This window comes from Carcharhinus amblyrhynchos, chromosome 1 (genome assembly GCF_965287045.1).
Source record: "Carcharhinus amblyrhynchos chromosome 1, sCarAmb.v2.hapA, whole genome shotgun sequence".
In the NCBI taxonomy this organism is placed as follows: Eukaryota; Metazoa; Chordata; class Chondrichthyes; order Carcharhiniformes; family Carcharhinidae; genus Carcharhinus; species Carcharhinus amblyrhynchos.
The window spans coordinates 62,123,009-62,267,187 of record NC_137324.1 but is presented as its reverse complement, the minus strand read 5'-3'; the positions used below and the strand labels follow the sequence as shown (position 1 = coordinate 62,267,187).

The 144,179-nt window shown below is 42.6% G+C and overlaps 1 protein-coding gene across 1 annotated transcript; it reads left to right on the top strand.

Annotated features, from left to right (window-relative positions):
- The first annotated feature begins 28,648 nt into the window (after positions 1–28,648).
- Positions 28,649–139,743, top strand: LOC145341010 (chondroitin sulfate proteoglycan 4-like). Its single transcript, XM_080185694.1, has 10 exons — positions 28,649–28,779; positions 50,414–50,577; positions 50,661–54,206; positions 63,195–63,668; positions 63,790–63,966; positions 69,707–69,905; positions 93,410–93,541; positions 118,805–118,974; positions 129,825–130,002; positions 134,367–139,743. The coding sequence occupies exons 1-10, from the start codon at positions 28,701–28,703 to the stop codon at positions 136,403–136,405; spliced, it is 7,158 nt and encodes a 2,385-aa protein (XP_080041820.1). The 5' UTR covers positions 28,649–28,700; the 3' UTR covers positions 136,406–139,743.
- Positions 139,744–144,179: the final 4,436 nt, after the last annotated feature.

Here is a 144,179-nt window from a genome sequence, read left to right as displayed (position 1 = left end):
ATTAATAATAATTAAAGAATCTTAGAGAAACATAAAATGATGAATGGAATAGATAATGTCGAAGCAAGAAAGTTGTTTCCACCAGTGGTGAAATAAGAACTAGGGGGCATAGCCTCAAAATAAGGGGGAGCAGATGTAGGACTGAGTTGAGGAGGAACTTCTTTACCTAAAATGTTGTGAACATAAGAACATAACAAATAGGAGCAGGAGTAGGCCATCTAGCCCTTCGAGCCTGCCCCGCCATTCAATAAGATCATGGCTGATCTGTCGCTGCTCAGTTCCACTTTTCCGCCCTCTCCCCATAACCCTTAATCCCCTCTCTCACCAAAAACCCATCAACCCGCGTCTTAAAAATATTTAGCGAGGCAGCCTCCACCACTTCAACGGGCAGAGAATTCCAGAGATTCACCACCCTTAGAGTGAAGAAGTTCCTCCTCAACTCTGTTCTAAACCGCCCCCCTTTTATCTTGAGGCTGTGCCCCCTAGTCCTACTGTCTTTTTTGAGCGGGAAGAGTCTCTCCACCTCTATCCTATCCATCCCATTCACCATCTTATACGTCTCAATGAGATCTCCCCTCATTCTTCTAAACTCTAACGAGTACAAGCCCAGTTTATTCAGCCTCTCCTCATAGGGAATTCCCTGCCCAGTGAAACAGGTGAGGTTACCTCATTGTTTTTAAGGCAACAATAGATAGATTTTTGAACAGTAAAGGAATTAAGGGTTATAGTGAGCAGGCAGGTAATTGGAGCTGAGATCATGAAAAGATAGCCATGATCTTATTGAATGGCAGAGCAGGCTTGAGGGGCCAGATGGCCTACTCCTGCTCTGAGGTCTTATGTTCTTATAATGAGTCTAATGGGAAGATAAATAGGTGAATTCTCAGGGTAATTGCAGGATCTTATCCCAGAAATGTCTCTTAAATATCTGTTTACATAAATGAAATAGGCCGTAAACTGCCACCTGCTTTCTTCCTCCCACATTGGGACTGAGAATGCTTTGTGAACTGGAAACCCAGAAATTCAGCTTCCACTCCAAATTTCTCATCGGATTGAGAGTTAGACAGTTGGGAGGAAAGTCGATCAGCCTGATTTGCATCCTTTCCGTGAATTCTGGTTCCGAAGCAAATTATCAATGTAGTAAGTAATACATTTCCCGTGATAGAACAAGTTGTGTAACTTGTTCTTTCACAGGAAATATATTATTCACTACATCCCAGATGCCTTAAAAAGAACTGCTGATCACTATTTAATTAACTTTGTTTATGATTTCCAGGTAGTGGTAATTGGAAGGATTGGTGACTACCAATTAGTATAACGAACGATATGGTTATTTAAAAACAGATAACATTATTGAGCATTTTCATGATGTTAACACTTCCAGATCTAGGGTCTACTCTGGCTGCAAAAGCCCACACTTGGCACTGAGATCCATCTGTTTGTTCCCCATTAGACAATCAAGTCATATGACCCTCCCAATGTACACCCCTTAAAAGACAATATTTGCATTGGTTGTAGTTTTCCAAAATTACCTAGATTCTGGAAAGGTCCCATCAGATGAAAGAGTACCAAATGCAACTCTATTCAAGAAAGTGGGGACACAGGAAGCTAAAAACTATAAGTCAGTTGGCTTAACATCTGTCATAGGGAACATTCTAGAATCCATTATTGAGGAGGTTACAGCAGGACGTTTAGAAATCTGTAATAAAATCAGACAGAGTTAACATAGTTTTCTGAAAGCAAAATTGTGTTTTACTAATTTATTAGAGCTCATTGATGAAGAAACAAGCTAATAAATAAAGGGGAACCTGTGGTTGTGGTGTTCCTGGATTTTCAAAGGCATTTATAGTTACGAAAGTTTATTGCACAAAATGAGTATAGGGGCAACATATTAGCATGGACAGAGGATTGGTCAGCTAACAGGCAGAAGAACACTGGGGTCATTTTTGCACCTAGTGGAATGCCACAGTAATCCGTGCTGGATCCTCAAGTATTTACAGCCTATATCAATGACTTGGATGAAGAAACTGGATAAATGGTTGTGAAGAGTAAGTTAGGCATTTGTAAAGATGGAATATAATTTGGGAAAATGGGAAATTGTCAACAATAACAGGAAAAATTGAAAAGCAATATATTATTTAAATACAGAAAGATTGCAGAATTCTGTGGTACCGAGTGATCTGGGTATAGTGGTACATGAACCACAAAAATTGGTATATATATAAAGCAAGTAATTAGGAACACAAATGTAATGTTGGCATCTATTGCAAGGAGAATCAAGTATAAAAGTAGGAAAGTTTTATTAAAGTTATACAGAATGTTGGTGAGGCCACATTTGGTGTATAGTGTACAGTTTGGTCTTCTTAGTTAAGGACGGCTATAGTTGCATTTTAAGCAGTTTGGAGAAGATTCACTCATCTGATTCCTGGGATTCAAGGGTTATATTATGAAGAACGTTCATAATATTATGAAGAAGGACAGTTGATCTTTTATCCATTGGAGTTGAGAAGAATGAGACATGATTTTTTTTTAATATTTAAGATCCTGAGGGGCCTTGACAGGATGGTTTCTGAAATGAAGTCTCTCCTTCTGGGAGATACTATAACCCAAGGACACAGTTATTTAAAAAAGGAATCTCCCATTTAAGATGGAGTTAGGGGAAATGATTTTCACTAAGAGGGTTGTTAGTCTGTGGAATTCTCTTCCACAGAGAACAAAGAACAACACAGCATGGGAAACAGGCCCTTCGGCCCAAGGTGCCCGTGCCGCCATCTTAACAATGTGTTTTTCCTCCTCCACCCTTGACCCATGTCAATGCTTATGGTACCCCCATTGGAAACCAGATTAAGGGGAGAATAATTTAGGGACAATTTGTTACACCAATCAGCCTAAGAGCACATCTTTGGGGTGTGGGCAGAACTATTGAATAGATTTAAGGCTGAGTTAGGTAGATCTTGATTGACAAAGGAGTCAAGGATTAGCCCGGTAGACAAGAAAGTAGAGTTGAGGTCACAGTCAGATCAGCCATGACCTTATCAAATGCCAAGGCAGAATTCAGAGACCAAATGGCCTACTTCTGCTCTTAACCTGTATGTATGCTCATTTATCTATTTATCCATGATACCCATGAGCATCTCATGTGTTTTCTTAATTGTTTCATGCTTTATGATTCTCCCCCTTCATTGTTTGGCTCATGTTTCTGTTAGTTATCAGATGTGCTCATGTTATCCAAGTATTCTCTGTTCTTTTAACCATCTTTTGATCTATTCTTAAATGTTGACACAATTTCTGCTGTACTGAGTACAGTGCTATATTCCATGGCCACATAAATATCTGTATACAAAGGTTTCTCCTGATCTTTTAGATTTATTTTATATCCATGTGCCTTCATCCTAAATTTCTTAACCACCCCTACACTGACTACATCAATTCCCAGAAGCAGGCAGCAGTGTGGGATGGTGCTTGCACAGCATTCAACAATATCAATGAAGTAAGTTGCATTGATAATGGCCTGCACTGCTGCTTGCCCCTGATGAACCAATGTTAATTTCTGTAGCACCATGAGATGCGGTGCTATACAAACAAATTCTCCCATTGAGTGCCTATTTATTTTGTCCCATCCCTTCATAATTTTAAATATCGCTTTCAAATGCACTCAACTTCCTCTGTTAAGATGAAAATAAGTCAGTTTTTCAAAGCTTTCTTTCTCTGATAAGTAAGTTTATTTATTAGTCACAAATAGGCTTACATTCACACCAATGAAGTTACAGTGAAAATCCATTTCCTTGTACCAGGTAGCACTCATGTCTCAACATCCCCTCTATAATGTGGAACTCAAAAAGGCACACAGTTCTTCAGCTGATGTCCAACTGAAGTTTTTTGGAGGTTCATCTACATAAATTGACTTATTAATTTAATTATCTTTCCCATTACATATCAAATTGTATTTGTTGAAATGCAGATGAGAACCCCATCACTTCTGAAGTTTTATATTTTGGAGAAAAAAGTCATTGTCTTCTCGATTTATTATACTATATTTGACAAAGTTTCATAATTCAAATCTTTCATAAAAGCGAACTCTCATTTGTTCATTGAGGTGAGTATTTCTAATTTTAATGTATTTGGGATTTCAGTGTTCATTCTTAAGTAAACTGTGGAAGTTTCTTCTTCTTTGATAGTTTATGTTGTATACTTAATTGGTTAGATTATGAAAAAAGATAGTTCACAAATGGTCCATATTATTGCGTTGTTGACATTTCTCTAGAGAACCTAGATGTCAGGAGTTTACGTCTAAACAATAGCAAATCAAAAACAGGAAACTGTTGGTGAGAAATACCCTTTATCTTCCTGCAAACCCGCGTCACCATCGTCCTCGGAGACTAAGATGTGGGAACACCAGGGTAAATAATCAGGATTTCTTCGGAGAACATGCGATGATGTTTACAGCAACATAACAAAAAGGAATTGTTAACTTCACACATCCACATAACAGGAAATTATGCTACGTCTGGCTCTTTCGCAGAAAACAAATGTTTAGTGCTAAATAAAGTCATTACTTCTCGTAAGCAACTATTTACAGTTCACAAAGGGATATTGGAAAAAATGGCAATTGTTTTGTCAACTGATGAAGAATGAGCCAGGATTGACCTAACTGCTTATATATAAACAAAATAATAATCTAAAAATAATGAATTGAATTTACAACATTTGGAACTATTTTTTAAAAAAACATTAGAGGTGTTTTAAGGCAACACTGGAACTACAAGTCTAACAGTGGTGTCTGTTAGTTACTATATGCAGTCAGCAGACATTTGTTGCATGCAGCACTCAGCATTTCTAGATCTCTTCATGCTAATTTTGGGAGAGCAACTTCCGTAGTTCACTTAAGAGTGAGCACTAAAATCCCGAATACATTGAAATTAGAAATGCTCACCTCAATGAGCAAATGAGAGTTCGGTTTTATGAAAGACTTGGATTACGAAACTTTGTGAAATATAATATAATAGAATAAGGGAGAAATGACTTTTTTCTCTAAAATATAATCCAGTGTAAAAACTTTCAGAAATGTTAATTTTGTCATCCATATTTCAATATATACAATTTGAATGTAATAGGAAAATGGTTAAATTAACAGATCAATTACATAGATGAATCTCCCTAAAACTTTAATAAGAGCACAAGTGAAGAACTGTATGTCTTTTTGAGTTCTACATTAGAGACGGATGTTGAGACTACTTGGTACAAGGAAAAACCAATAGAAAGAAAGTTTTGAAAAACTGCCCGATTTTCATTTTAATAGAGGAGATTGAGGGGATTTGAAAGCGATATTTAAAATTATGAAGGGATGGGTCAGAGCAAGTAGGAATAATTGTTTTCTAATATGAGAAACACATAATATCTTAAAGTTCTCAAAAGGCTTGAAAAGGTTTTAAAGCAGAGGGCAACAGTAGAGGGGTGCTTTTCTGAATGGAAGGCTGTAACTAGTTCCACAGGGGTCAATTCTGGGACCTTTGTTGTTTGTAGCGTATGTAAATGATTTGGAGAAAAATGTAGCTGGTCTGATTAGTAAGTTCGCAGATGACGCAAAAAGTGGTGGAGTTGCGAATAGTGAAGAGGATTGTCAGAACATACAGCGAGATATAGACCAGTTGGAGACTTGGGCGGAGAAATGGCAGATGAAGTTTAATCCGGACATTTGGATGAGAATATAGGAGTCATGGTTAGTAAGTTTGTAGATGACACTAAGATTGGTGGCATAGTGAACAGTGAAGAAAGTTATCTCCAAGTGCAACTTGATCTTGATGAAGTGGGCTGATGAATGGCAGATGGAGTTTAATTTAGACAAATGCGAGGTGATGCATTTTGGTTGACTGAACGAGAGCAGGGCCTACTCAGTTAACGGTAGGGCATTGTGGAGAGTTACAGAACACAGAGATCGAGGGATACATGCTCCTAGCTTTTTGAAAGTGGAATCACAGGTGGACAGAGTGGTGAAGAAGGGATTCGGCATGCTCGGTTTCATCGGTCAGAACATCAAATAGAGGAGTTGGAATATTTTGTTGAAGTTGTACAAGACATTGTTAAAGCCACACTTGGAATACTGTATGCAATTCTGGTCACCCTATTATAGAAAGGATATTATTAAACTAGAAAGAGTGCAGAAAAGATTTACTAGGATGCCACCGGAACTTAATGGATTGAATTATAAGGAGAGGCTGGATAGACTGGGACATTTTTCTTTGGCGCGTAGGAGGCTAAGGGGTGATCTTATAGAAGTCTATAAAATAATGAGGAAAACAGATCAGCTAGATAGTCAATATCTTTTCCCAAAGGTACGGGAGTCTAAAACTAGAGGGCATAGGTGAGAGGGGAGAGACACAAAAGTGTCCAGAGAAGCAACCTTTTCACACAGGGGGTGGTGAGTGTCTGGAACAAGCTGCCAGAGGTAGTAGTGGAGGCAGGTACAATTTATCTTTTAAAAAACATTGAGATAGTTACATGCATACAATGGGTACAGAGGGATATGCAGGCAATTGGGATTAGTTTAGGAGTTTTAAAAACAAAAGGTGACATGGACAAGTTGGGCCAAAGGACCTGTTTCCAAGCTGTGAACCTCTATGACTTTATAAGTGTGAAATAATGCATTTTGGAAGGTCCAATGCATGTAGGAATTATATTGTAAAAGGTAAAACCCTTAGGAGAATTGACAGACAGAGAGATCCGGGCATACATGTCCACCAATTACTGAAAGTGGCAACGCAGGTGGATAAGGTAGTCAAGAAGGCATACAGCATGCTTGTTTTCATCAGTCAGGGCATTGAGTATAAAAATTGACAGGTCATGCTGTAGCTGTACAGAACCTTAGTTAGGCCTCATTTAGAATATTGTGTACAATTCTGGTCGCCACACTACCAGGAGGATGTGGATGCTTCGGAGAGGGTACAGAAAAGATTTACCAGGATGTTGCCTGGTCTGAAAAGTATTACTTATGAGAAGAGATTGGGTAAACTCAGTTCGTTTTCACTGGAGGTTGAGGGATGACCTGATAGAGGTTTACAAGATTATGAGCGGCATGGACAGAGTGGATAGTCAGGTGCTTGTTCCTAGAAAAATCAAGTACTAGGGGACAAAGGTTTAAGGTGCGTGGGGAAAAATTTAGAGGAGATGTGTGAGGCAAGTTTTTTACACTGAGGGTGGTGAATGGCTGGAACATGCTCCCATCACTGGAGATGGGAGCAGGTATGATTGCAGCATTTAAGGGGCAACTAGACAAATACATGAATAGGTTGGAAATGGAAGAATATGAATTCCATAGATATATACAGTTTCAGTTTAGGCAGATATCATGATCAGCATAGTTTTGAAGGGCCGAAGGGCCTGCTCCTGTGCTGTACTTTTCTATGTTCGGATTCAATGACAACTACTAAAAGGAAATTAGATAAATACAAAGGAAAATATTTACCAAGTTATGAGTAGAGCAGAGGATTTGATTTGATCTGATTTGATCTATTATTGTCACATGTATGGATAAGGAGTGAAAAGTATTGTTTCTTGTGTGCCATGCAGACAAAGCATATCGTTCATAGGATATATAGGGAGAAGGAAAGGAGAGCGTACGGAATATAGTACTACAGTCTACTATAGTACTAGGGTGAAGAGAAAGATCAACTTAATATATGTTAGGTCCACTCAAAAGTCTGATGGCAACAGGGAAGAAGCCATTCTTGAGTCTATTGGTAAGTAATCTCAGACTTTTGTATCTTTTTCCTGATGGGAGAAAGTGGATAAGTGAGTGGGGTCCTTGATTATGCTGGCTGCTTTTCTGAGGCAGCGGCAAGTATAGACAGAGTCAATGGATGGGTAGCTGGTTTGTATGATGGACTGGGCTATGATCACAACTCTTTGTAATTTCTTGTGATCTTGTTTAGAGCAGGAGCCATACCAATCTGTGATACATCTGGGAAGGGTGCTTTCTATGGTGCACCTGTAAAAGTTGGTGACAGTCATAGCAGACATGTCAAATTTCCTTAGCACCTGATAAAGTAGAGGTGTTGGTGGAATTTTTTTAAATTTAGCATCAGAATAATTGGTTAACTATATAAAAGAGGTCCCCTATACTGTATCATTCTATGATTTTATTCTATAAAGTGTTCTCTGAGGAGTTTCAGCTTGGGATTGAGGAGGTTGCTGGGAAGATAATGAGGGAACATGAGCTAGCTGACAACCTGAAAATGTCCAGATTCATATTGTAGAATGAGGAATTGCACTAGACAAGAGGGTGGCAGGGCAGCAAATATGTTGTCCTGGGAGGACATAGCACACACCTCACTCATGGTGCCACTGCAACTTGCATAGAATAGAGCCCACCAGCTGTCAGAGAGCAGGTTTTAGGACTATTTTGACATTTGGAAGGTGCTTTCCTTTCACCTAAGTGACCTATAGGAAATGGCAGAACCCTGATAGCTTCAGTACGTAAATCCCTGAGAGATTCCACAACTGGTGCCAAATCTAGGATAGCAGGCCCAACTGCAGTTTGCATTGGGATATGTGTGCTCACAGTAGACTGATGTGCATCAATGCCAAGTGTGAACACTACAAACAAGTTGGCTGTAGATGTCTGTTCTATATTACATAGCTTCACCAAAAGGCAATACCGCAGCATCTGCCACTTCCTGATAATAGTTATTTTAAAAACTGATCCACGGAAACCGTCATCCCTGCATTCTCTAGCAGTGCAAGAATATGAACTTGTATTGTGCCAGCTGTGACCTGAGCCATGCCTTCCATTTGAAACACCTATGTTTGCTGAATAACTCAGTATCGATCCATTATGTGATTGGTACCCAAACCATTCAATTACTGTACAGATGCTTGTGAGTGCATGAATGACAAAGCACCTTGAGTTTCAATGGCCCCCCACCTTGCAAGCATCAATGGGCCTTGGATATCATCAGGTCATGAAAACAGACAAGAGCAAATTGTATACAAAATAGTGATTTCCCAGTGAAGGCATCCCTCCTCTAATGTGGACACTCTCTCTCTTCCTCTTTCACAGCTCTTTTTTAAGAGCTGGTTTGACCCATAAGAGGATTGGGAGGGTTTTAGTAAATGGTTGGCTGATATATTCCAAAGATCTATAAAGAAATGTTGAGTAAGTTGAAGGGAGGGAATTATTGTAAGAGTACTTTGGATCATTAACTAGTATCAGGAAGGGGACAACTTAAGTGTGTTGCAATGATTAGATGAGAGGTAAGTGGGAAGATTGTTGGAACAAAATGAAATACTATGGATACTGGAAATCTAAAATAAAAACAGGAAATTCTGGAAAATGTGGGTCAGGCAGCATCTTTAGAGAGACAAAAAGAGTTATATTGTTAGAATTCACCAGTGTTGTTACAGTAAAGTGACGCAGGACCGTGCTGACAATGACAACAAAACCTTGATTGACTGACTTACCTTAGCAGCTTAGGTAGGGTGATTGAACTTTTTGCTTTGCACCCGAGTGTTGGACATTTACAGACTCAGCAGTCTCAGATTGTTCTTCTCCCATCTGATGTAAATTAAGAAACCCTTTCCTCTCCTCATTTACTCACCAAAGTCTCCAAGCATCAGTCAAACAATTTTGCTCCTTTCCCAGTTGGCTGGTTTGGCCCCCTGGTACACAATCAGCCAGAAGGCGAGCTCCACAGCAAGGGCTGCACTCTGCTTTATGGAAGATGCAAGTGACTAGTAACTGGTGTTGAAACTGGCCAAAACGCACACCCCATCCCTCCCCCAACCCCCAGAAGCGCCTCTCTGAGGTTTAGCAGAATTCTATGTCACAACAAAAATGAAATATTTGTGTAAAGTTCTGAATTTAGATGGCTGTGGCATAAATTATAATTATGTTTAACTGTATATATCTTATAGAAATATTTTTCCTTGTTGTTAAAGGTAGAAAGAGGATTAATTTTCTTATTGAAAAGCAATTACTGCACTGTTTTAATGGTTCTGGGTTATTCCATAAATGCTGTGGCTATAAGGGCAGATCAGAGTCTGGGAATTCTGCAGCAGATAAGTCAACATCTGACTCTCAGAGCCTCTCCAGTACCTACAATGCACAAGGCAGCGCTGTCCAGGTATTGTCACTGCACCATTAATCCAGAGACTCAAGGTAATACTCTGGGGACCAGGGTTCAAATCCCACCATGGTGTACCTTCCAAACTTGCAAGTTCCATCAGCACTGAACAAGGGCAGTGCCAACCTGTGCCGGGGGCAGTGGGAGCCTCATGGGAAGGAATCACTTACTTATGGTGGTGGAGGGGGAAATGGATGTAGGAGCTGGGAATACAGGCGAGGGCTGTTCGCGGGAGGGGTTGGGGGAATGGGGCAGATGGCAGCGATCTTTTTATGATCAGCAAACTCTTTTATTAGTTACACTGGCATATACAGAAAACATTTACTAATGTGACCTCTACGACCTCCCTTTCTGTGAGTGCTGTCTGATGCAATGTGAGTAACTGCCAATTGTCATCCTAGATTGAACCAGGGCTCTCAGAGCTGACTAAGCCCCGAGTCCAGGGATTTCTACTGCCTCCACTAGCACGCAGTTTGGTGTGTAGTGTGATGGTGTCCAGCTCCTTGCATTTCTGAGACATGTCCTGAGTGGAACATATGTTCTTATGTTCTTATGAAACCATCTGCCACATCACTCGGGGGATGAAGGTGAAGGTGGACAGAGATGAGTCCTTCCATGTTGGCCACTCAATATTGCCAGATAGGGCATGTTACGTGGACAAAAGTATCATTGAAGGAAGCAAAGATATGGCAAACTCTGAAAATATTCCATGGAGGGCACAGAGGTCACCAGGTCAATATAGGTGCATAGGTTGGCATGCAGGGTGTGAGTGGTCAATGGGGGTGGGCATGAGGTGGCAGGGGTTGGCATAGATGGAACATTGAGAGCGTGTGGAGGGGTGAGGGAGGGTGAGGATTTTTTTTAGCTTTATTCCTTTTTCTCATATCTTCACACAGTGTGGGAGCATTAAGAATGGCCTTTCAGCCTGACCCACCTCCACAGCCAGCACTCTTTCCATGGGCAGCTGTCAGGACTTCCATTTTCACCACCCACCCGTCGCTCCCACCCCCACCGCTGCCCCCCCTCCCCCCCGGAACAAAAATACAAACTTCCGGGGCACTTTCTCCTGGGTTGTGTTTGTGGAGCCAGAAACTGTTCCAATGAAAATTCAGGCCATAGTGTCAGAATGTAAAGGTTTTCTTTTGCAAGCTCTGTTTGACAGTAAATATTATGTCTCCCTCTGCTGGTGATACATCAGTACTGTTCTGAATTTTTGAACCTATTATTCTGTGGGGCAACATGTTGCAAATTCAATTCAAAATAGAGAAAACTTTGTGTTTGACTATCAAAAGAATGGAGCATTACAAATGCAGTTCTTTTGTTCATTGTAAATAAGAAAGTTGATTTAGTATAGAGAAGAGGTTTAAGGTCATGAATAAGACCCATAACATTAAAGACTCAAGCATTAAAACCTGGCAAAAACTGAAAACGAAAAACTAATGGGTGGAAAATGTTCTAAGGCTGAAAATACAAACACATCCGATCATACTTCTTTCCAACTGAGAAACCATGATGAGCTCCATTTATGACACTTAATGAGTTGGATAATCAGCCATGATCGTAATAAATGGCGGAGCAGGCTCGAAGGGCCAAATGTCCTCCTCATACTCCTATCTTCTATGAATCATAGAATCATGTTTCTATGTTAATCATGTATCCGATTTCAAGGCTATGTTTTTCAGTGCAAAAATACGTAATGAGCTTTATTCTGCTATTGAAAACACATTTGATTTTTTAAAAACTTGGTATAGACTTCAATACTTATTGAAGAAATTCTCCCACAGAGCAAAATGAGATTTAAATGGAAGAAACGATGGATAAGGATGAGCATTTGTGTGACAATATCTATTTATTCTTTCGTGATACATGGGCTGCACTGACCAAATCAACACTTAATGCCCTTCTCTAATTGGGTTTGAGAAGGTGATGGTGAGCTGCCTTCTTGAACCACTGCAATCCATTTGGTGTAGGTACGTGCACAGTGCTGTTTCCAGGATTTTAATCCAGCAACAGTGAAAGAGTGGTGATATATTTCCAAGTCAGGATGGTAAGTGACATGAAGACAGACTTCCTTGTTCTGGTGTTCCTACATGTCAGCTATCCTTGTCCTTCTAGATGGTAGCAGTCATGGTTTTGGAAGGGGCTATCTAAGGAGCCTTGATGAGTTCCTGACATGCATCTTGTAAATGATACACACTACTGTCACTATTTGCTGGTGGTGGAAGCAGTGAGTGTTTGAGTGAGTGGTGTTAAACAGGCAGGCTTTGGCCTGGATGGTGTTGTGAGCTGCACTCATCCAGGAAAATGAAGAACATTGTGGACAGGCTTTAGGAACCAAGAGTTGAGTGACTTGCCAGAGGATTCTTAGTGGTTTTTGTAGCCAAGTATTTATATGGCTCATCTAGTTAAGTTTCTAGTCAATGCTAACACTCTATGATGTTGATAATGGGGGATTCAGCAATGGTAATGCCATTGAATTTTGGGGGAGGCAGTGGCAATCAGTTGTAGGAGATGGATATTGTCCAGATCTTTTTGCATTCGGACATGGGCTGTTCAGTGTCAGAAGATGCTGACCATTATTGTTGTAAAAACCCATTTGATTCACTAATGCCCTTTAGGGAAGGAAATTTGTCATCCACACCTCGTCTGGCCTTTGTATGACAACAATGTGGTTTACTCTTAAGTGCCCTCAGGGATAGTCCAGCCAATGATGCCCACATCCCATGAACAAAGAAAAAGAAACAATCTTCAGATAGAAGTGTCAGTGGATGATCCATCTCAGCCTCCTCCTGAGTATCCATCAGCCTATGTGCCTGTTACACTGCTCTGAGGAACTCCTGCAATGATGTCCTGGGAGTGAGCTGATTCATCTCCAATAAGAATCATCCTTTGTGCAAGATCTGACTCTGACCAGAGGAGAGTTATCCCCATTATTCCTATTGATTCCAGTTTTGCTTGGTCTCCTTGATGCCATTTTGGGTCAAATGCTGCCTTAATGTTAAGGACAGTCAATCTCATCTCATGTTTTGATTTCAGCTCTTTTGTTCATGTTTGGATCACGGCTGTAATGAGGTTGGGGATTGAGTGGTCCTGGCAGAACCCAAACGGAGTATCAGTGAACAGGATAATGATAAGCAAATGCCACATAATAGCACTGAAGAATGAAAGTGTTAATGAACTTTGTGACACTCAGAGATTTGTAAAGAGTATTGTAAGACTTGTTTTTGTGTATCCAAGACAGATAAGAGAAGCAGCTGTCCCTGCTGTTGTACACAAGTTTATGATTTTTCCTAGCTAATTCTGTTCAGGAATGTGGCTAACCCAGCTAGTTTCTATTTTGTGTCTTTCAAAGACGCGGGTTGATGGGTTTTTGATAAGAGAGGGGATTAAGGGTTATGGGGAGAGGGCGGGAAAGTGGAACTGAGCAGCGACAGTTCAGCCATGATCTTATTGAATGGAGGGGCAGGCTCGAGGGGCTAGATGGCCTACTCCTGCTCCTATTTCTTATGTTCCTATGTTCTTATGTTCTTCATATATATTTATTATGTACTATTTACTGATATATTATATGCTATACAGGTACCTACAAACATAAAATTGTTATACAGGCCTCTGTAACTTTGTATGCCAGTTAACTTGTTCGTGCTGGCTTGTATGTCAGCTAATCACACCACAGGTGTTGAGATGTGGGACAATCGCGGCCTTGAGACAACCATGAAGCAGCAATGTTCACAAGTTGGAAGACAAGCCACAGCCTGGGAACCTGCGGGGCTTGGGAAAGTGCGGACATGACTTTGCAGGTATAAATATCTACTCTTAACTTGTATTCGGGGAGAAGCCTGGAGAACTGCTGTTAGGTACCAGGTCTCTCCCAAAAGCTTTTGAAATAAACCTGCTGTATTTTGACTCACAACTAGTCTCAGAGGTATCTTTTTACCTACAATAAGCACAGTAAATGACACCTTCCATCATTTTGCTAATGATCAAGAGTACATTGAATTGGCGATAGTTGGCTAGGTTGGATCTGTCCTGCTTTTTGTGAACAGTACACATCTGAAGAATTCTCGATATCATTGGTTAGATACCTGTACTGTATCTGTACCAAAACAGTTTAACTAGGGGTATAGTTAGTGGCACAAGTCTTCGGTATCATTACCAGAATGTTGACAGGGCCCAAATCTAATGTCCTTATTTAACCTGGAATGAACTAAATTGGCTAAGTATCTGTGCTAATGGATACTCAGGATGAGGCTGAGGTGGATAATCCACTGACACTTCTGTCTGAAGATTGTTTTTTTCCTTTGTTCATGGGATGTGGGCATTGCTGGCTAGACCATCCCTGAGGGCATTTAAGAATCAGCCACATTGTTGTCATACAGAGACCAGGCCAGGTAAGGATGACAGATTTCCTTCCCTAAAGGACATTAGTGGACTAGATTGGGTTTTTAACAACAATCGACAATGGTTTCATGGTCATCATTAGACTTTTAATTCCAGACTTTTTTAAATTCAAATTTCACCATCTGTCATACTGGGATTTGAATCCGGGTCCCCTGGATCTCTGGATTACTAGTCCAGTGACAATACCACTACATCACTGCCTCCCCTGTTGTGAATGCTTCAGCCCTATCTTTTGCACTTACGTGCTGAGCTCTCCCATCATTGAGGAGGGGTGTTGTATCTTCCAAAGATGGATGACCACTAAGTAGATTAACGAATAAATGTTTTATTATGGTAAGTCACTGTTTACAGAGATTGATATGAAGGCTTCTGCACTCCATGACTCTATATTCCTGACTGGCAAGGAAAACTCACACTCAGCCCCAAGATTCATGCACTCAAGTCCCATTTGCCCTCTAAGAACTCAACCCTTAAAGGGGCATGCTACCACATCCCTTCCCTTTAAGTTCCTGTTTAACAATTCAATAACAATTAAACTATTAACAATATTCTACAACAAATGGATCTCAAACATAATACTTTATAAGGTCAATTGATCTGGAAACTTTTTGATCCTTTACGAGTGTCATAATTCATAAGCAGGTGCTCAAGCAGTAGAAGTAACTTCGCTTTGAATTTCAATAGGTTGACTCTCAACTTGTGGAAGTATGTCAGTGCAGACAATTCCTCCAGTTCCCACTGGAACATTACTTGGCTCTTCCTTGGGGTAGCTTGCTGTTGCATTACTTTCAACTATAGCAATATCAGTGACAGGCATAGTAAAGGTGGATTGGCTGTCCTGTTGGTTCTGTGTGTGATTCTCTTCCTCTCAAGTGATCCAGTTGTTTCTTCATACTTTTTCCTTGGATATCTATTTCGTACAATACTGGACCTGTTTTGGCCATTACCGTTCCAGGGATTTAATTTGAACTGGCACCAAAATTCTTTATGTATACCAATGTGTCCACCTCAGATGCCCTCTCCATTTTTGTTGAGTCGTGATACTTCTTCTGTGCACTTTGTTTTGCCTCGACCTTCCCCATCAAATACGGAAATACAAGATCCAAACTTGGTCTAATACATCTGCCTATGAGTAACTCAGCAGGTGTAATGTCTGTGGTGACATGAGGTGTTGTTGTATATGTGATCAGCAAGCAGACCAGTTTGATTTGTAGAGAGGCTGATGACTGTTTCTTCATGGCCATTTTGAGTGCTTGGACATTTCTTTCTGCCAACCCATCTGAGGTAGGGTAGTAGAGTGCAGTTTGAATATGTTGAACTCTGTTGATTTTCATGAAGTGTTGGAACACTTCATTACTGAAAACAATGACATTATTGGATACTAGCACCTTGGGCAACCTCTGTGTCATAATTTCTTCACTGTTGCTGACGGGGTCATGGATTAAATTTCATGTATGTCTAGCTATTTGGAGAGTGCATCTATAATGAGCAAGAACATGGAATCCATGAATGGGCCTGCAAAATTGACATGTAGTTACATCCATGGTGGACAGACCTTCTCCCAAGGGTGCATCAGAGCTGCAGATGGTAACTTTTTGCTACATTTGACATTGGTCACATTGCTTGACCAGATTCTCCATGTCGCTATCTATTTCAGGACACCACATATAATGTGCGAGTGTTTTCATCTTTTATCCCAGAACTCCCTCCCTAACAGCACTGTGGATTACCTGCACACCATAGACTGCAGGAATTCAAGAAGGCAACTCACTACCACCCTGTGAAGGGCAATTAGGAATGGGCGATAAATGCTGCCTACCTAGTGTTGTCCACATCCCATAAATGAAGAAAAAAAATTCCCTATCATTTCTGTTTACCATTTATTGACATAATGGACCAGGATCCTCCAGCTCTGCCATTGCCAGGATTTGATTTGATTTGATTTATTACTGTCACATGTATTAGTATGCAGTGAAAAGTATTGTTTCTTGCACGCTATAGAACCATACAAAGAGAAGGAAATGAGAGAGTGCAGAATGGGTGTTACAGTCATAGCTAGTTGTTGAGAAAGATCAACTTAATGCAAGCTAGGTCCATTCAAAAGTCTGACAGCAGCAAGGAAGAAGCTGTTCTTGAGTCAGTTGGTACGTGACCTCAGACTTTTGTATCTTTTTCCCAATGGAAGACGGTGGAAGAGAGAATGTCCGGGGTACTTGGGGTCCTTAATTATGCTGGCTGCTTTTCTGAGGCAGCAGGAAGTGTAGACAGAGTCAATGGATGGGAGATTGGTTTGCGTGATGGGTTGGGCTACATTCACGACCTTTTGTAGTTCCTTGCGGTCTTGGGCAGAGCAGGAGCCATACCAAGCTGTGATACAATCAGAAAGAATGCTTTGTATGGTGCATCTGTAAAAGTTGGTGAGAATGTTGGTGAGAAGTTGGTGAGAATCCTCCAGCCCTACCATTGCCAGGATCTTCCAGTTCAGGTAAGAATCAATAGATTTTTGACTGGCCTGTTACAACCACCAGGCCACCACGACAGGGCTGGAAAATCCTGGCATTATCGTCCATTCTTACATCATGCAGTGTAACCAGTGGAATACCTGCAACTAAAAGATCAATGGATTTTGTACACTCATAAAGCACAAGGATGAATATATCGTAGCTAACTCTCTCCCTTCTACTGCATAGTATTTACACACAATTAACAATCTTTATTAGAGCTGTACTTAGTTTTAATAGGTTTTACTACTTCAAAGCTGATTGATCAACACACTTTTTGACATTTTGTTATGGTCTTCATAGAGATGGATAACTTTTAAGAAAAGATTCCAGCTTGCAATTACTGACTCAAAGAATAACATGGCAAGATATCACATTTTAAAACTTTTGCTCTGAAAATGACTAAAGAACACAAGTAACTAAATATTTTTCTTTTCACAGAATCATAGAATCCCTACAGTGCAGAAGGAGGCCATACGGCCCATCAAGCCTACACCAACAACAATCCCACCCAGACCCTATCCTGTAACCTCACACATCTACCCTATGAGTTCCCATGACATTAATGGGCAATTTAGCACAGCCAATCAACCTAACCCACACATCTTTGGACTGTGGGAGGAAAGTAGAGCACTCAGAGGAAACCCATGCAGACACGAAAAAAACGTGCAAACTCCACACAGACAGCGACCCGAGGCCGGAATTAAACCTGAGTCTCTGGTGTTGTAAGGCAGTAGTGCTAACCACTGTGCTACCGTGCCACTCAAGATGTAGCTTATACTTTAAACAGCAGAGAAGAGTTTCCCCATCTAACTTTTAGCATGACTACAAATCCCCTGCTGTAGTGATATTTCACTATCGCTCAAGTGAACGCTTCATCCTTCAGGAACCAGTCTAAATTTTTCTTAGCTCCCAATGCCTTGTTTTTTTTTAAACTTTCCCACCTGGGTAACTTTTGATGCTAGAACTGATTTTCTCTGTGAGCGTTATACTGGAAGTGCCTTCCCTCTAGCTAGAGTTAGGTGAATCCTGCAGTCTCCTTTAAATCTTCACAACTCAGTCCTTTCAATCTGAGCAAGAGCTCATATCCACATCCAGCAAGATAAAAACTAGAGTCAACATTTTCTTTGTTTCAGGACTTATATTCCCTGCTCTTTGCTTCTCAGATGGCTGTAGACCACTCCAGAACAGTTGCTGCCTGTCTGTGATACATCCATTGATTTGATTTGATTCATTGTTGTCACATATATTAACATACAGTGAAAAGTATTGTTCCTTGCGTGCTATGCAGACAAAGCATACCATTCATAGAGAAGGAAACGAGCAAATGCAGAATGTAGTGTTGCAGTCATAGCTAGGATGCAGAAAAAGATCAACTTAATGCAACGTAAGTTCATTCAAAAGTCTGACAGCAGTAGGGAAGAAGCTGTTCTTGAGTCCGTTGGTACGTAACCTCAGACTTTTGTATCCTTTTCTTGATGGAAGAAGGTGGAAGAGAGTATGTCCGGGGTGTGTGGGGTCCTTAATTAAACTGGCTGCTTTGCCGAGGCAGCGGTAAGTGTAGACAGAGTCAATGGATTGGTGGCTGGTTTGCATGATGGATTGGACTACATTTATGACCTTTTGTTGTTCCTTGCGGTATTGGACAGAGCAGGAGCCATACCAAGCTGTGATGCAACCAGAAAGAATGCTTTCTATTGTGCATCTGTAAAAGTTGGTGAGAGTCATAGCTGACATGCCAAATCTTCTTAGTCTTCTGAGGAAGTAGAGGCATTGGTGGGCTTTCTTAACTATAGTGTCAGCATGGGGTCCAGGACAGGGTTTTTTGATCTGAATACCTAAAAACTTGAAGCTCTTGACCCTTTCTACTTGGTCCCCGTTGATGTAGATTTGTAGGAAAGCCTGTAATCTGCTCTCAAAAATGGCCTCCTCTGCCCTCTTCAGTACCTACAATCCCCTTCTGGCATTTGGGAAACTCAAGATCTACTCAAAGCAAAATCAGAGACTGTTTCCAAGTCTGAATATCTTGCATTTTGTTTTGAATAAAACAACCTAAACTTTCTTTTGATCTCTAGCAATCAAAACATCAGGTGCACTGTCTGGCAGACTGCACAACAGGTCACATGACCCATTTTATTTATCTTAAATGTAAAGCTGCAGTCCCAAATGTAATAATCTTATAAACCTCATAATTGCACCAATGCAAACAACTGGAGCTCACTGTCTCAGTGTGTCAACTAGGAAACAGCTGGGTGGTGCATCAATGTCAGATTTACAAGGCAAGGCAATTTACAATGACCGTGTTGTCTTTTTACATAACTGTACATGTTATTCTCTGCAAGAAAGACTATTTACATTAAGAGAATTGCATTCTTAACCTAGTGGCAAGAGCGGCTCTCAGCCATTGCCATGTAGTGGTTATGTTACAGAACTAATAAACAAGAACCCTACATAAATAATAAACAGATGTACAAGATCAAACAACGCCATGAAACTCTGTCAATGAAAACATTCAATAGATCTGGAATGAAAATCTGGGGGAAACAGATACATTTGGATCTTCAGTCTTTGAAGGACTAAGTGCTTACTGTTAATCTGCTGAAGTATAAGATTGTTTTTTGTGGAGTTTTATTATCTTCCATTTTAATTAAATGCTCTTTATTTGTTGTTTATGAAAGAGAGGCCTGAGTTCTTATTGTTACTGCAAACATTTCTTGCTCATATCCAAAATAAGAACAATACAGCACACAAAACCAGAGTTTCCAGTTGGAATATTCTCACACATAACTTCAGCAAGGTTTTGTAACAGGATATAGAAGTGTACAGATCACAATGGTATGGAGTCCTCAGGTGTGGTTTTGGATCCCATGCGGTCTTGTGGCTGACACCATGTCAAACCAATGAGAACATAATAAAGGGAGGCAATGTGTACTGATACTTCTGCTGGACTAGTAATCCAGAGATCCAGGATCATGCTTTGCACACCCAGGTTTGAATCCCACCATGGCAGATGGTGAAATTTGAATTCAATAAAAATTGGCAATGACCATGAAACATTATTGATCAATGTAAAAACCCATCTGACAGCTTCCCCAGAATGGAATCTGCCATCCTTACCTGTTCTGGCCTTCATGTGACTTCAGATCCACAGCAATGTGGTTGACTTTTAAATGCCCTCTGAAATGCCTAGAAACTATCCAATTCAAGAGCAACTAGGGTTGGACAATAAATGCTGGCCCAGTCAGCGATGCCCACATCCAATGAATGAATAATAGAAAATGCCAACATTGGAATCAAAGATGGTCTTTTCATGGTGCTTGCTGCACCTTGAATCACAATAAAAAAGAACACTCACCAAATAATTCCAATCTATCCATTAATTCATTACATAGTGGACTATTACTTCTGCAATTATACTATTAATTGAAAAATAGGCTACGTAGGAGGAAGTCATTCAGCTCTTTTACCTGCTCTGAATTTAGGTCTGGCTTGAGTTGATTGTAAAATCCCAGGTTTCTGGTCTCTCCCCACACCCTTCATACATTTATTTATCCTTTATGCAATTTAACTAATCATCACTTATGGCACACATTCCACACTTCAGTAACAATCAAATCTTCACCCCTTTTTTTAAACATAAAAATAATGTGCATTTATATAGCACTTAAATTACGAATCTAAAAAAAAATGCCAAAGCATTTTACAAAGACGTAAGCAGTAAATAGAACTCAGGCCAAAGAAAGAAGCTATGCTGGAGGAAGGCAATGAAGACTAGCACTACAGGCACAGTAAAACAGGGGATGCACAAAAGGCCAGGTTCAGAATAATAGATGGATTATAGGTTGGAAGAAGTTGCAGATGTGGGATGGGATGAAGTCATGAAAGGATTGAATCACCAGGTTCACATGGATTAAATTAGAGGTGAATTTGAGTCATGGGACCAAGTGACATGGGCCTTGGTGCAAGAATGAAATTCAAATGAAATTGAATGAAATTTACAGAGGGTCAAAGAAAAGAGCTGGTCCAAGAGAGCATTGGAATGACTGAGTTTGGATGTGACTTAGGTGCTGGTGAGAGCTTCAACAGCAAATGGACATAGATGGGGGCTATATCACAGAGGTAGAAGTCGGTGCTTTGTGATGGAGAGGATAAGATGTCAGAAAATGGGGTTGTGGTCACACTGCTAAGAAAGTTGACAAGAGAGAAACTAAGAAATTATAGACCAATTAGCCTAACGTCTGTGGTCAGCAAATTGCTGGAATCAATAACTAATGATAATGTGATTGAGCACTTTGAGCCAGATTGAGCCAGAAGGACAAATGTAGATTATGCCTAACAAATCTGATTTTTAAGACATTTCCTGAAGTAGTGCTCAAGGAAAGTCTACAGATGTTGTTTATGTGGACTTCTAGAAGGAATTTGGTAAAGTCCCTCATTAGAGACATTATTTGATTTGATTTATTATTGTCACATGTATTAACATATAGTGAAAAGTATTATTTCATTGAGTTCATAGAGAAGAAAATGAGAGAGTGCAAAATGTAGTGTTACTGTCTCAGCTAGGGTGTAGAGAAAGATCAGCTTAATGTGAGGTAAGTCCATTCAAAAGTCTGACAGCAGCAGGGAGGAAGCTGTTCTTGAGTCAGTTGGTATATGATCTCAGAATTTTGTATCTTTTTCCCGACGGAAGAAGGTGGAAGAGAGAATGTCCAGGGTGCATGGGGCACTCAATTATGCTGGCTGCTTTGCCAAGACAGCAGGAAGTGTAGACAGAGTCAATGGATGGAAGCTAGTTTGTATGATGGATTGGGCTACATTCACGACCTTTTGTAGCTCCTTGTCGTCATGGGCAGAGCAGGAGCCATACCAAGCTGTGATACAACCAGAAAGAATGCTTTCTAAGGCGCATCTGTAAAAGTTGATGAGAATCATAGCTGACATGCCAAATTTCCTTAGTCTTCTGAGAAAGTAGAGGCGTTGGTGGGCTTTCTTAATTATAGTGTCAATATGGAACAGGTTGTTGGTGATCTGGACACCTAAAATCTTAAAGCTCTCAACCCTATTTACTTCATTCCTGTTAATGTAGACAGGAGCATGTTCTCCTTTACACTTCCTGAAGTTGATGACAATCTCTTTCATTTTGTTGACATTGAGGGAGAGATTATTGTTGCCACACCGGTTCACCAGATTCTCTATCTCATTCCTGTACTCTGTCTCATCATTAGGTAAAGATGAAACTCGTGAATCAAAGAGAAATTATTGACCTGATTAAGAAACTGGCTGAGCAGAAAGAGATAGAAAGTAGGGATAAGGGGCAGATATTCTAATCAGCAGCTGTGACGAGTGGTGCCCTGCATGGCCTGTGTTGGGGCCTCAACAATTCAATAATAACTTATAATGTGATAAAAAGCCATATATTTAAACTTGTTGCTGACACAAAAATAAGTGGGATTGTAGAAAATGTAGAAGGAAGGATAGAATTATAGAGAGATGTTGATAGATTAAACAAATGGGCAAAACTCTGGCAAATGGATGTCAATGTGGACAAATGTGAATGTCATCAAGTTTCAACCTTGAAAGGATAGAACAGGCTACTTTCTAAATGTCGGAAACAGGAGCGGTCCAAAGAGTCCAGGTACATTTCAGCAATTAAAATGTCATGAATAGGTTCAGAAAATAATCAGAAACCTAATGGAATGCAAACCTATATATATAGAGAGATATAGAATATAAGGGAAAAAAATTATGGTTCAACTGTACAAAGTTCTCATTAGGTGACATTTGGAATACTGTGAGCAGTTCTGGGCCTCACTACTTAGGAAGGATATAAAAGGGATGCAACATAGATTTATTAAAATGATGGATGGGATTTTACAGCCTCGCTCATCCCGAAACGGCAAAATCCCGCCCGAGGTCAACGAACCTTCCTGTTGTCCAGAGTAGGACTTACTCAATTAATGGTAGGGCATTGGGGAGCGTTACAGGACAAAGAGATTTACGGGTACATGTTCATAGCTCCTTGAAAGTGGAGTCACAGTCAACAGAGTGGTGAAGGAGGATTCAGCATTCTTGGTTTCATCAATCAGAACATTGAATACAGGAATTGGGACATCTTGTTGAAGTTGCACAAGGCGTTGGTAAGGCCACACTTGGAATACCACGTGCAGTTCTGGTTACCCTATTACACAAAGGACATTATTAAACTAGAAAGGGTACAGAAAAGATTTACTAGGATGCTACCAGGACTTGATGGTTTGAGTTATAAGGAGAAGTTGGATAGACTGGGACTTTTTTATCTGGAGCGTAGGAAGCTGAGGGGTGATCTTATAAAGGTCAATAAAATAATGAGGGGCACAAATCAGCTAGACAGTCACTATCTTTTCCCAAAGGTAGGGAAGTCTAAAACTAGAGGACACAGTTTAAGGTGAGAGGGGAGAGATACGAAAGTGTCCAGGGGGGCAATTTTTTAACACAGAGGGTGGTGAGTGTCTGGAACAAGCTGTCAGAGATAATAGTAGAGGCGGGTACAATTTTGTCTTTTAAAAAGCATTTCGACATTTACGTGAGTAAGATGGGTATAGAGGAATATGGGCCAAATGCAGGCAATTGGGATTAGTTTAGGGTTTCAAAAAAAGGCAGCATGAACAAGTTGGGCTGAAGGGCCTGTTTCCATGCTGTAAGCTTCTATGCATCTATGACAGCATGCTACGGTGCAGAGGGACCTAGGGGCCCTTGTGCACGAGTCTCAAAAACCCAGTCTGCAGGTGCAGCAGGTGATCAAGAAGGCAAATGGAATGTTGGCCTTTATAGCGAGGGGGATAGAATATAAAAGTAGGGATGTCTTGCTGCAACCGTACAGGGTACTGGTGAGGCCGCAGATGGAGTACTGTGTGCAGTTTTGGTCGCTGCACTTGCGGAAGGATATATTGGCCTTGGAGGGAGTGCAGAGGAGGTTCACTAGGCTGATACCGGAGATGAGGGGATTGGCCCATGAAGAGAGACGAAATAGACTGGGTCTGTACTCATTGGAGTTTAGAAGGATGAGGGGGGATCTTATAGAGACGTATAAGATAATGAAGGGGATAGATAGGGTAGAGGTGGAGAGATTCTTCCCACTTAGAAAGGATATGCAAGACTTCTTGAGAAGGTGAGAGGGCATGGGATCCAAGGGCCTTTGGCCTTGTGGATCAAGAACTGGCTTGCCTGCAGAAGGCAGAGAGTGGTTGTGGATGGGTCTTTTTCGGCATGGAGGTCAGTCACCAGTGGAGTGCCCCAGGGATCTGTTCTAGGACCCTTGTTGTTTGTCATTTTCATAAATGACCTGGATGAGGAAGTGGAGGGATGGGTAAGTAAGTTCGCTGATGACACAAAGGTTGGTCGTGTTGTGGATGGTCTGGAAGGATGGCAAAAGTTGCAGCAGGACATAAATAGGATGCAGGACTGGGCGGAGAAGTGGCAGATGGACTTCAACGTGGATAAATGTGTAGTCGTCCATTTTGGCAGAACCAACGGGATGAACGAATACACTATCAAGGGCAGGAGTCTTAGTAGTGTTGAAGAGCAGAAGGATCTTGGGGTCCGGGTCCACAGGACTCTTAAATCGGCCTCGCAGGTGGAGGATGTGGTCAAGAAGGCATATGGTGTACTGGCCTTCATTGATCGAGGGATTGAGTTTAGGAATCGGGAGGTAATGCTGCAACTTTATAAGACCCTTGTCAGGCCTCATTTGGAGTACTGTGCGCAGTTCTGGTTGCCTCACTATAGGAAGGACATAGAAGCTATTGAAAGGGTACAGAGGAGATGTACAAGGATGTTGCCTGGACTGGGAGGCATGCCTTATGAAGTTAGGTTGAGGGAGCTGGGACTCTTTTCCCTGGAGAGACGAAGGTTGAGAGGCGACCTGATAGAGGTTTATAAAATGTTGAGAGGAATAGATAGGGTGGATTCTCAGAGGCTATTTCCCCGGGTTGAAATGGTCGCTACGAGAGGACACAGATTGAAGGTGCGGGGAGGCAAGTACAGAAGTGATGTTAGGGGTAAGTTTTTCACTCAGAGGGTGGTGAGTGAATGGAATCGGCTGCTGTCAGTGGTGGTGGAGGCGAACTCGTTGGGGTCTTTTAAAAGACTTCTGGATGAGTATATGGGATTTAATGGGATTGGGGGTTATAGATAGGTCTATAGATTGGTAGGTGTTGATGTGATCGGCGCAACTCGTGGGCTGAAGGGCCTGTTTGTGCTGTAGTGTTCTATGTTCTATGTTCTATGATAGCAGGACTAGAGGACACAGCCTCAAGATAAGGGGGGGGGCAGTTTAGGTCAGAGTTGAGGAGGAACTTCTTCACTCAAAGGGTGGTGAATCTCTGGAATTCTCTGCCCGTTGAAGAGGTGGAGGCTACCTCGCTAAATATATTTAAGTCATGGGTAGATAAGTTTCGGATAGACAAGGGAATTAAGGGTTATGGGGAGAAAGCGAGAAAGTGGAACTGATCCACTTCAGATCAGCCAAGATCTTATTGAATGGTGGGGCAGGCTCAAAGGGCTAGATGGCCTACTCCTGCTCCTATTTCTTATGTTCTTATGCTCTTATAACTCTATTGTCCAACCCTCACCCACTCCGATTCCCGTGGTGGACGGGGCTGTAAAATTCTAGCCGATATCTGGTTAAATTACAAAGAGAGATTACACAAACTCGGGTTGCTTTCCCTGGAATGTAGAAGGTTAAGGATGATTTGGTCAAAAATTTTCAAGGTAGTAAGAGAATGGCTGGGGGGCGGGGGATAGATTAGGAAAAAATATTTTTTCTGGATGGGGAGTCTGGGGCAAAGGAGAATGGTCTAAAAATGAGAGTCAGGAGTGAAATTAAGACAACACTTCTTTCTGCAAAGGATGACAGAAATGTGGAACTCTTCTGCGAAAAAGCAAGTGATGTTAGATGAATTCATTATTTTAAAACTGAGATTGATAGGTGTTTACACCAGAGATATTAAAGGTTAAAGGACAAAGTGGGTATATGGAGTTAGCTTGCAAAACAGAATTAAATAGCCTACTCCTGTTACTATGTTGAGTAGGACACCAGTCTGGTTCAGCCTGTAAAAGAGATGCAATCAGGTGGGGTGAATCAAGAACACATAACTTGTGGTAGGAGCCAAAAACAGTGGCACCATCAGTTCAATGTTTCACTGGATGAATTGCAGCTCATCTAAGGCTGAATATCAATAAGTGCAGGTGAACCAGGTAGTAGAGATGCTGTAAGGTTTATCACTCATCAGTTTTTTCGTCAGATCCCATTTCTAATGACATTTGGAAAACCATAGTTGACTCATTGTCTGCTCTAATTTCTTACTAACCTTCTTACTAACCTCCAGGCTGACACAGTGGCACAGTTGATGGCATTGCTGCTTCACAGCAATGGGGACCTGGGTTCAATTCCCAGATTGTGATCAGTATAGACTGAATAGGCTGATTGGCCTCCTTCTGCATTGTCAGATTCTATGATTCTTCGACTATTCTGGGGTGCACAGAATAGTCGAAGAATCATAGAATCCGACAATGCAGAAGGAGATAAGTCATCCTCAATGACACATCAAATTTAAGAATGATTTCCATGTAAGTGAATACATTTGTTGGTTGCCGTTTGATTTACATGGACAGGCACGGTGGCATAGTAGTTAGCATTGCTGCCTCACAGCTCTAGGGACCTAGGTTCAATTCTAGCCTCGGGTCACTGTCTGTATGGAGTTTGCACATTTCCTTGTGTCTGCATGGGTTTCCTCTGAGTGCCCTGGTTTCCTCCCACAGTAAAAAGTCTGACAACACCAGGTTTTAGTCCAACCGATTTATTTGATAATAGACTCACAAGCTTTCGGGGTTAGCCCCTTCGTCAGGTGAATGGAGAGTTCTGGCCTCAGACAGAGCATATAAAGCACAGACAGTTTACAGATTACTGATTAGAATGCGAATCCTTACACCTAACCTGCTGTTCAAGACCTGAAGTGGCTGACAATGTGAGTGGAAGGAGCACTGATCACAGTTTAAAGAGATGTGTATTGTCTCCAGACAGTACAGTAAGTGAGGTTTTGCAAACCCAGGCAAGTCACGGGGGTTACAGATAGTGCGACATGAACCCAAGATCCCTGTTGAGACCGTCCTCATGTGTGCGGAACTTGGCCATCAGTCGCTGTTCAGCGACTCTGCACTGTCGTGTGCTGTGAAGGCCGCCTTGGAGAATGCTTACCCGAAGGTCAGAGGCTGAATGCCCGTGACCACTGAAGTGTTCGCCAACAGGAAGGGAACAGTCTTGCCTGGTGATTGTCGAGCGATGTTCATTCATCCGTTGTCGTAGCGTCTGCATGGTCTCCCACAGTCCAAAGATGCGCAGATTAGGTGGATTGGCCATGATAAAGTGTCCCAAGGTATGCAGGTTAGATGTATTGTAAGTTTTTGGGCTACAGGGATAGGGTGGGAAAAAGGACCTGGGTAAGAAAGTCTGTCAAAGATCTGGTGCAGACTTGATGGGCCAAATGATCTCTTCTGTACTATGAGGATACTATGGGTGGGATTTTCCAGCATTGCTCGTCCAAAAACCATAAAATCCCACCCGAGATCAACGGACCTTCCCATTGTCCATCCCTCACCTGCTCCGATTCCCATAGTGGGTGGCATGGTAAAATTCTGGCTTATGATTCCTCTTTCTTTAAACACTCTGCATACCAAATCAAAAACATTCCATAAGCAATTCCAGTTCCTTAATAATTTATAATGTAGCCATAATTGAGTTGGCACAGTGGCTAGCATGGCTGCCTCACAGCACCAGGGATCCAGGTTCGAATCCAGCCTTGGGTGACTGTGTGAAATTTGCAAGCCCTCCCCATGTCTGTGTGGGTTTCCTTTGGGTACTCTGGTTTGCTCCCACAGTCCAAAAATGTGCAGGTTAAGCTGATTGGCCGTGCCAAATTGCCTCTTAGTGTTAGGAGGACGAGCAGGGTAAATAGATGATGTTGTGGGAATGGTGCCTGGGTGGAATTGTGGTCAGTGCAGACTCGATGGGCCGAATAGCATCCTTCTGCACTGTAGGGATTCTATGATTCTATGAATTGCTACCCTCCAAAATTGCATCCCTGGCTGTAAAGTGCTTTGTGAGAAATATAATGTAAAATTAAAATCGTGTTCTATGTGGTTTTCTGAACTGTGTGCTCCCAATTACCACTTTTTCAAAGAATGTATTTAGAAATACTCCTTTGTGGTTATGACTGTTTCTTTGATGTTTAAGCATCAATTTGCAAAGTGTGCACCAGAGTTCCAAGGAGGGGAGGGGCGGGCAGCCCATCCCTGTCCAAACCCCCTCATTTGTCCCCTTGATTTATCTTTTGCAGCTCCTCACTTCCACTCCTCCCAGATGTAGGTGACCAGGTTAAAGAGTCATCAGCCTGGAGAAGTGACTGCGTGTAGCCCTGTTCCTGGCTGGTGTGGCTATTGGAGCAGGGGGCAGCTCTAAGACAGACAGCCACAGCTGATGAGGGGCGGTGCTGCTGGGCCAGCCAGCCAGGCGGGACGCGCTTTGACGCCGTGCGTCGGTGGAGACGGAGCAGGTACGGGGCGAGCGCAGAGTCAGTGCTGTGATTGACACAAACTTTTGATCAAAAAAATGTAACACAGCAAGTCGGAAGCAACTCAGCGATCAAGCATGGGCTTCTCCGGGAAGTTAGGAAGCGTCCTTTTCTCCTTGGGAATATGTGTGTCTGCGGTTGGACTTGCCTATGGAGGTAAGTACATGCAGCTTTTCTACTGTAAAGTCAAGCAGTAGTTCTCCACAGAGAATAATGCAGGCTTGGTCCCAGACCAGAAAGCAAAGCTTTCCACCAAATGAATTAATGTCTGCTGTGGCACATTTCTGTTCCCTAAACCTGCTTGCTGGCCTTCCAATTGAGTTGTAGTTTCCATATTGTTGACAGATTCTTTTGTCCTGAAGGTTAACAAATCGACCCATCATCATTGTTATCAACCATTACCTTAAAAGGATATGGACAGCATGGGGTTAAAGTATTGACTTAAGTGGCATTTATCTGTACTTAATGTTTTAAAACTCTAGAAAACATAGTGAGGAATGCACAACATGTTCATAAATATATGGCCCATTTCCTGTTTCTTTTAAGTCTAGATCAGTTTAATTAAAAATGAACAAGGATTTTTTAATACTAGATTTTTAATGCAGGTGTGTGTATGTGCTTAGGTGTCTGTGTCAATTGATAAGATATGAGTTCGACTCAAGTAAGTGAGTCATTCAAACTCAGTTTATGGCACTTGCCCTACAGTTAGCTGTAATTTCAGCAGCTGTCAGTCCAGTGTTGTTTTCTGCTGTGATTCCTTCTTTCTTAAACTATTTCTTCATGATATTGAGGATTCTGTAGAGTAATGAAAGAACACAATTCTGTTTTTATAATGTGCATTGTGGTGCATTTCATTGTGATCTACTTCTTCCAAACATACAAGATGACAAATAACATACTTGTCAAATGAAATTTAGCATTCAGAGTAATTTGCCGTCTTTCCAGCCTTCCATGGCTCACTGGATTGGATTGCCATTGCTGATTCTGATCTTGACGGCCTTCTATAACTTGTCACTAATCAAATCTATTGCAAAATGTTGGAATTCCTTAAATGGCATTGAAGGAGGTGCTTGACCCACTAGCTTGAGCTAATCTTTGAAAACGTTGGAGAAGAAATTTTCAATATCTTAGTGACTTAAATTCTTGATATTGGGATTTTTTTGGGACAACATTTTGGAGGGAGGATATTGGCATTTATATATTGTTCCAATGCAGAATACTTTTGCACAAGTGTTTTTTTGATGGGGTGGGGTAGGCGAGGGAGTGAAATGCAGCGAGACAGAAGATGATTAAAATGGTTCGAGCTGGCTTTGAAATAGTTTCCCCAAGGCAAATCAATAAGCAGTACATTCGCTTGTCTGGGTAATTAACAAACCTTCTACCTGTTGCATCAGGCAGTCTATGGCACTTGACAGGGGCCATCTGGGATAGCTGCAAACACTAGGGGTTTTTTAAAAAATAGATGCGTACAAGTCTGGTAATCGGAATTTTAAACAGAAAGCTGTGAGGCCAATCCCACCAGGTTTAAAAAAAGCATACAAGAAGAACATCATTTTTATTTCACCCTATTCACATCTCTGGGTGTCCCCACGTTCTTTATAGCTAATTAAGTACTTCTTGAAGTGTAATCAATATTGCAGCACTGAATCATAGCAGCCAATTTCCACAGTCACGTCCTGCACACACAGTGTGATAATTACCAGATAATCTATTCTTAAGTTGTCGATTGAGGGATAAATATTTGCTAGTACACCAAGGAGAATTCCCCTGCTCTTCTTTCTCATGGGATCTTTTACAACAGATGTGATCTCATTTTAACTCATTGGAAATATGGCACCTTTGACAGTAAACTTGCAGATAATGTTCCAGACACCATCGTCACCATTCTTATATATGTCCTGTCTCACCAGCAGCCTGTACCTACCTGAGATGGTGGTACAGTGGTGTTCAGTTGGGAGGGAATTGCCCTGGAAGGCCTCAACTTCAACTATGGACCCTGTGAAGTCTCATGGCACCCAGGTAAAATATGGGCAAGGAAACCTCCTACAGATTACCATGTACTTTCCCCCTTCAGCTAATAAACCAGAATCCATTTTGAATGCCATTTGGAGGAACCACTAAGGGTGACAATGTACTCTGAGTGGAGGACATCAAGATCCATCAGTAAGATTGGCTCAGTAGTACTACCTCAGACTTAGCTGACAGGATCCTAAAAGACATAAAGGCGGATGCTGGAATTTGAAACAGAAACAGAAAATGCTGGAAAATCTCAACAGGCCTGGCAGCATTTCTGGAGAGAGAATAGAGCCAATGTTCTTCAGAGCTGTCCTAAAAGACATAACTACTAGATTTGGTCTTCAGCAGGTAGTGAAAGGACCAACACAAAGGAAAAACATACTAACCAACCCACCTGCTATAGATGCATCTGTCCATGACAGTGTTAGTAAGACTATGCTATTGGCAGTCATCATCTATCAGTGCATTCTTCTTGGCAACACCTCTACCAAATCAGAGTCCACTTGCCAACCAGTCAGCATTCTCTTCTCATGCAGTACGAATTGTTGTTTTCTTGCATTGTGCCCTGATAAGTGTAAGATGAAAATCTTTGACACTTTTTTTAGTAACAATTAAGTATATTCTGCCTCTTTTGTAAACTATACATGCTACTTCTATTTAGTATGTATGTAGTCCTACATTGTAGCTTCACCGTGTTGGCATCTTGTTTTTTGGTATGCCTGATGCTGCTTCTGTCGTGCTTTTCTATATTTTTCATTGTTCCCTTATTTTAATAATGGCCGTCAGCAATATGCCAGGCCATAAGATTACAGATTATTGTGGAGTGCAATTCTGCTGTAGCTGATGGTCTACAGTGGCTCATGAATGCCTGGTTTTGAGCTACTAGATTTGATATGAATCTAATTTAACATTGTAGTAGAATCACACAACATAGTGGAAAGTGTCCTCAGTGTGAAGATGGGACTTTATCCCCAGAAGGACTGTGTGGTGGTCACTGCTACTAACTGTCATGGACAGAAAGGTCTGAGTGTTAGATGGGCATAGGCATGTTCAGATACATTGTCCACTCTTGGTTCTGTCACCACCTGCTGTCCATTTTGGCTGATATGAGCTTCAAAACTTGGTTGGGGGTTGGGGGGGCGGGGGGGCGGTTGGGGGGGCGGGGGGGGGGCGGTTGGGGGGGCGGGGGGGGGGGTTGGGGGGGGCGGGTTGGGGGGGGCGGGGGGGGGCGGTTGGGGGGGCGGGGGGGGGGTTGGGGGGGGCGGGTTGGGGGGGGCGGGGGGGGCGGTTGGGGGGGCGGGGGGGGTTGGGGGGGCGGGGGGGGTTGGGGGGGGCGGTTGGGGGGGCGGGGGGGGGTTGGGGGGGGCGGGGGGGGCGGTTGGGGGGGGGCGGTTGGGGGGGGGGGGGTGGGGGGGGGGTGCGCGTGGGGAGTGGTTACTTAGCAATTCTTTGTGATGGATAGTGAAGTCCCTATCGAGTAGAGACTGTGCCCCAGCTACCTCAATGCTTGGTATTGAATATGGGAGGGACACTGATTCATCAACCAAGGGGGAGTTTACTGATAATCAGCAGGACCCGTGCCCACAATTGACCTGATGCCATGAAACTTCATAGGGTCTGGAATCAATGATGCAGACCCATTTAGTAATGCCCCCCTGTGTTGTCACCTCGGGTGGGTCTGTCTTGCTGGTGGAACAATATGTGTGCAGGGATTATGTTGGATGAGTTAGGACATTGGCTGTAAGGTATGCTCCAATGAGCATGACTTTGCCAAGCTGTTTGTTGCTTGACTAATCTGTGAGACAGCTCTCCTCATGTTGACCCAAGTTAGTGAGGAGGACTTTGCAGGGTCCACTGAGCAGGGTGTGCCTTTGGCGTTTGCTGGGTTAACGCCAGATGGTTTGTCCAGTTTGAGTCTTACTTAACATTTTTGTAGCAGTTTGTTACAATTGAATGACTTGAACAGTTGAACTTCATGATGTTACTGTAGGTCTGGAGTAACATGTTGGCTGAGTAAGAGCTGCAGATTTTTTGTCTTTCCCATAAAGTGTTTGTGGACAAAATGGGTTTGTACAATAAGCTTGTACTTTCGTAATCATCGTAACTGATACCACTAGCTTCTTATTCCAGACTTTGCATTATATTTAAATTCCCCAGTTCCGGCAGTCGGATTTAATTTATGTCTGGGTTGCTGGATTATTAGTCTAGCAACATCCCCTCTGGAGCCTAGTAGATCAATGCAAAAGATAAGGCTGAAGTATTCACAGCAATCTTCAGCCAGAAGTGTCGAGTAGATGATCCATCTCAGCCTCCTCCAGTGGTCCCCAGCAAGTCTCCAGCCAACTCAATTCACTCTACATGATATCAAGAAACGATTGGAGGCACTGGCTACTGCAAAGGCAATAGGTCCTGATAATACTCTGGCAATAGTACTGAAGACTTGTGCTCCATAACTTGCCGCTCCCCTATCCAAGCTCTTCCAGTACAGTTACAACACTGGCATCTATCCAACAATGTGGAAAATTGCTCAGGTATGTCTGTACACAAAAAGCAAGATAAATCCAACCCAGCCAATTACTGCCCAATCAGTCTACTCTTGATCATCATTAAAGTGATGGAAGGGGTCATCAACATTGCTATCAAGCAGCACCTGCTCAGCAATAACCTGCTCAGTGACGCCCAGTTTGGGATTTGCCAGGGTCACTCAGCTCCTGACCTCATTACAGTCTTGGTTTAAACATGGACAAAAGAGCTCAATTCCAGTGGTGAGGTGGGAGTGACAGCCCTTGACATCAAAGAGCCCTCGCAAAACTGGAATCAATGGGTATTAGGGGAAAACACTCTGCTGGCTGGAGTTGTATCTGGTACATAGGAGGATGGTGGTGGTTGTGGAGGGTCAGTCTTCTCAGCTCCAGGACATCTCTGTTCAGCACCATTCATGACTTTTAGATACTGAAGCAGCCCCTGTTCAAATGCAACAAGATCTGGACAATATCCAGGTTTGGGCTGACAAGTGACAAGTAACGTTCATGCCACACAAATGCCAGGCAATGACCATCACCAATAAGAGACACTCTAGTCACCATCCCTTGACATTCAATGGTGTTACCATCACTGAATCCCCCACTGTCAACATCCTTGGGGTTACCATTGACCAGAAACTCAACTGGGCTCACCACAGAAATACAGTGACTATGAGAGCAGGTCGGAGGCTAGGAATACTGGGGTGAGTAACTCACTTCCTGACTCCCCAAAGTCTATCCACCATCTACAAGGCACAAGACAGGAGTGTGATGGAATACTTCTCACTTGCATGAATGGGTGTAGCTCCAACAACACTCAAGAAGCTTGACACTATCCAGGACAAAGCAGCCTGCTTGATGGGTACCACATCCACAAACATCCACCCTCTCCTCCACTGATGCTTAATAGCAGCAGTGTGCATTACCTACAAGATACAGTGCAGCAATTCACCAAAGATCCTTAGACAGTACCTTCTAAATTCACAACCACTTCCCTCTAGAAGGACAAGAGCAGCAGATATATGGGAACACCATCACCTGCAAGTTTCCCTCCAAGTCATTCACCACCCTGATTTGGAAATAAATCGCCATTCCTTCGCAATCACTGGGTCAAAATCCCGGGGTTCCCTCCCTAATGGCATTGTGGCTGAACCCACAGTACATGGACTGCAGCAATTTCAAGAAGTCAGCTCCCCACCACCTTCTCAAGAGCAACTAAGGATGGGCAATAAATGCTGGCCGGCCAGCGACACCCATGTCCCACGAATGAATTTAAAATAAAGACCACTGTTCTGATCTCTGTTGACATAACGTCTTGAATTATTTGACTGATTAACATTTATAATTTGTTTAAGAAGGGTTGTTTAAGAAGGGTGGCAGGCAAAAGGCGGGGAATTATAGGCCAGTTAGTTTAACGTCTGTTGTAGGAAAAATATTAGAATCCATGATCAAGGAGAAAATAGCGAGGCATCTTGAGGAGAATTGTTTGGTAGAGCAGACGCAGCACGGTTTCGTTAAGGGGAAGTTGTGTCTGACAAATTTATTGGAGTTCTATGAGGATGTGTCTAGGGCGGTGGATAGAGGAGAGCCGGTGGATGTGGTCTTTCTTGATTTTCAGAATGCATTTGACAAGGTGCCTCACAAGAGGTTATTGCAGAAGGTCAGGGGGCATGGAGTTGGGGGTAGGGTGTTAGCGTGGATAGAGGATTGGCTGTCAAATAGGAGGCAGAGAGTGGGGGTCAATGGGTGCTATTCGGATTGGCGGTTGGTGACTAGTGGAGTGCCCCAGGGGTCGGTGCTGGGGCCTCAGCTATTCACCATTTACATAGATGATCTTGAGGAAGGAACCGAGTGTATGGTGTCGAAATTTGCTGATGACACCAAGATTGGTGGAACGGCAAATTGTGCAGAGGGTGTGGAGAGTCTGCAGAAGGATCTAGATAGGCTGGGCAAACGGGCCAGGAACTGGCAAATGGAATTTAATGTTGGCAAATGTGAGGTTGTCCACTTTGGTAGGAATAATGGTAGGAAGGACTATTACGTACGTGGCGAAAAACTGCAGCATGCGACGGTGCAGACGGACCTCGGGGTCCTTGTGCATGAGTCGCAAAAACCCAGCCTGCAGGTGCAGCAGGTGGTCAGGAAGGCAAATGGGATGCTGGCCTTCATAGCGAGGGGGATTGAATATAAAAGTAAGGAGGTCTTGCTGCAGCCGTATAGGGCATTGGTGAGGCCTCAGCTGGAGTACTGTGTGCAGTTTTGGTCGCCGCACTTACGCAAGGATATTTTGGCCTTGGAGGGAGCGCAGAGGAGGTTTACTAGGCTGATTCCGGACTTGAGGGGGTTGAACTATGAGGAGAGGCTGAATAAACTAGGCTTGTACTCGTTAGAGTTTAGAAGAATGAGGGGAGATCTCATTGAGACGTATAAGATGTTGAATGGGATGGATAGGATAGAGGTGGAGAGGCTCTTCCCGCTCAGAAAGGACAGTAGGACTAGGGGGCACAGCCTCAAGATAAAGGGGGGGCGGTTTAGAACAGAGTTGAGGAGGAACTTCTTCACTCAAAGGGTGGTGAATCTCTGGAATTCTCTGCCCGTCGAAGTGGTGGAGGCTGCCTCGCTCAATATTTTTAAGACGCGGGTTGATAGATTTTTGATAGGCAAGGGGATTAAGGGTATGGGGAGAGGGCGGGAATGTGGAACTGAGCCACGACAGATCAGCCATGATCTTATTGAATGGCGGGGCAGGCTCGAAGGGCTAGATGGCCTACTCCTGCTCCTATTTCTTATGTTCTTATGTTTCTTATACAAAAGAGTAGTAGTGGCAGTGTTTGAAGTGAACATCCATTCTTGTTTCAAAATGTGTGTCCTTTTGTAACAAAACCTGGCATTTTTATAGTATCTCCTTTTTGGAGGAAGACACCTAACAGGGTATTAGAAGAAAGAGAATAAATCTATTGGATGCAGTGTCAGAGAAAAAGAGATGATTAGAATAGCTAACAAGTACTTAAACATGAAACAAAAGCAGTTACCAGTTCTTTTTAAATTGGAACTTAGAATCATAGAATCCTTACAATGAAGAAGGAGGCCATTCGGCCCATTGAGCCTGCATCAACAACAGACCCAGTCAGGCCCTATCCTTGTACCCCCATGTGTTTACCCCTAATCCTCCTCTCACTAAGGATCAATTCAGCATGGCCAATCAACCTAGCCTGCACATCTTTGGACTGTGTGAGGAAACCAGAACATCTGGAGGAAACCCACTTCTGTGCCTGTTCTGGTACACTGAGGGAGAATTTAGCATGGTCAGTGCACCTAACCAGCATGTGTTTTAGACTGTGGCAGAAAACCGGAGGAAACCCACGCAGACATGGGGTGAAACTCCACACAGACCGTCAACGAGGCTGGAATTGAGCCTGCATCCCTGACGCTGTGAGGCTATAACAACTGTGCCACCATGCTGCCCACATGGAAAGCTTTTGTTAACATTTTTTCCCAAAAAGCTAAATAAATTAATTCCAAAATTGTTGGTAGGTTACTTGGTGGCAACACAAATACAACTGTCAGGAAGACAACAGTAAACATTGTAATATTCCCCCTGAAGGAGGTGCACTGCCCACAGCAGTGCTGTAATACAAATGTAGCATAAAATTTCAAAGAACATTACTCAACTTAAAATTACCGTTCCTCAGATGCCATTATTCCAATAGTACAAGCATATAGAGTTCTATGGAGTATTTTAATACCTTTGCTAATATTTAATTATAAAGTCAGATAGTATCCTTCAAAAGACTTTCAACCACCCTTCTTTAAGTGTAGATAAGGTAGTTGCAGGTGAAGAAGACAATTCGTTAACCCAAAATGTTCGTAAAGTTCTCCAGTTTTAGCTTCCAAATCTGAAATAATCCAGTGTTTGTCTCCCCAGTTTCTAGAAATCTATTCAATATGTTGATTACTTTTTAAGAACAATTCCTACACATTTCAAACCATAAAAAGCAAATTTTGGATTAATGTTCCCTGAACTGCACTTATTTAATTTAGTGATACCTCGGATTTATATTTAAAGTCATTAATCTAAGATCATTTCCCAGAAGCTTTTTCAGGCTGACGTTCTTCCAATTTTCCTCATCACTCAGACCTCTGGCTTTGAAGATCAGTCTTGCATATCTTGCACAAGAGTGGCACAGTGGTTAGCACTGCTGCCTCACAGTGCCAGGGACCCAGGTTCGATTCCAGCCTTGGGTCACCGTGTGGCGTTTGCAAGCTCTTCCCCGTGTCTGTGTCGGTTTCCTCCCACACTCCAAATATGTGCAGGTTATGTTGATTGGCTATTCAGAATTGCCCCTTTAGTGTCAGGAGGACCTGCAGGGTAAACACGTGAGATTACGGGAATAGTGCCTGAGTGAGATTGTTGTCAGTGCAGGTTTAATGTGCCAAATGGCCTCCTGCTGCACTGTTTGTATGTATCTCCACTGAAATGTGCACCAAGACTTTCACTTCTGTCTCGGCAAGCTCAACAGGACTGGACACAATATGTGAGATGTGATCTGACCAGGATACTTACAGTTTAGTCTCTGTTTTCTCTGACCCAATATTCTACTTATTTGGCTGTTCAAACCTGAAAGATACTACAGATGTAAAAGAGCTGAACAAAAATGCAAGAAAATAGAGCTGTGACTTGTAGCCTATTTTGTAAAATATCTTTAAATCCAGATAACGAAAAAGTAGGTTTATACAGAATAGAGAAGAGATTAGATTAATATGGATGAGTTGAGGTGTTTCTACTTGACCTTTGTTAGTATTGGTCCCAGATTTGTCCTCTTCAGTGTCTTTTAAATTGGTTCTGATTTCCTCAATCTGTACATCACTTCTTTCTAAAAACTACTAGTGACACCAAATACAAATTTTAATTAATTTAAAACTCTGCTTCAGATGTCAACCCGCACCAAGGCCCACACGTTCATCATTTCTAACTTTGCTGAAGTACACTGCCTCTCATCATGGTTTCATCCTTCAACATCTCTGTAAGGTACTTACAGCTTAGTAGTTTAGCTCTTTTTTTTCTTGTATTTTTGTCCAACTCCTAACATGTGTAGTAGCTTTCAATTTTGAACGACTAAATCAGTGGAACATTGGGTCAGAGAAAGCAGAGACTAAACTGTAATTTATAAACTATCATGTATGTGATTGTGATGTTGATCACCTCCATACTAAAGCGCATTATTTTTTCTTGAAATGATTTGGCTTTCATGCAGAAAGGCTGCACGAACAAAAGTTCACCTATTTTTGCTCTCTGGGGGTCATTAGTCTGTGGGATTTGCTTCGCCAGTGTATTGAAGGCAGTGTCATTGAATATATTTAAGGCTGTGTTAGTTAGATTTTTAATCAACAAAAGAGTCAAGGGTTGTGGGGAGGTTGTAAACATGAAAGTGGAATTGAGGCTACCATCAGATTGGGCATGATCTCATCGAATGGCAGTGTAGGCTCAGGGCGTCAAATGGCCTATTCCTGCACTTAGCCCTTGTGTTCTTCTGCTCTTAACAGTCCTGTCTACCTAATTACAGATTTCAAATAAAACTGCGCTTTATTGCTTCTTACTTTATAGTCTACAAACTTGCCTAAACATGTTGCAAGTTGTTTACATTCCAGTAAGAAAAATGGTTTAAGCTGCCGTGTAGTTTTCTCTTTGATTTTTTTCGGTCAAGTAGGTAATTATGTTGGAATATTAAGTATTATGTCTAGACATAATCTAGTAATGTTTAGATTAATCTACCACATACGGGCTATACATTAAGGTACCAATCCTTGTTGATGGTGATAGAAATCTGGCAGACTTGAGGTACATTGGATCCAAATCATTTACAAGATGGAGAAGATAGAGAGCTGTGGATGCATACAATAACAATAGTCACAACAACTTGTATTTGTATAAAGCCTTTTACATCGAAGTTCCTTAGGTGATTTTTCTGAGATATAATTGGGCAAAAATCGACATTGGTCAAAACGAGATATTTGGAGGGGGTGAACAAAAAGTTTGTTAAAGGGTTTTTAAGGAGAAATTTTGGGAAGAGTATGTAACTTCTGTGGTGGTGATAATGCCAGCAAATGATATGCCAAAGGGGAATGCACAAGCGGCTAGAGTCAGGGAAAACAAGAATTTGTGCTTGTAGGGCTGCAAGGCTATAGAGATGATAATGGATGAAGCCTTGATGGGAGGCAGTGTACTTCAGCAAGGTTAGAAATGATGAATGTGTGGGCCTTGGTGCAGGTTGGTATCTGAATAGCTTGACACTATCTAGGACAAAGCAGCCTGCTTGATTGGCACCACATCCACTTCCTCCTCCACTGACACTCAGTAGCAGCAGTGTGCATTATCTACAAGATGTAGTTCAGCAATTCACCAAAGATCCTTAGACAGTACCTTCTAAATTCACAACCACTTCCATCTAAAAGGACAAGAGCAGCAGATACACGGGAACACCATCACCTGCAAGTTCCCTTCCAAGTCATTCACCATCCTGATTTGGAAATAAATCGTCATTCCTTCGCAATCACTGGGTCAAAATCCTGGGGTTCTCTCTCTAATGGCATTGTGGCTCAACCCACAGTACATGGACTGCAGAATGGGAGGAACCCACGTAGGCACGGGAAGAGCTTGCAAACTCCACATGGTGATCCAAGGCTGCAATTGAACTTGGGTCCCTGGCACTGTGAAGCAGCAGTGCTAACCACTGTGCCACCCTTGTGCAAGATATGGAAGACTGATCTCCAGAGCCAGAGGTCCAAGTGATGAGGAAAATTGGAAGAACAGTAGCCTGATATCAGAGTTTTAGATTAATTAAAATTTATAAAGGGCAGAGAATTGGAGGTCATTTGGAAGGGCCAAGACTGGAGGTGACTGTCTTGGATGAGATTTTGTCGTAGATAACAACAACAACCTATTCATAAGATATAGGAGCAGAATTAGGCCATTCAGCCCATTGAGTCCACTCCACCATTCAATCACGGCTGGTATGCTCCTCATCTATATTGCATCTTTAACATAATAAAACATATTGTTTGTTGTGCAGTAGTTATCTTGGACACAGCAAGATCCACATGGCCATGAGATGAATGACTAGATAATCACAGACCTGAAAATTTCTAAGGAGAGAATTAAATAGTCAAGTGGTACTATTGGTCTCCTTGATAGTGCAGCAGGCTGATGCCGGTCTAACAATTCCACTATTCCCTTGGTGTGACCTGCCTTATGACTTCTCAACACCATGAATCTTGACTGTGTGAGCAGAGTAGCTGTCTGGTGTCAGTCTGCCCCCCCAACCATTGTAAAAAGTCTGACAACACCAGGTTTTAGTCCAACCTATTTATTTGATAATATACTCACAAGCTTTCGGGGTTAGTCCCTTCGTCAGGTGAATGGAGAGTTCTGGCCTCAGACAGAGCATATAAAGCACAGACAGTTTAGAGATTACTGATTAGAATGCGAATCCTTACACCTAACCTGCTGTTCAAGACCTGAAGTGGCTGATAATGTGAGTGGAAGGAGCACTGATCACAGTTTAAAGAGATGTGTATTGTCTCCAGACAGTACAGTAAGTGAGGTTTTGCAAACCCAGGCAAGTCACGGGGGTTACAGATAGTGCGACATGAACCCAAGATCCCTGTTGAGACCGTCCTCATGTGTGCGGAACTTGGCTATCAGTCTCTGTTCAGCGACTCTGCACTGTCATGTGTCGTGAAGGCCGCCTTTGACAGACTTTCTTACCCAGGTCCTTTTCCCCACCCTATCCCTGTAGCCCAAAAACTTACAATACATCTAACCTGCATACCTTGGGACACTTTATCATGGCCAATCCACCTAATCTGCGCATCTTTGGACTGTGGGAAACCATGCAGACGCTACGACAACGGATGAATGAACATCGCTCGACAATCACCAGGCAAGACTGTTCCCTTCCTGTTGGCGAACACTTCAGTGGTCACGGGCATTCAGCCTCTGACCTTCGGGTAAGCATTCTCCAAGGTGGCCTTCACGGCACATGACAGTGCAGAGTCGCTGAACAGCGACTGATGGCCAAGTTCCACACACATGAGGACGGTCTCAACAGGGATCTTGGGTTCATGTCGCACTATCTGTAACCCCCGTGACTTGCCTGGGTTTGCAAAACCTCACTCACTGTACTGTCTGGAGACAATACACATCTCTTTAAACTGTGATCAGTGCTCCTTCCACTCACATTATCAGCCACTTCAGGTCTTGAACAGCAGGTTAGGTGTAAGGATTCGCATTTTAATCAGTAATCTCTAAACTGTCTGTGCTTTATATGCTCTGTCTGAGGCCAGAACACTCCATTCACCTGACGAAGGGGCTAACCCCGAAAGCTTGTGAGTATATTATCAAATAAATAAGTTGGACTAAAACCTGGTGTTGTCAGACTTTTTACTGTGTTTACGCCAGTCCAACGCCGGCATACCCACATCATGACCCCCAACCATTGACAGCCATCACTGTCTTAGTTTGTTTAAGATGCACCAGTGATTTTATTGGAGGATTTAAAAAGTTATACTGCCATAGAATTTTTTCTCCTGTAGAACCGTCTAGCCTGATTTTATTACAAACTAAAACCCCTAGGATATTAAAACAAAGAACAACCCAGCACGGGAAACAGGCCCTTCGGCCCAACAAGCCCGCGCCGCCGCATCACCCTACACCTATTCTACCCTGCGTGTCTACGAATAGAACCCCTGACTTAGCCAGATTCAGGGGGGCATAGTGTCAATTTGGTAAAACCAATCAGCCTAAGAGCACATCTTTGGGGTGTGGGAGGAAACCGGAGCGCCCGGAGGAAACCCACGCATCCACAGGGAGAATGCACAAACTCCCACAGACACAGGCCCAAATCCATGTATCTGCACAGCTAGCAGTGCTAGTCACTGAGCTGTTGCGGCGCCCATCTACCGGTCCAGGATCAAGCACACACACCGACACGAAGTACTAGGCCACTCCTGGAATCTCCAAGAGTAGCCCACGCACGACCCACCGTGTGCATGCCCCTTGTTTGACAACGAGGTGGACCTCCACCTGCGGAATAAAAGACAAAAACGTTAATCACAAGCCTGCCTTTCCGGTCTCTCCCGAGGTTCTAACCCTTATTTAATACCCCTACCATAACCCTCCATCCTCGTTTCACTCGTGCCTATCTAACTGAACCTTAAATGAGTCCAATGTTCCCGCCTCCACCACCCTACTCGGTAGCGCGTTCCATACCCCCACAATTCTCTGCGTAAAGAACCTTCCTCTCATATCCAAATTATATCTCTCCCCCCTCACCCTTAAATCATGTCCTCTTGTATTTGTAACCAATCTAGGGAGCAGTCTCTCACTATTGACTCTGTCTATTCCCTTCAGTATCTTATATACCTCTATCATGTCCCCCCTCAATCTCCGTCTTTCCAAGGAGAACAGTCCCAGTTTCTCCAACCTTTCCTCGTACCCCAGCCCCTCCATGCCAGGCAACATCCTGGTAAACCTCCTCTGCACCCTTTCCAGAGCCTCCACGTCCGTCCGGTAGTAAGGTGACCAGAACTGGACGCAGTACTCCAAATGCGGTCTAACCAACGTTCTGTACAACTGAAGCATTAGACAGCAACTCCTGTACTCTATACCCCTTCCTATAAAGGCTAGCATTCCATAAGCCTTCCTGACAACATTCTCCACTTGTGTTGCAACCTTCATGGATTTGTGAACCTGCACTCCCAGGTCCCTCTGTGTTTCTATACTCCTAATTTGTCTACCTTTAATCACATAGCTCCTCTCTGCATTATTCCTTCCAAAATGCATTTGTCAGGATTAAATTCCATCTGCCACCTATCTGCCCACTGCACCAACCTATCTATATCCTGTTGTATCACCTCACAATCCACTTCGGTACCCGCCAACCCTGCCATCTTGGTGTCATCAGCAAACTTGCTGATCACACCACCTACGCTCTCTTCCAAGTCATTTATGTAGACTACAAAGAGGAGAGGTCCCAGTACTGAGCCCTGCGGCACACCACTGGTCACTGGCCTCCAGCCGGACAAAGTCCCCTCCACTACTACCCTCTGTCTCCTATTACCCAGCCAGTTCTCAATCCACCTAGCTACCTGACCTCGTATCCCATGCGCCTTAACCTTTTCTACCAGCCTACCATAAGGGACTTTGTCAAACGCCTTACTGAAATCTATATAGATGACATCAACGGCTCTCCCATCGTCAACCGTTTTTGTCACCTCCTCAAAGAATTCCACCAGATTCGTAAGGCAAGACCTCCCTCTAACAAAGCCATGTTGCGTATCCCCAATCAGACCGCAACGCTCCAAATGCTCATACATCCTACCCCTAAGTACTTTTTCCATTAATTTCCCTACCACCGATGTCAAACTCACCGGCCTATAATTTCCTATAATATTCTTAAAGGAAGGCTCATAATGTTGTTGAAGATGAGAATTAATTCCACCAACAGCAAGAAGCATTTAAACTCCACCTTCAAAGTTGGAAAACATCCCACACGGGGTGTATAATCAGACAAGCATTGACTGAGCCAGAGGACGAGATATCAGAAGAGACAATTAAAAGTTTGGTTACACACGTAGGTTTTTAAGAAAGGTCTTTGAAGGAGGAAAGAGAAATATGGAGAGTCAAGTTTAGGGAGACAAATCAAGAATTTAGGGCTCAGGTAAGTGAAGTCATGTCATAAATGATGTGATGAAAGTAGAGAGAATGTTATTGCACTTTTAGCATAATTTCTGACAGATTTAGAAAGTGTCCAAGATGCTCATGGAGCCGTGTAAGCACTCCATTAAACCCAGGCTGACACCTCTTTGGAGCTGCATTTTACCCCGAAGGAATTTCCACATCATTTACCTCCAGAATCTGGCTGAGTCCTGATTTCTAAATTTTTACAACTATAGTGTTGCAGCAATGCTAAAATAAATGTTAAAATTTGCATTTGTGCCGTGAAGAAGTGTTATATAATGCCATAGACATGAAAGGAGCTAGGGAGGAAGAAAACGCGAAGCCAAACCCAAACTGCCTCTATGTTATTAAAAGTGATAACTGCTATGTGAAGCAAGCAGCTGTGCTATGTTATACTTAATCATTCAAAGACTCCCCCGTAGTTAACGGAAGAAATTACGCCTTTTGTTCATGCCCGTTTAATCTAAGGATCATTTAAGAGGCATTCTTGGAGTAGATTATCTGTGGAAACCAACAATTAGTTGGTGTTGTGTACTTCTGTAGCGATAAATCAAAGCCAGATTTTAAACCTGCCAAACAGCTGCTAAACACATTGGTGGTAATTTTAATCTAACTCGCTGGGTGGGAAACCAGTGGATTAGATGGAATTCTGATTTCACATCTACTCTTGAAAATGGCCATCTGAAAACAAACAAAAGGTACATTTTACTAACTAAAATTTATGTGACTCATTATTTGGTGTCATTCAGTATGATTGTGCTGATCATCCAACTCAATAACCTGATCTCACTGTCCCCTCACCCATATCCTTTGATCCACTTTGCCTCAAGTGCTTAGAGATCACAGAAACCCTACAGTGCAGAAGGAGGCCATTTGGCCCATCATCTGCACCGACAACAATTCCACCCCAGGCCCTATCCCCACAACTCCACACATTTACCCTGCTAATCCCTCTAACCTACACTTCCCAGGACGCTATGGGCAATTTAGCATGGCCAATCAACCTAAACTGCACATCTTTGGACTGTGAGAGGTAACCAGATCACCTGGAGGAAAGCCACGCAGATACAGAGAGATACCATTAAAAACTCCACACTGACAGTCACCCAAACCGGGAATCGAACCCTGGTCCCTGGAGCTGTGAGGCAGCAGTGCTAACCACTGCGCCATCCAGGAATCAGTCTGGTAAGCCTTCTCTGTACCCTGTCTAGAGCAAGAACATCAGATAAGAAAACCAAAACTTCTCTCAATATTCCAAGTGTGACCTCATCAAGGCCCTGTATAATTGCAACAAGACATTCCTGCTCTTGAATCCTCTCATGATGAAAATCAACATACCATTTGCCTTTTTTACTGCCTACTACAATTGTATGTTTACCTTTAGTTACTGGTGTATGAGGACACCCATGTCTCGTTGCACATTCCCTTCTCCTAATTTATGATAGTAATCTGACTTCTGCTTTTTGCTACCAAAGTGAATAACCTCACGTTTTTCCAAATAAAACTGCATCTGCCATTCATTTGCCCACTCATTCAACTTGTCCGAATCACACTGAAGGATCTCTGCATCCTCCTCCCATCTCACCCTCCCACGAAGCATTGTGTTATCTGCAAGTTTGAAGATATTACATTTAGTTTCCTCATCTAACTCATTAAGATATATAGTGAATAAATGGATAGTAAATAGTTCCAGCACTGATATCTGGGGTACTCCACTAGTCATTGCCTGCCATTTGGAAAAATGCCCATTTATTCTTACTTTTTGTTTCCTGAACGCCAATCAGTTTCCTATCCATCTCAATCCTGTGCGTTTTAATTTTGCACACCAATTCTTATGCGTGATTTTGTCGAAAGTCTTCTGAAAGTCCAAATAAACTATATCCAACGGTTCCCCTCATCAACTCTACTAGCTATGTCCTGGAAATTGTGCAGATGATTTGACCTATATAACTCAATGTTTAAGTGTGTTTTTAAACTCACAATCATTGGTGGATACAGATAGCTGGGATAAATGTGGTTATTTTTAATGAAAAATTCAATAGATACCATTAAAAACAATAGTCAACAACTACTTTGGATGACTTGGAGCCTCTGATATCTATTTGCCGAAAGAAGAACAAAATCCTTTTTCAACTACCTCCACTCACTTATCTGAAGTTTTGATGGGCTTTGTGTTTCATATGCAAAACAAAATCTTTTGTCTATCATGAAGACTAATGATAAATTAGTGGTTCTCAAACTGTTTTGGTTAAAATACCCATTTTCAAATGGCTTTGTAACCACTCATCCAAATTATAATACTATACAATGATCACAATATGAAAGTGTTGGATGTAGAGAATATAAGTTTGAGGTAATTAAATATTAAACTAAAACTTTTTCGACTTGAACTAGACTACTCATTTAGCATCTACCACCAGCCTTGCAGGTCTGCCTGATGATCCTCCTGCCACTATCTTCCATGTGCACTCCCCTCCTAGGTGAATGAACTAGCCCACTCCGCACTGCACATGTAGCAGCTCAACTTCACTCCTGTCTCCCAGCTCTCGTCAGACCTGCCTCCAGCCTCTACTCATTTGCTTACTGTTGACTGCTGCACCCTGGGCAGTCGCCCATGTTACTCATCTACTACTGACACATGTACATTAAAGGATACAAACTAAGAGCTCTCTCCATGCTTAAGTCAACACATATTTCTGTTCAACGTCACACTGATGTCTGGGTCACGTGCTCTTCTGCATCACTGCATGGATGGTACTGTACTCAATCCCACATTAATCCTAAATGTGCCAGACCCTTATCTACAAGTTCTGAGCCAGTAGATTGTGCGTTCAAGTCACAGTCTGGAGACATGAATATTAAACTATAACTGATATTGCAGTGCAGTACTGAAGGAGTTAGAGTTGTTTGTCCTTTGGTGGAGATGTTCTTGAGAGTTATCTCAAGGGCAATTAGGAATGGGCAGTAAATGCTAGCCTTGTCACCAATGGCCACAGCCCGTAAATAAATCAGGAAAATCCAAGGATGAAATCTTTATTACATTGCTGTTTGTGAAGCCTTGCTGTGCACAAATTAGTTGCCACATTTCCCAAATTACTGACTTAATTTCAAAAGTACTTCATTGGCTTTGGGATGTCCTAAGGTTGAGGAAGGCACGATAAAAAATGCAAATGTTTTTTAAAGTAAACCGCCAAATCTTGTGCAGTCAATGGTGATTATTTCTGAAACAGTTTATTTGGACACCAAACTTGTGTTACAAATGAGATTTCATACTCCACTCTCCACCTGTCTGCAGCAACCTGCTGATCATCATTCTATTTCCTTCTGTCATTACTCTTTCTGTAAGAGTCCTATTTTGTGCCCTGTCCGTTTCAGTGGTACAGTGGATATACTGTATACAGTTGACTATGCTGTCACCTCTAGACCTTGGATTTTAATGTAACTAAATCTGGGCAAGAAGCTTTTGCTCTCAAATTCAGTGTGCTTGGGTAATTGAGTGCTTCCTCGCATGCACACTGGGGAGTTAGAAACAGGATTTGTTTTATTTAAAAGAATCAGGGGGAAAATTCTTACGCAATTGGACATTTTTCAGACTACTGCATTTTCTGGGGCAAAGTGGAAGCTGCAGGTGAACAAAAATCCCTCAAAAGAGCAACTAAACTCTGGCTGAGCAAGTGTCATTTTGGGTGGCACAATAGTTAGCACTGCTGCCTCACAGCACTAGGGACCCAGATTCGATTCCCAGCTTGGGTCACTGTCTGTGTGGAGTTTGTACATTCTGCCCATGTCTGCATGGGTTTCCTCCCACATTCCGAGCATGTGTGGGTTAGGTTGATTGGCTGTGTTAAATATACCCTAGTTTTGGGGGGAATTAGCAGTGTAAATATGAGGATAGCGTGGGATTGTTCTCGGTGCAGGCTCGATGGGCCAACTGGCCTCCTTCCATGCTGTAGAGATTCTCTGATGTTTTTTGTCCTTAAACCATGATCATGCAGGGGATGAGGATAACCCAGTGGACTGTGATCATGGTTTGCCTAGGTTAGGGAAGAGCAAAGGATCAGCCCATGAGGTAAAACTGAGGCACTTTCTGATGCAATTTTCCAAAGCCATGTCGGCCTTTTAGCTAAGATGAAGTGTCAGGTCAAGCCTGGGATGGGATGCAATGCCTCATCTTGTCAGCTTGGATCTTGTTTGATCGAGCCCAAAATAGGATGCAATGTCTTGTCAACTTGGATCTGGTTTGTCCCTGTGTGGACCACGATTAGATTTAATTTGAATTGGCTTTTTTGATTAAAAATAAAGCACCGAAATGTACCAATTTAAAAAAAACGGCTCTTCACCAGGAAGATTCTACACTGTGCTTGATAAACTTTCCTTATGAAATAATTGGCAAGATCTTCCGACTTGTCATACTGGTGGGCTCATCTGGGAGAAGGCAGAGAATTCTGCCCAGTTTGTGTCATTTTACTTCCTAAAAGCACCAACATAGGAGTTCCGGTGCTCATTTCTGACATACAATGAGTGCATTCATTATTCAGTTCTCATCTTGTGTACAGACAAAATCTTTGAAATGCTCCCTATTTAATTGCATTTGCTGATATAAATATTTTTGTGCAGAATATCTAATTTTACTCAGCATTATTCAGTATCTGTCATCATGACTGTGTTTTAAAATGCTTTCATTTAATCTTTATTAGAATAGATATATATTTCATCAGTTCCTAATGCTTTATTGCCATCTATTTATTGAAACATATCAGACCTAGTGATTGGATTTAATTCCTGCAATTGGTAGTTGGACCTGGGTTAATGATTAACAGTGGAAGTCATTTTAGGGTCAGAACCATATGTGGGTCCCAACTCCACATCATTTTGGGAATGGTTATCCAACATGATTGTTGTAGGATTGGCCAGTTAATATCCAGAGGGCATGCTTGCTATCCAATTAACAATGGCAGGTAGGCTCCCAAAGCTGGAGGACCAATGGGAATCCCTTCTAGTCCTGCCAGGTTGGGGAGAGGATTGTGGAAGAAGTGATGTGGACTGCTGGTCCCTCCGTCTGCTGCCAAGAGGCTGCCTCCTTTTCACAAGGCATGATTCAGTCACTATGAGTACCCACCTACTGACTGGAATATTCTGATCAGTGTGAAAGAGGGGGTTACTAGGTCTCTAATAGGGGTAGCAAGGGCATGGAATGCCCTGCCTGCAGCAGTTGTGGACTCGCCAACTTTAAGGGCGTTCTAATGGTCCGTGGATAGGCATATGGATAACATTGGAATAGTTTAGGTTAGAGGGTCATTAGATTGGTTCCACTGGTCGGTGCAACATCGAGGGCTGAAGGGCCTGTACTGCGCTGTAATGTTCTATGTTCTAATTGGCTATCAGCCATTGCACCTCCAACCCAATCCTTGTGTAAATGATCAGAGACAGGAAGATGTCAGCCGCCGTGTCACATGCCAGTAGCTATTGCCCACCTGCCTCTGGTCCCACTCCCACCCGACTTCAATAATCCTACTCCATGTTTCTTCATCCTGATCTTTCCAATTCAATGGCTTTTGGCTGGCAGGGGTTTGATGCCCTCAAAATGAATGAATACTTTGAAGCATTATCCATCCTTTTACTGTTCAAATAGTTGAAGTTTCACTAGCATATTGACTTCAATTTTCTTCCTGCAAAGTCAGTTTCAGCAACATAAATGCAAGGCTGGCATTTATTGCTCGACCCCTAGATGCCCTTGAGAAACTGGAGATGAAATTTGATCCTCTGTAGTCCCTGTGGCGGAGCTGCATCCACAGCAGCACCATTGAATTGGGGGGTGGGAGCTGTTTTCTAGGACTTTGACTTTGTGCCAATTAAATAACTTCTGTGCGTGTGGTTTTAAGGCAGTATTACGTCCAGATTCATTTTTCTCTTCTCTCACAGACATTCCCAAGTAACGTGGGAAGATTAGATTTTGGTGCAGCCGCACAAAATGTCAAACTGCATTACTGGCCTGTACAGCTGCTGCAGAGCATTGCGTGTCTAGGAAATTTGGTAGGCAGTGTTGTCATCTCATTAGTGTTCAAAGCGCTGCTGCCAGAGTCACCTGCAGTGGAACAGGAGTATAAATAGTAATATTAATTATTCTCTACATCTTTACTTTTATTACGATGGTGACTTGTGTTGCAGGTAGTTTTATCTGTTACATCAGATATCAGGGTGGCACAGCGACAGAGACCCAATTTGATTCCTGGCTTGGATCATTGTCAGCACAGAGCCTGCGCGTTCTCTCTGTGTCTGCATGAGTTTCCTCTGGGTGCTCCCACACTCTGAAAGAAGTGCTGGTTAGGTGTACTGGCCATGCTAAATTCTCCCTTAGTGTACCTGAACAGATGCCTAGGAGTGTGGCAAGTAGGGAGTTTTCAAAGTAATTTCATTGCAGTGTTAATGTAAGTCTACTTGTGACACTAATAAATGAACTTTAAAAAATAACATCTGTCGTTGAGTGCAGTGACTCTCATTTTTTTTGTTTCAGCATCATTTTTCGGAAACAGCTATGTGCATCTTAAAGTAACGGAGACCTCTAGCAAGACGTCATTGAGTTTACAGTTTCACACCTCACTGTCAAGTGGACTGCTTTTCCTTGCTGCTGGGGAAACTGACTACTGGTTGGTGGAGCTGCAGTCAGGGCATGTTCAGGTACACTGGTTAGAAAACTGGAGGAGTGTTTTGAAATGAGGCTCATTTACCCTTTTGCTTAACTTCTGATTTTGCTCTTTTAGGTGAAACTGGAGCTTGGTTCTGGTGAGAAGATTCTTCGGTCTGAAAGAGGAGTGAAGCTAAATGATTTGGCATTGCACACATTGGACCTATACCATGAAGGCGGTGAAGTTACCCTGACAGTGGACAAGCACTTCCTAACCACTATGAAGATGCCAGGGCCGGATCACGAGCTCGACGTCCAACATGGCATCTTGGTGGGTGGCACTGGCCTGTTTGACAAACCTTATATGGAAGGTGCAGCGAGTAACTTCCGCGGATGCATTGAAGAGGTGGTATTCAACCAACATGACATCCTGTCATCTCTAAGGACTTATTCTGGTTTTAAAGATGTGCACGAGGTTTCAGCAGGCTGCAGTGATGAATTCTTTGCTGAAGATGGCGAGCCAATCAGCTTATTTAGTTCCAAATCTTATCTTGAATTTGCCTCGTGGAGTGCAGAAGAGGAGGCAGTGCTTGAGTGTTCTGTGTGCACCACTGAACCATTGGGCCTGCTGCTGTACCATGCTGGTCGACAAGGTGATTTTGTTGCTATGGAAATCGCAGAAGGATTAATTCGAGTAGTCATTGGAAAATCTGGAAAGAAAACTCATCTTTCTTCCCTGAGTCACATTAACGACAATAATTGGCATGACATTAAGCTGCGATTTACACCTAAGCATCTTCACCTTACAGTGGATGAGGAGGCTGTAAAGGTTACTCTGAGTTCCCGCAGCAAAACTATTAAGTTAAGGGGTCCTCTGTTTATTGGTGGTATAGATGACAGCACTCGCGTCGAAGTCTTAAAGGTTGGCCTTCTGTCCCTTGCAGGAAGAAAAGCAAGAGGAGGATCCTTCAGGGGTTGCCTTAAGGATGTGAAGGCTAACTCAGAAAACAAGAGTTTGAGGAACGCACTAGTTACAAAAGACATTTCAGCTGGCTGTGCTGCCGCGAGTAAAAGTTCTGCAACTGTTCAAACAACAACAGCTCAAGTGCTTGTTGTTCTGGCAACTCCCATTCCTCAAACGACGGTTAAACCCACTGCAAAAGCACAGAGGACAACATTCCTGGCACTCAGTAATCTAGTGGTCGCGGAAGGTGGGCAGACAGCACTGGAGTCGAAACACCTAAAGCTGAACCTAGATTTCAAGAAATTGGGAGTACGCCAGTCACAAATAATATTCAAGATAACAAAGCAGCCAAGCCATGGAGTTCTGAAATTGAACACTGGCCCAGAACGTGAAGAGAATTCTTTCACCACGTTGGACCTCTGGTATGGGAGAGTTTTATACGTTCATGATGGATCTGAGTATTCCCATGATCAGTTCTCATTTTCTGTTTTTACCAGCAGTAAGAAGGTGGTCCCAGATTACCTGAAAGGAGACAAACAGTACCTGTTTAACATTACTGTTACTCCAACCAATGATGCTCCTGAACTTCTCCTTCCTGATGGTAATTTGTTCACTTTGCTGGAGAACTCCAAGAAATGTCTCACTACTAATGTCATTACAGCTGTTGATATTGACACAAATTCCACAGGCCTCCAGTTCTCCATTTTAGGTAATCCTAATGCAGATGCTGGATTTTTGGAAAATGCCATGAATCCTGGTACGGCGATAACTACATTCTCCAATACTGACTTGGAAGAAGGAAATATATATTACGTCCACCATGGTGTTCGTACCTCAAGGATTGTGTTGCGTGCCAGTGATGGTGATAAAGTGAGCAACACTGTAGTTTTGCGAATAATGGCTGTACCCGTTGAGTATAAAGTGGTCAATAACACAGGTCTAGTAGTGCAGCAGGGTGAAGCGGCCCTGATCACTAAACACAATCTGTCAGTCGAAACTAATGCTGTCAATCAAGAAGTAGAAATCCGTTATAATGTTGCTAAAGCCCCCAAGTATGGTGAAATTCAACGACTTCATTCTAGTGCTGAGTGGAAGAAAATCACTTCATTTTCTCAACGGTCAGTGGAGCGGGGCCGCATCCGATATTTGGGCACTTTTCATGAACTTCAGTCTGCTAATGCAACTGAAATGTTTGTGTTTAAAGTTAATATAGGGAGCATGACAAGCGAGGAGCTAGTTTTCCCCATTGTAGTGAAATGGATTCATTTCCAACTCATAAAGAATAATCCATTAGAGATTGATAAAGGGAAGAAACAAGCTCTGACTTCTGAAAATCTCCATGCTGTGTTGGAAGGTGCAAAAATCTCCGAAAGTGAGCTGCGCTATAGGTTAGTGACCGTACCTAGAAGAGGACAACTTTTGCTGAATGGTGAGATTCTAAAGCAAAATTCTTCCTTCAGTCAGCAAGATATATCTGCATGGAAGGTGGAATATGAATTAATCAGAAAGCCTCATGAAGATTTTGAGGATGTCTTCAGCTTTCAGCTTTTTTCCAAGCATTCAGTATCACTGATCCATAATTTCCATATACTTATTAAAGCTGATGTTAACACCATTAACTTGACAAATAAAGGTCTTACCTTGATTGAAGGAGAAGGAGAGTTAATAACCCAGGCAGAGTTGTATGCCGAAACCTTGAACACCAAAAATGTCTTGTACACTGTTACGCAGAGTCCAAGATTCGGCAAGTTGAAGCGGATTAACCGCTCTGATTCCACTGACAGTAATGACAATATAACGACCTTTACGAATGAAGATATTCTTGGACAGCGTCTCATGTATATGCATGACGATTCGGAGTCAACACATGATGAGTTTGTCTTTGTTGCAGTTGCCGGAGGAGCTACAGACACTCCCAAAGCAGACCTGAACTCTGTTGTGGGAACATTTACCATATCCATTCAGCTGAGAAATGATGAGAAACCAGTCCGTGTGGTAGACCAAGTTTTTCATGTGGTTAGGAATGGCCAACGTCTGCTGACCTCTGAAGATCTGCGCTATCATGATCCTGATTCGGACTTCAATGATGCACAGCTATTGTACACACGCCGTGGTATTCAAAATGGTGACTTGGTTCTAGTTAATGACACCTCGGAAAAGCTTTTCCAGTTCTCTCAGGCAGACCTGGAGAAGAAGCGGGTTCTGTTTGTGCACCGCGGTGCTGACAGTGGCAGGTTTGTCCTGTTTGTAACCGACGGCAAACACTATACTTCTTCGTTACTTGAAGTTAGTGCCTCAGATCCCTATGTTCGAATTGTGAACAATACAGGACTCCTGGTGCAGAAAGGACAAGAAAAATCTCTCTCAACGGCTAATTTAAGTGTTAGCACAAACCTTTTTATTGCAGATGACAGTGAGATTATTTACCGAGTATTTTTGTCACCAAAGCATGGAGCACTGTATTTGAATGGTATACGCACAGAATCTTTCACTCAGAAAGACTTGAAGAATAGTCATGTGGTGTATCGCCATGACAATAGCAACAACCTTTTGGACCAGTTCAATTTCACAATAAAGGTGAAACATGTAGTGCTGGATGGAGGTGTCAATGTGCGTATGTACCTGGAAAGCCATCAGCGTGCACCAACAGTCATGCACAACTGTGAGCTGTTGGTTGAGGAAGGGAAGCCTGTGAAGATCAGCAAAAATACTCTTCAGGTGAGATGGCTACGGGAAGCATAAGTGTGCTTGAATATGTGCTGTTATCTTCTCCTTTAACTTTGCATCTCTGTTCCTTCTCCCAAAAAAAAACAAAACATGCTTTTAAATCTTCTGAAGTAATTTAAGGAATTAATTCAAAACTTTGCCTTATCCCGATGGAAATCAGAAGTTTTGACTGACCACACAGTTTGTCATTGAATAAACAGGATGTTACTTATCAAACCTACTCACCTTTTACTTCCAAGGCATTTGAAGTATGATGTGCAGTGATGTGATGAAATAGAAAGGCTGGCTCCTTGTTGAGACTATATTCCCTAGTTCTGGATGACTGGTTAAATTGTAATTGTGATGATACTGATCTAACTTTAATTCCCATGTTAATTGTAAAAGCATAACTAAATTACATGGCAAATTGCGTAGCACTAACTGGGCGGCAGCTTAATGCTTAACCATTTTTAAACAAAAATATAACTTTTTTATTAACAGAATTATAATAGCACAATGGCTTTTTCTATCAAATTAACACATATATTTTGTAAAATATTACAGCATTTGTTAGTTTAACATTTTATATGCACCCATTCATAGGTTATTTTAACTGTTCCTGTAATCTGTTGCTTTAAGCATGTTACTAACAGTGAAGTACCAATACAAGAGTATGAAGACTTAATGTACACTGCAAAAGTCTTTATCTAATTAGCAGCAATTTGGTTAGAATTGAAATTACCATTTCTTAACTCCTTTAACTTTGTGACATTTTTCACCAACTATTATCCATACTGATTCCAAACTCATGAGGAGGTGGTGACATAGTGGTAATGTCACTGAGCTAGTAATCCAGAGGCCTAGGCTAATACACTGGGATTCTGGATTCAAATCCCATAGCAACAGAATTTAAACTCAGATAATAAATCTGAAATTAAAAAGCTAGTTGATAATCATAAAAAGCCATCTTCAGACTTCAGACCCAGAGCCATGCATTTAATTCAGAAATATCTGGCAAGCCACTCAGTTGTGTTAAACCACTACGAAGTCTAAAAAGAATAAAATTGGAAGGTCACCTGGCATTGGAAATGACAATGGCAAATCCAGCCCTTTCATTCCTGCAAAATTCTCCTCATTAACATCCTGAGGCTCCTGCCAAAATTGGGACAGCTGACTAGTTACTAGCATAGTTACTTGTCCAGAACTGTTAATGTCAAGTAACAGCTAACATTACCCATTAATATGATTCTGTGAGTATGACAACGTCTCAGATATCACCATGATGTTGGTACAATTGGGAGGGAGTTGCCCTGGGAGCCCTTCAGGGAGAAGAAAATCTCCTGCTAGTTAACACCCACCACTGACACCACCGCTCCCCTGCCCCCTCAGCTAGTGAATCCTCATGTTGAAAACCATATGAGGAAAATCACTGATGGTGGCATGGGCACAGCATATTCAGCATCATTTGTAACTCAGATATTGAAGCAGTCTGTGCCCATATGCCTAAACATTGAGTTTGGGTTGACAAATGGCAAGTAACATTCATGTCGCACAAGTGCCAGTTAATGACAATCTCCCCTTGGTGTTCAATTGCTGAATTCCCCCTATTAACATCTTTGGGGTTACCATTGATCAGAAATTGAACTGGACCAGCCATGTATGTATTGCAGTATGAGAGGTCAGGGGCTAGGATTCCTGCAGTGGGTAACTCACCTCCTGACTTCGCAAAACCGATCCACAATCTACAAGATACAAATCAGATGTGTGATGGAATACCATCCATTTGCTTGGATGAGTGCAGCTCCAACAAAACTCGGAAACTCAACATCATCCAGGACAATGTTGCTTATTCTATTTGGTTCACTTTAGCAACTCACCAAGGTTCCTTTGACAGCATCTTCCAAACTTGTGACCTCTATCAGTCCAGAAGGAAAAGGGCATCAAATGCTTGGGAACACCACCATCTGCAAGTTCCTCTCCAAGCCACACACAATTCTGACTTGAAGCCACATCGGCATTCCTCACTGTCACTGGGTCTAATCCTGGAATTCATTCCTATACTGTGGGTATAGCTACACTACCTGAACTGCATCAGTTCAAGCAGCTCACCACCATCTTCTAAGGAGCAATTTGAGATGGGCAATAAATACATTTTTTAAAAAATGAATGTTTAAAAATTGCAATTTGTCCTAGCCATATGATCAGGTAATTGTAATCCTTGCACCTTCTTTAACCAAATCACAATGATTATCAACATCCCAAAGTCTCTTTTCAGGAGTTTCACTTTGACAAGCACTTTTCTTGCCAAACTGGTGAATATTTGACATGGTTATACTGAGAGTTAACCTGATCTTTAAGCTGTACTCTGTTTCTGTAAAATTCAAGAGTTTCAGCCGAAAGTACTGTTTTGCTTTCCTCTCATTTTCATCTGCGTGGCATAACATTTTTATCCACCAGATGTCATCTAATCCTTTATGTGTGAATTTTTTTTCAAATTGCTTCCTATAGTTGCAGCTCTTTTTTTGTGCTCTGAAGTGATATGATCAGTGGGTCATATCAGAAAAAGAAAAGCTTTGAAAAGTCATGTGAATTTAAGAATGGGACAATGAATTTGCATTTTGCTTAGATTTTGCATAGGTGTTAGTGCAATTTTAATGGGGGGATGAAGGCTCTGTTCTGTACTGCAGTCCATATTTAAGATACTTTTCTTGTGAGAGCAACATTATTTTATAGCAATATATAAGTAAATGGAATGAAGAAAGATTATTCTGAATGCTATTTTACATTTAAATGGAGAGAGGAATGGCTGAGTTATTCATGGAGGATGCTGGCACATCCCAGTCAGTCCTCTAGTTGTGAACCTGGGCTTCCATCCACCTTCCCGAGGAAGACTATCTCATAGAGCTGCTGAAGGCCAGCAGCCCTGTGCCACACCAAGATTGGTGGGCACTGTTGGTAAGCAAGGGGCTCGGATGGAAGGTGAAACTTTTTTGCACTGAAACCCAGGTGCATGTGGGCAGTCAGCAGAGTAGGTTTAGCTGGCTGGTGCAAGAGGTTGGGGGAACATATTAGGTAGGGCATGGGGGGAGGGTGGGCACAGGGAGGGAGAAATCTTGGGCTTTGGTTTGACCTCTTATTCTCACACGTATTAGTATACAGTATTGTTTCTTGCGCGCTATGCAGACAAAGCATACATACATAGAGAAGGAGAGAGACCGGGCAGAATGTAGTGTTACAGTCATAACTTGGAGTAGAGAAAGATCAATTCAGAGCGAGGTAGGTCCATTCAAAAGTCTGATGGCAGCAGGGAAGAAGCTGTTCTTGAGTCCGTTGATACATGACCTCAGACTTTTGTATTTTTTTCCTGTTGGAAGAAGGTGGAAGAGAGCATGTCCGGGGTGCATAGGGTTCTTCAGTATGCTGGCTCCTTTTCCGAGGGGAAGTGTAGACAGTGTCAATGCGTGGGAGGCTGGTTTGAGTGATGGACTGAGCTTCATTCACAACCCTTTGTTGTTTAATGCAGTCTTGGACAGGACAGGAGCCGTACCAAGCTGTGGTACAACCAGAAAGAATGTTTTCTATGATGCATCTGTAAAAGTTGCTAAGAGTTGTAGCGGACATGCCAAATTTACTTAGTTTTCTGAGAACATAGAGACGTTGGTGGGCTTTTTTAACTATAATATTGGCATGGAGGGATCAGGATAGGTTTTGGTAATCTGGACATGTAAAAGCTTGAAGCTGTCAGCCATTTCTACTTCGTCCCCATTGATGTAAACAGGAGCTTGTCCTCACTACGTTTCCTGAAGTTGATGACAATCTACTTTTGTTTTGTTGACATTGAGGGAGAGATTATTGTTGTCGCACCAGTTCACCAGATTTTCTATCTCTTTCCGGGGACCCCCACAGTGGGGGTCCTGGGATGGAAGCAACCACCCACCTCCACCCTCCTATCACAGGCCAATGGCCCACTGGATTACATGATGAATGCAAACCTCTCTCACGCTCAGTAAGTTGAAACAGCAGCAGAATGATGCTCTTATTTCGGCATTAATTGCCCACTTAAGGGCCTCAGCTGAGCTATCAGTGAATGGCTCATCCCAATGTCTCCCTGCCACCTGTAAAATTGTGGCAAGGTGAGGGTGGCAAGAACACTAATGATGGCACTAGGTTCAAATCCTGCCGAGGTAGATGGTGCAATTTGAATTCAATAAAAAAAATCTGGAATTCAGAATCTACTGATGACCATGAAACCACTGTCGATTGCCTGAAAAAACCCATCTGGTTCATTATAATATCCTTTTTAGGGAAGGAAATCTGCCATCCTTACCTGGTCTGGCCTACATGTGACTCCAGAGCCACAAATGGTTGAATCTCAACTACCTTTGGGCAACTAGGGATGGGCAATAAATATTGGCCAGCCAGAGACACTCATGGCCCATGAATGAATTTTTAAAAAACCCTAACTTAGGGGTCCATCCATAACTGGCCAGTAAAATTCAGCCCTAGGACACGTTCAAACTCATTAAAATTATGAGGTAGAATGTCAACATTCCCCCATGTTGTACCCCAACATTGTACCCCAAATCTGCCACTATCATTTTGGTGACATTAGTGAAAACTCCAAAGGAACAGCATAAGTAGCCATTCATTGTGTTTTGTTGGTTTCCACTTAAAATACAGTAGGTAGTCCTTAAGTCCCTTGTTACCGGGTCACATATTCGGAAGTTTGTGTGATAGCACTGCAACATGTATTTATTGCTGACACAAAATACTGTGACAACTACAAATGTGAAATAAAAACAGAAAATAGTGGAAATCATTCAGCTCAGGCAGTCACCTGTGGAAGACAGAACAACTGCTCATGAATAGGGTTCTTCAAATGATGCTGTTACTGTTGTTTTTTTTTGATTTTGTACTTCATCCTTCCAGTTACAAAGTCAATGCTCAAAGTGGGGTAGGCAATCCCAAATCTATTCCTTGCTTGCTGCAAAAACCAAATTCAAAATCCAATCGAATCTAATTCAAGTTTTCCACAAGAGAGACAAACAAGATTCAAGCTGACAAGATAAATCGTTGTGGTCCAAGCTGTTCCCCTGATAAAATGCAGTTCCCAATATTGTACTCATTATTATCCAGTGGGAAGGCCATTCATCCACCCCCACCCCTCAGATTGGTTGTGTTGAATGGTGCTAGTTTATTAACCTGGGCTGGGTAGACAGTAAGCTCCCCTGAAACTGAAAACAACATTTTGAATGACAAAGACCACTCGATTAATCTTAAGTATCTCGATGACCGGCTGATTTAAATTCCCCTGTAATCCAACGCTGAAAAAATCAGAAATGCAAGCCTACTGTATAATTTTTACTTTAGTTATTTTAGTTAATGAATCATAAATGTTTCATTCCACTAAGTGTTGATCCAGATTTAATTACTCGGCATTGATTATTGGCTCTGCAACTGGTGACTTTTTTTAATATCATTACTAGTATCAACCACATGCTGTTTTAAAATCATGTTTCAAAATTGAATTTCACTTATTTATTCTCCTTCCTCATTCCAAGTTACTCTATTCTTAGTGTCTGTGGCATTTTTTTGTGTTTGTAAGTAAGTGGCTTTTCATGGGCATCTGCGTTATTTTTTCACTTACACAGTGGATCATTATTCTTATTCTTTGTTTTCATTAAACCTGTGAGTATAAGGTGCTTCAAGCTACGCTGCTGTGAATTTTCCGGTGTTATTAAAGGTTAAGGCTCTTGTGCTGCCCTTCAAGGGCCAATCACCACTATTCTGCAGAAAGCAAAAATCTGTTCCACATAAAATATACATCTTAGAAACAGAGACCAATGCTGGTGTCTATGCTCCATTCAAAGCCTCTTCCACTTCACTACTTCTCACATTTTCAACCCTTTCTTCCCTCTCTCTCTGTCGTTCCTGTATTTATTGAACGTCCCTATAAATGCTTCTCTGCTGTTCACCCACACTACTGGCTAGTTCCTGATAGCCTATACCTTGCTGGCAGTTAATTCCGCATTTTAGTTACTCTCTGGGTAATGTGCTTTCTCATCAATTCTTTATTGGATTTACTAGTGATTATCTCAACTCTGGTTTTCAGTCCTCTAGTATCGACTCCCACACAAATCTTCTCCACGTCTGTTCCCTCAAACATAAAATTCGAGATGTTTTTCCAAACTTCTAAAATGAGGATCATCCATCAGCTTCCCCATTCCCAGAGAGAAGAACCCTAGCTTGTTCAGTTTGTGAGAAACCTCATGAGCAGAACCAACCGTACAGTCATTCTCTAATGGTACATTACCTTGAAGCAATGCTTCTCAAGGAGAGAACTTTGGCTTATTTGGCAGTGATGAGTTAAGGTATACCAGACAATTTGTAAATACTGAAAGACATCTGAAGAAGTGAATTTCCAAGGGTATGTACAGACCATAAGACAGAGGAGTAAGGAGTAGGCCATTCAGCCCATCAAAACTGTTCTACCATTCAGTGAGATCACAACTGATCTGATGTGATAATCCTCAACTCCTCTTTCCTGCCTTATTCCATGACACAGCAATGTAAGTGTAGCCTCCAGTAATGTTAGCTGCCATCTTTTTCTGAAATGCTCTGTCTTTCTAGCAGCCAGCATGTGGTTATGCAATATCTGACCTCTCCTCTTTGTAGTATATATAAACGACTTGGAAGAGGGTGTACGTGGTGTGATCAGCAAGTTTGCGGATGACACCAAGATGGCAGGATTGGCCGATACTGAGGAGGACTGTCAGGTGACACAGCAGGATATAGATAGGTTGGTATATTGGGCAGATAGATGGCAGATGGAATTTAATTCTGACAAATGCGAGGTGATGCATTTTGGAAGGAATAATGCAGGGAGGAGTTACGTGATAAAAGGTAGACCGATTAAGAGTACAGAAACACAGAGGGACCTGGGAGTGCAGGTGCACAAGTCTCTGAAGGTGTTAACACAGGTAGAGAAGGTTGTGAAGAAAGCTTACGGAATGCTAGCCTTTATAGGAAGGGGTATAGAGTATAAGAGCTGCCATCTAATGCTTCAGTTGTACAGAACGTTGGCTAGACCGCATTTGGAGTACTGCGTCCAGTTCTGGTCACCTTACTACCGGAAGGATGTGGAGACCTTGGAGAGGGTGCAGAGGAGGTTTACCAGGATGTTGCCTGGCATGGAAGAACTGAGTTATGAGGAAAGGTTGGAGAAACTGGGGCTCTTCTCCTTAGAAAGACGAAGATTAAGGGGGGATCTGATAGAGGTGTATAAAATAATGAAGGGAATAGATAGAGTCAACAGTGGTAGGCTTTTCCCTAGATTGGGGACAATTACGAGAGGTCACGATCTAAGGGTGAGGGGGGAGAAGTATAATTTGGATACGAGAGGAAGGTTTTTCACACAGAGGGTCGTGGGGGTATGGAACGCACTACCAAGTAAGGTGGTGGAGGCAGGCATGCTGGACTTGTTTAAGGTTTACTTAGATAGACACATGAGTGAAACAGGGATGGAGGGTTATCGTAGACGGTATTAAATAGGGTCAGAGCCTCGGGACGACACCGGAAATGTAGTATTACATGTTAATGTTTTGTCTTTTTATTCCACAGGTGTCGGTCCACCTTGTTGTCAAACGAGGGGCATGCACACGGTGGGTCATGCGTGGGCTGCTCTTGGAGGTTCCAGGAGTGGCCTAGTACTTCGTGTCGTTGTGTGTGCTTAATCCTGGACCAGCAGTCGGGCACCGCAACAGCTCAGTGACTAGCACTGCTAGCTGTGCAGATACATGGATTTGGGCCTGTGTCTGTGGGAGTTTGCGCATTCTCCCTATGGTTGAGTGGGTTTCCTCCGGGCGCTCCGGTTTCCTCCCACACCCCAAAGGTGTGCTCTTAGGCTGATTGGTGTAACAAATTGACACTATTCTCCCCTGAATCTGGCTACATTAGGGGTTCCATTCACATACACACAGGGCAGAGTAGGTGTAGGAAGATGCGGCGGCGCGGGCTCGTTGGGCCGAGGGGCCTGTTTCCCGTGCTGGGTTGTTCTTTGTTCTTTGTTTGTCCTGAAATTCCCCATCTAATGGAGAAAGTCTCATGGCCAGAAAATAAAATCACAAATTGTGTGCAGAATGGTTTGTTTTGACAGTGCTGTAGATTCTCCCTTGCAGTATAAACAGGGAGGGTTTCATAACACTGGAAGCCAAGGCCAATAAACAACTGCTGATACTTGAAGAGTCCCACAAGAGAAAAGCAAATAAATGTAGAATAAACTTAAGTTCTGTTTTATTAACAGAATATCCTTAAGATCTGTCTCAGCTGCTGTTTTGTGATGTTGTATTTCAATGCTGAGCTTGTAGTGATCAATTTGCAAGCTAAATTTTTAGCAAGTATCAGCTGATTTCAGGTCTTTTGCTTCCAACCTCATGACTACATTTAAATAGAGTGCATTGGGACCACATAAGACTGCAGAAAGTCACTAGTCACCTCATTATATCCACGTCAAAGCTTTGTTAGACATACAGCTTTTGCCACAGAACAGTACCTTCCTCTGCTTTGCATCTTTATTTTCTCTGCGATTGGAAGAAACATCAGTCTTTTTCTTAATTCCCTATAATAAAGAAAGCCATGTTCTTAACAATGCTCGAAATAAAGGCACTTCACTTTGCTATCCTTCTGCCAATTTTAGATCGATAATCCTTCCAACGTTACTGGCCATTTAGAGGAAATAATCTTTCCTGGCTTCATTTTGTTCAATAAAAATAGTGGCAAGTGAATTTGTTGTTTTTTTTGACACTGAGACTTCCATAGAGGTGTTCATATCTCCCTCTGTTGTAACTTAAGGCCAGTCCACCAGAATCTATGTTGAATTTACATTAGACAATTTGGAAACTAGCTGCAGAAATTTCAGGCATGGGAATTTATTTTCCCCAAATAAATATATTGCTGATCTGAATAGTTTCACCTCTATTGCTATCTTTTGTTTCTTTTCAGGTGATACATGAAGACAATCTGCCATCTGAAATAATATACCGAGTGAAAGTTGCACCAGCTCACGGCTTCATACGTCGCTTTGCTGAGGCAGAAGGATTTTATGTTGGAACAGAGTATAAACCAGTTCAATACTTCACGCAACAAGACCTCAATGATGGCAGCATTCAGTATGTGCAAGTGAGAGCAAATCAGACAAAGGACAGTTTTACTGTGGATATTTCTAATGGAGTCGTAGAGCTGCCTGGAATTTTAATCCGGATTGATATTATTCCAAGGCTGATCCCAGTGGAAGTACACAACTTTACAATCAGGGAAGGTGCATCAAAGGCACTGACAGAGGACTTTATCAAAGTTGCAAGTCCACACTTCGCGGAGCTTAATTTTGAATATCTAGTAATGGGAAAACCAAACCACGGTCGTATAGAGAATTCCCGTTTTCCTGGTCTACCACTTCTGTCATTTACCAGAAAACAGGTAGCATGAAAATGTCCTAACTATTTTTGTTCGGAAAAGCCAATATAGAGTTACATACTTGAATCTGTGCATATTGATAATAACACTGATTTTTTTTCCGCCACTTTGTCCATCTTTTTAGGTTGAACAAGAATTAATTTATTACGTTCATGATGACAGTGAGAGTCTCCAAGACAACTTCTCTATAATGATCAATGATACCCAACTGAGAAAAGAGAGTTTGCTTTGGACAGTATCCATTAATGTCACATCAGTCAATGATGAACTTCCTATCATCATTACAAACAAAGTATTCAAAGTAAGTTAATCGTGTTTTGATATTGTAAAGAAGGCAAATGCGTGCACAGAAACACTAAATGTATACAAAACAAATCAACTGGTTGCTCTCTTTGTGAAGCATTGCTGTGCCTGGGGCCTTGTGAGGATGGGGGAAGGGCAGTCAACCTGATCCTTAAATCAGTGCTGCAGCTGCAAGGGTGATCTATGGTTGGAATGTCTGGAATGAATACAATCCAAGGACTTTACAATGACTGTCTTGATTGCAAAGTCAAAGTGATCATTGCTGGATTATGTTTATTCATGGATTTATTCAGTGTTTCCACAGAGAGGAGCAGAAGTGGATAGTAGATGGAAAGGCCATTGCTGCCTTTTTACTGGCTATCAGGCAACTGAGGAGGAGAAGAAGGTCTTGTCACCGTCAGGGTGGGCAAAGGGGAAGAGCCTCATCCTGATGAACATGGCCCACCTGGGCCCCCTCAAGATCCTGAAGCTGAGGCTCACTGACCCATTCCACGGAGGTATTTGGTATGACCAGGGGTGTACTAAAGATGCTTCTAATAGTTGCAGATGAGCAAGAGACAGTACCATAAACACATTGACTTGTCAGCCACACCCTTCGGGAGGATCTAACTCCGCAGGCCGTAGGAAGCTTTCCGTTGCCAGTGGCTCTAGAGGTGACAGTGACACTGAGGTTTTTTATGAATGGCTTGTTCCTAGATTCTGCTGGGGATATCAAGCATCTGTGACGTTACTGACTCCCTGTTCAGTAAAATATACAATTATGAGCAGCTCCTGTTGGATGACGCCTGCCAGCTGTCAGAGCAGTGGGATTTGCAATGGCCTTTCGATTCCCACAGGCACAGGGTATCTTAGGCTGCACACAAGCGCCTTTAAGAGCTCCCAGGCAACAGCCATGATGATTCATCAACAGGAAAGGATTGCACTCTCACCGTGTGGCCGTAACCAGCAGTCCAGATTATGCAGGTCTGTGCAACATACCTTAGGAGCTCTCAAGACTCTTGCCTCTTGAGTCACTCACAGCTGCCGCAGATGTTTGAGAGCCGTCAGCACTTCGAGGGCTGACTCCTTGGAGACAGAGGCTACCAGCAAAAGACATGGCTGATGGTGCCATTCCATGACCACAAAGTACTTCAGGGTAGAGATACAAGGCTGCTCATTTTGCAACACACTTCCTGATCGAACACATAATTGTCGTATTGAAGCTGCGTTTCAGAAGTCTGGACTGGTAAGGTGGTGCACTCCATAACACCCCCCCCCCCCCCCCAAAGGGGTAAGGTGGTGCACTCCATAACACCCCCCAAGGGGTAAGGTGGTGCACTCCATAACACCCCCCAAGGGGTAAGGTGGTGCACTCCATAACACCCCCCAAGGGGTAAGGTGGTGCACTCCATAACACCCCCCAGCAGCTTTCTTGCATCGTTGTTGTTTGTTTGCTGCATTCTGGCTCGAAGGGCTAGATGGCCTACTCCTGCTCCTATTTCTTATGTTCTTATACACAACTTGACACTAGAAAGGAGATGACCCGACACAAAGTTGGAGGAACTGCAAGTATCCTGATGCGATGGATGGTGAAAGGGATGAGCTTGATGAGAGCAAGAAGGTTAAGGCTGCAGAGGAGGAGGCCATAGTACAGGCCAGATGTGCCCTTGAGATTTCTTTAAATATTTCTGCATGAGATGTAGGCATTGCTGGCTAAGGCAGCGTTTGTTGCCCACCTCTAATTGCCCTCGAAGGTGGTGGTGAGCTGCCTTCTTGACCCACTGCAATCCATGTGGTGAAGGTACACCTGCAGTGCTGTTAGGGAGGGAGTTTGAGAATTTTGACCCAGCAACAAGGAAGGAGCAACTATGTAAACAGCATATTTGTTGGGTTAAGTGCAATTAGCTATGGGTCCTCACACTCCTGACCTTTAGTGGACAGGCTTGGGGAGTCAGGTGAGTTTCTGAAAGATTCCTAGACTCTGACTTGCTCTTGTACTTTTATGGCTAGTCCAGTTCAATTTCTGATCAATGGTAACCCTCGGGAGGTTGGTGGTGGAGATTTAGCAATGGTAATGCCATTGAATGTCATGGGATGATTAGATTCTCTCTTGTTGGAGATGGTCATTGCCTGGCACTTGCATGACACAAATGTTACTTGCTTCTTGTCAGCTCAAGCCTAGATATTGCCGAGGTCTTTCTGCATTTGGCCATGGACTGCTTCAGTATCTGAGAAATCGTGAACAGTGCTGAACATCGTACAATCATCAGCAAACATCCCCACTTCTGACCATATGATGAAAGGTGATCATTGATGAAGCAGCTGAAGATGGTGAGAACCAAGACACTACCCTGAGGAACTCCTGCAGTGATGTCCTGGAACTGAAATGATTGACCTCCAACAGTCATAATCATCTTCCTTTGTGCACAGAGTTTTCCCCATGATTCCCATTGACCCCAAATTTGCTAGAGCTTCTTGGTACCTTACTTGGCAAATGCGATCTTGATGTCAAGGGAAGTCACTCTTGCATCACCCTAGAGTTCAGCTCTTTTGTCCGTGGTTGAACCAAGGCTGTAATGAGATCAGGACCTGAGTGACCCTGACGAAACCCAAACTGGACAGCAGTGAGCAGGTTATTGCTAAATAAATGTCACTTTTGGCATTGTTGATGACCCCTACAATCACTTTACCGATGATCGAGAGTAGACAGATTGGTGGGAAATGACCGGGTTGGATTTCAGATACGTTTGATCTACGGGACACGTCTGGGCAACTTTCCACGTTGCTGGGTAGCCATCCATGTTAGGTAAAGGTACAGCTAGTTCTGCAGACAAGTCTTCAACACTATTGCCATAATAGTGATGTGGTCCATTTCTTATGCAGTTTCCAGTACTTTCCATTGTTTCTTGATGTCATTTATATATCGTGAATTGAATTGGCTAAATACTGATATCTGTGATGCTGATCCTCTGGAGGAAGAGGCCAAGATGGATCATCCACTTGACACTTCTGTCTGAACAATGTCCCAAATGTTTCAACTCTTATTTCTTGCACTCTCCAATCATTGAGGATAGGGATATCTATGGAGTTGCCTCCTCCACTTAGATTTCTAATTGTTCAACCCCATTCGTGACTGCATGTAACAAGACTGCAGAGCTTGGAAATTATCCATTGGTTATGGGAATACTTACTCCATCTACTGCATGTCGCTTTCACCATTTAGTGCGGAAGTAGCTAAACAGTAGTCTTGTAGCTTCATCAGGTTGACAGCTCATTTTTAGGCAAGCCTGGTGTTGCACTTGAGTTCCCCTCTTGCACTCTTCTTTGAACCAGGGTGAAGGTACACCTGCAGTGCTGTTAGGGAGAGTTAGCACTGCTGCTTCACAGTGCCAGGGACCCAGGTTCAATTCTTGGCTTGGATCACTGTCTGTATGGAGTTTGTACATTCTCTCCGTGCCTGCATGCCTCCTGATGCTCTAGTTTCCTCCCAAATTCTGAAAGATGTGCTGGTTAGGTGCATTAACCTGAACAAGGGAATTTCACAGTAACTCCATTAATACTGCAATGTAAGCCATACTTGTGACTAATAAATAAACTTTACTTCAACTTTTTAGATCTGCTGGTTTGATAATAATGCTAAAGTGGGGGTAGATGCGGTTATGTATTGTGATTGTATGCAATCCTTCTGTTGTTGGTGAATGCCCAGTTTTGAATTGCTGGATTTGTTTGAAATATATCTCATTCAGCAAGGTGGTAGTGCCCCACAACACACAAGAGTATCCTCAGTGTGACATTAGGACTTTGTCACCGCAATGGTTGTGCAATGGTCACTGCTACTGATAGTGTCATGGACAGATGCATCTGCAACAGATGGATTGGTGAGGATGAGGTCAAGCATATTTTGTCTTTCTTTTGGCTCCTTCACCATCGAGCAGCTACGCAGTTTAGGACTTGGCCCAGCTTGGTCAGTAGTGGAGCCACCAGGAATGCACTGTAGGAAAGCGTGGTGGACAGTGGTTCAACTGAAGCACTCAAGAGAATTGGGACGTTATCTGAAAACCGAAGAATGTGTGGGGATACAGGGATAAAGCACGAAGTGGCATTAGGTGAATGACTTCAATGGAGAGCTGGAGCATACAGGACAGGCTGAATGGTCTCCTATGCTGTAACAGTTCTATGAATGGAAGCATGATTCAGAATCATTATATCAACCAGCATCAAGTAGAACTTCCTTCAGAGCAGAATTATTTAAGGAAACTGTTAATATAATGTTTCAACATTTAAACCTGTGACCTTAGTATTTCTGGATGCAAGTTTGAGTTTTCTATATAAAGACTCCCATCTAGAATGTTCCAGAAGTGCAAATTTGATAGAAGCCAGATATGCACAGTGTCACTACGGTTACTCCTTCCTGCTGTATTTATAACGATAAACGTTTTATTACTCAAACAGTAAGACAAGAGAGGACACTTGGCTTGCGCTTCCATTGTCTGTAAAAGGTCATGGGAAATTCCAGTCCAACATAAAGCCGCAACTGAAGCAATTCCTCACATAGGAAATAATATTGACCTGTGGTCACAGTGATTCAGCCACTCCATTTAGCTCAATGTAAACAACTGTGATTTATCATTGCAATCATTACATTAGCACTGCTGCCTCCTTACAGTGCCGGCGACCCAGGTTCAATTCCCGGTTCAGGTCACTGTCTGTGTGGAGTTTGCACATTCTCTGTGCTTGCGTGGCTTTCCTCTGGGTGCTCCGGTTTCTTCATACAGTCCAAAGATGTACGGGTTAGGTGGATTGGCCATGCTAAATTGCCCCTGAGTGTCAGGGCGACAAGCTAGGATAAATGCATGGCATTGTGGGGATAGGGGCTGGGTGGATTGTGGTTGGTGCAGACTCGATGGGCAGAATGGCCACATGCTGCACCATAGGATTCTATGATTCTATATGCTCAGATAGAGAGCAAATAAAAACCATAGTTCAGTTGTGCCACTTTCAACATAAAGCAATCTTTCTCGTGAATATACGTGCTAATCAACTAAATTTTTCAGTGATAACTTTAATGAGAAGAAATTAGATGTAGCTGTTAGGGCTGATACCAGAGTTGAGGGGTTGAGCTATGAGGAGAGGCTGAATATACTAGGCTTGTACTCGTTAGAGTTTAGAAGAATGAGGGGAGATCTCATTGAGACATACAAGATGATGAATGGGATGGATAGGATAGAGGTGGAGAGGCTCTTCCCGCTCAGAAAGGACAGTAGGACTAGAGGGCACAGCCTCAAGGTAAGGCGGGGGGCAATTTAGAACGGAGTTGAGGAGGAACTTCTTCACTCAACGGGTGGTGAATCTCTGGAATTCTCTGCCCGTTGAAGTGGTGGAGGCTGCCTTGCTAAATATATTTAAGACGCGGGTTGATAGGTTTTTGATAGGCAAGGGGATTAAGGGTTATGGGGAGAAGGCGGGAAAGTGGAACTGATCCACTTCAGATCAGCCATGATCTTATTGAATGGCGGGGCAGGCTCGAAGGGCTAGATGGCCTACTCCTGCTCCTATTTCTTATGTTCTTATAAAGGAACCAGTGGATGTGAGGGGAAGACAGGATCAGGATATTGAATTTGATCAGCCAAATGGCCTATTCCTGCTTCTATTTTCTATGTTTCTAGGAACTTAACAATATGAGGTCATTTTTCTCATTGGTGACTAATTATAACAGACGCAAATTTGATTTCACTGTTTCTTTGTCTTTACTCACTTAGGTTTGGGTGGGCTCAGTTACAGAGATTACAAAAAATGATCTGAATGCAGAAGATAAAGACTCTTCCCCAAGAGACCTGGTGTATTCTATCACTCCTCCTAGCAATGGCCACCTTGCTCTGAAGTCCTCTCCAAATAAACACATTCTGAACTTCACCCAACATCATATCAATAACGGCCAGCTTGTGTTTGTCCACAATGGTAAGTCTTCCTATTATTTCAATTTTCAAGTTTGCTTTAGAAATGGTAAATTCTGGTAAGGGAGAACAGAGTTCTAGAGAATGAGGAGATTCTTGGTAATACCTATTTAGGTATTGGAGACCAGTTAGTTTGATGCGGTTATCACAGACATGGCCGCCATTTCACAGGATTCAAGCTGGGCACCGGGGTCTCCACGTGGCTCTTAGCCACTTTTGTTGAGTGTGATCTGGTACAGACCTGATTATCATATTGAAATGAGCATTTCAATATGATTAGCGGGTCTGGGAAGGTACTCTCCAGGCCCACTAGCATCTCCTTGCCCCCCTTCCCTTGCCAGGAGTGGTTCCCTGCAGTGGCATTTACGACTGCTCCCCACCAACAGGGAACAGGCACCCAAAACCTGCTGAAGGGAAAAGGGACCATTGAGGCCCCCTGGGGGCTCAGGTGTAAAGGAGGGGGGTTGCCTCTAGGGTGGTGCCAGCCTGGCAACGCAATTTAAAAGTTTTAAAGTTTATTTATTATTGCCATAAGTAGACTTACATTAACACCTGCAATAAAGTTACTGTGAAAATCTGAGAAACTGGAGCACCTGGAGGAAATCCAAGCAGACATGGGGAGAACTTGCAAACTCTACACAGGCAGTGACTCGGGGCTGGAATTGAACCTGGGTCCCTGGTGCTGTGAGGCAGCAGTGTTAATCACTGCGCCACAGTTCCACCCCAATGAGCAAACTGGCAATGGAGGGGCCTACTGGAGGCGGTGGGGCCTCCTGGGGGCAACAATGTGCTGCGGGGGTGGGGGGGGCGGGATCTTCCTGCCACTGCGCAAAAGGATTGGTGAGGCCTATCGGAGTTGGCCATCGGGATGGGGGTCAGGGCTGATCATCGATGGGGGAAGAGGGTGGGACTGTCAGGGGGGTGTGGTGGGGAGTTCGGGGCCTGGCCAGGGTTGGTGGGACATAGAGCCTGGCCCGGAAGTCAGGGAGACCAACAATTGGGAGGTGGGGGGTTCAGAAGGCCAGCAGTGGGGGAAGTGGGGGCTTGCAAGCACTTAGGAGGTCGGCAATGGGGGGGGGCAGCCTTTTGGACAAAAGTTGTCCCCAGCCCCAGAGTGAATCCCGCTGAGGCATTCTGCAGTGCTCAGAGTTTCAGAGATTCAGTCTGGTAATCACATAAAAAAAGGAGGGAAATACTCCCATTTTCCTGTATGTTGGGAACGTAGATTTTTTTTGCGGAGAATCCCGGTCACAGAATATGATCATAGTTTGTCTAAAGGCCATAAGGATTGTTCTTACATCTTATGTTCTTATGAATAGTCAACATTTAGAAGCCATGACTCCAGAAACACACAGGGATGATGAGTTAATAAATGGTTTGAAATTCAGTATAGCAAATATAATACTTCAGTTTTCAGGATATTTGGTAAATTACAACTAATTGTCTTCACTTCCTGTTGATGAGCTAATTTTGAATCCAGTGTGCCTGTAGTTCCACTGAAGAGCAATTGAGTCAGATTGTCATTCCACTCTGAGTGACTTAGCTGGAACTTCCTGGGCAATTTCAAGCAATCTTTATCTAGGGACTTATGGGGTGGGGTTCCTCAGCGCATCTTTGGGGAACCTCCACACAGTTACAGCACTCAGAAGTTGGGCTGTTCTGGGCCTCTGTGTGACTGAAAACAGCACGCTGGAGTTGCATGAGGTTTGGGTTCCTTGCGATCGAAACTATTGACACAGCCAACATTGTATTTTCTGATCCATTATTTCCTGCTGGGTTAAATCTTTTCATCCATCTCCCAAGTGTAGAACGCATTTTAAATCTGTGCTAATTCAACAGGTAAGGTAAAGGACAGACTAATTTTAACATGCAGAAATTTAACTTAAAGCACAAGAGCATAATGAAACAACATGATTATTTAGGGTGGAAAATTTCATGTGTAATCATTATTACTTCTTTATGTTTACCTTTACGCAAGAAACTTCAGCAAGAAAGGAGGTTACCCAGTTTGTTGTGACTGTATCATAAGAACATAAGAACTAGGAGCAGGAGTCATGCCTGCTCCACCATTCAATAAGATCATGGCTGATCTTTTTGTGGACTCAGCTCCACTTATCTGCCCACTCACCATAACCCTTAATTCCTTTACTGTTCAAAAATGTATCTATCCTTGCCTTAAAAACATTCAATGAGATAGTCTCAGCCTCAGCCTCAACTACTTCACTGGGCAGGGAATTCCACAGATTCACAACCCTTTGTGTGAAGAAGTTCCTCCTCAACTCAGTCCTAAATCTGTTTTCCCTTATTTTGAGGCTATTCCCCCTAGTTCTAGTTTCACCGGCCAGTGGAAACAACTTCCCTGCTTCTATCTTATCTATACCCTTCAGAATCTTATATGTTTCTATAAGATCTCCCCTCATTCTTCTGAATTCCTATGAGTGTAGCCCCGGTCTACTCAGTGTCTCCTCTCAACTCCGCAATCAACCTAGTAAAACCTAGGTGTGGAACAGCACCTAGTTTCAATTTAGAATGAATGAGATAAGCTGCATAATAGGGTAGATCTTACATTATGGGTAGGAGTGAATGGTTTGATAGGTCAATTTTTTTTTGCCATTGCACGTTTACTGCTCTTGTATGATCTTATTGAATGGCGGGGCAGGCTCGAAGGGCTAGATGGCCTACTCCTGCTCCTATTTCTTATGTTCTTATGTAAATGTCATAGAGAGAAAGGCAAAGCAGTAAAGGATGACTCATCGTGAAAGATTGGGTTTAGAGTTGCCACTTCAGGTGTAATTTGGATACAGATTGCTCTCAAAATTGTTTTAATTTTCTGAATTGAATTTTTGTCAGGTATCTGCTTAAATGCATATCACTGAGCATTTATTTTTCCATGAATCAGCAGAATTGGTCTGCATTTTAGATTATTCTTTCTAAAAAAAAATTTGTTTGCATTAAGCAGGTGACCAAAATCGTACACCTTGCTTGGGTGTGATCTCATCAACTCCCTGAAATTGTCATCTATCATTTTGGTGGGGAATGGGATGAGTTCCAAATTATGTATTCCTTGTTCACAGAGGCATCTGTGCATAGTTGCTTGGATGGGTGTAATCATTTTAGATATGGCCTCAATATGTCGTGGGGAGAAGTGAGATGCCCTTTGGGATTGTTAAAAGTAGATGCATTTTGGAAGAAATAATGTAGGGGGGGATTCATACAATAAATGGTAGGACCATTAAGAGTACAGAAGCACAGAAGGACCTAGGTGTGCAAGTTCACAAGTCCTTAAAGGTGGCAGCACAGGTGGAGAAGGTGGTGAAAAAGGCATATGGTATGCTTGCCTTTATAGGAAGGGGTATAGAGTATAAAAGCTGGCGTCTGATGTTGCAGTTGTGTAGAACGTTGGTTAGACCACATTTGGAGTACTGCGTCCAGTTCTGGTCGCCGCACTACCGGAAGGACATGGAGGCCTTGGAGAGAGTGCAGAGGAGGTTTACCAGGTTGCTGCCTGGTATGGAGGGTCTAAGCTATGAGGAGAGATTGGGCAAATTGGGGTTGTTCTCCCTGGAAAGACAGAGAATGAAGGGAGACCTAATAGAGGTGTATAATATTATGAAGGGTATAGATAGAGTGAACAGTGGGAAGCTTTTTCCCAGGTTGGATACGAAAATCACGAGGGGTCACGGGCTCAAGGTGAGAGGGGCGAGGTATAATTCAGATGTTAAAGGGATGTTTTTCACACAGAAGGTTGTGGAGCTTGGAATGCACTGCCAAGTAGGGTGGTGGAGGCAGACATACTAGGATTGTTTAAGACTTACCTAGATAGGCACATGAGCAGACTAGAGGTGGAGGGATATAAAAGAATGTTCTAGTTGAGGATCACGAGCCTCAGGAGGTTCCTGGAAATTAATAGATTCCTATCGGCCGTCCAACAAATTTTATGGGTCACCTGTCTCTTACATTGGAGCTACTGGGGATCTTCCATTAATGTCTGTACAGGCTATCGTACGTTTATTGATGTCTCTTTTTCACATCCACAGGCGATTCGGTCCGCCTTGTTGGCCAACAAGGGGCATACACGCGGTGGGTTAGGCGCAGGCTGCTCTTGGATGTTGCTTCAAGAGCTGCCTAGTGCTTTACATCGTTAGTATACGCTTAAACTGGACCAATTGACGGGCAACACGACAGCTCAGTGACTATCACTGTTTGCTGTGCAGTTACAGGGACCTGGGTCAGATCTCTGGCTTGGGTCAATGTCTGTGGGAGTTTGCACATTCTCCCCGTGCTTGCGTGGGTTTTCTCTGGGTGCTCCGGTTTCCTCCCACACCCCAAAAGCGTGCTTTTAGGCTGATTGGTGTTAATAAATTGTCCCTGAATTGGATCTCCCTTAATCTGGCACACATATAATTCCCTAAATTTGCACCCTTTTATTGTGGAGCCCACTAGATGTAGACATAAGTCGTAGGTAGGAGGAGGATTGGAATGAGGCACTCACTGAGTGTTAAAATGGGTGGCGCGGGCTTGTAGGGCCAAAGGCCCTGTTTCCTGTGCTGTGTTGTTCTTTGTTCTTTGTAGACATGTTTGCACGTAAAAACTGCATAAATTCATTCAAACTGTCAAAGTGAACTGTAAACCATCCACACATTTAAATATTGCCCTTGCCCTTTAAATATTGGGAAAAATAGTATCTGCAAGATTTTGGAAAAAAAAATGCTTGCTATTTCACTCTGTCTGTTGACATGAGGCTCACTGGATTACTGCTGCATGACTGATTTTTACAATCGTCAACCGTTGCAGTGGGGTCCCTATCAGTGCCCTGTTTGGATGAAAGCTCCAACTTTGAGTGGCATTATGAATTCTAATGCTTGTTGTTTTTATTTAACTGATTAAAGAAAGTTAAATGTAACGAATGGGTTTTTATCAATGGGACAGTTTTATTTTAAAAGTGACTTCTTCAGTAGATATTTAGTTCTATTTTGTTCCAGCATGGGTCTGAGTTCTGCCCATGGTGGACATGGGGTGAGTAGGCTTGTTATGTGTAAAGGCAAAGAAGGATGGTTGGGGAGCAGGGGTTGGGATAATTCAGCACTAAGTTAGCACTGGGTCTGTAAAGGGCCAGCGGAGATGGGTGGAGGGGCATAGAATGTCATGCTGGGTATGAAGGGCCAAGGGGAAGTTAGTAGGCACACGTAGGTTACCAAGGAGGGTATGAGGGGGCATAGATTGGCATGGATGGAGAATGGCTATTCTATGTCCTGAGGCAGAAGCAGTTAAAGAAACATGGATTTTAGTAGCCTCAGACCAGCACTTCTGCACCGTTGGGACCCACAGCGCTCTGGCTTCAGTTTGGATCTAGATTTTCAATGGGAACACTTGTGCGGGAGAGGGAAGCGGTGAGAGGGTGAGTCGGGGAATGGAAGACTTGGCACGCAGGTGGTTATAGCAGTTTGAGAGGCCACAACTCAAAGATTGGGAAGGCACGAGGCTGCAACTTGGAGGGTTGGCGAGAAGGAGGATCTGCTGGTTTTTCTCTCTTATATTTTTAAACATGTTTGATTTTCAAAGTTATTTTAGTATGGGGGTGTAGGAGTAGAGTTAAGAGAAAAATCAGGAGGGCAAAAAGGGGACATGAGATTGTTTTGGCAGATAAGGCAAAGTCCAAAGAATTTCTACAAATACATAAAGGCCAAAAGAGTAACTAGGGAGAGAGTAAGGCCTCTTAAAGATCAGTGTGCAGGTCCACAAGAGATGGGTGAGATCCTAAATGAAAATTTCTCATCAGTATTTACTGTTGAGAAAAGCATGGATGTTAGGGAACTTGGGGAAATAAACAGTGATGTCTTGAGGAGTGTACATATTACAGAGAAGGAGGTGCTGGAAGTCTTAAGCGCATCAAGGTAGATAAATCCCCAAGACCTGATACAGTGTATCCCAGGACATTATGGGAGGCTAGGGAGGAAATTGCGAGTCCCCTAGCCGAGATATTTGAATCATTGATAATCACAGATAAAGTGCCTGAGAATAGAGGGTGGCAAATGTTGTGCCTTTGTTTAAAAAGGGTTGCAGGGAAAAGCCTGGGAACTACAGGCCACTGAGACTCACATCTGTGGGGGTAAGCTGCTGGAAGATATTTTGAGAGACAGGATCTACAGGCATTTGGAGAGGCAAGGACAGTAAGCATGGCTTTGAGAGTGGAAAATCATGTCTCTCAAATTTGATTGAGTTTTTTGAAGGGGTAATCAAGAAGCTAGATGAGGGCAGTGCAGTTAATGTTGTCTACATGGACTTTAGCATGGCCTTTCACAAGGTACTACCTGGTAAGCTGTTGCGTAAGGTTAAATCTCACAGGATCCAGGGTGAGGTAGCAAAATGGATACAAAATTGGCTTGCTGACAGAAGCCGGATGGTGTTTGTAGAGGGTTGTTTTTCAAACTGGAGGCTGTGACCAGCGGTGTGCTTCAGGGATCGGCGCTGGGTCCACTGTTATTTGTCATTTATATTAATGATTTGGAAGAGAATACAGGCAGCATGGTTGGTAAGTTTGCAGATGACACCAAGATTGGTGGCATAGTGGAGAGTGAAGAAGATTAGGATTGCAACAGGATCTTGAACAATTGGGCCAGTGGGCTGACGAATGGCAGATGGAGTTTAATTTAGATAATTGCGAGGTGAATGCATTTTGGTAAATTGAACCAGGGCAGGACTTACTCAGTTCATGGTTGGGGAGAGTTGCAGAACAAAGAGATCTAGAGGTACATGTTCATAGCTCATTGAAATTGGAGTCACAGGTGGACGGAGTGGTGAAGAAGACATTCAGCATGCTTGGTTTCATTGGTCAGAGCATTGAATACAGGAGTTGGAATGTCTTATTCTGTGGGCAAAAGAGGGACTCCAGGATGGTAGTCTGCCTTCCTGGAGTAGGGGTACAGGATGTTTCAGAAAGGGTAGAGGGAATTTTGAAGGGTGGAGGGACTGAGTCTGATGTGATAGTGCACGTAGGAGAGAAGGATGTAGGAACAAAGTGCAGGGGGGACATACGTAGGCAGTTCAGGGAGTTGGGGGCTAGGCTGAAATGTAGGGCCTCCAGGGTGGCGTTCTCTGGGCTGCTGCCGGTGCCTGGGGCTAGCAGGGCTAGAAATAATGAGATACTCCAACTAAATGCGTGGTTGAAGGATTGGTGTAGGGCAGAGGGTTTTAGATTCGTAGACCACTGGGAAGTCTTTATGAAAGAGGGGCAAATATACAAGAGGGATGGGGTACAGTTAACTGGGAAGGGTGTGCATATCTTAGCTGGAAGGTTAGCTGGAGTGTTTCGGCAGGGTTTAAACTAATATGGAGGGGGGGTGGGGAGGTGGACGGAACTGGGATTGGGGATAGAGTAAGCCCGGAGGGTAGGAAGAAGGATCGGATTGTTTCTGAGGGTCTTCGGTGCATGTGTTTCAATGCTAGGAGTGTGACTGGCAAAACAGATGAACTGAAGGCAATAATGTTCGAAAGGAAGTTGGAAGTGGTGGCGGTGACAGAGACTTGGTTAAAGGAAGGGCAGGACTGGCAGTTGAATGTTCCCGGGTATAAGTGCTTCAGGTGTGATAGGGGTGGGTCGCTGAGAGGTGGGGGAGTGGCGTTGTTAGTTAAGGATTGCATCATAGCAGTGCAGAGGGAGGGAGGTATAGAGGATATAGGAATTGAGTCGCTTTGGGTGGAGTTGAGGAATAGGAAGGGAGATGTTACTATGTTGGGTGTGTACTACAGACCGCCCAACAGCCCGAGGGCTGTGGAAGAAGGGATAAGCAGGGACATTCTAGATAAGTGCAGGAAGAATAGGGTGGTGGTAGTGGGAGATTTTAATCTCCCCGGGGTAGATTGGAAGGTGCCGAGATCAGAGGGTGCTGACGGGGAGGAATTTGTACAGTGTGTAATGGAAGGATCCCTGGAGCAGTATGTGGATAGCCCGACCAGAGAGGGGGCTATACTGGACTTGGTTCTGGGGAATGAGCCTGGGCAGGTGGTTGACGTTGAAGTAGGAGAGCATGTGGCTAACAGTGACCACAACTCTGTCTGGTTTAAGATATTAATGGATAAAGATGAAGCCTGCCCTAAGGGGAGGGTGTTAAACTGGGGGAGGGCTAGATACAACCGGATTAGGCAGGATCTTAAAGATACGGACTGGGGTAAGCTGTTTGATGGCAGGTCGACGCTGGGTATGTGGGAGTCTCTCAAGGTAAAACTAAAATCTTTGCAGGAAAGGCACGTGCCGGTCAAGAGGAAGGATGGGAAGGGTAGGATTAGAGAGCCGTGGGTAACTAGGGATATTGAGGACCTGGTCAGGAGGAAGAGGGAGGCGTACATTAGATCTAGGCATTTGAGGACAGAGATAGCATTAGAAGAATACAGAGAATGTAGGAGAGAACTTAAAAGGGGCATCAGAAAGGCAAAAAGGGGCCACGAAATGGCTTTGGCGGGTAGGATTAAAGAAAATCCCAAGGCATTTTACTCCTATGTTAGAAATAAAAGGATGGTTAGAGGGAAGATTGGTCCTCTCAGGGACAGAGGAGGGGAACTATGCTTGGAGCCTGGGGGAATGGGGGAGATCCTGAATGAATACTTTGCGTCGGTATTCACACAGGAGAGGGGCCTGATGTCTGGTGCTGTGCTTGAGGAGTTTGAGGATCCGTTGAGGGAAATAGTCATCACGAGGGAAGAGGTGTTGGGACTTTTAGACAGTATAAAGACGGATAAATCTCCGGGGCCTGATGGCATCTATCCCAGGCTGCTAAGGGAGGTGAGGGATGAAATTGCTGGGCCTCTGACGCAAATCTTTGTCTCTTCTTTGGACACAGGTGAGGTCCCAGAGGATTGGCGGATTGCAAATGTAGTACCGTTGTTTAAGAAGGGTCAGAGGGATAACCCAGGGAATTATAGGCCGGTGAGCTTGACTTCAGTTATAGGCAAGCTAATGGAGAGGATCCTCAAGGATAGGATGTATGAACATCTGGAGCGCTGCAATCTGATCAGGGATACGCAGCATGGCTTCGTTACAGGGAGGTCGTGCCTTACGAATCTAGTGGAATTTTTTGAAGAGGTGACAAAAACGGTTGACGAAGGACAAGCCGTTGATGTCGTCTATATGGATTTCAGTAAGGCGTTTGACAAGGTCCCTCATGGTAGGCTGATAGAAAAGGTGAAGGCTCATGGGATACAAGGCCAGGTATGTAGATGGGTGGAGAACTGGCTTGGGAGGAGGAGACAGCGAGTAGTAGTGGCAGGCTCCTTTTCCAATTGGAGGTCTGTCACCAGTGGTGTGCCGCAGGGCTCGGTACTAGGACCTCTTCTATTTGTGGTATATATTAATGACTTGGAAGAGGGGGTAGGTGGTGTGATCAGCAAATTTGCTGATGACACTAAGATGGTTGGATTGGCGGGTACTGAGGAGCAGTGCCTGGCAATGCAACAGGACATAGACAGGCCGGTAGATTGGGCAGATAGATGGCAAATGGAATTTAATCCGGAGAAATGCGAGGTGATGCACTTTGGCCGGAATAATGTGGAGGGGAGTTATACGATAAAAGGTAGAACTATCCGGAGTATAGATACGCAGAGAGACCTGGGGGTGCAAGTGCACAAGTCCCTGAAGGTGTCGGTGCAGGTGCAGAATGTGATGAGGAAAGCGTATGGTATGTTAGCCTTCATAGGAAGAGGTATAGAATATAAGAGTAGGAGTCTGATGTTGCAGTTGTATAGAACGTTGGTTAGGCCTCACTTGGAGTACTGCGTCCAGTTCTGGTCGCCGTACTACCGGAAGGATGTGGAGATCCTGGAGAGAGTGCAGAGGAGATTTACCAGGATGCTGCCTGGTATGGAAGGGCTGTCTTACGAGGAAAGATTGAATGAACTTGGGCTGTTTTCCCTTGAGAGACGTCGGCTGAGGGGGGATCTAATAGAGGTTTATAAGATTATGAAGGGGATAGATAGAGTAAATGGTGGTAAGCTTTTTCCGCTATTAGAAATGGATAGAACGAGGGGTCACGGGCTTAGGGTGAGGGGGGCTAGGTATAAGACAAATATTAGAGGGCAGTTTTTCACACAAAGGGTAGTTGGGGTGTGGAATGCATTGCCGAGTAAGGTGGTGGAAGCAGGCACGCTAGGGTTGTTTAAGAGTCACTTAGACAGCCACATGAGCGGGCTACATATAGGGGGATATAGTAGGCCTTACTAAACATTGTAGGCTTGGGAATACGTTTTGCCTCAGGGATGTTAGTCTTTGCCTGTTTAATAATGAATTTTTTTGTCTCCACAGGCATTTAAGTCCAGCAAGGGGCATGCATGCGGCAGGTTGTAGTGGGCTGCTCTTGGACGTTGCTTCGGGAGTTGCCTATTGCTTCATGTCGTTAGTGTGCTTGAACTGGACCATCTCAAGGGCAACATGACAGCTCAGAGACTATCTCTGTTGCTGTGCAGACACATGGATTTGGGCCTGTGTCTGTGGGAGTTTGCACGTTCTCCCCGTGGTTGCATGGGTTTCCTCCGGGTGCTCCGGTTTCCTCCCACATCCCCAAAGATGTGCTTTTAGGCTGATTGATTGGGTACTAAATTGTCCCTAAATTGGACCTCCCTGATCCTCGCACATTAGGCGTAGGCTAAAATCATGAATAGGACACTGAGACAGTGGGATGGCGGCGCGGGCTCGTTGGGCCGAAGGGCCTGTTTCCCGTGCTGTGTTGTTCTTTGTTCTTTGTTATTGAAGTTGTACAAGACATTGGTAAGGCCACACTTGGAATACTGTGCGCAGTCTGGTCACGTATTATTAAACTAGAAAGAACGCAGAAAAGATTTACTAGGATGCTACCGGGACTTGATGGATTGAGTTATAAGGAGAGGCTGGATAGATTGGGATTTTTTTCTCTGGAGTGTAGGAAGCTGAGGGGCAATCTTATTGAGGTCTATAAAATTATGAGGGGCATAGATCAGCTAGATAGTCAATATCTTTTCCCAAAAGTTGGGGAGTCTAAAACTAGAGGACATAGATTTAAGATGAGAGGGGAGAGATACAAGAGGATCTTGGGCGCTTTTTTCACACCGAGGGTGGTGAGTGTCTGGAACAAGCTGCCAGAGGTTGTAGTCGAGGTAGATACAATTTTGTCTTCTAAAAAGTGTTTAGACAGTCACATGGGTAAGATGGGTACAGAGGGATATGGGCTAAATGCACGCAATTGGGACTAACTTCGGGGATTGGAAAAAAAGAGCAGCAGTGCCTATTTCCACGCTGTAAATCTCTAGGGCTCTGCTAAATTTTTACATTGTTAAATTAAATAATGTAACGTATTTCATCTTGGAGGATTTAATGTTTGATTCTTTTTTCCAGTAAGGAACATCCTGTAGAACCTGACTACAGTTTTAACATTGATTAATATGGGAACCAATGTTTCACATAAAGTCATTTCACTTATAATTGCAATTTTCAGGAATGCAGTCACCAAATTAAATGAAAACTTACTGTACCTCAAAGCATTTCTTGCTAGTTTTCTCTCATGCTCCAGTTTCTTCCCCTTATTATTTTTTGGTAATTGCTTGCTGTTTTCATAATTTTTCCAGTCCTATAGCCTAACACTAATGCTTACAGAATTGTACTTTTCAGTTTGATACCGTCCTTAAGTTTCTTAGTTATCCACAGACGGTGAGTACATCCTTCTCATTGAGTCGTTCTTCCTCTTTGAGAGTTATGAAATTTCTCCTTAAGTATCTGCCATTTCTTCTCTACTGTCTTCCTTCTAATCTATTTTCCCATTCCACTTCAGCCAATTCTGCCTTCACATCCTTCATTTTAATTGTCTTAATTTAAGTTTAAGACACTAATTATGGACCCACATTTCTCACTCTCAAACTGAGTGTGAAATTCTGTCATGCTATGATAACTCTTGAGAGGATCCTTTACAATGAGGCAATTAATTAATTGTATCTCGTTACACATTATCAGATCCATGATAGCCTGTTCCCTGCTAGGTTCCAAGTGTATTGTTCGAAGAATCCGTCACAATCACACTCTGTGAACTCATCCTCCAGGCTACCTTTGTCAATTTGATTTGTCCAATTGATGTGAAGATTAAAGTCAGCCATGATTTTTTTTTAAGGTATTCGTATTTTTTGGTGACCATTTACTCCCAAAATGTTTGGTAACTGTCATCAAATTATGGAAATGTTTCTGCTATAAGTTGAAAGGTCGCAGTACATGCTTTTTCTACCACCAGATGGTGCTGGTTTGCACTGTTTATGGAGTGACTGATATCAATCAGTTTTACAGTTTGACAAAACCTAGGAAAATGCCTTAAAATTTGAATGTTAACTTTGTCAGGTGCTCGACCAGGGAATAGCCAAACCTGGTCCCACCCTTGCCCCTTAAATAGTGCAGAAACTAGTAAGGTATAGCTAGCTTAATATGAATAGATTTTCATTACCATCTGTCCCCTCTGTGCGCTAATGATCTAATCTAGTCCCAAGGGACTGAAGTCATTAGTTTCACAGCTGATGACCTAATGGTGATCTGTTAGAGAGTTTTAGTCCTCTGAAGGGGGATGTAGTATTAATTACTAATTTCAGAAAGAAACACTTTGTTTAATGTCCTCAGATTAGGGGATATGCGTTAAAAAATGGCTTAAGGATGGAAGGTAGCAAGTAGTGATATATTGTTTTTTTTTCATACTGGAAAATGGTAGGCAGTGATGTTCTCAAAGGCTCAGTCCTAGAAACACTGCTATCTTTGCTTCACATAAATGATTTGGATGTTGGAATAAAGATTAACATTTCAAAATTTGCTGAAGGTGTGGCAAACGGTAAGGTTTACACTAATTAATAGTAAAACAGGATATAGATAGGTTAGTAGAATGACCAAGGAATGTCAGAGGAATAGGGAGAGGTAACATAGGCTGAATGGCACAATTCAAAAGAGTGTGCACAGACAAAGGGATCTGGAGATGCATGTGCATAGATCTTTGAAGGTGAAGGGTAGTTTGAGAGAGTTAGTCAGCATAATATATTGGCTCTTGGGGCTTCGTAAGTAGAGTTGTTGAGTACAGAAAAGGGAAATTGTGCTGAATCTTTATAAAGTTCTGGTTTAGGCCACGACTGTTGTATCGTGTCCAGTTCTGCTCAGCATGCTTTACGAAGGATGAGGTGTGGCAGAGAGTTACAAGAATGGTCCCAGGGATGAGGGTTTTGAGCTACAAGATGAGGTTGGAGAAGCCGAAGTTGTTCTCCTAGGAGATCAAGGGGAGACTTGATAGTGATATACACAATTGTTACAGGTTTGGACTATATAGTCAAAGAGAAGCAGTTCCTATTGTCAATGGTCTAAGAACTAAAGGAAACAGATTGAAGGTTTTGGGCAGGAGATGTGGGGGTTTAAGTGTACATTGTAATTTTCAGACAGTTTTTAGAGCAGCACGTTCTAGAGCCAGCCAAAGAGCAGGCTATTCTAGACCTGGTAATGTACAATGAGACGAGATTAATTCATGACCTCATAGTAAAGACATCCCTAGGTAGCAGTGATCATAACATGGTTGAATTTTATATTCGGTTTGAGGGAGAATGTGTCCAGGACTAATGTTTTAAACTTCAATAAGAGAAGTTATGAAGGTATATGAGTTGGCTAAAGTGAACTGAGGAGAGGGCACTGCTAGGGCTGCAGAGAAAACATCCAAGAGGAACATGGCTGCCCCGAGAAGATAGTTTTTTAAAGTTAAGGTTTATTTATTAGTGTGACAATTAGACTCAGTATCTTCATTACAGTGTAAATATGTGAAAATCCCCTCGTTGCACACTCTGAGGCAGAATTTAGTATGGCCAATGCACCTAACCAGCATGTCTTGTGGGAGGAAACCGGAGCACCCAGAGGAAACCCACACAGACATTGGAAGAACGTGCAAACTCCACACAGTCAGTGACCCATGCCGGGAATCGAACACGGGTCCTTGGCACTGTGAAACAGCAGAACTAACCACTGTGCCATCGGGGCAAAATTTAGGATAGGAAAGGATCTTGGAGCCTAGGGAGAGTGAGAAGCCATGTTCCGTCAGGCAGATGATGTGGAAAGAAAGGGCGGTGAGGATGGGGATGTCCACAGTGCATGTTGATCACCCCCTGAAGGAGGTACTTACTTTTGATCATGCTGGCCTTTAAAAACCAGCCTGCCCACACTCACCTGACCACACTCACCATCTGTGTTATGGCATGTGCTGCATAATAATCAGTCAGTAGACTTGATAAGGGGGACGGGGGGTGGGGTGTGGCGGGGATGGTGACTGAAGAATTCCATCCCATGTCACCTTTGCTTTTAAGGACCTGGAGGCTATACATCTTAAGAGCCTCCCAGCCTGTTTCCAAAAGTCCACCTGTAAAGAAGTTTGACCTCCCAGCTTTGTGACCTGCTGAGTGATCATCTCTTCAAGGAAACCTCACAGCAATCCACATATCTGACCTTGGTGATTGGAACCCATCTGAATTACAATTAAGGGTAAAAGATTCCATGTTTTACCAAACCTGTCAAAATAATTCTCCTACAGGCTAAACACCTGAACTGTTATTGAGTTTATGGTGTGTGATTGATGAAGCAAATAGATTTTCAAAATGTGTGTGAATAAACATTCCTCTTCATTTAAATCTGGGAAAGCTGCTGTTATTTAAATTGACCACACACTCTGGGGGCTAAAAGAACCACATATGTCTTACTCTTCAAAAAACACAATGGTTGCAGATAGCAGGGGAAAGGGTACAAGGTCTCTCCTCCCCTGTCCATAACAATGTGGTGTCCAGAGAAGGTAAGGAGATGGTGTGAGGCTGAAGTTGTAACTGATGAGTAGAAAGGCAAAGCAGTAGTGATGGGTTTAGGTAAAGTTTAGAGAGAGAAATTAAATAGAAGGCCAGAAATGGACCAAATGGTTAAATAAAAAGCGATAGAAGTTTTAGGGATAGATGTGGAAAGGGAGTCAGTATTCACAAATGGTCTCTGAGGGATTTGGGGTTCTCTTGGCATGAATGAGATGAGAAGAAATGGGTGAATTTTCCAGCCCCCTCCAACCACTCTGCGGCATATTTCCAGCTGCATCAAAGCTGATGACAATGAGTGGGTTTGGCACCTTTCCTGTCTCGCACCCACACAGAGCTTGTATCCTATTAAAATGGTCCCTCACAGTGGTTGTTGTTAGGTTTCCCCCACGGTGGTTCTTGTTTGATGTTTCAGCTTGAGGGACTGTGTTAGATTTGCCTATATTTCTCCTCCTTCAATTTCCACTCCCTCACTTTTTCCCCAGTTACCCTATTATCTTATTTGCATGTTCATTTTACTTAAGTCTTTGAATTGACTCATCATTGCAATGAAAACAGTTCATTTTCAGCAGGTTGCAGGTCACTTAAACCATGAATCTCCTTTCTGAATGGAGTATACCCGGTGAAGTTGTGAATCTTGCTTTGTGGTGTGCTTTAGATTTCGGCGAAGTTCTGTGCCATTTGGGGAGGGCTAACTGGTTAATTAGATATTGCAGTATTTTACTGCAGCATCCAAGGTATCTGGGGTAAGAGGTATTTTCTGTTTTTGAATATAGTGTCTGAAGTTTTCCAGCCTTTCCCGCCAGCGGAATTTTCTGCTCCCCTGATGGTGACCCCACGCATTCCCTGATGACGGAGAGTATGGGGCACACACAACCCAGTACACCTCGGTGGGAGTGGAAATCTCACTGCTGGCCAATGGCACACCACCTCTGCCATTGGATAAAATGCCGTTGTTGGGGGGGAGGATCTGGAAAATCCCACCCATTATTTCTCATCTCATTCATGTAAATAGAACCCAAATCCATCAGAGACCATATCCATCCCTAATACTTCTATCACTTTTTATTTAACTCATTTGGTCCATTTCTGGCCTTCTATTTAATTTCTCTCTCTAAACTTTACCTAAACCCATCACTACTGCTTTGCCTTTCTACTCATCAGTTACAACTTCAGCCTCACACCATCTCCTTACCTTCTCTGGACACCACATTGTTATGGACAGGGGAGGAGAGACCTTGTACCCTTTCCCCTGCTATCTGCAACCATTGTGTTTTTTGGAGAGTAAGACATATGTGGTTCTTTTAGCCCCCAGAGTGTGTGGTCAATTTAAATAACAGCAGCTTTCCCAGATTTAAATGAAGAGGATTATTTATTCACACACATCTTGAAAATCAATTTGCTTCATCATTCACACATCACAAACTCAATAACAGTTCAGGTGTTTAGCTTTTGACAGGTTTGGTAAAACATGGAGTCTTCTACCCTTAATTGTAATTCAGAAGGGTTCCAATCGCCAAGGTCAGATATGTGGATTGCCGTGGGGTTTCCTTGAAGAGAGGATCACTCAGCAGGTCACAAAGCTGGGAGGTCAAGCTCCTTTTTAGGTGGACTTTTGGAACCAGGCTGGGAGCCTCTTTTAAGATGTATAGCCTCCAGGTCCTTAAAGGCAAAGATGATATGGGATGGGATTGTCCCATCCCGCAAGCCATTGGAATTTTAGCGAGTGCGTTGTGGACAATCGGGCAGGAATTTCCAGCTTTTAGATCAGCGCGGCTAGAGAAGTCTACCCCATTTGACTCCTTTTCCACATCCAACTCCATTACTCCCATCTCATTTTATTGAACACAGCGGGCCCATTTCTAGTCTTTCATTCAATTTCTCCCTTTAAACTTTACCTAAATCCATCACTACTCCTTTGCCTTTCTAGTCGCTAGTTACAATTTCAGCCTCAAACTGACCTATTTTAACTCCTGGGTTCATTTGCATATTGACAACCAGCTGACCTCCCAAAACACGCAGTAAGATGAAGCTGGCCAGGCCATTAATGCATAATTGCCATCACAGTCCCACAATTACCCTCCTTTGTGTCAGAAATATGTTATAATGAGGGTTCTATATCTGGCATGTCAAATTTCCTCCTTTCCCTGAATGCTCTCCGACACCACCACCACCACTCCCCCCCCCCCCCGCCCCCCCACCCCCCATTTTATTCAATAAAATGGGCAGCAGAGTGTTAGTGTCCAAAAACAAAGAGCTGCGCAGTACCTAGGAGGAAAATGCAATCCTGTTTCTGAAGCCTGGCTGGAGGCCAGACATGGAGAAATCAGAGAGGGAGTCAGAGTGACAAAGGGCAGAGAGGCTAAATTGCATTTGCAGACAAAACAAAGTGGAAGGTGATGAACTAATCCGTCTTTGGTCTTCCCATTTAGAGAAAAAGTTGCAGGGCCCAATGAATACATTAAAATAGATTGGAAAGAATACATGCAGATGTGGGGTTGTGGACAATGATGAGGGTAGGGTTGAATTAATAGGTTTAGCACCTGCTAGATATTCCTGGTATTTTCAGATTTTGTTTCAGATATCCAGCATTTGCTGTTGTTCTTTCTCTTTAGTTTTCATGTTACTCTGCATTGGAGTATCTTCATTCATATACTTCCAGTTGAATTTCCAGGTACTCTCAGAAGGAATGACTACTCCAAGATTATTTTCCCCATTAGTTTAAAAATACCTGATGCAAGACATGAAAGCAATGATAATTTACCACAAAAATTTTTTTAAGAATTCCTGCAGTGCAGAAGGAGGCCATTTGGCCCATCGAGCCTGCACCAACAACAAACGCAGCCAGGTCCTCTCCCCTATTTACCTTGCTAGTCTCTGTGACACTAAGAGGCAATGGAGCATGGCCAATCAACCTAATCCTTATATCTTTGGACCGTAGGAGGAAACCGGAGTACTTAGAGGAAACTCACGCAGACACAGGGCGAACATGCAAACTCCACACAGATAGTCACCCAAGGCCGGAATTGAACCCAGGTCCCTGGTGCTGTGAGGCAGCAGTGCTAACCACTGTGCCACCATTCCACCAACAAAATGGTTACTTATGAACTCAGCAGACTGAGTTTTTAACTATCCTGCATTGTAGGTGAAGGAATTTTATTTTTTGTAAATCACCGTTTACTTAAAAGAGCAGAAGCAATCTCTAATTCTTTTGATTTATGGTGTAAGTATCTATAACAAATAAAATGAATGTTATTACTTCCACATTTTAATTACTGTGATAGCTGTCCTGTGACTGCTGCAATAGAGAGTCTTGCCTTTTAATGAGGGGAAAACCTGACCCTAAGTAGAAGAGATGACACATTTATGAAAACCAGTGGGAGAGGATTCATGTTCCACAAGTGGGCTGACTGCCAAGTGAGTTATTTTCGCCCACTTAACAGATATGATTCCATGGGTTTTCTTGGTGTATACTGTTTACACTATAAAATGAATTTGATAACAGCATTTAGGATAAAATATGACAAGAGTATAATGGTGTGCTATAATCAGTCGTAGTGTGGATTCAGAACAGCTGCAGGAAGTATGAGTCAGAGTAAGGTGATGGTTGAGTAGCATGTGCCTAGAATGGTCACACTTTGACAAATTTCTTCAAAATGATCATTGGAGGGAACCACCTCCTGGTAATTGGGTCTGATGTGTTCTCTCCAGTCAATATGAAAAATACTTAAGTATTGATAGAATGCTTTTATAGTTCTTCTACTGTCAGGCTTTATTTTCTAAAATGCAGTTAATGAACAATTTTTTTAAGCAATATTAATCACAATGTCAGTCTGAACTTAATGTCTTACTGTCACAATAAGCTTTACTCCATAACCTGCTGTCCTATAAACATAAATATATATGTATTATGTTAAAGATATTTATACCATAAATCAAGAAAAATGGAGGTCTTGCTGGAACATGGAACAAAAAGAAAATCCTGGAAAATCTCAGCAGGTCTGACAGCATCTGTGGAGAGAATCGAGCCAATGTTTTGAGTCTGGATAGCCCTTCATCAGAGCTCAGGATTCTAGATGAGGAACAGTCCTGTCAGGAATCTATTACTTTCTTATTTTGGACATCATTATCAGTATTAAACAGTCTCAGGATAGTTACAGTACAGCTGAATTTAGAATAAATTTTCCCTTTGCAGGTTAGGTGAATTGGCCATGCTAATTTGTCACTTAATGTCCAGTGATGCATGGATTAGGTGGATTAGCCATGGTAAATCCGCAAGGTTACGGGATAGGACAGGACAGGTCAGTGCAGATTCGATGAGCCGATTGGCCTTGTTCTGCAATGTAGGAATTCTATGCTTCTTTGTTGAGCTCCAAAAGGGTGCCTTAATATAAGGGCCCTACTTGCAAATGGATCTGAGTGAATTTTCAATTCTCTCACCCAGCTGTTTCTCTGAGAAACTGTTTCTTTTACTGAGTTATGGGAAATGTGCTCCGATTGTTTCATCAGGTGGAAGTTGAAGAAATTATGTTTTTAATATATTTCCTTATTTACCCTATGTTCCATTTTACTGTCTACTGTCTGTTAAAGATACGTGGACATCAAGTGCACAGATAAATGTTTGGGAGACATGTAACACACATGCGCGTGCACATACATATGTAAAAGAGAGGGGGAATGGGGTGGATCTCCAAAAAAAAACAAAACAATAAATCTGGACAGAGTGACATATACACCAAGGGAAGAAAAGTCAGAGGGAGAGGGAGAAAGAAAAGATAGAAGACTAAAATAGAATTTTCACTGCAAATAAGGCAGGTGGAGAACAAAGAACATAGGCCATCTGGTCCATCGAGTCTACAGTGACCACAATCCCACCTGGGTTCTTTTCCCGTAACCACACCTATTTACTCTGCTAATCCCCGAACACTAGGGTCAATTTAGAATGGCCAATCCACCTAATACACTCATTTTTGGACTATGGGATGAAACCAGAGGACCCAGAGGAAACCCATGCGGACACGGGGAAAATGTGCAAATTCCACACACACAGTGACTGAGGCTGGAATCGAGCCTGGGTCCCTAGTGCTGTGAGGCAGCAGTGCTAACCACTGTGCCATCTTGCTGCCCCGGTAGCATAGTGATTAGCACTGCTACCTCACCACACCAGGGACCCAGGTTCGATTCCCAGCTTGGGTCTGTGTGGAGTTTGTACATTCCCCCTGTGTCCGTGTGGGTTTCCTCCCACAGTCCAAAGATGTGCGGATTAGGTGGATTGGCCATGCTAAATTACCTCTTCATGTCAGGGGGCATAGCTATAGTGGATGCGTGGGGTTATGGGGATAGGGCCTGGGTGGGATTGTGGTTGGTGCAGACTTGATAATATAAGAACATAAGAAATAGGAGCAGGACCACCTGCTGCACCTGCAAGCTGGGTTTTTGCGACTCATGCACAAGGACCCCGAGGTCCCTCTGCACCGTCGCCTGCTGCAGTTTTTCACCCCGTAAGCAATGATGGGCGGAATGGTCTCCTCCTGCACTGTAGGATTCTATGAAAATGAGAGGCAGTTCGTTAAACTATATATTCTTTTAGCCTGTGGCATTGTTCACCAACAATCAGCCATTTATAATACATCGTGTGTTGAATGGTACAGTGCCTCTGTAATTATAAATGAGCTTTTATTCCATCCAACTCAGAGAATCTTGCCACCAAAGGGGTTATAACTTCCATCTGCCTTTGGTTTTCTGAAGGGTGTTGATGCCCATATGTTTTAGAGCAGCATAGTAGCTCAGTGATTAGCACTGCTGCTTCACAGCACCAGGGACCTGGGTTCGATTCCTGGCTTGGGTCACTGTCTGTGTGGAGTTTGCATGTTCTCCCTGTGTCTGCTTGGGTTTCCTCCCACAAAAGATGTGTTGGTTAGGTGTATTGACCCGAACGGGCGCTGGACTATGGCAACTAGGGAAATTTCACAGTAACTTCATTGCGGTGTGTAAGCCTTACTAGTGACTAATAAATAAATCTTACTTTTTATTAAGGGGGGTATATTTCTCAGTATGTGACGGGAAAAATGCAGAAAACCACTGAAAAATGGCAGGTGAAATTGATGAGTGGACTTGTAGTCCCAGTTCAAGATCGTGTTAGGTCTAAATGAGACAGATAAGGAAAATCTGCTCCCGTTGGGCAGAAGGGCTGAGATTCATATACTGATTTAAGGTGATTGGCAAAAGAAGCAATGGTCACATGAAGAAAAACCTCTCATGCCGAGAGTGGTTTAGATATGGAATGTACGGCTTGAGAATGTGGTGGAGGTAGATTCAAATTTGGATTTCAAAAGAGACTTGCATAAGTTAACTAAATAGAGAAAAGTTCAGGGCCACGGGATGAGGGCAGAGTAACAGCACAAGCAGAGTTACTCTTGCAAAGTGCTAGTCTGGACACAATGGGCCGACTGGCCTCTCTATGTTGTAATTACCCTATAATTTTGCATGCAGGTTTTCAGGCAAGCTTGTTCATGTCAGCAATTCTTATGGCCCCTTTACCCATAAGAAAACATCAATTCACATTTAGCTCCAAAACCTTTAATGCACAGCATAATAATGTCATTAAGAGTTTATGTTAAATAAACTTAAACAAAAGAGCAATGTCAGTTTTATCTTTAATGGTGGATTCTCGTGGTTAGATTAAAAATACTAACATTACTTGAAATCTGTGTAACATTCTGTGCTTATCAGCCCTCTGCAGAGTCAAGTTAGTTCCACTACATATATACCTGGTCAGTGGAATTAAGCACAGCAAATTAACTATGTGGGGATTTTAAAATGTAATTGTCTGAATGCGAGATAACAGGAGGTGCCTCAACTGGATTGCTAACGAGAGGCTGACAGTTTTGTGGTCTTAAGCACTCTGATTTAAGAAATTCAAGGGAGGAACCCTTCGGTTTGACTGCACTTCACAGTGTCCATCTCCCCCAGTGAGGATGCAAGCCTGACATTGCTGTGGGCCCTCTGAGTCTGCAACCTGAGGCACCTGATTCCATCCTTAATAGGGTAGTGTGTGCAGAAAGAGCCAATCTAGAGGCACCTCCTGTTATCTTGCATTCAGGTAATTACGTTTTAAAATCCTCACAGTTAATTTGCTGTGCTTAACTTCATTGGCCAGGTATATACATAATGGGGCTAACTTCACTCTGCAGAGGGCAAGTGCTGATAAGCACAGGATGTCACACAGCTTTCATATAATGTTAGTATTTTTAACTTAACCATGAGAATCCACCTTTAAAGATAAAACTGACATTGCTCTTTTGTTTAAGTTTATTTAACATAATCTCTTAATGACATTATTATGCTGTGCGTTAAAGGTTTTGGAGCTAAATGTGAATTGGTGTTTTCTGGGCAAAGGAACGTGAGATTTGTACTGACGACAAATAGGTACTCATTTAATTTCAGCGCTAAACTTATAGAGAGCGTGACTTAGAAGAAACCATTGCCATAAGTGGGAAAGTAGAGATAAGCACAGCATTTAAGAGAAGGACTAAACCATTTTAACATTAACAGGGACTAGGAAGGAGCAAGAAAAATGGGATTAAATAAAGCTTTGGTATTGGGTTTACAGCGATGCAGAACAATGAGCTAAAATGCTTCCTTTGCATTTTTTATTTCTGTGGTTTCAACAGTGCGAGAACTGAATCAATCACCGTCCTTGTTAGCCCTTGACACTTAACCTGTGTTCACTTTTTTTGTAGGCTCGTTAATTTCTTCAAATAGGATTCTCTGATATTGAGCACCATTGCATTCAAATACAGGCTTAAATAATCAGTAGAACGACAGGCAAAAAGCAAAGATAACGAAACAAATCCTCTGTGTTTTCATTATTTTCAAATCTTAATTAAAAATAATTCATTCTGAGAGTTCCTGATGGATGCTCTTGGAGAGTATACCAGCAGTGGCTGGGTTGAAATTTGGGACAGGATCTGATTGCAATGAGTCCCCAATCCTTCATTTCCACAAGCAGTAGTTTCAGCAGGCAGGAACAGGTGTTTTTAAGCATCTGCTGTCTTCTGCCTAGTGTTGCTGAAAGAGGCGAGAAAGGCAGGGTGACATTATCCATCAAAAAGTTCCACCAGGTCTGCTTTTCTTGGAGTCAGTGACTGGAGTCAGTCAAGTATTTCTATGTGACTGTGGAAGTAGAGCCCCAGTACCAAATCCTAAAGGCAATGGTGTCATCTATTGGGTTTGTTTTGAAGCAATTCCAACCATCAGTTGACCTGATTTGATGCTGCTCTGAAATCTTTAGCCTCATGTTGTGATCACAAACAGCATCATCCTAAATGAAATAAGTGTTTGCCTACTTTGTGCAAGTGCCAGAGAGGCATACAGTGCAGAAAAGGCCCTTCGGCCCATTGAGTTTGCGCTGACTAACTAACAGTGACGGGACACTATCTTTATTGTTCTTTGAAATTTGGGAGAGTGTCGATGCTGAGGCTAAAGAAGTCTTGGAGTCATAGAAACATAGAAAAACTACAGCACAAACAGGCCCTTCGGCCCACTATTTGAGAACATATCTCTATCTACTAGGCTTACCTATAACCCTCTATCTTACGAAGTCAAGTAAGTCATCCTGATTAAATACATTGCTTTCTTGTTGTGACTCTGGGAAGTTTTGAATATATTCACCTTGCCTTTGTGTTTTTACAGGAGCCATGTCAGGCGGATTTAACTTCCAGGTTTCAGACGGATTGAATTTTGCTCCTCGGCAAATCTTTAGCATTACTGCTGGAGCGCTGGTCATAAACATGGAAGAAAACAATGGTTTAAGAGTCTTTCCGGGTAAGCAATCAGTTATTCAGTATTGCTTTTTATCAATTTTATATTTGGTGCAAATTGTCTGCCATTCAACAAATAGAGATTTTTTTCAAATATTTTTACATGAAATGCTAGTGCCATGCGAGGAGGGATAAAAATTGATACCCACCCTGCCAATCCCAAGTCTGACCATAATGGGGTGCTTTTGTGAATTTATAAGGATGAAGGTACTTACTCACTGGGCAGGATTTGCCTCACCTTCTGGGTGTAGGAATCGGTGCGCCACTTGCTGGCAGCATGATCTTATTGCCAACAGGGATTCCTGTAGAATGCACCTCTCACCTCTGGGATGCACCGTTGGCAGGACCGTAAGATCCCACTGGCATAAACAACAGCAAGATTTTGGCGAATGTCTATGCTTAACCATTTATGAGCTGATTGCAAAGAAAATATCTGGCAGACTTTCCTGAGTTTAACACAAAAGGATTAGTTTTTATTGAGTTTAAAAACCCACCCAGATTTTATTGTTAAATGTAATCTGTCTTTTCTAGAAGTTGATGATTTTTGAGCTTGAGGTTCCTTTTTGATCTAAGTTCACTGGGTGGAATTTTCCAAAAATAAGGCAGTGTCAGGTTGAAAACTGACATGTTTCACTATAGAAGGACAACTAGGTTTTCTCACCAGATCTTCTGACGCTGTCAGAACAAAATCCAGTGATGTGGTTTGGGCTGTCACTTTGGCAGGGCGAGGCCTGATAGAGCCAGCAAGGCCAGCTCCATGTGCAAAAATAATAGATTCATTCCGAAAACACACCTCCCCATGGCCATGGAAGACCCCCCACCCCCCGCCCCCCACCCACACAAGCTTTGGGGTAATCCCACCTCCAGGGAGATCTCGGGAGCACTCCCACCCGTTTCCACCCCCCAACCCAAGCTTTCATCAGCACGCACCCCTCCCTTCCTACATCTCCAACCACACATAAGGGGAACCTCCCATCATGATGTGACCAGTTTTAGCAACTTGCGTGCTGTATTAAATGAGATTTCAAAAATAGTTACTACAGTCACGTGATTTCTCTCCTCAATGATTTCAGAATATATTTGCTTAGCTGATGTCTCAAGCAACTGTGGCTATTATGGCACAAGCCATCAACTCCTGAATGATTTATTGTGCATCTTAATGAGATAGAAAAAACACCTTGCATTTAATTATTGTCCTGGCCGACTTTCCCCCTTTACTTGAGTTGTAGCCTTATAGGGGTGCAAATGTGGGGTTCGGTAGTTTCAGTAAATCATTTGAAGTAGTTTTTGACATCAGCGGGTGTGAAATTCCATGGAAGGAATTTGTGGCATGCGTGAATTGTAATTTCTATAGGAATCTTCCAGAAATTGCAATACAGATGTCACATGATTTGTGACAGCTATTTTAAGTCAGTGGCTTTTCTTTTAAAAAGCAGTTCAATAATGTTTGATCAGCTAATATAACTGTGGCTTAATATCATTCATGCACACGTCATGTCATCCTGACAGAAAAGTTTGACTTTTTTTAAAAGAACACTATACACACACTTGTTGACCAAGGCCCATCAAATGCTACCCATGTGCCATGAAGAAAGAAGCTGTAAAATTTATAATTAAGAGCCACTGCATTAGAAGTTGTGAATATATTCAGCAAACTGAGAAAATTCTGTATTTTATCAATAATGGATTTGAGTATCGTTTATGCCACCATTGTGAGAATTACATCTTCCTATGTAGTAATCTATTTATTGAATGTTTATGATCAAGGTCATTTTTTTTAGTACTTGAACTAATATCTTTTAACAAATATTTGGTCTGGTATGGCAATCTTTCAGTATAAGCTTGATCATATGAAAATGAAAGGTAGAAAAAGACTGATCCATTGACCTTTCTTCCAATATCATTGTATAATTTCTACATATCATCCTCATCTCTCTCCTCCACCCATCATCCATATAAATTCCAAGGAGAACAACATTAAGGAAAACAGGGGTCAGCTAGAGAAGAGTTCATTCCAAAGGCAATCAGATGAGACCTGGAAGGCTCATTTCCCTACCCCCAACCCAGTGTCCAGCTGCTTTCTATAAGCAGGTATGTGACCACGCTCAGAACTCCAGCTCCCTTTTGAATGTTTGCAGTGAATTTGCTCTCACTGCTCTCTGTGAAGTGACACTACCAGTGCAGCAGAAAGTATACTTCAAATTCAGTCCTTCATTGGCCAAAAACTAATTCTATAGGCCTGTTCTCCAAAACATTGGACAATATCAAAACTTCAGCATTACAGTGACAGAGTCAAGCTCTTTTGGGCTACCCTTCAGTTAAAAAAACAGTTAACTTGTTGACAGGTCAAAAATTAAGGATGTGTATTGCAATAATATTTTTAGTTCAAAGAGGTAGTTTCACCATCAGTGATAATTGCAAGAGATTATGATTTATCTTAACACATTGCTGATTCAACTTTTGTTAATGTTGCATCTTCTGTTGTATGCTATAATCTCCCCTAAACTTTCAGGCTGAGCAAATCTTACAAACCAATACCCCTGACAATGTCAAAAGCACTTGTCGCTTTAAACAACATTTATAAAATATTTTTAACCCAGTGTGCAGATGCCAGGATACCCATTTTTAGTTAGCTGCAATTAAATACATCCATTCTTTAAAAAAATGCAACTTCTTGACTGTTGACAAGAATGACAGTAAACTTTCTAAAAGATTGGAAGAGTAATCTTTAAAAATCCACAGAGCAGCAGCTGTTGTTATATGATGATGGTAGCAGCAACAGCACGCAAGTATCTGTTACTATGTTGGTCAAAGGCCATAGATTGGAGAGATAGTGCTGAGTGAGTGGAAGACTACATAGATTTTCCCAGAGAATCATAAATTCAAAAAAAAACTTGTTTAGGCGTTGGGGATAACTTATCCCTCTGGGAAACAGGAACGCAAACCCACAAGCTTCCACTCTGTGAACATTTAAGCTCCAATGTAATGAGTTGTCCTAATTTTTTTTTCATTTGTTCGGCATCTCCATTCTCTGAACAAACTTTAAAATATACCATGTTTTTGTTTTAGTGTTTTCAGTAAGTGCAGAATTTATTAAAATAATTGCCCAGAAATGTGGTTACTTTTTGTATAGTTGTCTTTAAAATGGGAAATGGTCATGTTGCAGCCTCTATGTTTACGTTCTGGTATCTTTGTGCTTAAAGCAAATCTGTTTTGAACAAGCAGTAATATTTGGCAAACAAGCCTGTAGGCTGGAACTGTTTTTTAATAAAAATCTCTGCAGCCAAAGCAAAGAAGGCATCTTAAGCATGTCAACTCAGTGAAGTGTGGCTTGTCAATTGAAGAGCCTGATAAGAGATTGAGTTACTCTATCCTTTATTTACTGTATTCTGTGCCAGAAACCATTTAAGATACCCACCATGCTCTCGTACCTGCCTCAAAGGGCAGTAAATACTGCATTGTCAGCATGCTGCATTCAGAAAGCTAGACAAACAAAAAGACACAGCTTGATTTATACAATCTGAAAACTGAGTCGAAAGAAAATAATCTTTGTAGTTCTTTTTAGTCACCTTTGATTGAGTGTCAATGGCAGGTTATGTGGAGAAGACTTAACTGTCATAGAATTCCTACAGTACAGAAGGAGGCCATTCGGCCCATCAAGTTTGTACCAGCCATAATCCCCTATTTCCATAACCCCACACATTTACCCTGCTAATCCCCTGACACACAGGGCAATTTAGCATGGCCAATCAATCTAACCCACAGATCTTTGACTGTCGGAAGAAACTGGAGCGCTCGGAGTAAACCCATGCAGACATGAGGAGAAACTCCACACAGACAGTGACCCGAGGCTGGAATTGATCCTGGGAGCCTGGCGCTGTGAAGCAGCAGTGCTGACCACTGTGTCGCCCATAGGCAATACAAAACAGGAAACTGGCATATTTGATCAAATTAATTCTCAATAGTCAGGTAGTTGAGATGTGAGTCATTTCCAATACAGTGGCAGCTGTAGTTTCCAAGCCATGTGCTACGATGTTCGACTCTTCAAAATAATTCCTAGGCTGAGAGCACGGGAAGCAGTACCTGGCAACAAGTGAAATGCTACCTTGCCCTTTGGTGGCCTTATCATTTAAAACATAGTGTTCACATTCAGATCCATTTCTATAGGGATACGCTTGAGAAAACAGAGGAATTGAATTAAATCTCAACTCTGCTTTACCAAAAAGGATGTGGAGGCACTGAAAAAGACACAAAAAAATTTACTCAAATTATGCTAAACATTGAATATGTACATAACAAAAAATAGTCTGGGGTTCTTAAAAAGAGAAGACGGAGTGGTGATCTGGTCGAGATCTTTGAGATTATGAATGGATTTGATAGGGTAGACATGGAGAAGATGTTTCCATTTTCAGGCAAGACCATAAAGGTAGGAAGATCATTAGTAAATTCAATAGAAACTTCGGGAGAAACTTCCTTACGGAAAGAACGGTTAGAATATGGAACTCACCATCACAAGCACTGCTGAGGTGAATACCAAAGATGCATTTAAGAGGCAGCTAGATCGGCAAATGAAAGAGAAAGGAATAGAAAGAATTTGAAGGGTGTGGGTGATAGATGAAGAAGGGTGAAAGGAGATTCATGTGGAATGAAAACACTGATACAGACATGTTGGGCTGAGTAGTATCCCTCAGTGCTGCAAATACTTTATAATACTTGGAAAGAGAAGCATCATATGTTGACAGGAGCATTAAGGATACACTTTTTTATGAGCTGTCGACTATGAGAACAAAGCTGCAGCGCTGCTAATGGTTCGGTATATTTGAATAATGTACGTTTTCAGCCTCTTTCAGCATCAGTCCTTTAATGATTCAGCACTTTAGGATATAATGATTTTATTTGTATACTAGCTGTGTGGAAGTTTCTAAGCACCTGTCTAAATGGCATGAGTTGAAATTACCATCTTTCTTTTAATGCAACAACAAATTGATTAGTATCAAGCCTCAAACATTTACATTATCTACTGATCAGGGAAAGAGCCTGTGACTTTCAAACTAGGTTCTGCTCTGCACTTTGAATTTTAATAAGAAAGGATTACTTCAATTTGACATGTTAATTCTGAAACCCTGTACATCTAGGATCTTATGCAAAGATAAAGCAGAAGTCTCCCAAAACATTATAGCTAACATGAGAAACATTTTTGATGGAGTATGGGACAGCCTAAATTGATAAGTGAAATTTTACCTCAGCTGCACGTCATCCTGTAACTGAAATAACGCTGTAGTCATCATCTGGTTCAATATAAAAGCTGAATCTTTATGGTGGACAGTTCCCAAAACAAAAATTGTTGAAAAAGTGTCCAGAATGTCTACAAAATAATGAGGGGCATAGATCAGCTAGATAGTCAACATCTTTTTCCAAAGGTAGGGGAGTCTAAAACTAGAGAGCATAGGTTTAAGGTGAAAGGGGAGAGATATAAAAGTGTCCAGAGGGGCAATTTTTTCAACAGAGGGTGGTGAGTGTCTGGAACAAACTGTCAGAGGTAGCCGTAGAGGAAGGCACAATTCTGTCTTCTAAAAAGCATTTAGTTAGTTACATGGATATGATGGGTTTGAAGGATATGGGCCAAATGTGAGCAATTGGGATTGGCTTAGGGGTTTTTAAAAAAAAGATGGCATGGACAAGTTGGTCCAAAGGGCCTGTTTCCATGTTGTAAATCTCTGTGACTCTAAAACATTCCATAAGTGCTGCCAGACCTCGAGAGGAGAAACAGAATTAAGGTTTCAGATCAGTGACCTAAAAAGATCATTGATCAGAAAGGTTAACTCTGCTCCCTCCATAGATGCTGTCTGACTCAGAGTGTTTCCAGTATTTTCTATTTTTTGTTTCAGATTCCAGCATCCAAAGTATTTTACTTCTATCCAGTGTTGACAAAGGGCCACATAGACATGAAACATTGGCTCTATTCTTTCCCCACAGATGTTGTCAGACCTGCTAAGCTCTCCAGCATTTTCGGTTTTTGTTTCAGGTTCCAGCATCCACAGTATTTTGCATTTATCCACAGTATTTTACTTTTGTAATCTTAGAAGTAAAGTGGCCCCTGAATCACAGTATTTTCTGCCTCCCACAAAGTTGCAAACAAGCTGGAAGCTATGTGAGTTGTTCTGTGCACTTAGCCTGGCTATGGACCAGCAGAAATGGCAATGCTTTGCTCCATTAGCAACATATATATTTGACATTAGGAATGATGGTGACCTATATATTTGACATTTGGAGATGAGTTTGGCTCAACACAAGTGGTTGTTGTTGGTTGCAGATATACAATATATACAATACAATTAAGTGACTTTTGGCACAGGATATACCCCCATGGTTTATACTGGTACCATAATCTTCAGAGGGTATGTTGGCAGCAGTTTTTTTTTAAATTTTGAATTAAATTTTACACCTGTCCCAGAACAGTAATTGGAGGAAATTCATGTGTTTAATATTGGGAGGATATGTAGTCATTATTATGGATCAGAATGGATTTGGGCACAGCAGTTAATGGGTATGAAAGAGTTGGTTCATGTGCCCAGATTCTCATTTCCAGGTTGTGTGTGCAGAGACAGGAAAACTTTGCGCTCAGCAACCCAGCCAGGACATTGGATTTTCAGTCCTGGTGGATGGGTTGATCTGGAAAGTTAATTTAAAATTGAAGTTTATTTATTAGTCACAAGTAAGACTTACATTAATATCGTAATGAAATTACTGTGAAATTCCACTGGTCGCCACAGTTCAGCACCTGTTCAGCATGTCTTCCAGAATGTGGGAGAAAACCATCTTTCAGAATGTGGAAGAATTGAGGAGGATTTTGGGTGCGGGCGGGGGTGCTGTAGGATGGAAGGCCTGTGTTGGGGCTGTGGCACTGTGTCCAGAATGTTGAAAAAAACATGAAAAATTCCTCCAGCCCTCACCATCCCCCCCACACATTCCTCATGCCCTATCCATGCCAATTCATGTTCCGCACTCACCCCCATGGCCCTTTATAGACCCTAAACCAACTTCAAACAAACCCTTGCTACCCCATCCAACATGCCAATTCACCTAATGCAGATGTAAGGACCCATGCAGAGATGAGATAAAATACAGGGATGACTTTGCCAGCTTGTTATGTCAGTTGACCGGTGTGGCGAGCTGGCAAGATTGCAAGAGAGGTGAAAAACCAGATTTGGGCCCAGTTTCTGGCCTCTCGCAATCTTACCAGCCCTGGGCATGAGGCTGATTTAGATTTCTAAACTCTAATTTTAAGATATTAATGAGCCTGGAACTCAATTGTCCAGGCTCACTTACCTTAATAGCCTCGTTGGTGGAGATCCTCACTGGCGCAGATCACATATGGTTTCCCACAATGGGGACCAGACATGATGACCTTGCTGTTGGGACAGGAGGCCATTGAAGCCTGTCAGGTGATCGGAGGCAAGGGCAGTGCCAGCCTGATACCCTTGCACTGCCCACCAGGCACCCTGTCATTGCCTACCAGACACTGGCAGTGCTTGAGAGTGAGGCCTAAGGGAAGAAGCGGGGCTTGAAAGGAGGCAACGTGGAAAGCTGTACACTCTACACAGGAATCACCAGGACCGGGAGGTGAACGGGGGTGGAGATAGACGGGTGGGGAGTGAATGGAGATGGCGCATAATCTGTGGGGGGGTGTTGGAGGAAATGACAATCTCCCAGTGCACTGACTGTGTACTCTTGTAGAAGTGCTGTTACTTTTCAGGAAGTTCCAGAGCAAGGAAGATTCCCCGGCCTCATAAGTTACAATAAAAAAGGCAAATGGAATGTTAGCATTTGTTGCAAAAGGACTGGATATTACAGTAGAGAAGTGTTGTTGCAATTGTTTAGGGTATTGGTGAGACCACATCTGGAGTATTGTGTCCAGTCTTGGCCTCCTTATTCGAGGAAGGATGTGGTGGCATTGGAGGCTGTTCAGAGGAGGTTTACCAGATTGATACCAGGAATGAAAGGATTGACATATGAGTAGAGATTAAGCAGTTTGGGCTTATACTCGCTGAAGTTTAAAAGGCTGAGGGGGGATCTGATCGAGGTATATAAAATACTGAAAGGGGTTGATAAAGTAAATGTGAACAAAATGTTCCTCTTATGGGGCAGTCTGGAACAAGAGGTCACAGGCATAGGCTGAGAGACAGTGGACTTAAAACTGAGATGAGGAGGAACTACTTCTTGCCGAGGGTGGTGAATTTGTGAAATTTGCTGCCCTATAGCATGGTGGAGTCTAAATCATTGAGTGGTTCAAGGAGGGTATAGATATATTTCTAATTTTAAAAAAGGATGAGGAAAATGGGGAATAGTGGGGAGGTGGATTCGAGACCGGGGAAGATCATCCATGATTTGAGTGGTACAGCAGGCTCGAAAGGCTGAATGTGCCTACTTCTGGTCCTAGTTCCTATGTTCCAATGTGAGCACATTCCAACATGCACAGGCCTCAACCAACTGAGAAATGATACACCTCCCTCAGAAGTAATTACTGTGCTGTAGGTCCCTAATTACAGGGGAAGCTTTCTTGTAAAACCAGAAATGAGATTTTATAGAGAAAGCAAATTGCTTCTTTTAACATCCTGCATCCAGTGTTGGGAGTTCTGCCTAGCTTGAATGGTTTTGGAGAAGCCACATGCTTGGCGCACACAAAATAATTTTGTGAGGAAGATAATATGTTGTATGTGGTCTGTTGGTCCCGTATTGCATTAAATCCCACGATATTTGCCAAATTCTTGAAACATTGGGCTATAATACAATAGCTGATTTGTACAATTGTTGATGAATGATTATGTTATGTTGTGAGTTTAATTTGGTAAAGATTAAAAATTTGTGGGCTGGCACCAGGGAAGAAATTACCATGAGAACCTCCAGAAAGTCATAACAGCCCATTGGATCACAAATGTGTTTAAGACAGGGAAAATGCCATCCCTGCCACATCAGGTCTTGTATGGGCACCCAATCTCACACCCTGGGGCTTTGCATCAGGCGGCCTGCCCATCTTTGGAATTATTGTGGCACTTGCGTGCCAATTAATGGCCATTTAAATGCCTCAACCCATCTGCATGGTATTTTACCCATGGCAGTGGGGTGCCCATGCCATTCAGGAAGCCCAGCATGCTTCAGCTGCATGGACTGGTATCGGGCAAGGACAGGAGATCCCTTTGGTCATATTTAAGCCCCCCGCTAGCTCTTGAAACTGGCCCTCCAGGCCCCTCACTCTTTTCTGCTGAGGCCCCCCACCGATCCTGAATTTATCTAAGCTCTTCGCTGTGGTGGGAGGCTTTGTCGTGGCCACCACTCCTGGCTGCCAGTGTTAGCACTACAGAGCTGCTCACCACCTGATTGGCCATCATCTCTCTGAGGCACTTCCTATTGAAAAAGGGGTGAACGTTTAACCTTAAAGCGGTGAACCCTGCTCTGAACGTTTAATCGCTGTAGGGCAGCCTTCTGGATGGTGGGTGGGTTCCCCAACCCCAGTTTGCAAGGTGTGTGTGTGTGGTGGGGGGGGGAACTATATCACCCCATGGAATCCAGCAGTTAAATTCATTTTAACTCCACCAACAAAGCCTTTTGTGCTTCTTTGTATTTTTATTATCGGGACCGCTAAGGATGTGCAATAAAAGTTTGGCTGTGCCAACATTGGAAACAAGTTAATGCTTTTTAGCAAAGCACAGCTGTACAGTCAGTACCTATTGACTGTGCCTAGCCCCTGTCACTTGGGCATCAGAGAGCATTTACCAGGAAACTGCACGGTATTGCTGTAACTTCTCACCCAGGATACAGAATGTGATGCAGAAGCTCAGGCAATCTCACCTAACTAATGATTTATAAGGGTTATCTTTATTTAATTATTAGTTGTGAAGATTTAACGCTGTCTGTTTGCTTTTACATTCTTTTGACTATTTAAGAATCCAGAAACCAGAAGATCTTTGCAACTTTTGAAGCTTTGAATATCTGAAACCCTGAGTCACTGCTTACTGCGTATTTTAATCTTTCTATCTTTTCAATTGACATATCTTATTTTCTTAATAGGTGTACAAACTCTTGTCTCCCTGCATTAAATTTCATGTGAGGTGCACCCATGTCCTTCCCATGTCGCTTATAATTGCATTGGTTAGCTATGTTGCCCATTTTTTTTGTGCCATCAGCAGGTTCAGATTTTGCGCCTCCTATGCTTGTGAAATCCCCACAGTGCAGAAGAGGCCATTTGGCCCAGAGAGTCTGCACCAACTTTCTGAAAGAACATTCCACACAAGCCCTTCCCTCCCCCGTATCCCCCAACCCTGCTCATTTACTGTGGACACGAAATGGAATTTAGCATGGCCAATCCACCTAATCTACATATCTTTGGACTCTGGGAGGAAACCGGAGCACCCAGAGGAAACCCACACAGACACAGGGAGAACGTGCAAACTCCACATAGACAGTCATCCAAGGCGAGAATTGAACACAGATCCCTGGCAGTTAGGCAGCAGTGCTAACCACTGTGCCACTGTGCTGTCCACGTTCATACCATTTGAAAAGAGCAGTGGTCCCTATCTGGAACACTTTTGCTATGTCCCTCCAGACTAAAAACCATCTGTTCCCAGATTTCATCAACAAGACCCCTCAGCATATATTTTATATGTATATTTTGAAAGTTCATATACTCCACACCCCTGAAAATCCTTTGGATTTCCTACCAGTTTCCTACTGTAGCTCCAGTGGGAAAAAGGCAGAGTCAACAGAGAAATAGCACCTGATCAGCGATTTACACAAATTCCCAGTGATTTTGCTCGTCTCTTGCTATAGTTATTGCAGAAAGGCAACAGGATTTCAGGGTCAACATTTATGCATTTCCTTTATTGTCATTTTCTCACCTTACCTCGTACAAATCCACCTTGGCCGTGTTAAATTGTCCCCCATCATTTCAAAGTGAATATGGATATAATACCTCATTATTGTCTATAGAAGCTAACTGACTACTGAGGTAATAATCAATTTTATCCTGTTTTTGTTCTGTGGAAAATGTTTGGGTTAGGTGTTTCCATTTTTTGAATTTCATCAACTTATTATCTAATATTACTTCACACTTAGCCTACCCGATTGCCATATTGTCCAATCCCACCGTCATTATCACTTATAAATGTTTGATCAGTGCTTTCAGATTTAAACAAACTGATGCTTGTCCTCTGACTGCTGTACAGGGAGAGGACACCAGAAACAGCCCAGTGTTATGACAACACTTTTAAACATGTGCTGAGCTTATTCACAGAACCAGTCAAGATTTGTATGTGGGATATGCTAGTCAAGGGAGCGAATCTTCTCCTTTTATGTACTCTATGAACAGTATGATTAGTCTGTATAGTGCACAAGAAATAATACTTTTCACTCTAACCCAATGCGCGTCACAATTATAGAACAAAGAACAGCACAGGAACAGGCCCTTTGGCCCACCAATTCTGTGCCGACACTGATGCTTCTCTAATCTAATATTTTCTTGCCTCTATGGAGTCCATGTCCCTCTATTTGCCTATTCACGTATCGATCCAAATGTCTCTTGAATGTTGTGAAAGAATCTGCTTCCACCACCTCCTCTGCAACGTGATCCAGGCGTTCACCATGCTCTGTGTGGAAAAACTTGCCCCTTACATCTCTTTTACTTTCAACCTATGCCCCCAAGTAATTGACCCTTCGACCAGACTCTGACTATCCAAGTCTGTTATGATCTTGTAAACCCTCTATCAGGTCCTCCCTCATCCTTCAAAGCTCCAGTGAAAACAATTCAGATTTGTTCAACTTTCTTCATAGTTCATAACCTCCAAACCAAGCAACATCTTGGTAAATCTCTTCTGCACCCTTTCCAATGCATCAACATCCTTCCGGTAGTATGGCGACCAGAATTGTACACAGTACTCCAAATGCGGCCTAACCAAAATTTTAAACAGCTGCAAAGCATATTTTTAAATTCAGCATGCCTTGTAACCAAGGAGCTGTCTGGAACCCTCCCCTCCTTTTAATTTTTTTGGAGGTAGGGTAATCGACATCTGACCAATCTGCTGGTGGAAAGTGGGTTGGTTATTTAAATATTATAATGAGGCCTTTGTTTTAATTTTCATTCTGTTTTTAAACACAGGTAGCCAGATTTCCTGAATCTTGGGAAACTCATGTGCTTATAGGAGGGGTGATGGGCTGAGCCCATCAGCTAACTGCCCTTGCAGCAGTGCTTGTGAACCAGGAGGAATGGTTTCATCAGACCCAACAAACTACCCAATAAAACACCCATTTCCCCCAACTCTCTCACTACGTGATCTCCGATTCACTGGTTTTTGGTCAAAAATGCCTGTGTAAGGATGGGTGTTTAACCTTACAGTTTATGCAGTTGCCACCACATTGAACATCTCTTTGCCCCCTCACTCCTGCTCAGCTGTTTAGCAGTCCACCTCAGGGTCGCATGAAGTCTGAGGCATTAAAATGGGATCAGACCAGGAATAAAGTTTGGGAAGCGCATACATATACACTTTAAACACAGATGTAGATTTATTTTTGTGTTCTTGTCAACATTTTGCACTAGAATAAAATTTGACATTTCCTACCTTTGGAAATCCTAATAATTCCCTGAATAAGATAAATTAGGTGTGTTGGCTGGTGCAGATTGTTACAATATTTGAAGTGAGAATGTGTGTCTTTTTGTTCGGTTGAACTGTTTGACCTGATCGCCAATGAACATTGAAAATAAATCTAATGTTTTGTTCAAACACTGGGAGACTGTAAGCAAATAGATTTTATTTATTTTTATTCATTCATGGGATGTGGGCTTCGCTGGCTGGGACTGCATTTATTGCCCATGGCGGTGTGAGCTGCTTTCATCAGCCACTGAATTCTCTGTGGTGTAGGTACACCCACAGTGCTGTTAGAACGGAATTCCAAGATTTTGACCGAGTGACAGTGAAGGGATGGTGATATATTTCCAAACCAGGATGGTGAGTGACATGGTTGGAAACTTGCAGATGGTGGTGTTCGCATGAGTCTGCTGCCCTTGTCCTAGATGGTAGTGGTTGTGTGTTTGGAACGTGCTGTGTAAGAAATCTTGATAAGCACCTGCCAAGACATGTCAATTACTCGCCGTAAGAAGTAAATGACTCACCACAGGATTCCTCGCCTCTAACCTGTTCTTGTAGCCACAATATATGGCTAATCAATTCAGTTTCTGGTTGATGGTAACTCCAAGAATGTTGATAGTGGGGGATTCAGCAGTAGTAATATCTTTGAATATCAAGGGGCGATGATTGGATTCTTCCTTTCTTGGAAATGGTCATTGCCTGTCACTTGTGAATGTTACTTGGGGCTTTTTAGCCCAAGGTGGAATATTGTTCAAGTCTTGCTGCATTTGGACATAGACTGCTTCAGTGTCTGAGGCTTCACAAATGGTGCTGAGCATTGTGCTGTCATCAGAGAATATCCCCATTTCAACCTTAATGATGGAAGAACGGGTCATTGATGAAACAGCTGAAGGAAGTTCCCTGAGGAACTCCTGCAGTGATGTCCTGGAGCTGAGTTGACTGACTTCCAACAATGACAGCCATCTTTCTTTGTGCTAAGTATATCTCCAACCAGCAGAGATGTTTCCTTCATGTTCCCACTCCCTGTTTTCTTCCCATTAGCCAAACCTCTATCCATACTAATATACTGTCTCCAACACCATGGGCTCTTATCTTATGAGTTAACCTGTTAGGAACTACATTGCCAAATGCCTTCTGGAAGTCCAAATACAACACATCTACCAGTTCTCCTCTTTCAACTCTGGTTAAGACTTCCTGAAAAATCTTTAAGAAATTAGTCAGACATGATTTCCTTCCATGGAGCCATACGCATTCTGCTGGATTAGATTATGATTTTCCAAATGTGCTGCTACAACTTCCTTAATAATTGATGCTGATATTTTTCCAACAATAGATGTTAGGCTAATTGGCCTATAGTTACCCGCTTTTTGCTTCCCTCCCTTTTGTAATGAGGAGTTTTCCAATTCTCTGATACTTTTCTAGAATCCAAGGATTTTTGGAAACTTGCAGCCAATGCATCCACTATTTCTGTAGCTATTTCTTTTAGGATCCTAGGATGGAAGCCAACAGAACCAGGAGACGTATCTGCCTTTACTCCCATTTGTTTGTCGAATACTACTCCTCTAGTGATGATACTAATTCCTCCCCTGTATTATTTAGTATTCATGGAATACTTGAAGTATCTTCCACCATAAGGACTGATGCAAAATATTGTTTAACTCCTGTGACATTTCCTTGTTCCTTATAACAATTACCCCAGGTTCATTTTCCAAGGGGCCTATGTTCACTTTGACCTCTCTCTTCCTTTTAAAATATTCAAAAAAGCTCATATTATCAATTTTTATATTCTTTGCTAGTTTACCCTTGTAGTTTATTTTTACTCTTTTTAGACCTCCTATGTTGGATTCTGAATTTATTCCAGTCTTCAGGACTATCACTGACTTTTGCCTCCTTTTTATGCTTTTTCTTTCAATTTAATACTTATTCATCTTCCTAATCTGATTTGTCCTCTGCCAGTTTGCACGTGGCTCAGTAATAATCCAGAGATTATGCCACCAGTCAACAACAGCTTCCTCTCCAAAGCCAACATATCCAACATCCAGGCTCTAATCACCCAAAACCAACTCCAGTGGAAAGGACATGTCATTTCTATGCCTGACACGAGACCCCCCAAACAACTGTCTACTCTGAAGTCTCACAGCAAGAGACTCCCAGGAGAATAGTGGAAAAACTTTAAGGATGTACTCAAAGCATCCCTAAAGAAAACAAATGCCCCTCTCAACTCGTGTCAGTCACTGGCTTGTAACCAACCTAAATGAAGATGATTTATTTGGGAATGCACCAAACACATTTAAGTGACTTTGTTGGGAGCATGCAAAGACAATGTTAGGGTGTCAGAGAGAGTGAACAAACCTCCAAACAATTCCCTTCAAGTACCACTTGCGCCATAAATGACAAAGTATGCACATTGCACTTTGGATTTATCAGCCATGTCAGAATCCATCAAACTGAGTGAAAGCAAATCACTTTCAATCGGATTTCTGCATTACCCGACCTACTGGTTTGGAACTTAGGAAAAAACTTTGTCATAACATGGCCTCATTTATAATGCGATTTTGAGACATGATCCCCCGGACTATGTGGCATCAGGCCCCCATAGCCTTTTTTGAATGAGGTATATGAAAATTACTATTTCCCTGGATTGAATCTTTGCGGTCCTGAATAGTGGGAAGGAAGCAAGTAAGGGGCAGGTGTTGCATGTTCTGAGCTTGTGTTAAGAGTGATTGAAGAGTGCAGCAGGATGTTGCAAGAGGAACCATCTTTTACCATACTGAAGAGGAGAGATGCGGGAGATCAGCTTGGTGGTGGTAGAGCCTGTACTCAAAATGGAGACAGAAAAGTCAGGGAAGCGAAGTGACAGTTACAGATGAGGAATGCAATTCATCATCTAGAAAGACCTTAAACTTTCCCCATTTCAAATTAATTCCAGGATTTGGCCTTTACCATTCTATTTGGAAGTCTTTTCTCTGGATTGCTTCATCTTTATTGGCAAAAAATTTTCCGTTGTAAATTTACTTTTTACTCATTTCAACCTGGGTTCCCTTGTTTCCCTTGCACTATTTAATTTAAATTAACATTCCCCATTTAGTTCCTTTATTCTCTGAATGATCTTGTATATCTATAGATGCTATGGCAGTGTTGAGAAGCAGGGTCATTATAGTCTTCACTGTCATTTTGTTTTCTTCATCATGCGGACTGCACTACTTTTCGATTGTGTATTCCTGATCAGTAGACTTCCAAATTGGTTTATTTTGGGATTGGCATTTTTCAAAATTGTTCTGAAACCACCCATATTATACTAAAATGTTTAGCTGTTCCAATCTTCTCCCCTTTATCTCAAAGGTGCTGACTCGACAGCTCAGCAATCCACTGGCAAGTCACTCAAGTGTCCATTCTTCGTGCGCAAGTTCAAAATGAATGTCACAAAGCTATTTCGCTGTGGAGGGCATTACACCTGAGACCAATCCTGTCTTTAGCTGATGCCTGGCACCTATATGCTTTCTTCCAGAGGTTATTGGATAGTAGACAATTTGCAGGAAGCATTGCTGATTTTCCATTTTCTCCTGAATCTGGGATGCTGAAACTAACTCTTCGAGGAAAGCTCATGACAGACTCTTTTACCAATAGTGATATCTGTAAATTTCACGAAGTAGCATCAAGGAATGTGGCCTGTTTCAGTGTGTGTGTATGACCTTTCTCTGAATCAACACAGTGCCCATTTTGACCAAATTCCACAGCAGCTTATGGAAAGATTGCTGGCGCCACATACAGATATCATTTAAAATTCTCAAATGATTTTTTTTTAATTGACTTTGGCCATTTCAACTTGATATTCATTTTTACACTTCAGGAAAATAATAGTGAAATCACCAAATGAATTTGACAAAAACAATGACAATGTACTGGGGGTGATTTTGACTTTGTCCAGTGGTATAACTGAGATGGTGACACATCAGAAGCCCATTTCACACCTCCCAGCAAATATTACAATTGATTTCAATGGAAGTGAAAATCTGAAGAGATTTGGGTGCTGTTGATTTGTTATAGCCTATTGTACACTAGCAGACAAAGTTTTAAAAGAAAAATCACAGCTCCTCTCTTTATAAGCTATGGTGCCTTAACACTTGCTATATGTTTAGATGAATTATTTTGCTGGGATGCTGTGCCATGGCATAATTATGTTGAGATTCCAAAATGATGTACTACCTTGTTCACCAATATCGAAATTACATTTATGGTTAATTATCATGGTGTCTTTACTAGAGTTTGTAACATAGAACTGCTTGTAGCGAAATGTTTGGCCATTGCTGTTTTTCTTTGGTTTCAAGTTTCAAAAACAGTGGAAAATGTATTTTGTGGTATTTCTCTATCGAATGAGTGGTGTTTGCATTCAAGTGTAGATAAGGAAAATTTGCAGTCAGCAAGATTGTTCAGTGCATTGTGTAACTTGACAATTTGTGTTCATACCTAATCATCGTAGAAAGTTTAGATGTTGGAATTAGTGAGCGGAATTTGGATAGCCCAAGATGAGTGTCTATCAGTACACAAATAAGACCCTGCTGTTGTCATGTTCAGTGCATCCTCTCTGAAATACAGGGTGCGCCCAGTTTTTTTGCAGGTGGGGGGAAGCATAGAATGTATGAAGCTGCAGATCTGTTGAGGGCTTCAGTAGCCATTTACAGAGAACAGTCCACTTCAAAGTGAGTGGGGAAAAACAAACAGGGCTAGGAAAACCAGTCAGCTTGATGAAAAGAAGCAGATGGCAACAAAAATGTGGAGACAGGGCCTAAGCCAGCCGGGGGTACAAAACAACACAACCAAAAAAAACCCGTCTGGTTTTCATGAGCTCCTTCACGTCACAAAGTAGCACTGGGCTGGTCTGTATCATACATCCCTGTTGTGAAAATATGAAAAATCAAGCATAGACCTCTTCCAGTGACATTTATGTAAAACTCTGTGTGGTAATGAAACTCTGGCTGATTCTGCATTCTAAAATTCAAATTCTGATCTTCCGCACATTGTTCCCATTTTCATTGCTGTACTGTTGGCAGCCCCACCTTAAGCTGCCGAGGCCCTAAATGCTCCCACATCCACCCTGACCCAATCCTAATCCAAAATTCTCCACATCTCTATGCTCCTGTGCTGCGTTAAAATGCTCGTAAAACCTATTATTTACTCGTTCACTTAAGTGTCTTATTGTAAATTTTATTTCATAAAGCTCCTGTGAAGTCTCTGGGGACGTTTTACAAAGTAGCACTGTGTAAATAGAAGCTTTTTTGCTGTTGATTCTAAAGTCACGCGTGAAATTTAAGCGCAGCAGAATATTGCAGCTTGATTTCACAGCTTCTGCACACACGTTGCATTCTTTCCGTCAACTAAACAATCTAGTCCATAGTGTGCAGGCAAAATAGAGTGATCCTGTTTTAGTGTCATGACTAAACATCAGTGCTGTTTATATTAATGCACTGTCTCCACTTCCAATCTTCATAAATTTCAGTTCAGTCAAAGCTTTGCTATCCATATCCAATTATGTGTCATCACCCATCAGCCACTGTACTTGCTGACATACAGTCACAGACCCTCAATGCCTTCAATTTAAAATTTGCATCTCATTTTAAACCTGCTATGGTCTCACCCCTTCCAATGTCTACAGTGTCCTGTAAAAACTGCAACTCGTCTTAAACTCACTGCTCCTCCAAATCCCTCCAAACTCACTATTCCTCCAACTGTCCCTAAACTCACCGTTCCTTTAGCTCCCCCATATTTACTGTTCCTCCAACCACACTCCCCCCAAACTCACTGTTCCTCCAATACCCCCCAAACTCATTCTTCCTCCAACTCAGCCTCTTGTGCATTCTCTTCCTTTGTTCCACAACTGGTTGCCATGCTATGAGCTTTCCCTCAGCCTCACAAAATCCCACCCCCTTGTTCTAACTTAAAGCCTAATCCCACTTCATTTGGATCTGTATCTATATTTGTCCCATTATTACCATCCTGAAGCAGTGTAGGACATTCTGCTTTATATAAATGCAAGTAGTTGTTGCTCTCATGAATCTCAGCTACAAAATTTCTGGTGCTGATGTTCTGAGGGGGCTGTAGAGCATTGGGCAGAATCAGGTTCCGCTGGGAGTCAAATGAAAAGAAAATCTTCCACATGTGGTTGGGCTTCAGTGGAAGCTCAAGAAAGTGCTGATTGGAACTCACCAGGGCAAAAGCACCCTTGTGCCATTGGAGGCCCACCCAACCATGCAACTTACTGCATCTCAGCATTTAGGGCAAAACCACTGGCTTGGAGTTAGGGTGAAGAAGGTTCCCTTTTACTGTAACTGCACTGAAGAGAGAATCCAAGGACCCTAATTTTAATCTTCTTGAGCACTGTTTGTTGCACTCTGTTCAAAATAAAGTCTTTATTTAGTTTAAGTGAAAATATCTCTTGTTTTACTTTTATTTGCCTTCTATAACTGCACTGTACTTGTCTCCTGTACTTTGACAGAGAAATCTTTGAGGATATTTGCAGAAGGAAATTTGTGGTTGATTGAAGAATGTGTATTATTTCAAACCACTCATGATCTCATCACATTCCATAGTGCTATAGTCAATGCAGATACTTTGAAGTGTAGTCATTAAGGTAGTGCAGAAAATACAGCAACAGCTCACACAGGCCATCAAGTAGCAGTGAAATAAATTTCCAGAAAACCTTAACAGTGATGTTATTTGAGGGATAACTGTTGGCCAAGAGTTTGGGAGAACTTGATACTCTTCTTATTTAAATAACATTGGGCAGGGGAAACCCATCGTTGGAGGAGGCTGTCAGACTTGCCTTTGATCTTTTAGGGGAGGCCCCTCATCCCATGGCCTGGCAGGATCAGCAAGGGGACTTGCAGGAAGCCACACCCTTCCCTCATTGTGGATCCCCCCATCTCACCATCCCCAGTCAGCCCTGCCATTCAGCCCACTTGCCTGTTTCCAGGGATCCATTGTTGATCCTGTGGGCAGACCCCAGTACTATACTCTCAACAGCCACCATCCAGGTGGTACTGCTGTAAGGCAGCTGACTTCTGATTGTCCACCATTTCTGCCCCTATTCAGGGCTTAATTCATTGGGAGACCCAACTGTCCAGCTAAGTACCTAATTACCTCAAAATATCATTGGGCCTCCTGTGGGAAGACGATGTGGGACTCCTACCAGTTCTTCAGCTGGTGGGTGGGACCTGGGTTACTTCCTCCAAATACCATCCATAGTATTTCTTTCAGCAGCAGAGAAATGATCAAGTTGCATAATAGGTATGATAAATAGGTGGAAAGACCATTGTGGAACAAGAATCCTTAAAAAGTTTCAGAAGGGGATTAGACAGGTTCTAACCACAAACTGAATTCAGGGATATTGGAAAGCAAATCATGGCGGTCAGTAAAATAGTTGGATGAAAGGTAACCACCTGCATAACGTTTACTGGCCCCAATATTCGCGGTGAAGTGGAGACATTACCAACAGAAAATCCAACAAGGTGGTTCGAGGTCCTGCCAGATTTATATATAGGATCTCTTGTATTGAAACAAATTAAATCACAAGTTTTCTGGCCACAGTCTGCCAGATTAAGAGGCTGCTTGCCAAGTGGGAAGGCCACAGCTCTCAAGATCAAAGGGAAAGCAATGATAGTACACAATGGCCAGAGGTGGAGGGCAATGTCATGGATGTGTATTGACAGCGCGAAGGGAATTGGATCACAGGGAGAGAAGCAGGTTTGCAGTGATACTTCCAGCAGCTCGCTGGATCCAGTCGTTCTCACCTCCCCCCAGTGGCTGGATTTCCTGAACTTTGAGAAACCTGCCACACAACAATGAACTGTATAAGTGCAGTCAAACTTGAGTTGGGTAGCTTCATTGTCACATCGTTGTTTGCCCCAAGTCTTCCTCATTAGAAGTTGGAGGGGAGTTGTGATAGGAATTGCAATTTTAACCCTTGTCCTGCCCTAAGGGGCTGAAGTGTGAATCCAAACCAGCATTCACCTATCCTCCCCCAATATCCCCACGGTATATCTGTGTTAAACACACACTCTCATCCCCTCTCTATTCCCACCCACCCGCCACTTCCAGTACCAGCCCCTAAGGTGGTGTTGGCGACCATAAGCTTCCATATTTTGCTCCCTGGTTATGCTGGGCAAGGTACTGCACTGGTTGCCCATTACCAGCTGCAGGGCTTGGCTGATCTAGAGGCCCTCCCACTTGCCATGGGTGAATCGGAAGGACTTACAGGTTGATAATTGACCTGTCTGGCCACGTTATGAACGAACGTTCAATGGCATCAGCTCTGGAGTGGAGCTTGCACTATACTGAACACTACACGGACTTGAAATTTAGTGTTTTTCATGCAAAGAAAAATGTGCAATTCTGGCATAGAGGCTGGAAATTTGGATTGGAAGTCAAATATGCTAGAGTTACACCCATCCTAAAATAAAACATTACATTTCAGTCAAATTGGCTTCCGTCAGAGGATGTGCCTAGTCCAAAGTGTTGCATTTATGTAAATAACGGGATAATGAGATTAAAAACTGCTTACCCAGAAATTCCTCCATTTACACTAGAACTGTGTGTATTTTAAAACAAGAAGTCAAACCAGGAAGGAATTGAGTTCACAGGCGTTGAATATTTACAGACTTTCTCTGAAACGTTGACCCTGATCTGATCTCAGAGATGGATGGGATGGAGGGTTGGGGGTGAGGCTGGTGGTGGCAATCAGCATTCTTGGAAGAATGAGTGTTCATCAAGTCCTGAGGAACTGATTTTAGCTTTTGTCTCCATTTCCTGACTGTTGCCAGTTAGATTGAGAGGCTGTTGGGCGGGCAGGCCTTTGGCAGCAGGCCACAACTATTAACTTGCTACAAACTTGTAGCAGGGATTTTCTTTTAAGACGGCGGCTGATTTCTAAAAACTTAGATTCTATTTGAAAAAGGCAAAGTCTCTGTTCAAAAAATGTAACCAAAACTAATCTTAAAACACAACAAATCATAGAAGACAGACAATACATTAACTTTCAGAGGGTCAGATAGCCCAGATTCAGCGCTATGAGACCACACCAAAGATCTGAGGCGCACAATCAAATTTCAGAATAATTAAACTCTTTGTTAGCTAAGATATACCTCCTCATTAGTTAGATTCAGTTTCATTCAGTGTTGACATGTCAGTCCAATCCAAGACAGATTACCTCAGTCAATTGCAATATGCTACTCGATATTACAATATTTCATTTGTCCATTTAACTCCGGATATCTTACATTTGGCTAAGCCCACTTCCTGGTTGCTATGTAGTTAGGGATGTTTCTATCGCTAAAACCGTCCAATAGGCACATTGCCAAGACAGAGAGATATGCGTCTCTCTGGCCCATTGGAAGACACTTTCTTCTGCCTCGATAATGGATGCCTCTTTAATATTACAATATGTTCCAGTATTTGTCCAGGGACTTGAAACTTCTAATGCTTCCTCTGCTGACTAATGGACTTTCAGCTCTGAACTACTGACCTTACCATTATATTCTGCAGCATTTGCAGTTTTGACTGAGATGAACAATACAGATATATTAAAAATACATTTAATACTTCACTGTACACTATAAAATCATATTCATTTAATTTTAATAGTGTTATTACATTCACATGAGCAAACTGTTAACATTAATTCATTAGAATCATTTAATCCCTTCTAGCTACTCTATCACTATAAGATTAAATCTGGCTGTGAATCTTGCTGATTTAAAATTCCCTTCCAAAAACCTAGAAACAGAGACAAAACAAAACTATCATTCCCTCCCATTACAGTTGAGAGCAGAGAGATGGCATTGGCAAGGCTGAGTGTTGATGGGCATGGTGGGTGAGAGGGGAACTCAGAAGGATCATGGAGGAGTAAATTGGAAGATGCAGGGAGGTATCCAATAGTGGGCATAGATGAAGCAGGTACACTGATTCCAGCAGGTTAGTGGAAGTGACCGTTCCTCCTGATCCCACCAATTCTCATCTCCCTGCAGTTGCTGTATTTAATGAAGCCAGTGAAATCTGGCCGGACAGTGTTAAATTTAAAATGGTGGTTAATTCTGAGTGCACAGCTTCATTATAATAGTTACAGGACCAACTCACCTCCTGTGAGCTGGTTGGTTGCCTGCACTCTCCTTCCTCCATTAAAACCAGAAGCTGATTGAGTGTCAGCGCTTAGAGGTTATGACTTCTCCTGTCCCACTTCTCCCAAATGCACCTTTTTTTTGGTGGGGTGGATAAACTAAAATTATTACAAACATCTTTTCTCTACCACTGTGAAAGGATTCTGCATTTTGTCTTTCAGTAGCTTTGGACAAGGAAATCTTTACACTGTTTAGGCTCTTCCCGTTGGGTTCATTAAAGGCCTTTCCATATATGCAGAAGCTGAACAAGAGCAAGGCAAGGTCTCCGTCATCTGTGGTCTACTTTGCACAGCTTCTTCCTAGTATATCTGAGATATTGTAGGGTGTATCTGAACAGTTTATAACAGTCATCACCATCACTAGGTTGAGGCCATATAATCTCAGTCTTATTCAAAGACCAGCAGTTATTCAGGGGTGCCAGTTTGTCCTTCTATTGAAATAGAATAATTCAGATTTTCAAGTTTTCTCCCCAATTCTAAAAAATGTTTGAGAAATTTGTTTGCATGTTGCCTACTTCAAAAAATACATAATAAATTATTTCTTGTTTGTTTAGCACAGGGGGAGATAGCGATATTGTGGAGCAGCCCAGGCAAATGCTGTGGAGACACGGGTTCAAATCCTATCAGAGAAGTTGGAATTCACTTAACTAACACATCTAGATTTTCATTCTAGTATTAGCAATGGTGACCATGAAGAGATCATTGATTGTTGTAAAAACCCCAACTTGTTCACTAACGTCCTTTAGGGAAGGAAATCTGCCATCCTTACCTCATCTGGCCCACATGTGACGCCGGACCCACAGCAGTGTTGTTTACTCTTAACTGCCCTCTGAAATGGCCAAGCAAGACATTCAGTTCAAGAGCAATTTCAGAAAGGGCAACAGGTGCTGGCCTTGTCACTGATACCCATGAAAAATAAAAAAACAAAAGTGATATAGTGGCATACATCATGTCTAACAGTATTTCATGTTGGTGATTCAGTGACATGAATGCTATCTTGCTCAGTTATTTTAAGGTGCCACCCCAAAAATAGTTTATGCAGTAACTAATGGGAAATTGACATTTCCTATTCAATGTTCCTGAGAACACTCAGTTCCTTTTTACAAGTTCTTTTATGTGATGAGGGTGTTGCTGGCAAAGCCAGCATTATTGACCATCTGTAATTGCTCTTTAGAAGACAGTGGTTAGCTACCTTCTTGAATCACTGCAATCCATGTGGTGTAGCAACGCTCAGTGCTGTCAGGATACAAAAGGACAGGAACAGATTGGCGACATTGGCTCTCATCTCTTTACCCTGCCCAGGGATTTTTGCAATTTCCCCTAATAGGAAACTGCTTTGAGGCTACACAAAGGACTTAGGCCTGAATGCAGCCCATCTCTGATCAAAAAGGGGAAAGCAGCACATACTGAAGGACAATAAAAATAAAAAAAACTTATAAACCACCAGAAAATGTCCAATAGCACTTCACCGCTACATAATAAATCAAAAATTGAAATCAAGCCAAGAAAAGATACTAAAGAGACTAAAAGCTGGTGAAACTTGCTACTGAGGATGTGAATTTCTTGCCCATTTTAATCTCCAGATCATTCTGGCCTGTGTGGCCTCACCCTGAGAGCTGCTGGCCCAATCAGAGCGTCAGCAACTCAATAGCTTAAGCGGCCCAACTGAGACAAAAAGAACAGGGCACTTCAATGATGGGGTGCCCTCAAACACAGGTGAGGTAGGCTGACGAAAGCTAGGGTATAGCACTCAGGGAATGGGGGTAATCATTGAGTGTTGGCTGTGTTGTTTCTGCTAGGGCGTTGGCACGTGGGTGGGGGGTGGTGACAAGGGGAGGGTCCTCGCTAACAGCCATAAAGTACCCATAAGGTTCCCTTCAGGGAGCCACAAGGTTTCACACAGCGGACTCCCCATGTCACAGTGGTCTTGCCCAATATGGACAAAATACCTGTGGAGGAACTAAGTGTCTCTTACTTGTGCAATTAAATGGCTGAGTTGGCCTCCTATGGGCAGTTAAGCCACCAGCCTTTCCATTGCCATATTGTCAACAGAGAGAAGATATCAAGCTTCTCTTCTGACTCCTCCTGCCTTTATTTTGTCAGCTGTCTGACCGAAGGTGGTGGAAACAGAGTCAGTGAAGGATTTCAGAATGAACTTGGACGGGCACTTGGAGGAAATACAGGAATAGAGCTGAGGAATGAGACCCAATTGGTTTGCTTTACATGGGCTTGATAGTCCCTGTCATCTCCTCCTGTGCCAGAAATGACTCTCACTTCCCAGTTACTTGTCAGCCTGGAAAATTCAGCCCCTTTCAGTATAAATATAACAGAGGAAGACTCACCATGCAGGAGATTTCCTAAATTAAAGTCAAACGCCTGGAATTACTCAGTTGAATTCTATTCTTTCCATGGACAGCCAGAATTTGAACGTTAATCTTATTCATTGAATCTTATCCTCCAGGAACACTTAAACGTATTAAGCCCGAACATTTGAAAGCTGTAACCAACGATGAGAACACTGAAAATCGAACCATCATATACACTTTGGTTGGTTTTCCAAAACTCGGTAGAGTGGTAAAGATTGGGACTGACAATGTAACCACTGAAGAAACCAACTTCACCCAAAGCATGGTAAGTGTTATAGTCGGCACCATTTTTTGGTCTACATCCTACACTTGTACTGATAAAATTGTCATTTTTGTGCTACATCTAATAAAGAACAGCACAGCGCAGTACAGGAAACAGACTCTTCAGCCCTACAAGCCCGCGCCGTCCATTTTAGCACTCAATGAGTGCCTTATTCCAATCCTCCTTCTACCTACGACTTTTGTCTACATCTAGTGGACTCCACAATAAAGTGGTGCAAATTTAGGGAATTATATGTGTGCCAGATTAAGGGAGATCCAATTTAGGGACAATTTATTAACACCAATCAGCCTAAAAAGCACATTTTTGGGGTGTGGGAGGAAACCGGAGCACCCGGAGAAAACCCACACAAGCGCAGGGAGAATGTGCAAACTCCCACAGACATTGACCCAAGCCGGAGATCCGACCCGGGTCCCTGTAACTGCACAGCAAACAGTGATAGTCACTGAGCTGTCGTGTTGCCCGTCAATTGGTCCAGTTTAAGCGTATACTAACGATGTGAAGCACTAGGCAGCTCTTGAAGCAATATCCAAGAGCAGCCCTCGCATAACCCACCGCGTGTATGCCCCTTGTTGGCCAACAAGGTGGACCGAATCACCTGTGGATGTAAAAAAGAGACATCAATAAACATACAGACATTAATTAATAATTTATAAGAAGAAGGGACATTGCCCCTTTCAAATCCTCAGTACATCCCCACATGTATCACAGCCATTAGTTATTCTTTGAAGTTTGGTTTAGCCAACTCAATTGCTGTCCTGCTCCTCTTTTACATTGCACTTCAAAGGAAACTGGAACCTTAGTCTCATCCAGTAGGTACCAGCAACAACAATGCAGCATCCACTTAGTATTGCATTGGAATCCTGGAGTGGCCCTTGAACCCACGATCCTCTGTGTCAGAAGTCAGAGTGCTACCACTGAGCCAAGGTGACAGTTGATTTGATATTTAGTCATTAAAATCGTCATTTTCACTTGGTAAAATAAAACACTTAAAAGGAAATTTTAGTCAGAAACGCAAAATATTGGCATGTTGGTTGTCCCTTTAAAATACACAAGGGGGTAGAATTTCTGCGATGGTTTTATGTATTTCCCACCAAAACTCTGGAAAAGACCCCATTTATCCTGTCAAAAATTGGGAGAATAGCCACAAAAGTTATACACCGGGGAGTTTAAAACGTAGGGGTGAATTTCCTGGCCACTCGCCGAGGCATTTCATAGAATCATAGAATCCCTACCGTGTAAAAGGAGGCCGTTCGGCCCATTGTGTTTGCACCAAAACTCTGACAGAGCATCTTACCCAGTCATACCCCCTGCCCTGTCCTGTAACCCTATATATTTACCCCACTAATCCCCCTACTCTACACATCTTTTGACACTAAGGGACAATTTAGCATGGCCAATCCACCTAACCTGCACATCTTTGGACTGTGGGAGGGAACTGGAGCACCCAGAGGAAGACACAAGGAGAATGTGCAAACTTCACAGAGAGAGTCATGCAAGTCATGCAAGGTGGCAGTAATGCTAACCACTGTGCCACCCTGCCACTCTAGGTGGGAGCACGTGGAATAAAGCCCACTGGCTTCCCGTCCACCGTCTGATCTGCCCCCAAATTATGGGGGTGGATAAAGCATCAGGTATCCTGCCTGTCCTGAGGCCTATTGGGATCCTTAAGTGGGCAATTAAGGGCCTCATTCTACCTCCGCCAAATCTTTGTCTGCAGAGGGAAGGTAAACATCCCAACAGTGCTGACTGCCATTACACAGAAAGAGAATGCTACTTTTTGAGGGAATCTCCTGTGACCATTGGGGGCACCAGCCCAAGATGGTACCCACTTCATTGACCCTCCCTACTGGCCAATCTGACTAAAATCCACCCTTGCCTCACTGCACCCCCTCATTGCAGTCTCTCAGCAATGCCGGCCCAAAATCCCCAGACTCATCTGAAGCCAAATCAACATCTCCACTTCTTCCTCAGGAATGGTTATAGTCCCAGCAGTGGCCATTACTGCTTCATGGCGCTGCTGAGACTACATGTGCTCTGGCCAATCAGATTGACCAACATTTCTCTAGGGCAGGACTTCCTGGGCAGGATTTTCCGGCCTCGCTTGCCCCGAAACTGGAAAATCCTGCCCAAGGTCAACGGATCTTTCTATGGTCCGCTCCTTGCCCACTATGATTCCCGTGGCGAAAGGATCCAGAAAATTTGTTCTCCTGTCTCTGATGGACAGAATTCCCATTCTGCAACAAGTACACCCTTGTTACGGGAAGACAGGTTTTAGATTGGCAAGATGCCAACTGACTTTAGGCGGGATTTCTGGTAACCACTCCGCCAACACCTGGTAAATCCATAAACCAGATCCAACCAGAGTCTTGAGTTGAACTGAACTTGATTCATGTTTCAAGTTTCATTCATTCGTCCGAGTGAACATTTTCCTGATTTTTTTTTTAATTTACTTTTCATTTGGATTGCTTTATTTTAGCTTTTGGGAAAGCAGAGGGAAGTACTGTAAAATCATTCCTCAGATAATATTTATATTGTTCAACCAGCATTAAGTCATTGAATACAGATTTGATGATGTGCTTGATAACGCACATCGATTCTTAAAAGCTCTCTATATAGTTGCTCTTGATCTTTGCCTGATTTCCAGCTATTTTGTTTAATGCAGTGTGATATACTGAGCATATCTGAATGTTTGTCCAAGCTAAGTGGAGCAAAAGGTAGACAGAATAAATGGGATGGCAGATGATTCCATTTAGTTTAAGTACTGTAAATACATCTTAAATAATTCATACAGACAATATTGAGCTTATGAAATATTCAACCAGTAAGTTTGAGCTTTGCCAAGAGGGGCCTGTATATTCAACAAAAATAAGAGAGGGATCAATCAGACACAATAAATAGTTTGTTTTCACAACCTAGAATAATGCACTGATTTTTATTTGATCAGTTTTTCACAAGTTTGAAGTGGGAACCACTTGTTTATCTGAGTCTGGAGCAGATATGCCATTATTCCTTTATTTCTGGATTCCCATCCATTTATTTTGACCCTGGGCCTTGGATTTTTTTTTAATAAACCAAAGTACACAGATGTTCTAAAGAACAAAGAGGAACAAATAACAATACAGCACAGGAACAGGTCCTTCGGCCCTCCAAACCTGCGCCAGTCAAGATGCCTGCCTAAACGAAAACTGTATGCACTTACAGAGTCCATATCTTTCCATTCTCATCCTATTCATGTATTCGTCTAGATGCCCCTTAAATGCTGCTATCATACCTGCTCCCGTCATCATCCTGGGCAGCGTGTTCCAGACATTCACCACACTCTGTGTAAAAAAAACTTGCCTCGCACATCTCCTCTAAACTTTCCCCAAGCACCTTAAACCTATGTCTCCTAGTCCTTGACTTTTCTACCCTATGAAAGAGCATGTGACTATCCACTCTGTCCATGCCTACATGTCTACTAGTAACAAAGTCAAATCATTTACAGAGGAGTCACATACAATCAAGTTCAATCGAATTTTTGCAAAGCTATACACTTCATTAGGCAATAACCCAAACATTGCAAACTTTCTGGTACAAATATTAATGATGTAGTGTTCAGATAGAAAACAATGGGCCATAACTTCCAACCAGCTTCACAAAACTATGGACTGCTGGAGTTATAAGACTTTGTGTACTTACGTACTCTTAATAACTACACAGAAACCTCTGATGGTCAGAGCTGCTTGGGGCTTGCATTGAGCCCCCACTGAGCCCAAGGCAGTCCAGCCCTCGTGGATTCAGGAAGACCACACTCTTGGTTTTGCTGCACTAGCTGCCAGAAAGCAGGTAGATGTAAGAGGCCCAGTGAAATTGACAGCTCAAGGAAAAGGGAAGTGTCCAAGTGGATGGGGTTTGGGAGGTTAGGGGAGGAGGAGATGATAGGAGAGGTTGGGGGTCATGGAGGTAAGGGAGGATCAGTGCTCAGAGGTGGGAGCATAGGAATTTGGGTAGAGGAGGGAGGCAGGAGGTGGAGGGGATCAGATTGGGTGGTCCAGCCAGTTGAGAGGGGTCAGTTCTGATTGGAGAATCAAATTGGATGGGGATCAGCCAGTTCGGGGTTCTGGTTAGGGGGATGTCCAGTCAGATTTGGGGGTCAGATCGGGGATGAGCGTCAAGTCTGTGGGGTGGGAAGTTCCTTTGCAGGTGTGATCAGGAACGGGAACAGGAAGAATGCTATATTGGGGGGGTGGCAGTATGATGAGAGGGGTGATTCATCCAAAAGACATGCTGGTTAGGTGCATTGGTCATGCTAAAATTCTCCTTCAGTGTACCCGAACAGGCACTGGAGTGTGACAACCAGGGGATTTTCACAGTGACTTCATTGCAGTGTTAATGTAAGCCTATGTGTGACACATATAAATAAATAGATAGATCTATATATATTGTACATATAAATGTATAGATTTATTCGAGGTGGAGTCAAGCGTGTGAGGGGTGTCCCATGGGGGGATATATCCAGCCATTTAAAATAGTTACACAGAAGTTAGAAGAAGGTTTATTTCTTCTAACCTTTTCTGAGTAACTATTAGCATAACACTGGGACAAGCTCCAGTTCAATCACTAATTCCAAGTTAGTGATTCTAATCGTTTTGTCGGATGTTTCCCAGTACATGGCAATTGTCCAACATAAGTTAATGCTTCTGGACAATTACCATGCATATGCTTACCTAGGAATGTCCGGGAGGGATTCCCCAGCGCAAAAATTTTTTGTTTTGGTTTCACATTCCAGCATCTGCAGTATTTTGCCTTTATATTTCATACTGTATATTTGTCACATGGTTTTTAGAGCAATAGAGTATTGATTTTTTTTCCCTACATTTAAGGGAAAAGGGCTGAACAATCTTTATTATACTCACTGGTAACATTCTTACCTGAGTCCATTATTCCTGGCTTCAATACCTACTCAGAAACCTGAAATCACTCCAGTGAGCAATGAGAGAATGCTGCAGCATTCGAGGTTAGGATTTGGGTTTGTGTGCATATGGGGCCTTCTATCCCCTAAAAGTGAGTTTGAGATCCCCATATCATCTGTCCATTCGCAGATTTCACCCGGATGGTTTTAAAGGCGAGCAGTAAACCTCCATGTAGCTGCCGAGGAATGCAATCAAAAACTCCAAGAAAACCATAAGGAATAGAAATAGGAGTAGGCCATTCGTTCCCTCAGGCATGCTCTATCAGTCAATAGGCTGAGTCATTAAGTTCTGCTTTAAACAAGGATTCTGTCTTTAATAGCCATAACACAGGTTTCCCAAACTATCAGCAACTCACCAATAACACCAAGGTGAATGTGCAGCCAAGAGGAAATCTTTAACCAGTGACATTGAAGAGCTCCAGCCATGGCCCCATGAAAGGCTGCTGGTCACAGCACCCCTTCTCAAAGTGTACTTTCAGTGCTTTTGACACTTGGAAGCCATTTCACCAGTCTTTCACCTCACTCATCATCAGTTGCATCTCCAGCGCAAGTCACACTGGTTTTCTCACCCGAAATGACATTTAGTAATTTTTTGGGAAAATTCCACCCCAATTGTCCATCAATTCCAACTATCTTCTTCACTTTTGTCTACACTTTCAAGTTTCATATCATCTGCAAATGTTGAAATGTGTCAAGGCCAAGTCATAAGTTTATGAATCACAGAACAAGCTTCCCCACCACTGGCTTTAAAATAATTGATGTGTAATTGTCAGGTTTAACCTGTTCCTCTTTTTTGAACAAAGGTGAACATTTGCACTCATTTAGTCCTCTTGCTTCACCCCTCTATCCAAGGATAATAAAAGATGTAATTACTGTCCTTACTGTCTTCAGCAACCTACAATGCAATCCCATCCGTACATGGGTGACTTACCACATATTAATGCTATAGGAAATGCGTTCAACCACTTGCATTGTTACAATCCCAGTTTATGTTAATACTGCGCAAGAGTGAAATCTGGCTTGATAGATTCTAGCTGGTTTTTTTAAGAAACTGTAGATGAAACTTGCTGAACAAATTCACAGGAGTTTGTTGATGAATGTTTAACCCAAAGAACCAAATATTTAGTTAAAAAAAAAGAACTACATTACACAAGATAAAGAGATTAGAAAGGTCATAATATGAACACAACATCTTTCCAACTGTCACCATTCCTTCACTCCCATAATATCTTTACAGGCACATATAAATTCAGGAAGATAAACAATTTTCAGTATTTGTCTTATACTCTAATACTCAGGGTAGGTATGAGGTACTTGTGAATTAATAGGTGATCTGTGGTCAGATATACTGCACTCCAAAGTAAATGACAAATGCAATCAAAGTAGGTTCCATGAATTTTTCTAAAAACACATGCTTTCATTTCTCATATTGCCAGCCATCTTTGTTTCACGTGAGGGTTTCCAAGCTCCACTTTATCAGAGAATCCTACAGTGAAGAAGGAGGCCATTCATTTCATCAAGTCTGCACTAACTGAGTACCGAACTCAGGCCTTTCCCCCACCCTATTCCCGTAACCCCACATATTTACCATGGCTATTCAATCTAACCTACTTGGGGCACCAAGGGGCAGTTTAGCATGGTCAGTCCACCTAACCTGCACATGTTTGGTCTATGGAAAGAAACAGGAGAACCTGGAGGAAACCCACACAGATATGGGGAGAACGTGCAATTTGAAGAAGTCACTTTGGGATTCTCTCCAAATGTTGCATCCAGTGGCCCACTTTACAGGATTTCTATGTCACCTTCCTAGATTTCTTCTCCTTGGATCTCTAAGTACACCTGAACTCCGCTTTCCAAGCACAATTTCAAATCCTTGGCCATGCAAAGCTGAACATCAGTGCTCCAAAAAGCCTGCAAAAACAAGCCTACAACATACGGCTGCCTGTTCAAATCTTCAGGGCTTCTCTCAAGTGTGCTTCTCCTCATGTTTACTGTATGCAGCTCTCTCTTTATCTCTGAGCCTATTGCTCTCCTCCCTCCTTTTAATTTGACTTCTGGGACCTCTTTTCAATCCCTGTTTTTGTCCCTGCCTGAAACTTTCTCCTGAGACCTCTCCCCCTCCCATGTCATGCGGCTTGTCTGCGTCTGCAGAGGAGCGCAGGGCTGGTTCACGGCCTAAAGGCAGTAAAAGACACTAACTGCGCACGTCCAGCCAGTTCCCAGCCAGCGCATATACAGGAGACTCAAATTCCCGAGCAATCTTTTTGGGCCAACCAAATAAACTAAATCAAGTTAACAAGGGGATAAATTAATATGGGCAGCTTCCAAAAGGAAGGGAACCGCCCGAAACAAAGGTGGAAAGGAAACTTAAAACATCGAATCAAAATGTGATTAAAGGGGTCAGTAATGCACCCCAGTCCCTGCGGTGCTCAGCGGGCACGGAAGACGATAACGGTGCCCTCGGACACTGCATGCTCCCTCTCCAGGGACACCCGGCCGCGAATATAGCCACAGTAGGAGGGCAGTCGGGACGGGAGACCCCCTCGCTCCCCGCCGCCTGGACCTGTTATGGGAAGGTTTGCCAGGCCCAGGAGCAGGTTCACGAGGAGGTCCTCCTCCTTCCCCGCCCCCCTCAGCACCGGGCGTCTGTAGGGAGTGTGGGACTGAAGTGCAAACAAAACATCAACAAAAGGTTTTTAAGGAAATTAAAAAGGGTTCCAACGTAGACATGGTCCACAGACTCCCCAAGGTTGCAAAAAGGGCAGGTTGCTTGGGAGGCAAATTCCCGACATCTGACTGCTGATTTAAAAGAAAGGTAAGCATGTGTCCATTTACAACATCTCCACACGATAGTTGCATTTCTTTTTCTGTGCAGCAGAAAATACCAAAGTGAAATTGGTACAGCAGTTGGAAAATGCACGGGTAATTTTATTTGCATCTTAACAAATACAAAGCAGATGCTCCTATCCCAGTACTGTCCTGGAACAGTTTGTCTGGGGCTATTTGGTCTTACACTCCCCAAGGCTGTTGAATTTTGCCTGCATTCATCCTGTCGGTTGCACGGGTGCATGACATTATGCTTTGCAACCCAAGCACTAAAGTGTTCTGTGCACTTCTGGGGATTTAGCAGTAAAATAAAAGAGCTAGTTCAGGAGAAACCCTGTTATGATGCCGAAATAATTAAACAAAAAAATGTAGTAGGCTCATAATCTCCACCATATTGGATAGATGCTGTCAGTAATAACTTAAGTTTCCTGAGTTACCACATTACCATACAATGACTTTTCAGCTTTGCCAATAGCCATTTTCCCCACCTTAAACATTCCCAGAAGCTGTTTTCAGTGCATGACTTGTGGCATTCCACCACTGAAGATATCTCCCAAAAACTTTGGAAGCTGGTGTAATGGCTGGAGTAAGTGAAGGCAGTCTCCCCTACCCCTCAGCTTCTCTCTCCATCTCCATGATTTGTAACCCCACTATCCATACACATGCAGGACCATCAGATGTTCAAGTCCTCCACAATGTCCACTCTTTTCATTCTCAGACAGATCTAACCACCTGAAAAGTCACACAGCAAATTTAGAAGCACTTGGTGCTGAAGTACAAAATTGGAAAAAATGATTCTTGCTGATTGTTCCTGTGTATTATGTCCATGTTTAGGTGATTTTTGGCTACTGATTTTTACACTAAGTCCTTTAGTGAGATATCGGGCCAGATTTTACCAATTGGAGACTAAGTGCCGGATCCGGACGTAAAACGGATCTGACCCCGAAATCCCCGTTCCAGTGCGCCCGTACGCTTTTTGCCAGCTTCGGTCCGGTCTGCGCTGTGGGGTGGGGCTGCTGGAACGATTGGAGCTCTGAACTGCGCATGCACAGTTAGAAAAAAAAGACTGAAACAACACGCCGGGACGTGAAAAATAAAACCAGAGAGAGAGCCAGGGTGAGGGGGGAGGAATGAGCTGCGATCGGACCCCCCTGAGAGGCATGCCCCCCACCCCCCACTCAGGCAGCCTTCTGACCGTCACTCATTGAGGTGGAGATGCCAGCGTTGGACTGGTGTGAACACAGTAAGAAGTCTCACAACACCAGGCTGAAGTCCTGTTGGAGTTTAACCTGGTGTTTGAGACTTCTCACTGCACTCATTGGACAGCCTGCAGCACCTTCCTGGCCTTCCGCTGGCGTCTGCTGGAGGAGGGGCGCGATTTCAAGTGGAACTCTGGTTGGGGAGGGGTAGTGGAGATTCTCCCAAGTCCATCCTCCCCACACCCCCCGCCCAAACCAGAGATCCATCTGAGCCCACCCCGCTCCAACAGCAGACGCCAGCGGAAGGACAGGAAGGTGCTGCAGGCTGTCCAACAAGTGCAGTAAGAACTCTCTCAACACCAGGCTAAACTCCAACAGAACTTTAACCTGGTGTTGTGAGACGTCTTACTGTTCTTACCCCAGTCCAACGCCGGCATCTCCACATCAACGAGTGCAGGTCAGAAGGATGGTGGAGGGACAGGAGCAATCGAGGCTGGGGGTGTGCTCTGCCAAGGGGGGGGCCTGCCTCCCGGGGTTTCGGATCACACAGGGGTGGGTCTGCTGGGGTTAGTGGGGGGTCTGCAAAGGGTGTTCAAGGAAGGTGGGCTTCGGAGGTTCTCCTGCAGAACAGGAATCCACTTTGGATTTTTATTCTGCAGGTTGGTAACAGCACAGATCCAGAACGGATCCGAAGACGGTAAAATGGGATTTGGCGGTAGAGTTGGGCGTGCAGTTCATTAAATCGATTTAAATGCATGCTAATGCATTTAAATCTTCGGGCCACCCGATTGGGGTGCGGACAGCATCTGCACCCAAATCGGGTGTTGGTAAAGGCACGATCTGCTCGGTTTCAGGTGCGGATTGTGTTACAGGCCTGACACCCAAATTTACCACAATTTCACAAATTTTTGGTGAAATCGGGCCCATCATTTCAGTTATCATTGTTGTATAACAAAATTGTAAACTTGTTTTTATGGTTTCATTGGATATTGGAGAGAAGAAATGTCTTGATTGGGATTTTTATTTAAACATTAAATTCTCTTGAAGTGCTGTATTTTTTATTTTGTTTTAGTATCTATGTTGCTATTGCTCATGATAAAATGATTAAATAAAGCAACAGGAAATCACCAAAGCAATCTAAAGAAGAATTTAGATCAAATACAACTATCTCCTTAATTAAAAAGGATAACTGTATGTATCCAGAAAACATAAATTTGCAGAGATTTGGAATCCAAGTATCTAATTTATTTTAGATTTAAGCAAATGAGGATATAGAGAACTGACTTGAATCAATAATCAAAACTAATTCAATCTAAAGCCACTAATTAGCTCAGGCAGATGTATATCAAAATACATGTCAACAATATTTTACATCTATTATACATTGAAATAGTGCCTCTGTAGTTAATACAATGAAAACTTTGGGAGCTTTGTTACTTATGTGCACTGCAGAGCCTTTAGTACCAGTAATGCATGAACATGAAGCTATATTAGGAATATTTGGTGTCTAGGATGTCACGTTCACTCACCTAGCCTAGGAAAGTGATTAGTTTTTCCTCTGAAAGTCCTAATAAAGGTGCATTAAAATCTGTAAACTTTATTAAGGTTTATGAACCCTCATGAGCTTTTAGGAACAACATTTGTCTCAGCCATCGATCGATTTTTAAATAGGGATTGATGGGTAAAATAAGTTAATAAAATGGGTAAAATTATAATAGAAGAATAGAAAATTATGTAAATCCTGTAAATTAGAATGTATCTGCAGTATTGTACTTTTTTATGTGAACTCATTCCAGTTATCAAAGTTAAACCTTTTTTTGTTGGAAATACCACTTGTTTTGCATTGTTTCTTACAGATAAATGATGGTTTGATTGCATACAAGCATACACACATTGACAGCATAGGCTGGAGTGCTGAAGACCCATTTCAGTTTATAGTGTCTTCACCACCAGCCTCATTGGAACCTCAAGAGTTTCATGTTACTATCTCTTATGAGAATAGTGGGCGATCCAGTTGTCTACTTGCAAATACAGGTGAGATATTCAAAGTACATCTCTAGTGTAGGAAAATATTAGAGCCTGTCGAATGTTATCCGTGTGACTTTCTTTAGCACTTTAAAAAAATTTAGTCCTGAATTTCTTCACACAGACAAGATTCTGCGACATCTCGACTGAAACCATGGCGAAACAACAGCAGAAAGCCTGAGGAAATCCAAGCCCAATTTCTTTTAGCTATTATTAAGATGACATTTTCATAAGTTGACACAGTGAAGATGAAATTGGTTTTTCTGTAATCAAAAGTAAAATGGGCTGTTGGTTTATTATCACTAATTTTGCGCCACTGCCCAAGATCAATTGCATCCCAAATTCCAATAATAAGAAACTGGTTTAACATAGAGGCCTCTAAGTATTTGATAAACTCTGAGTAGCTTTGATGATCTGTTTCTCCAGACCGGTACATTTAGAGGTTATTCTTGATTCTGCATTTGTCCATTTACAAGCATTTGAGCAGGGGTAGTCATAAAACAGCATTGCTTCTAACACAACACTTTTCCTCCTGTACCCTTCCGAATTTAAGGCTTTTGATCCTCATCTAAATTTTCCCTATCAATAGTTGCGGTTCTAAATTAAGAGAGGGTAACGTGAAATGAGACGTGGGTGTTCTTGTGCACCAGTAACTGAAGGTAAACATGTAGGTGCAGCAGGTGGTTAAAAAAAAGTCAAATGGAATGTTGGCCGTCATAGTGAGAGGATTTGAATACAGAAACAGGTAAGTCTCGCTGCAATTATATAGGGCCTTGGTGAGGCCACTCCTGGAATATTGTGTACAATTTTGGTCTCCATATCTGAGGAAGGATGTTCTTGCTGTAGAAGGAGTGCAGCAAACGTTTACCAATCTGATTCCTGGAATGGCAGAAATGACTATGAGGAGAGATTGAGTTGGTTAAGATTATATTCGCTGGAGTTCAGAAAAATGAGGGAGGATCTCATAAAAAGCTATAAAAATTGAACAGGACTAGACAGGGGAGGTGCAAGAAGGATGCTGCTGGTGGGGGAGTTCAGAACCCGCGGTCACAATCTGAGGATATTTGTAGGACTGAGAAGAGGAGAATTTTTTTCACCCAGAAAGTATGGAATTCGCTACCACAGAAAGCAATTGAGGCCAAAACATTGTCTGTTTTCAAGAAGGAGCACTTGGGAGTGAAGGGATTGAAGGATACAGAAGGAAGATGGAATCAGGCTGTTGAGTTGGTTGATCAGCCATGATCATAATGAATGGCAGAGACGATTAAAGGGCCAATTGACCTATTCCTGCTCCTATTTTCTATGTTTCTCCAGTTGCACATCAAATTTAAGGAAGAAAACTCAGGTTTTACTTAAATGACTTTACAGTTCATCAAAAGGAAAAGGAAAGAGGCCATTTAGCCCATTGAGCCTGCACTGACAACAATCCCCCCCCAGGCCCTACACATAACCTCATGTATTTTACTCACTAATCTCCCTGACACTAAGGGGCAATTGAGCATGGCCAATCAACTTAACCCACACATCTTTGGACAGTAGAAGGAAATCCACACAGACGAAAGTATTTGTTTAAACTATTCTCTCATTTTATTTAGGGAAATTATGCTCTTACCTAGGATTTCTTGATTTTTTTTAAAGAGACTTAACATTTCGCAGCAATGTGACAGCAATATAGCCTTCCAGCATCCTACGCTATTGATGATAGAAAACATCTCAGAGTGACAGCATTGAAATCATCTTTTTTTACCTTACTGAGATAATTTTTTATATCATCTAATATCCTTCTGTTGAACAGATCATTCAATTCACAGATCATTCAACTAAACAATGTTCCATCTGTGATTGGAGAATTTGTTGCTTCTTTCTCATCTGCCCCTCACCCTGCTGTCTTTTTTCAGATGGAGTAAAATGTCTGACAACACCAGGTTTTAGTCCAACCTATTTATTTGATAAAATACTCGCAAGCTTTCGGGGTTAGCCCCTTCGTCAGGTGAATGGAGAGTTCTGGTCAGACTTTTTACTGTGTTTACGCCAGTCCAATGCCGGCATACCCACATCATTTTTTCAAATGACCATACAACACGTTTATCATTCTCAGTTATGATTAAGTTATACATGAAATGTTAAACCTCAATGTCTTTTTTTCCCTTTACTTAGACTGACTATCCTGCTGTGCATGTCAGGATATTTTATGCTTTCATCCTGGATTTCTGTATCATTTCAGCCAATCGCACGGAATGAAATCCTACAATCTGATTAATGTTGCTCAATCATTAACTTTTCTCATTTCATCAAAATCATTACTTGTTTAGATTGTGTACTTTTTTTTTAAATGTCGTGGATTGCTAGATCAAAATTTTATCTGAATTCCCATTACTACATTGATTTTCAGTTCATTATTTAGTAGGTGGTAGAAACAGGCAGAATAAATAAATAGAAAAGGTGAAAGACTCTAGTGGAATTTGTGTAGACTTCCAGGTTACAGTAATTAAAAAAAAGGCAGGATGCATAAATGTGGAGGTGAGAGAAGCTTATGAAAAAACAAGAGTGGTTAAAATGGGAGACTTTAATTTTCGTATAGACTGGGAAAAGCAGAACAGCTCAATTCCCAGAAGCAATGAGTTTCTTGGGTGTTTTGGAACAATTTTCTGGAACAATTGTGGTTCTCTGATCCATTTTAGACCACTTGCCTGCCAATCCCCCCTCCAGACCCCTGAGGCTTAGTTTTCTGTCAGGATTAGGAAGCTGCTGGCAGGACAGTATGTTAATATACAAGTCTCTTAATTGGGCTGTGGTTGTTGTGGGGTGTATAATACCATTGGGTAGATCTTAATTAAGTCTTTTCAGTTTTACGTAGGCTAACTGTATGTATTTATTAATTACAGTAACAATGTATATGTATGTAAGGTAAAGCTAGAAGCTGTCTCCTGCTCTGTCTAACACTAGACTGATTTTTAGGTGTGGTCGTGTGTTCTCTTACACTCCAATATAGACAGTAGTGTACTCAGTCCCACATTAATGCAATATGTGCTAGTCCTTTTTACTTCATTGAGCTTGTTAATGGCATCGGCTGCTGCCAGGAGGCTGGGCCTGAGTGTAATTCTCAAAGGCAGATGGCAGCCATTACTGGGCTTGCTATTGCCTTGCAGGAGGCAGGAGGTCAGAGAGCAACAGTCTCATGGTGCAGACTAGTGACCAAATGTTCAATGAAAAGGGATTAAGACTGCTCTGTGTGAATAACTGCTTTTTTCAAGAAGTATTTCTACAGCAGAAGCATCACTTAATTGCTTCCCACATTGTACCAGACAGCAGACCACTAACGTGCTCCATATTGTTCGCCTCCCTCAAGTTGTGATATAAAAATGTCTCCTGACTCTCTCCGGCCCATTAACAATTCTTCAATAAGCATAAAACTAAATGCCACCATGTCAATCTGCCCACCCATCAATCGTGAAAATAGACATGCAATGCTTTCAGTTGGGCCCCTGAATTGGCTAAATTGCCTGCTTGATTGTGGGTGGATGTCCTTCCAACACTTGTGTGTGCCCAAAATATTGTGCTAATGTTCAGTGACTTTGGGGGATGTGTGCCCGATGTTTTCTCATGTGATTTCACTCTCTTCCAGGACAGACACGCGCCCACCCAAGCCAAAGTAAAATTCTAGCCCATGGCAAGCTTTAAGCAATAATTGAGATTTTTATCTTCCTAAATATGAGTTTGACTGAATTTAGGGTTCTCATTAATTTGACTCATTGTTAATAATCTCACCCAAATCAGTAGATTGTGGTTCGGGTGTCATTCCAGAATCAAAGCACATAACCTGAGCTGACATCTCTTATGCTTAACTGAACAATTGCTGCATTGTAATCTTCATTCAACCATGGCACTGTTTGTCGTCTCAGTTAGATGTAAAGGATTTCATGGTACTATTCAAAGAAAAACAGGGCAGTTCTTCCAAAATCCTGATCAATATTTCGATAGCAGTTAAAAACATCACTTAAAAATGAACATATTTCTATTGCTAGTTTATGGGCCCTTGTGTGTAAATTGGCTGAATAGTGACTCTACTTCAAAAATATTATCAATGGTGTGAAGCATGCTAGGATACTGCCTCACTAAATATTTTTAAGACGCGGGTTGATGGGTTTTTGATAAGCGAGGAGATTAAGGGTTATGGGGAGAGGGCGGGAAAGTGGAACTGAGCCACGACAGATCAGCCATGATTTTATTGAATGGCAGGGCAGGCTCGAAGGGCTAGATGGCCTACTCCTGCTCCTATTTCTTGTGTTCTTATGTTCTTATATCCTTAAGATGTGAAAGGTGCTACATAAATGTAATGTTTAACTTAAGGCAGTTTTTGTTTTCCTCAATAGGTGCTATTGTTGCAGAAGGTGAACAGATACTAATTGACAAATTTAAACTGGATGCTTCAAACCTAATGGTCAAGTTGCCGGAATCCAAACGCTCACTTTATGAAGTATGGTATCAAGTGACAGCTTTGCCTAGTCATGGTGTGATCATTGTTGGTGAGCGTAACATCACTGAGCAGAAACCATATTTTTCTCAGTTTATTGTTAACAAATATGGAATAACTTACTTACATGATGACTCAGAAAGTCCTAAGGATAATTTTACCTTTGCTGCATGGTTAAACCTAAAAAGCAAAGCTGCTTCTAGGTCACTGAATGACAGTGAAGTGGTACAGGAAATGTTCAATATTACCATTACTCCTGTTAATGATCAGCCTCCAGAACTGAGAACCAAGGCCCCCAGTTTGAAGGTGGTGCAGGGTTACAATGCAGCACTTAATTCATCCCATGTAAACGTTGTTGATTTAGATAATCCACCAGAAGAAATCCAATACAACATTATCAGTGGACCCAATAATGGCTATGTTGCAAAGGCAGAGAACCTGAACTTGTCAGTCAAGCATTTCACACAGGCTGATGTCAACAATGGTAACATTTGGTTTGTTCAGGATGGAAGCTCGTCGTCTGGTGTCTTTTATTTTAGTGTCACTGACGGTAAACACCGGCCATTGTATAAATTATTTAATCTGGAGGTTATACCCATTACAATCATGCTTATAAACAATAGTCAGCTGGAGATTCAACAGGGACAGAGTATCTCTACTATCACCAATGAACACTTAGCTGCAAAAACTAATGGAAAGGTCACAGTGATAAGTTATGAAATTACTAGCCCTCCGCAATTTGGACAGATAATGATTGGAAACAAAAGTGTGACTTCCTTTGAGCAGGAAGACCTTGTGAAAGGACTTTTGACTTATCACATGACCAGCCTCTCTGCATCACAGGATAGCTTTGAGTTCACAGTGCTGACTTCGGAGAGTAATGTTTCTGAGCAGGTAGTTAACATTACAGTAAGACCTTTGCTGAAAATGGCAAAAGACTTCACGATCCCCGCTGGGGCTACGTGTCAACTTGGAACAGCTATGTTGGATGCCAGTGCATTGGCCAACCAGACCTCAAGTGTTCCCAAGTTTGAAGTGAAACAATTTCCATCGTATGGCAGACTTCTGATGCCACGCCACACCTTCAGAGGTCGCAGAGAAGTTGCAAAGGTGTTTACTCAGAAAGACATCGAACTTGGCCTTTTGCTGCTTGAGGTTGAGGCCAATATGACCGGATTGGACTCATTGAATGACTCTTTCACCTTTATGTTGACAGCAAATAATGTGCAACCAGCTGAAGGTACCTTCCAATACAGCATTATTCCATTTAATGATTCCAAAGTACAAAACATCACATCAACTGAAAATCCATCACTTTTTAATTCACGTATGTCAACCACTTCAGGACACTTACCACTGGGAACTCAAACAGAGATGATCACTGTAACGTCCACTAAAACTGTGCCACGATGGCGAAACAAGTCTCGCTGGGGGAATCGGAAAAGCAATACTTCTGCTTTTGCCCCAGATGTGACACTGGCAAGTTTTGCACAACAGACTACAACAGAACCACTCAATCGAAGGCCACATGTTCAACCCCTCCAGGATCCCAACTCTCTCCAGATAATTTTACCTTTAGCTTTTCTCGCACTTTTGCTTATCATCATCATCGTTCTTGTAGTTCTGATAAAACAGAAAAAGAAACCGAAGCACAAACCTCTAATTAGTAACTGCCCCAATAATGGTGGATCAAACAGTCCATCCTTTCAGCCAGTGGAAAGGAGCCCAACTGTCCCAGCTGTCATAGTCACCCGTCTTAATACAGGTAGCCCTTCCAGTCCTTCACCGATAGAAAGACATAAACAAATGGCCACAACAAGCACCAGTTCAAAAGAAACCTCAACTCTACTTTATAATTGTAATCAGATTGATGCAGAAATGGTTCAGCATTGTCGCACAACCCATCCAACCTTGAGGCGTAATCAGTACTGGGTATAACAAAGCAAGGGAAGTATTTATACCCATCAGGAACCCTGTTGGGTAGAGATTAAAGCAGACAAATTGCTGATGGAATTTCAGTTCAATGTTCATTTTTACAAGTGTTCAGAACCTGAAAATGACTCACCATGCAGCACCTTTACAAGTTTCACTGCTAAAGCAAGTTCGGAGAGTAACTTCTTAAAAAGCAAGTAGATAGGATGGTTTTTCAAATCAGTATTTTAACAGGTTGCCATGATGCTTTGAAATCCTCATTTTAAGGGTGATTTTTATTTTGTCAGATACTTCATTTAGGAACTTTCCTGACCTGGCAGACCTGCTTTAATTTAGACACAATTTTTGCTCCTGGGAGGAGAGGGCAGGATCACGTTAGCATGCTGAACCTTGAAGCAGATCCAGGAAGGCAATGAGGGTGGCCGATGCTGAAGTGAGTTGATTAGAAAGCCCATCGCAGTTATCTGGGACTTTGTCCCACTTGTTTTAGAAGTTGTTAAAGCCTCTGCCCCTCAGACCACATCATTTCCTGAATCATTCACCACCTCATGGTGCCTCATAAGCCACCCATGCCACCTCCATAACCATTCATCTAATACCATAATGGACGGATGTGAAGAACTATTTAGTGAGGAATTTTTAACCATCTAATACAACACTCACTTTACACACTTGATGGTGAGACAAACACCCACTCATGAAACCCTTTTTAGGCTTTAAAATCTGTTCAAGTGATTAATGCCATACAAGAGCAAACGAAGTTCTATTTAGATCATACGTCAAAGACAGCTAATCCTTTAATAGCCTCCTTAAACCAGCCATCAAAGTGAACTCAGAACCCCATACTGAGATAATTTAATCTTTTGAAACTCAGCTAAGCATTTATAATGACATAATAACTTGCAGAAATGACAACAAAGAATTCTGTTGCAACTGCACAGCTAGTGCTGATGTTTTTTTTCCTAACCATTACCAGATGACCTGTCAAGCAAAGTTCTGCAGCTGAGGGTTTATTATTAATTTTCGCTGACAGCTTCAGCCTGATATTTTCATGTATAAAGAATGGGGATTTTAAAAAAAGTCCAGATCATGACCTTATCCAGCCTTCAAGTTTTTATCTACTGCATAAATGTGCAAGTTCCACACAACAGGTGAAAGCCCTGAAACAGTCATAATGGGATCTATTTAAAGGCTGCACTAGGTTCAAATGATCTTGTTGAGCTTGGGTTTCCCTCAATTATGAGTCAGGTCCCATCCCCTCCCCTTCCCAAACATTGGATCTGTCAGAAATGGGTTCTCCTCCCCAGACGCCATTTTTAAAGTTCTATGGAATCTTCCTAACTCCACAAAATCTGGTTCTTACAGACTTTCCCTTTTTAATGGATCTGTTAACGGAGAAATTATATGTGGCTTGTTTTCAAAATCTAGATGTGGTTAATTCAACTACACTTGATAATTGACTGAGATCCATGTAAATAATTAGCTGAAAACTAAAGGAATGATGATTTTAAAGCTAGGTTAACTTGATTCTGAATACTTTGAAGAATCCACGAAACATTTAACATTAGTTGGCTTGCATTTTGTAAATTATGCAAGGCAGCATCTGTAGTAGCTATGCAATATTGAAATATAAGCAAAGTTTGTTGTCTTCATTTTTACAAGAAATGAACTTTTGTAATGTGCATATAGAGGTGAGGGATGGGCAGTAATGGGAATGGAATATTTCGTCTGCTTTTGGCCACTATCTGGCAGTATCAAATACTCCAAGGACTGGGTGTTACGATATCCCGTCAGGCATGTTTTTGGTGGAGGAAGGGGCAAGTAAAATATGATAGGTCGCTAGCCGACTGTCAACCAGCCACCCCCAACTGGGACACCATTATATAGTGGGCAAGCAGGCACCAAAATCAGTATTCTGCCCTCCACTGAAAAAATCATTAATGGGCAGTTGAGCTCTTAACCATCTGGTGAAAAAGTGGAAGGAAGGACAAGGCATCTCCTTCAGGGGTTCCCTATCACTGACAAATATCCCATGATGATACCGCACTTTGTGTCTCCCTGCCTGGCCTCAAAAGCCCATCTCCCCTGCCACAGCTGCCCTTGTCCCCTCCCTAGGGTGCCTGATCCCTTGCTGTCCAGGACTCACCTTGGTCTGGGATCAATTGCTCTTCTTCTTGGGCCTGCATGCGGTTCCAGCAATGTCCAGTACCTAGTTCTGGCATTGCAGGAACTGCCAGACAATCTGATTGTCCAGTACCTCTCAAGGTCAGGACTTCCTCCCACTGAGGGACAGGCAGTCCCACTTTTTGCGTCTTTAGGCATCTACTGTGTGTTGTTCCTGCAGGCAGCCATTTTATAGAGTAACCGGATTCTATAATAGCCAACGAGTAATATGCCCACCTCCATGGAATTCAGCCCCAATGTCGAAGTATAGTTCAGATTAGATGCAGTGCAACACTCTCGCTGGTCCAATTTAACAAATGTGCATTATCAAAAGTAACATCCACTTTTGCACCAGCATGAAACTTTTCACTTTCAGATTAAAACATGCAAATGGCATTTTAAATACATGATTTAAATAATTTTAAATAAATGAATAATACATGAGGGCAATTTACTTTCAGCTGTAAAGAATGAGTTTGTTACTTTATCAATTGCAGACACATAATGGTGGCACAGTGTTAGCACTGCTGCCTTCATTGCACCAGGCACTCGGGTTCGATTCTGGCCTTGGTTCACTGTCTGTGTGGAGTTTGCACGTTTTCCCCGTGTCTGTGTGTGTTTCCTTCAGGTGCTCTGGCTTCCTCCCACATGTCCAAAGGTGGAGTGGCCATGCTATATTGCCCCTTAGTGTCAGGGGCGATTAGCAGAGTAAATATGTAAAGTTAAGGGGATAGGGTGGGATTGCTGTTGGTGCAGGCTGAATGGCCTCCTCCTGTACTGTAGGGATTTTATGATTCTGTGATTTTTTTTTGATTGTTAGCAAAAGACAAGAATTTGTCTCCTGAACTTGTTTCAGGTTACAGATTGAAAAAGGCAAATCATTTTTCCCAAGGATAAATATAAACAAGTCAAAATACTGGACAGGAATTAATTCTATTAAACATAAAACTGTAGCTAACTATTTGATGTGCCTTTATCTGTGCTGATCTTGTATAATGGTTGTGAATGACCCTGTTGTTAAAAACAAAACTTCTGCTCATATGCAATCTTTTTACATCTATTTCATTCCCCAGAAATTAGGAGTGGATTTTGTGATGTCACGTGATAGAGATGGCATGAATTTCAGAAGTTGTATATATGCACTGAAGAAAATGATGCCAATTTTCCAGTGACTCATTAGGTTCCGGAGTAGGACTAGGGGGCACAGCCTCAAGATAAAGGGGAGGCGGTTTAGAACGGAGTTGAGGAGGAACTTCTTCACTCAAAGGGTGGTGAATCTCTGGAATTCTCTGCCCGTTGAAGTGGTGGAGGCTGCCTCGCTGAATATTTTTAAGAAGCGGGTTGATGGGTTTTTGATAAGAGAGGGGATTAAGGGTTATGGGGAGAGGGCGGGAAAGTGGAACTGAGCCACAACAGATCAGCCATGATCTTATTGAATGGCGGGGCAGGCTCGAAGGGCTAGATGGCCTACTCCTGCTCCTATTTCTTATGTTCTTATGATATTAGTCAGTGTTATGCAACCCTGTGTAATTTTGACCTACTATAAAAAGGTTACATATACATATCCACTCCTTAAAACTCAAAAATACCTTTCATGGAGTATTGAAACTTTTCCAATGCTCTGATCCTGGTCTGTTGAGCATCCTGAATTTAATTGATCCATTTATAGTGGCTGTTCTTTCAGCCGTCTAGGCCCTAAGTTCTGGATTACTCTCCCTAAATCTTTTTATTGCTATACCTCCCTTTCTTCCTTAAAGAAGCTCACTAAGATCTACCTCCTTGAATACCTCCTTATGTTACTCCATGTCAGATGTTACTTGGTAACACTCTTGTGTCATCTTTCAATTTCAAAGGGACCATTCCTCCATTTGACAATATAAAAACATGCCAAAATACTGATTTAATGAGTATTGAGTAACCTTCATCTCACATTGCCAAAGAAAATTGATTAGTAACAAGATTTTATTTAATTTGTCCCCAGGATGTGGTAACATTGACACAGTGAGAATTTTCATTGTTCATCGCAAGAGTGGGTGGCACAGTGGTTAGCATTACTGCCTCACGTGCCAGGTTCGATTCCCAGCTTGGGTCACTGTCTATGCGGAGTCTGCACATTCTCCCCATGTCTGTGTGGATTTCCTCCAGGTGCTCTGGTTTCCTTCCACAGTCTGAAAGATGTGCTGGTTAGAAGCATTGGTCATGCTAAATTCCCCCTCAGCGTACCTGACCAATAATCTATAAGCCATTAGATCCTCTAACTCTCACCCGCCATACCCCAATACCACCTTGCCAGCTCATATTTCCTCAAATTCCCCCTGCCACATCCATAGCATCTCCATAGCGAGTAACCTCAGGAGCCATGTGGATATGGAAAATAATTCTAACAATCTAATTCAGCTCTTACTGCTACATGCTTGATGGAATCTATTCAATGCTTTTAAGTATCGACTAAGTAATCTCTTATAAAAACAAACCTCTATCAGGACCTAACAACTAATCATTTAATAGCCTCTTTAAACTGTTAATCAAACTGTGAACTCAGAGCAAAAGCAGAAAATGGTGAAAAAACTGTACAAGTCTGGCAATATCTGTGTGGGGAGAGAGAATGAGAGTTAACATTTTAAATCCAATATGACTTCTTTAGAACAATTAATTTGTAGCCCTGCTAAAATAGTTGTGTTACTGTTGAACTCAGTCAGGCTTTAGTAATAACATAATAACAGCACTTGAGGGATGTTAACAAAGAAATCCATTAATACTCCATGACCAGGTGATAATTTTTTTCTAATCTACATCAGATGACCTAAAGATAAATTAGTTAAAGTTTCTTTATTAGTCGCAAGTAAGGCTTACATTAACACTGCAATAAAGTTACTGTGAAACTCCCCTAGTCGCCACATTCTGGCGTCTGTTCAGGTCAATGCACCTAACCAGCATGTCTTTCAGACTATGGGAAGAAACTGGAGCACCCGGAGGAAACCCACGCAGACACAGGGAGAACGTGCAAACTCCACATGTGACCCAAGCCGGGAATCAAACCTGGGTCCCTGGCACTGTGAGACAGCATTGGAAACCACTGTGCCACCGTGCTGCCACCTATCAATCAAAATAATGTAGCAAATGGTTTTTATTAACTCTCACTGACAGCTTCAGCCTGTTTGTCTTTCATATTTAAAGAGCAAGAGATTTAACAAAACTGATAGATCATGACACTTAAAAAGAACTTATTCACCCTTCAAGAGCATACCTCATAAATTCATGGGGAACAGCCTTTTGAGTTGCAAAAATTGGTTCTATTTAAGTCCGGCACTGAGTTTCAAATTGCTCTGCTGAGCATGAGTTTCCTTCCTTTTTGAGGTAGAGCCCAACTTGTTCCCCCACTTGCAAAAACTAGTCAAAGTGGAGGTGGGATTTCCACATCTGGGTTCCATCCACCATCATTAAAGGTCAGTAGAGTCAGGAATGCCTCCAGAGTCAGCATTTCGAAAGTGTTTTCCTGACTTGGTGGAAATCTAGCCCCATGAGGTGAAGTAGAAGACAAAGCTATGAACATTGATGTCAATGTAATCAAGAATAGGGAGAATGGAGAACATTTGAAATGTAAGGAGAGGAATCAGAAGGGTAATATGCATAGTAGTATTGGTAAAATAAAGCCAAGAGATGGTATTCAGGGAAGAAAGTTTAACAGTTAGAGATGAGAGGAAGATTGTTTGTGAGAATACCTATTATTCTTTTATGGACTTTACAGAGAGTTGGGTATTACTCTCCATAACCCCTATTTGTTTAGTGAGTCACTAATATGTAGTGTGATACTAAACCATAAAGAGCAGAAGGCTCTATTCTCAGTCCTTAAAGCTGAGTAATGTTAGCACCTCTAAGGTATGGGGTTTTGGGGCATAACTGACACCCATTGAACTGAATCCCAATATTGTGGAAATAGGAGGAGCAAAGGAATGATATCCAGTGATATGGGCAACACCATGATATTCTGCCCCCATCTACTAATACCTTTGCACCTACATCTACAGACTGCTGCACTGGCCTTACTTTGGCAGTTTCCAAGGAATGTAGTTTCACTGGCATGAAGATGACATGCAAGCCTGACCGACCCATGTAGCTGGATGGCATCTTCACACTCTGCTCACAAAGTGAGCATGAAGCAAAGGAAGGATTTGCAATATGGTCACTCCTTCAATGGTGTAACAATCATATAACAGTTGGGGAATTAGAACAATACTAAGGGTTCTGTGGATTTGGTTTGATTTGATTTATTATTGTCACATGTATTGGGATATGGTAAAAGGTATTGTTTCTTGCTCAGTACACAGAGAAAACGTACCATTCATAGAATGGATAGGGGAGAAGGATAGAGTGCAGAATATAGTGTTGCAGTTACAAATAGTGTGAGAAAGATCAGCTTAATATATGGTAGGACCATTCAAAAGTCTGATGGTAGCAGGGAAGAAAGTGTTCTTGAGTCAGTTGATACGTGACCTCAGACTTTTGTATCTTTTTCCTGATGGAAGAAGGTGGAAGAGAGTGGCTGGAATTTTACTGCCCCACTGTATGTCTGGAGTGCGTGGGGTCCTTGATTATGCTGGTTGTTTTCTCGAGGCAGTGGTAAGTGTAAACGGAGTCAATGGATGGGAGGCTGGTTTACATGATGGACTGGGCTTCGTTCACAACCCTTTATAGTTTCTTGCGGTCTTGGTTGGCGCAGGAGCCATACCAAGCTGTGATACAGCTAGAAAGAATGCTTTCTATGGTGCATCTATAAAAATTGGTGGGAGTTGTAGCGGGCATGCCAAATTTCCTCAGTCTCCCAAGGAAGTGGAGGCGTTGGGATTCCCAAACTTATAGAATTTGTCATGGGGATGGGGCACACCATTCCCCAGTCTCCTACCCGACAACCATTTCCCCAGCACACCATTTCTCCGGCACACTGTTCCCCTGTCCTGCTCCCTGGCACACTGTTCCCCCAGCGCACAATTCCCCCGGCCTGCTCCCCAGCACACCATTTCCCCGGCACACTATTCACCCGGCCTGCTCCTCAGCACACCGTTTCCCCGGCACACTATTCACCCGGCCTGCTCCTCAGCTCACCGTTTCTCCGGCACACCGCTCCCTGGTACACCGTTTCCCCCTGGCCTGTTCTCCGGCACACTGCTCCCTGGTACACCGTTTCCCCCGGCCTGTTCTCCGGCACACCGCTCCCTGGTACACCGTTTCCCCCGGCCTGTTCTCCGGCACACCGCTCCCTGGTACACCATTTCCCCCGGCCTGTTCTCCGGCACACCGCTCCCTGGTACACCGTTTCCCCCGGCCTGTTCTCCGGCACACCGCTCCCTGGTACACCGTTTCCCCCGGCCTGTTCTCCGGCACACCGCTCCCTGGTACACCGTTTCCCCCGGCCTGTTCTCCGGAACACCGCTCCCTGGTACACCGTTTCCCCCGGCCTGTTCTCCGGCACACCGCTCCCTGGTACACCGTTTCCCCCGGCCTGTTCTCCGGCACACCGCTCCCTGGTACACCGTTTCCCCCGGCCTGTTCTCCGGCACACCGCTCCCTGGTACACCGTTTCCCCCGGCCTGTTCTCCGGCACACCGCTCCCTGGTAC

Coding starts and splice junctions, on each gene's coding strand:
- LOC145341010 (XM_080185694.1), top strand. CDS start 28,701: ATGGGCTTCTCCGGGAAGTTAGGAAGCGTCCTTTTCTCCTTGGGAATA. Junction 54,207..63,194: donor TCAGCAAAAATACTCTTCAG/GTGAGATGGCTA, acceptor GTTTCTTTTCAG/GTGATACATGAAGACAATCT. Junction 69,906..93,409: donor GCTTGTGTTTGTCCACAATG/GTAAGTCTTCCT, acceptor GTGTTTTTACAG/GAGCCATGTCAGGCGGATTT.